Raw genomic sequence first — 116,303 nt, forward strand, 5'->3', positions numbered from 1 at the left:
CAGCCAAGCAGAAAGGAACTGAATGGAGCAGCCAATCAGGGCCCAGCAGCGTAGTATCAGATGAGCTGCAGGGCCATTATGAAATCAGTTCCTTACTAGAGTTAGAGCCGTGTGGTGGGCTGAGGGAGCTATCGGACCTCAGAGAGAGCAGTGCTGGTGGAAAGAAGGAGCTCTGGACTGGTTGCTGCTGGGGAAGGGATGGGGCTACTGGGAAGTGGCCCTGGGAATTAGAGCAGTTGTGTGGTGTAGATAAAGGGGCAGGATGGACAACTGCTGTCTGCAGGGGTAGTGAGCGGACCAGGGTCTTCCTCACCTGCCATTAGCCACTGGGGGAAGTGGCCTGGATTTTGAGATACCCCAGAGAGGAACTGAATTCTTTAGTGGCCCAGTAGGAGAGCTGGGGCATGAATTGCCCTCTGAGGACATTGCCTCCACGGGGAAGCCCTGGAGTAAGACCTGCTGTCAGAGCCGAAACCACTACTAGACTAAGGGTATATCTACGCTGAGAAATTAGGTCAATTTAATAGCAGTCAATTTTTTAGAAATCGATTTGATACAGTCGATTGTGTGTGTCCTCACTAAACGCATTAAGTCGTCGGTGTGTGTCCACAATACCGAGGCTAGCGTTGACTTTTGGAGCGTTGCACTGCGGTAGCTATCCCACAGTTCCCGCAGTCTCTGCCGCCCATTGGAATTCTGGGTTGCGCTCCTAACGCCTGATGGGGCAAAAACATTGTCACGGGTGGTTCTGGGTACATGTCATCAGGCCCCCCTCCCTCAGTAAGAGCAACAGCTGAGAATCGTTTCACGCCTTTTTTCCACGCAGACACCGTACCGCAGCAAGCATGGAGCCCGCTCAGATCGCTGCGGCAGTTATGAGCACTGTAAACACCATGCACGTTATCCTGCAGTGTATGCAGCACCCGAACCCGCAAAAGCAGCGAGGAGGCGACAGCAGCGCGGTGACGAGAGTGATGAGGACCTAAGCCCAAGCCGGGCTTTAGGGAGTGGAAGTGCAGGCACTGCACACACTCAACCAGAGGGTGCTCACGAGACATGAGTGCACCCCTCTACAGTGAGTGAAAACGTTATTGCTGGATTTGAAACCCAGGGACTATTGCTTGTTGTTGATTTGTACATACATATTGTGTGTTAAGGAACAAAGAAAACCCCAAATAAAAAGGGGGTAACATCTGTCAGGCCAGAAATCAAGGTTCGGCTCTGGGAGTGGCATAGCCTCCTCGCTCCATAACACAAGAAGGGTTCCGTGGGGTGCGGCACTCTGTCACCTCCCACCTGGTTGCTCTGCACTGGAGTATTGCATGAACAGGCAGTTAATAGTCCTTTGGCTCTGCAGCACAGGCCGGCCCGGGTGCTGGTGGCCTTGCTGAACACGGGCTCTTGCCCTGAGATAGTTGTAACTAGAGGTGATTTCCATAGGCGGGGCCTGGCTCCTGCTGGTGCCCTGCCAGGCTGGACGTTCGGGGCGGGAGGTGACAGGAGCGGGGCAGGGCCTGCGTGAGCGAAGCCAGCCCCGTGGTTAGAGGCAGGGAGCCCTTCGGCGGCATTGGTTCGTGCGGCCGCTAGGCGTCTCCGCGCTGCACAGAGCCCCGGCCGCCGGCGGGCGAGGCCCCTGGTAAACAGCCGAGGCCAGGCTGGAGCCGAGCGGGGTGGAGGGCGCGGGCTGCAGCCGGAGCTCGGTAAAGCGGGGGCGGGGCGGGTGTTTGATGTACTTGGCGCAGCAGCGGGGCCTCTGTGCGGGGTCGGGCTGAGCGCGGGACTGGCTGGGCGGCCGAGCCTCCGCGGCGCGGTGACGGGCAGAGGGGGCGGGCTGCGCAGCCCAGCGCCCCGAGCCTGCTCCAGGGCAGCTCTGGGCTCGCTGCAGCCAGCCCGGTCCGCTCCCCCGCCCCCGGGCTGGTTCAGCGTGGGGGGCGGGCAGCAGCCCTCCATCAGCCAGGCTGCTGCACGGGGGGTGCACAGCTGCAGCCCGCGGACCTGCCCCGCACCCCAGCCAGCTCCGGGACAGCTGGTATGGTGTGGGGGAGGGGGTGATCCCTGTCTGTGCAGGGCGGGGGTAGGGGGCGAGCTGTGTCTGTGCAGGGGTGTGCATGGGGGAGGGGGTTGGCTGCTCTCTGTGCAGGGCTCTGTGTGTGTGGGGGGGGTGTGACTGGTGCCTGTGCAGGGGTGTGTGTGTGTGTGTATATATATCAGTTCTGGGTTAGGGTTCTGTCTGATTCTGTTCAATATCTTCATCAACGATTTAGATGATAGCCTAGAGAAAAGTTTGTGGACGATACCAAGCTGGGAGGGGTTGCAAGTGCTTTGGAGGATAGAATTAAAATTCAAAATGATTTGGACAAACTGGAGAAATGGTCTAAAGTAAATAGGATGAAATTCAATATGGGCAAATGCAAAGTACTCCACTTAGGAAGGAACAATCAGTTGCACACATACAAACTGGGAAATGACTGCCTAGGAAGGAGTGCTGCAGAAAGGAATCTGGGGGTCATAGTGGATCACAAGCTAAATATGAGTCAACAATAGAACACTTGCAAAAAAAGCAAACATCATTCTGGGATGTATTAGCAGGAGTGTTGTAAGCAAGACTCAATAAGTAATTATTCTGCTCTACTCCATGTTGATATGCCCTCACCTGCAGTATTGTGTCCAGTTCTGAACACCACCGTTCAGGAAAGATTAGGGCGAATTGAAGAAAATCCAGAGAGGAGCAACAAAAATGATTAAAGGTCCAAAAAACATGACTTATGAGGGAAGAATGAAAAAACTGGGTTTGTTTAGTCTGGAGAAGAAAAGACTGAGTGGAGACATGCTAACAGTTTTCGAGTACATAAAAGGCTGTTACCAGGAGGAGGGAAGTAAACTGTTCTTCTTAACCTCTGAGGATAAAGAAGCAATGGGTTTAAATTGCAGCAAGGGGGGTTTAGGTTGAACATTAGGAAAAACTTCCTGTCAGGGTGGTTAAGCACTGGAATAAATTGCCTAGGGAGGCCGAATCTCCATCATTGGAGATTTTTAAGAGCCGGTTAGACAAACACCTGTCACGGATGGTGATAATGCTTAGTCCTGCCATGAGTGCAGGGGACTGGACTAGATGACCTCCCGAGGTCCCTTACAATTCTATGATTAGAGGGAATCGGGAGAGGTGCTGCTTTGCAATGGCAGCACCAGCTAGCGATTGCTCTTTGGCCAGCGGTAGCACTCAGAGCCAATTGGAGATCAGGCCTTATGGCACCAGGCCCTTCACAAGCACAGAACAAAGACACTTCTTGTGCCAAGGAGTTGGGGTGCTGTCCCAGCGGCAGGGGTCCCTGGGCGTGCTGTGGAGTGAGGGGGGTTTCCTCATTAGTGTGAGGCACTTCGTCCCCAGGTCGAGTCCAGTGGGGTGATGCTGTCAAATGTTTCCAGCAGGAGCACGCTCAGGGCTCTGTGGCTCAGAAGACTACAGAGCTGTTCCCTGTAGAGCTCTGATGGCCAGGCTGTGTGCTCTGAGGCTGGTTTGGGGCTCTTTCGGGAAGGCCGTGGTCTGTTTCCCCTGCAGGGCCTGAGTACGCTGTCTGCTCTGGAAAGTGCAGGAGTCTCTGCCAGCCCCTTGTGACTGAGGGGCTCGCTGGCTCTCTGCCCCATGCAGCGGGGTCCCCGGAGGGGCTGTTGGCTCATAGGATGTGGGCTGAGGTAACTGGTGCTTCCCAGGCTTGCTCCTTTGCACGGAGTTGGTGCTCACCATACAGGGTGGCATTAGCCAGGCCAGCTGTTTCCCACTAGTCCCGTTCAGAGGCTCAGTCCTGGCGCTGCACGGAGCCAGTTTGGTTCAAGTCTGAAGTTGGCAGGGGGTTTTTATACCCCTGTGTTAGTGAGCGGCTGCAGGGCAATGCTGGCATCATGGCTGGGGGAGCCCTTGGGGTCATCTCTCCTCCACTCTGATTGTGTCTGAATTGACCCTCCTGTGTTTCCAGGGGCATTTCCTGGCTGTCCCGTCCATGCCAGCCCAGAGTGGTAGATGAACGCCAAGCTGGGCGGGTATTTACCTGGATCCCAGCTGTTCTGTTCTCACCCAGCAGGGCCCCAATCCCAATACTGGATGGAGCGAGGGGAAGAGGTGCAAGTCCCAGATCTCAGAAAAGGTGAGGACGACGAGAGCTGGTCGGGCCCCCAAACAGGTGAGGGATAAATAAGCCCAGCTGAGGGGTGGGGGCAGCTGGGATCCTCCACAGCCACCCCTGCAAGCCCTCCTGGCCCAGCTCCTCCCAGAGGTTGTCATCACCCTCTCCCTGATCTGTGTGCACCACTGCACCCATCCCACCACCTGCACCAGGGTCCCCAGAACCATATGAGAGCAAACCATATGAAAAAGCAAATAATATTTCCAGCCCACACAGAGGCAAAGAAAGGCTTGTAAACATGAGCTGGGTGATGCGGATGCCTGCCTGAGTCTGCAGCAGCCTGAAAAGACTGCAAGAGGTGTGACCGCCTCCTTCAATCCCAGCTCGGAAACCTGCTCCAGGGAGGGGACGGGCCATGTGGGTGGTGCCTTGGGCTTTGACTGCCCTAGTTTGGGCCCTGGCCTCCTGTGGGGATGGCTCATGCCTGATTGCCCATTTGTTCCTGCAGGTGAGAGGCTGGCAAGCGTGGCTGGGGCAGTGGATGCTGCACCAGGAAGAGGCGGCACCAGCACTAATGTGGAGCTGATGGGGGCAGTGTGGCACAAAGACCCTGCTGCGGGGGCAGAGGAAGCTGTGCCAGGAGGCAGTGCCAGGGTGGAGGAGGCTGTACCGGGAGGTAGCGCTAACGCAGAGCCGGCGCCGCACAGAGACCCCACTGTCAGGTGGCCCTTTAAATGCAGTGAGTGTGGGAAGAGCTTCCGGCAGAGCGCCACGCTGACAAGGCACCAGCTCCTCCATGCGAGCGAGAGGCCCTATGTCTGCACCACGTGCAGCAAAGGCTTTTGCGACCGCACGGCGCTGGCCATGCACCAGCGGGCGCACACAGGTGAGCGCCCCTTTCCCTGCCTGGCGTGCGGCAAGGCCTTTGCTGGCAGCTCGGCGCTGCTGGTGCATCAGCGAGTGCACACCGGTGAGCGTCCCTACCGCTGTGGGGAGTGTGGGCAGAGCTTCCGGCAGAGTGCCCACCTGGCACAGCACCAGCAGGGTGCCCACATCAGCCAGCGCCCCCACGCCTGCACTCAGTGTGGCAAGAGCTTCGGGCTGCGCTCCACGCTGGCACGGCACTTGCAGACACACAGTGTCGAACGCCCCCACGCCTGCCCTGACTGCTCCCGCCGCTTCCGCCAGCGAGCCCACCTGCTCCGGCACCAGCTCGCACACACAGGTGAGCGCCCCTTCCCCTGCCCGGTCTGCGGCAAAGCCTTTGCCCTGAGTGCCACGTTGCTGCGGCACCAGCTGGTGCACACAGGCGAGCGCCCCTACCGCTGTGGAGAGTGTGGGCGCAACTATACCCAGAGCTCCTACCTGCGCCAGCACCAGCGCAGTGCCCACGCTGGCCAGCGCCCCCACACCTGCCCTGACTGCGGCCGTGACTTTGCTGACCGTGCCAACCTCCTGCGGCACCAGCGGGGCCACACAGGCACCCGACCCCACACCTGTGCTGAGTGTGGACGGTGCTTTGCCCAGCTGGCACACCTACGGGAGCACGGGCGCACACACAGCGGGGAGCAGCCATTCCGCTGCAGCCAGTGTGGCCAAGCCTTTGGGCACCGTTCAGCCTTGGCTGCGCACCAGCGCGCACACAGTGGAGAGCGCCCCTACTCCTGTACCCAGTGTGGGTGCCACTTTGCTCAGCTTGCCAGCCTAGTGGAGCACCGCCGGCGGCACACGGGTGAGAAACCTCACGAGTGCCCCCACTGCGGGTGCCGCTTCCGCCACCGCTCAGCCCTGCTTCGCCACCAGCGCTCCCATGCTGGGGAGCGCCCCTTCCGCTGTGGGCAGTGCGGTCGTGGCTACACCCGCAGCTCCAACCTCCTGCTGCACCAGCGGGTGCATGCTGCTGAGTGACATCCCAGCCTCCAGGACATCACCGGCATCTGGTGACTCCCCCACCCCTCATGCTGGGATGGTCCTGGCCTGGTCTGGCCCTGACCAGAGTCCACACTGTTGCATGGCCACTCCCTCGCCCACTGCCCAGGAATGGGGGTGGGCTGGGCCAGGCCTGCGTTATCCATCCAGGTACTGAGTGTGAGTGAAGCTGCTGCCAGCAGTCATGGTTTCTCCAGCCCCAGGTAGCAAACGTAGGGGCAGAGATTCCTGCAGGGTGGGGCCCTGCTCAGGGGTGGGGCTCAGGGAATGGGGGCTGTGCCCAGGTAGTGCCAGACCCCATTTTCTCCCCTTTTGCTGGCTGGTGCTGCCCAGGCTGCTGCTCCAACACCCTGGGCCCTGCCATGTGGCCCAACCAAGCCAAAACCTGCCCTGCAAGGAGGGGGGGGGGGGCTGCGGGTTGGGGGCGCAGCTTCTAGTGAATTTTCTAAAATGTTTTGTTACAAAGTGAAAATAAACCTGTGAAATTCCCAGGGGCTCTGTGTGGTGTCTGCAGTGGGCAGGCACTGGGCCCCATTGCCTGACTGCACCAAGTGCCTCGGAGGGGAATGCCAGCTGGGCACAGGCACCCAGTGTTGCTATGGCTTCATTTGTGCTGCGGCATCCTGGCTCCATTTTGGAGAAATGTCTCTTTGAGGGCTTTTGTTGCCACCACATTGTGTGTGAACATGGGAAGTGCTGCCTTCCTGGTCTGTGCCAGTCACTCTGAGAGGAGCCAGCTGCCTCCCTCGTCTCAGTGGGGCATGATCCTTTGCAATGTCAGTAACTGTTTCACGTCCCAGCCTCTCAACACCGCAGCTGGAGGTTTCTGTTCAGCTTGCAGTCCCAATGCGGCCCTCTCTTCCAGCCCAGCTTCTCCGGCCGCCACGTGGGACGGGGCTAGGCTGGCTCTGGTCACAGTCCTGCTGTGCTGCAAGACCAGCCTGCATGAGGACACCATCATCAGCTGCCTATGGAAATCACTAGCATGCTGTGGCCCTGAGCAGGCTCTGCATTTCCTCTGCCTGGAAGTGTCTAAAGCTGCTGCAGAACGGCCTGCAGCAGGCCTGGGTACTCAGGGCCGTGCTTATGGGCCCAGAGCTCCAGATCAGCTTTATGCCTCATCTGCCACCTGTGGGGTGGGACATGGCTGCAGCAGCATGGCCAGGCAGCCAGTGTGGAGTGGCAGATACTGCCTGGTGTCAGCAATGCGGCCGACAATGAGCAGAGGGGAGATGGCGTCAGGCCAGAGGGGTCTGTGCCCAGGTCTGGTGGAGAGGGGCAGCGACTGGGTCTTGGCTTTCCTAGGAGCCCCAGCTCCTCAGAGTTCCAGCTCCCTAGACCTGAACACTCCCTGTTAGGCAGCAGGCTGAGGGGCACCAGTTCTGCTACATGCTACTGTGGGCTTGGTCACTGGCAGCAGGCACCCTGGCCGTTAATCCCTGGAGCAGCGATTCCCGGGGATGGGGCCTGCATGCTGCATGGGTGCCTTGGCCCTGCATTTAGTGTAAGCATCATGGGTGCCCAGCTGAGGGGTGTCTCTCTGCTAGGGGGCTGGTGCCTGGGGGAGGGGCTCTTGAGGGTTGCAGTAAGCGGGGGACCCTGCAGTTTGGGTCTCTGGGCAGGCCTGAGCTTTGCTATATAGTGGAGGCTTCCTAGAGCAAAGCCAGGGGCAGGTCCTGGACTCCTGCTGGGAGCCAGACTGGGCCACATCTCCTGGGCCAGAGGGAGGCCCTTAGAGCAGGGGGGTGGTGCCGCTACTAAGGCGGGAGGGCAGGAGTGCAGTGAGCCAAGGGCAGTAACTGGGGAGCAGCTGACAGGAGAGCTAGGCCAAGCAGCAGATGGAGGTGTGGGGCCTGCTCAGCCATGGCCAACTGCCCGCCAGGGGGCTGCAATTTCTCCTTGCTGCTACTAGACCAAGGTTAATTGCAGAAGCTGGGGCCACATGGGTCCTGGTTCTTGGGTTGGGAAGTGACAGTTACCGCTTGGCCAGCAGATCTCATCGAAGAGCCTGTGCCGATGTGCACCCCCTGAGCTGCAGCCGGTCCCTGGCCAGGGCATTCTGCAGCTAAAGCTGGCCCCAGGGCCAAAGCCACCTACAGGAGCAGCCCCCAGGACTTTGCTGGGAATTCAGGCCTGGGGCTCCCCAGCTGGGAGCAGCTGCAGTGCTGGGAGGGGGGTAGATTCACCTTCCCAGCTGCTGGATGCAGGCTGCAGGGCCCATGGGAGCTGCAGCCAGGTGGGCACAGTGGAAGAGGAGGAGTCCCACACTTCATGGATCTGCTGGGGACTGATTCTGCACCACAGGGGGATGGGAGGGAGAAGGGCATAAGCATGTGCAGAGCCTGCCCTGGAGAGCACAGGAGCTAGGTCCCAGTGCAGCATGGAGGATGGAGTTGGAGCCTCCTCTGATCTCACCAGGCACCTTCCCCTGCAGTGAGTTGGGGGGGCCAGGCCCACCCCAGTTTCCTACATGCTGGATCCCACAAGGGGAAGGGAACTGTGCATGGCTCAGTGGGCACACAGCTTGGCAGGGGCTGCACCCACCACCCCAGCAGCAGTGGCTCTGCAGGCTGCCCAGTAGCTCTTGAGCACCTTGCTTTCTCCTGCAGAAGATAGTCTGGGCTGGGAGTTGGGGGTCAGCAGAGCCACAAGCCCACTCTCATTATTCCCAAACACCTCCTCAGGGGCCCCAGTGGTTGATCAGAGAGTTGGCCAAGAGTGACTGTCAGCCCCAGCCCGTGGAAGCTTTTATTCTGGCAGGATGGGCCGACCCCTGCCCCAGCCGTGCAGCCACAAGCAGGTTTCTTTTAAATAAAAAATAACAAAATCGCAGTGCCCAGGCCTCTCCGTGCCAGCCCCTGACCCCCCTGCAGCTCCCACCCGCCGCAATAACTTAACAAAAATACATAGCATCTAAGGTTATACTGCTCCCACCCTGGCTGCAGCTGGGAGGTGGGGGCTCCATGACAGTGATGGGGTGCCTGGAGGGAGGTGCAAACAGCATCCTAGCAGCTCAGCCAGGAATGGGTGTGCGCGTGTGCCCAGGGGCGGAGGGGTGGCGTTCATGCCTGCTGAGCCCAGGAAAAAGGGCTGCCCCAGGAATAGCAGCTTGACCTGGCAGAGTTACACGCAGCCAGGGAGCGAGGCTCTGGCCTAAATCACCCACCCATGAGTCCCCTGGCTTCCCCTACAGGCCAGGTAAGCTGGGGCTCTAGCAGGCCCTGCTGATCCCTGACTCTGAGTGTAGGGCCCAGCCCTGCCCCCCAGGAAGCCCAGGCCCTCTCTAGGGGTGGCAGGTGGGGCCGGGAAGAAGCAGCTGCAGGAGAGATGCTGAGGGGCATGTCCCACAGCAGCAATGCGGAGGAAGCTAAGAGGAAATGACACTGCCCCTATACACAGTGCATGTAGGGGAGGAGGGAGAGGCAGTGTTTTCACCAAAGCACTCAGCCTGGGTGGGGGGACACAGGACTCCCAGGTTCTGGGCTCAGTGCAGTGTTCAGGACCCCAGGTGGAGATCCAGGGGAAGAGAAGCTGGGGCTGGACCTAGAAGGGCTTGGAGGCATCTACCTCACCCCTCAGGCACCTCCTCTTGGGAACCCCCCTCACCTGAGTGGGTCATGCAGCAGCATGTGGCCAGGAGCTGAGCCCTGGCACCCAGCAAGGAGTGTGCAGGCACAGGGCCATGGGATGCGTGTGTGTGTGTGTGTGGTGGGGAGGGGACTGGGGTAGTCCTCCCACAGCATTCTGCCCTCATCCCCACCCCCTACCAGAGGAGGCTGTGGCACTGGGCCCTGCTGTCCCTGGAGCAATACAGGACCTTGGAGTGAGCAGCGGCCTGTAGTTGATACAGCGGGCAGCTGTGGGTGCCCCTGGACCTGCAGCAGCGCTGGCCTGGGTCAAGTACTGGCTGGTGGAGGGTGCTGGGCTCAGTGGTCGCCAGTCCACCTTGAGGTGAGCCTAGGCCAGGCTTCACTGCACACTGGGAGCTGTAGAAGGGCTGCTGACCCCAGCAGAACCCTGGCCATTAAGCGAGTGGAACCAGGCTGGCCTCAGGACTCCAGCAGCAGATGCAGGCCAGGGGATCCAGCGCAGGATGAGCTCCAGTGCCCCAGCCCCATGCAGGCTGCAGTCTCCTAGTACCAGCCCTGGGCCTGCAGGCTCCATATGTCCTAGTCCAGGAGCAGGAGCAGGCGGCTGGGCTCACTCCTGGGGCAGGGAGTTGCGGTGCCGCAGACTCTTCTCCTCATCCTGGAAGGAGAAGACACCGTGTGATGGCACAGACCCAGCCCTGGGGGAGAATGGGGCCCAGCCAGCCACCAAGGGGCAGGAGGGGGCAGTAGTGCTGCTGCCATGATGGGCCCTTGCCCTCAGGCTGAGTGAAGTCAGTGGCTGAGTGGGGAACACACACCCTGTCCCTCCATCCAGTCCAGAGCGAGACCCCCGTGCCCCAGGAGAGCTGCCCCCAGGGCAATCGCCCTGCCTCTTCCCAGCTTGGGGCAGGGACGATTCAGGCCTGTTTAGTGAGAGCTGGGTGAGGACAAGCCACGTGGCCAGGAGCCCCCCTCCTCCCAAGCACACCAGAGTCATCCAGGGCAACATCTGGGTCCACCCAGGCCCCATATTGCGGTGGGTTGGGCTGGTCCCCATACTCAAGAGGGGAAAGTCCATTTCCCACACCCTCCCACCTGACTCTTAGCTCCACCCCCAGGATCTGGGCTCCGGAGTTGGGCAATGCCAGCCTAAGCGTGAGGAGCCCAGGAGCTGGCATGGAGAGTGTGAATGGGAACCCCACCCCCAGAGGAATGGGGGAGTGTGGAGAGCACCCCATGGGGAGCCTGCAATATTTGTGCAGGGAAGGGGAGCATGGTCCCAGGGGCTGGGGAATCCAGGCCCACCCTTGCTCCCTGGAGCATGGGCAGCAGCATCTGGGACCAGCGCTCCCTACAGCTGCCAGAACAGTGGCACAGACGGAGCCCCACCTGGGCCAGCTCCCCCATTGGAGGAGGCAGGGGGCAGTGAGAGGGTCCCAGGAGAAGCAGCTGGGCACAGGACACCTCCTCCCCATGGAGCAGAGGCCAGAGCTTAGTCTCAAATACCTCAGTGTGGATCCACCCTGCCGGCGCTAACAGCTCCTCCTCTCCCCGCGCGGGGTCCAGCCCTTCCTCCTCGTACTCCGTCAGGTAGTCAGATTCCTCACCTGGGATGGGAGCACACATGGGGCTGTCAGTTGCTCCTGGCCTGGCCCCGGTGCCCCTCAATCCCGACCCACAGTCCCCCCTTCTATCCCAGTCCTAGCCCCCCTTCCCCAGCCTTGCTGGGGCCCCAGAATCCTACTGGAGCGACATGGGCAGAGAGCCCTGCGTTGCGCCCCCTGCCCCACTCACCATCAGCGTAGCCATCGGACAGGTAGCACTTGGCCGGCTCGATGCGAGACACGATCTCGGCCAGATCAGTGAACCCCGCGCTGGGGCAAGTCAGCACCTGGGGGTGAGAGCCAGGCTAGAGATGCCCCCACCAGGTAGCCTGGGGGGGCTGGGACACAGGGAGGAAGTGCTATGTGGCCTGAGCTAGAGAGCGAGTGGTTCAGGAGGGCTCCAGTGGGTGAGAACAAGGAGTGGGGGGCATTGTGGCAAAGGGCAAGTCAATTCTTGGGTCAGGCTCTCACCCCATGCAGGTAGCTCTGAGTCCAGTCCCGAGGGGATCCCCCACTTTGCCAAGGGGCTGGGGGTTCCTGCTCGGCCTAAGGACAAAAGGGACCAGAGCCACATGATGGCCCCTGCTGGAACTGGGGTCTGCACTGATGAGGGAGGGCACTTCCTTGCCAAGCCCCCCCACTCCCTTTGGAGCCCCCAGCCCTACCACTTGGGGTGCCAGGGCTGAGCTGGTTGTTTCCCCTACCCCAGGCACTGCACCTTGGGGCTGCCACAGCCAGGACGCTGTAGGAACGTCAGCTTGGCACAAAAGGGAGCTAAGTGGCTGGAGTGTGACGAAGCACACACTGTAGCTACCCATCCCCTGCAGGCCCCTGCCCCACTGCTGCCCCCTCACTCACATCCATGCGCTTGCTCTCGTAGAAGTCGGCTGAGCGCCGGTCCTTCACCATCTTCTCAATTATGTCACCGCGGCACCAGCCGCTGAACACCACCTTGCCATGCTGGTAGCCCACGTCCTGCATGAGATGGATGGGCAGGGTGAGGGGCCCACTCCTCCCAGCCAGCTGCGGGGGGGACTGGCCAGGCCAGGCTGCGCCCACTGCAGAGCAAGGCATGGATTTGCCCTGGGTGCTCCGACGCAGCTTGGGAGCTGCTCCTCATAAGGGTGGCCATCAGATTTCCAACCCAGCCCCCCTGAGCAGGGCCTCTCCCTCCCCAACCTGGGCACAGACAGTGGCCCAGATCAGGGCCTCCCACCCTCCCCACCCCAGCCAAGTGCAGACCCCAGCCTCCCAAACCCTGGTGAACACAGACCCTCCCACCCCCCAGATCAGGGCCTCTCACACTCCCCACCCCCGTGGCCCAGGCCATCTGGACTCACGTAGATCTCATCAAACTTGCCAAAGTCCATGGTTTTGAAGCGGTCGATGGGCGGGCGAATGTATTCGCAGTAGGAGCTCGACTTTACTACCTCCAGCTGGCGCACACACGACACATAGGCCAGGCGCGACTGGATCTCCGCCATGTCAGGCACCTGTATGTGTGTGGGGAAAAACAGGAGTGTCCTGCAAGCCCCACCTGGGACAGCATCCTGAAGGGGGCTGCAAGGGACAGTCTCTCCTACTTTCTGCAGGTCTCTCTCACACACACCCACCCCAAGCTGGCTCAGTCCAGCTGAGTGGCTGGAGCTGGATCCCAGCTGAGGCATGAAGAGTGACTGTGCCCAGCCAGCCTGAGGGAAGCCACCTGGCTGCCAAGGCAGGCCCACATGCTCAGGCAGGAGCAGCCCTGGGAGGCAGGGACTGTGGCGGAAGGGACCCTGCCAGAACCTAGGGCTGTCGCTGCCCTTGGGGTCGGGGACAGAGGGATGGCAGCAGCAGAGAGTATGGAAGGGGGAGAGGGATAGTGAAGAGCCCCAGCCCTGGGTGGGTGGGGCCCTCCTGCCTCCCCTCACATGCCCCCCTGGCCTGCAGCATGGGACAGGTGTGGCCCAGGTGGCCAGGATGTTGTGCCCGGAGGCAACAGGAGAGATGGGGCAGGTTCCCCTTGGAGGGGGCTCTTGGGCACGGAAGCCGGCAGGGCAGGGCAGGGCAGGGCTCACCTTAACCTTCTGGGCCCAGGGATTGAGGCGTTTCCACAGCAGCCACCAGCCTGAGAGGCTGTCGCCGTAGTTGCAGAGGTCAGTCTCATCCTGGCTTCCCACGTCGATGGCAACCACTGTCTTGGCACCCATGTTCCGGGCAATGTCCGCTAGTGGCAGAGAGAGTGCATCAGGGGTGGCGGCCCAGAAGACAGTTGCACTGCTGGCTCCCCATGCTCCTGCCTGTTGCCATTAGGGCAGCTCCCCACCCCATGCCCCAACCCTCAAACACAGCTGGGGAGCAGGGCAGAGCCCCAGCCACAAGCAGGAGATGGGGAGCAAAGCCAGGTTTGCAGCAACCACTTTTCTCCCCTCATCCCCATTTGTGTGGGAGGCGTGAGCAGCATGAGAGCAGGCAGGGTAGGTGGGGGTGGCTCCGCAGCACCAGAGAGTTCAGGGACACCTTCCCACTAGCACTGCCCAGCTGGCCAGGCAGGGAGCTTCCCAGTGCAGGGTCCAGCATGGCCAGATCTTCCCCATCCCCCCTCTAAATTTCTCTGTGTGAAGTGCAGATCCAGCTCACCCAGCCTCCCCCTTCTGGCTCTGCTTGCATCCGAAGAAGTGGGTATTCACCCACGAAAGCTCATGCTGCAAAACTTCTGTTAGTCTATAAGGTGCCACAGGATTCTTTACTGCTCCTTCTGGCTCTGTTCTGCCTGGGAGCTCCCCCTCCATGGCACATTCAGAGGGCAGTAGGAACCAGCAAGTCATCCCATGCAAGGACCTCCGGCCAGACAGGCTGCAGCAGGACTGTCCCATGCTGAACTCTGGACTCCGAACTTCGACCCATTGCAGTGCTGGGGAGGGCCCAGTGCAGCTCCAGGGGTAGAGCACAGCTGCTGGAGCAGTGTGTAAATGGCTGTCTGTCAAAGACCTGCTGAAGGCTTACCCAAATCTGTGACTGCCAATGGGTGCAGTCTCTTCTGTTAGGCTCTATGGAAGGAGCAATTAAGCCCCTTTATGAGGTAACTGTAATCAGAAGCCATTTCCCAAGGCAGTGGGTTGGTCACATGGCAAGGCCAACCATAAGCTGAACTGCATGGGCTGAAGGCTTCCCTGTAAGTTTTTGTAATATTTTTGGAAAGTGTGTGACTCAGTTTCCCTATTGTATAATGCCACCCCCTGGGTATGAAGGGGTTAATTTCTCCTCAGGGACAGGGAGATGAGAGATGAGGTGTGGGTGTTATGCAGACAGGTCTGGGGTGGTTTGAATGATCAAGAACTGTCCCCATATGGACAAAGTTGCCTTGGAGACACAATGACCAGGCAGTGACTGTTACAGACTGGAAGCTGAGGGGAGCACAGCAGGACAGCAGCTGAGACAAAGGGAGCAGGTGTATGTGTGTGGAGGGTGTTAAGATGGCTGCTGCCCAGCAGGAAGATTGAGAATGCAGGAGGTTTGGAGCAGAGGCTACTGCTAGCAAAGGCTCTGAGTTCAGACAAACCTGCGTCCTTGGTCCTGGAGGCTAATGAAGAGGGCATGGTCTGAACAGGCGGTGCGGTGTCACTGTCAATCCCTGCTGGCTGCATCGCTGCCAAAGGAGTTGAGTCTCTCACAGGGGTCTACACTCAACTGGACCCACTGGGGAGCCCCGGCGAGAAACAGGGGGGCTAGAGCCTGAAGTCTCAGAGTTGTGGGTAGGGGCGGCTCTAGGAATTGCGCCGCCCCAAGCAGGGCGGCACGCCGCGGGGGGCGCTCTGGCGGTCGCTGGTCCCGCGGCTCCGGTGGAGCATCCGCAGGCACGCCTGCGGGAGGTCCACCGGAGCCGCCTGCCGCCCTCCTGGCAGCATGCCGCCCCAAGCGCGTGCTTGGCGCGCTGGGGTCTAGAGCCGGCCCTGGTTGTGGGGCTCGCCCTTGCAAAGAGAGGAGGCCTGGGGCCTAGTACAACCATAGGGGCATCCTGAGCATGATGGGCACCTTGTGACACCAGGAAAGAGTGGGGATTGGTTGAAGCTGTGAGGACCTGAACGTGAGCAGCCGGCAGCAGCAGTAGTGGTGGGGGTGGCCATGACGGGGAGCAGAGACAGAGCTCTAGGGGTACAGGTCAGGCAGTTGGGAAATCTGGATCAAGGAATGTGCCTGCTGCTGTTTGCTCCTGCTGCACCCATGGGAAAAAGGCTGGAGGCATTCTTGGTCCACAGACAGAACCACCTGGCTGGGAGCAGCCATTTCCCTGTAGGAGGAGACCCCGGGAAGGCCTCACTTCACTGGGGCTGAAGGGGGACAGGGACATTCCAGGGCCGGACACGTTCACGCTCAGCCCAGCTCCTGCATTAGCACTAGGAACCGCCACTCGTGGAGCCCACCTGGCCCAGGTTCTTCTTGTTGCTTCTTCTGAGCATCAGCAACAAGACTGGTGCTAAGTTCCAAGCAGCCAGACTCTGCCCCTCCCTGTGGCTGCCTGGCCACGCTGGCACCATTTGGCTGCAGCATGGATCAGCAGGTGCTGATGCACGAGGCTGAGCTCAGTGCGACTCCACGCAGCTGCAAAGGGAACCTGGTTCCTTGAGACCTCGACTGTTTGCTCTGGAGCCTCAGGTACAAGCCTCCCCAGTCTCTGCTCGGGGGCTTGTGGGGCCAGGGCTGAGGGAAAAGCTCCATGGGTAAAGAGCTGGGTGCGGTTTCAGCTGGGGAGCAGCCTGGGCTTCTTCCACTGCCTTTGCTCCAGTTTAAGAAGCCCTCACCCAGGCTGGACCACAGCACTGCAGTTCCATAATGTCCAGTCCTCAGCCTGACTCCAAGGGGGAGGCAAAGCAGAGATCCCCCACCCCCATTCCCCACTTGGGATGCCAGGGACAGCAGACAGCAAGAATGCAAAGCAGTCAATGGGGAAGAACTGCTCCCCTACACACACATATAACATGAGCCTGCCCAGCTGGTCGTGGCCCAAGGTGCTGCACCAGCCTCACAGGGTGGTGGGAGGGAAGCCCCCCTCCCGGAGCAGGATCCCCACTTCGGGCGAGTTGCTGGTTTTAACAATAACATTTCTCCACGCCAACAGAAGGGCAAGAGGCCTGGGCCCCAACTCAGCTGTGAAGAGGGCTCTAGTGCTGCGGAGACACCAGCGAGGGCGGCGATGGAGATGCGTGCCAGGGCAGAGCCAGGCAACGGGGGCAGAAAACGCTGGCAGCGGCGGTGCCTCCCTCAGTGGCCTGCTTCGCAGTCTGTGAGCAGCATCTACATCGGCGGCAAATACTTGCCTGGCAGGTTGTTGATGTAGCCACCGTCCATCAGTAAGTTGCCGTCCTTGGGGTCACAGAGTGGCGGCAGGTACCCGGAAAGGGTCATGCTCGCTCGCACATACCGCCACAGTGAGCCTAACCGGCAGGAACAGACGCAGTCAGGAGACGGCCTCTTGCAGGCCCTGAGCCCCGAGGGAGGGAGGGCGCCCCTGGCACCCAGGCTGGGGAATCTGCACAGCGCGGCGACAGGCATGGCCCTGGAGCCAGCAAGAGACTAGCCAACTGCCTAGAGCTCAGCCAGGGGGCTGGGGCCCATCCTTGTCCCTTGCTCTGGAACAGGTAGTGCGGTGCCTTGGATTGACTCCCAAAGGCCTCAGAAGAGACCGAGCACCTGGCCTGGTGGCCGAGGCTCCCAGCGCCTCCTCCCGTGAGGTGCAGATTTCTCAGCTTGAGCAGCACATGTCTGGACAGGGTGCTGGGATCCAGCCTGTGCCCTCAGGCCTGTCAGAACCAGCCCTCGCCAAAGAAGGACAAGCTATGGCATGGAAGGAGGCAGTGGCTGCAGCCCAACTTGGAGCAGCCATGGCAGAGTATGGTGGGCAGGGGTTGCAACCAGTTGCCACCCCGGCCCAGCCTGGCCCTCCCTTCCAAGCCACGCTGGTCATCCTCGTGGCCCAGGGCCTGAGGAGCGCATGATGCTGACCTGGGACATTGTTAACATAGCAGCCGTCCACAAGCAGGTGGCTGTCCTTGGGGTCGCAGAGAGGAGGCAGGTAGGGGGGATAAGATGCACTGGCTCTGATGTAGCGCCACACACTGCCTGCTGGAGGGAGAGGAGACAGTCACAGGGGATGGGGACAGCACAGACGGAGAGAAGACAGGAAATGACATGACAGAAGCTTTAGAAGTCCAGATGCCCACTACAGCAGGGGTGCTAGGAGGTCTCTCCAGCCTGGCAGGGAGAGGGCACACCGGCTCAGACACGGGGTGGTCTGTGCTAGGAGTCAGGCTGGGTGTGGGAACAGGTGTCCCCTGCCACCCCCCGCCTAATACAGGGACAGGCCCTTGTGACATACCCAGAAATCCACCCCACCACCACCACCAGAGGAGGGACCAATTCCCTCCTCTGCCCACTCCATTCCCCTCAGCCCACTCCAGCTAGTGGTGGCTACACTGACAACTGGGCTGGGCTATTCTACCTACCCCAACGCCCTGCTGGCTCTCCCTGCCATGGGGCAGTGCCAGGCCCTGGCCCAACAAGACGCTGCTGTGTGCTTGCTGGCAGAAGGCTGCTCGGCAACAGGCAAACGGGCATGTTGTGACCAGCACTCAAGGGGCTGCTGGACCCCTGGGGCCAGGCCAGCTAGAGAATGAGGCTGTGCAGACTATGAATGCAGTTGGCTGTCAGGAGCTCTTTGCACGACTTTGCCTCAGCCTGCAGCCTCCACCGTAGACAGAGCTCTTCACTGCCTGTTGGGCTGACATTCCAGCAGGGCAGTAGTGCAGAGCTGAGCACAGAGGGTCATTAACTGGCCTGGGCCTTCACCCAGCCAAGACCCTGGCTCCCCGACCCCGTCCCCCAGAAACTGGTTTGCTTGGCAACACCACGAGGGAGGATTCTGGTCACTTGCAGAGGCTGACAGCAGCTTTACCAGAGGCCTCTTTTTCAACAGCTCAAGGTAAGGGAAGCTGCTGAGGGAGCCAGATTCGGAGAGGAGACCCTGCCTCCCTGGTGCCCCCAAGGACTGCCTGGGACGCGAGAGCAAGTGAGTGAACCTGTGCTCAGGAGGGTGGTGTTTTCTATAGGAGCTGTATCCTCAGGGTGTTTCTCATACTTAGGTAAAGAGCACTCATGTCACACGGCTGTGCAGAGGGCCTGTGCTCTATGCTACACCTAGCCCAGGGCCCTGGAAGAGGGGACCCAGCAGCTCACCTTTTCGGAGGGACTTGGGAGAGGGCATTTCAATTACTGGGGAATCTGAGGGGTCAGCACTGAGCTCGGGGCTATGTAGTCACAGTACGCTCAGGAGAAGGGGCTAGATAGATGGGAGCACCCCAAGAGTATGCCTAAAGGAGCCCAAGTTGAGGGCTCAGACCCTGGGCATCCAGCAGCTAGGTGCCCTTACAGCAGCCTGGTGGGGAGCTGGCAGGGTGCACCAGACCGGATCGGTGGTAGGAGTGCCCTACTGCAATGGGAGGGCCAAAGGCAGTGGGGTTGGGCCAAGCTCCCCTGGCAAAGGGCTGCCACGGCTCAGAGCTGGAAGCCCAGCAGAGTGCTCTCCTGTAACCTTGCAGTAACCCAGCCAGCATGGCCAGAACAGACAAAGGGCGAGTGGGGCAAGCCCAGGGCACACAGACGCCAGGACAGAACTATCCAGGGCAGGAGGCAGCAGCACAGGCTGGGCACTGCGGGTCCAGGAGGAGATTGAGGCACACGCTGAGATGGTGGTGCAGGGAGTCCCAATCATTGCAGGAGGCAGAGGCCCCGTTCCATGGGCTTTGGGGGAAGGGCTTTGGCTGATTGCTCTGGATGCCAGCTGAGGATCCCTGGGTAGGACAGCAGGGTCCTGGTAGGGGGGAAGTCTTCCCCTGGCATCTCCCCAGGAAGAGAGCACTCACACAGACACACAGCAGAGCCAGCCCTGCCCCTCCCTAACTCAGCTCCCTGTCCCTGTCCCCCGGGCTCAATGAGTTAGGGATGAGTGGGGGTTAGTTGGCGTTAGGACAGACAAGCAGGCAGAGTGAGAGCCAGGCAGTTACAGCTGCTGGAGCGCCCCGTGGACAGGCATGGAAGCATCAATGTCCCAGGTGAGATCAGGCGCCTGTGACAGATGAGGCATAAGATGAGGACCAAGGGCAGAGACTGAGTTTGAACCAGCAGCACCCCCGCACCTACCTCTCCTGGGATCCCCCAACCACCACCACATGAGTGCAAGGACAGAACGCTATCCCTTGTGTGCCCCAGCCCCGCCACATGCACCCCCCTCTAGCTGCCTCCCCCAAGAGCCTCCAACCACCACCACCACCACCTGAGTGCAAGGACAGAACATTGCCCCTTGTCTATCTCAGCTCGAACCTCACCACACCCCCACCCACTCACCCCCACAGCAGGCCCTCTCCTCCACCCAGAGCTCCCAACCACCACCACCCAAGTGTAAGGGCAGAATGCTGCCACAGCTCCCCCCAGTGACCTAGAGCAGCCCCTGCTGCTGCTGCTGCTAACATGCCATCCAGCTGGCCCAATGAGGGTGTCAGATGACAGGAGGGCTGCTCAGGCCAGCGGTGAGGGGCAGGGGGCAGCAAGGTTAGTGTGTCCCATAGCCCCATCTTGTGCTCTCCCCACACAGTCAGGAGTGGGGGGTGTTACCAGGGGTTAGTGAGTAGCAGAAGTGTTACAAGCAGGGAATGGGGGAGGAGCCAGACAGTGACCAAGTGGGCAGTGGGGGGTGGGTGGGAGGGACTCGTTGTGGGGCCCCAACTCTGACTGGGAGCAGCATCAGCAGCTCTTGGGCCTGGGTTCTGCTGGCTCAGGCCAGCCTTTGCTGCCCCCAGAAAGACAGGAATGGTGTCTGGCTGTTTGGAGAGTCTGGGCCCTGAAGCCAGGTGATTAAGGGGAGCCAGCAGCTCCTGCTGCCCAGTGCAGAGCCATGGGTAGGGGAAGCCCCTGGCCCTTGTGTTTGGCCCCAGTCAATTCAGGTGGAGTGCTCCCTATAGGGGGTTTCCCAGAGCCTGGCTTTGCCTCTAGCACAGCCCTGGCAGCAGAGCCCTAGCGCTCCCTGTGCCATCAACGGCAGCTTCTGCCCCGGCTCTCTCGCAGGGGTGGAGACCTTTATTTCAGCCCATCACTCCTAATTAGACCTCTGGGGCCCTGCTCTGACAGCCCCTGCCCTTCTTTCAGCCCTTTCCTCTAACACTATCATTCGCTGCAGGGCAGGATGCTGAGGGGCCCTGCTAGGTGTGGGAGCAAAGGGGGCAAGCGCAAAGACATCGAGATGGCCATGCCCAGCCCAGTCCCTCGCTGTGTTTGTGGATGGCTTGGCAGTGGGGTGACCCATGCCAGCTGATGTGGGCTAGGGGTTACAAGCACTGCTCCCTGGGGGATCGGGGGCACTCTCTACAGCAGGCGATTCCCGTCCTTAGAGACACTGGCTCAGCGCCTGAGGAGCAGCACTGCTCAGCTAGGGTTGCCAACCCTTCAGGTTTGGCCTGGAGTCTCCCGGAACCAGCATTGATCTTCTGGTGACTATTGAAAGCAATCAAGGAGATTTTAATAGGCTATTTTAAGAAAATGACATCACGTCAGGTTGGAAAAAAAAATCCCCCGAAATAGCATAGAGATGCCAGCTCTGACTGAAGCTGAGCCCAGGCCTGGCGTGGCCACGTGGACCCATCAAGCACACACACAGCGGGGCTCTTTGGAGAGAGAGCCAGCAGGGGCTGAGACAGGCTAGTGAGGCCCGTTACTCTCAGCAACCAACCAGGCTCTATCCTACATGCTTCACTACTAGCTCGGGGGCAGGAGAGGCCTCTGGCCCTGGGCCCTCACATGAGCAGGATGCTGAGGATTTGGGCCCCAACAGCCAGGGCACCATGCACCTGGTGCAGCCTGGGACACACCGTGGGTGTGAGGTGCAGGCGCTTACCGTCCTTGTGGACCCGCATGGCCGAGGCTGTGATGTCTGTCGTCACGTTGAAGTAGGGGAGCCACAGATCCTGCAGGAGCACAAAGGTCTAATCAGAGACACGTTACAGCTCAGGATGCTGCTGTGGGGGCTGCGCAAGGCACCACGCCCCTTGGACAAGGCCAGGCTTCAGGGAACACAGCTGCCAGCAGGGAGCATTGATCAGGGCTGCCCAGCAAGAGGCTACTGTGAGTGTTCTGCACCAGGACCCTGCCCAGCTTCCTGGACCCACCTACCTCAATCTGCTTGTCCTGGAAGACCTTGTTGATGCTGGTGTTGAAGGCCGAGCCGGAGAACATGGAGGTGATGGGGTAGGTGAGGTCCAGGACTGTCTCAAACACGGAGTTCATGCTCTGCAGGAGGAGGGTGAGGGGTCACTACGTGGGTGGCACAGCCCAGCACAGGCAGCGTTCCAAGTCCAGGCTCATGGGGACAAGCAGGGAGGAATGTCGAGGAGATGGCAGCAAGTGAGGGTGTGGCATGTCCTCCAGCCAAAGCACCGTATGCCAACTAGCATGACGGGTTGTTACTGGGGAGGCTGCAATTCCCACCGGAACCCCCTGCTGCCCTAGCCTGCTGCATGTGCAACAGAGGCTGTCGTGCCTAGCAGCACAATGCTGAGGCACACCATGGGGCGCTCTGCTCCAAGCCAAGCAGACATCCCATGGCCAAAGGGAGGACAAACCCCCACAGCCTGCAGGGGGTTTGGCTCTAAACCCACAGGACAGAGCTGCATAGCATGTGCAGGGGGCAGAGAGGCCTGCAGCAGAGAGAGCCTAGAGGTTCTACAGGCCCTTTCAGACAGACTGATCAGGCCCCAGTGGATGCTGGGACCTCTGTATTGCACTTGCTGGCTGTGAGGACCAGCTCCCAGTGCCTGGACCTGGCTGCCAGCGGCTGTGGGGAAGGCTGGGTTATGGGGTGGCAGCTCTGGGAGGGGCTGGTTTGGGGAGTTCTCCTGCTCCCACCCTCCCAAGTCTGGCCCTGCCCCACAGCAGGCCTTGCCTCTTACCTTGGCCCATTCACGGGCACGCTGCTTGGTGCGCACAGCACTGCGCTCTTCAGCATAGAGAGCCCCAATGAAGGAGCCAATGGATGTGCCCCCGATCAGGTCAATGGGGATCCCGGCTTCCTCCATGGCCTTGATCACCCCAATGTGCGAGCAGCCCCTGTGCCGGGGAGGGAGGGGTCAGAGCCCAATGGCAGGCAGGGACCCTGCCCCAGGGGCCATCACATGGCCCCGAACTCTGCAACATGCCACGCAGCTACCATGTCTCTAATGGGCCAGGCAGCCAGGATGTCTGTGATGGTGCTCCCAGGATGCACTGCTCTGGGCAGGGTGGTGGGCAGCAGGGTCACTGTCCCAGCCCCACTCCCATGGCCCTTATTGGGAGGCAGTGTTTGTGTACCAGTAGGGACATGGGGCTGGGAGCCAGGACTCCTGGGTTCTATCCCCGGGTTTGTCCCCCCTGCCCACTGTAAAGCTGGGGTTGTAGGTGCCTATGGCCCCCCACTGGGGGCTGGTTTGCGCCTGGGTGCAAAGGAGTGCCATGGGAATTCAGTGCCCCAGCCAGGCCCTGTCTGAGCCCCTACCTGGCCCCTCCTCCTCCCAGCACTAGGGCAATGCTGTTGCCAGTCAGGACTCGTGCCAGGCGGGAGAAGTCGCTGTGCCGGTCAGCGTCCTTCTCGAAGACCTTCGCGTACATCTCCCTCTGCAGGGCCAGGAGTGAGAGTCAGACAGGCTGCCACCCCTCAAAGCAACCCCATACAGCACGCATGCACCCCCAGAGCCCACTCCCCACCCCACATCAACTCCTTCCCACACACACAGCACCTTCTCACCCCCTTATAACAGGGAACCCCCCGGCTCTGCACCCCGCACTCCAGAGAGGTCTGATGCCATCACAGACCTATGCCAGGCTGGCATCAGGCTCTGCCCAGGTTAATGCCATGGAAGGCAGCAGAGGCACCACAAGGACCAGACTGGCCTGGGGGTCTTTTCTAAGACAGCAGCTCTGTGCCCACCCCCATGGGGTCTTATCTTCCTTAGCACAGACAGCTTCACTGTGTGGCACCATGCTGCACCAGCCCAAAGGGTCCTGGGGACGAGAGGGACAGTACCAGCTTGTTGGGGCTCCGGCGGGAGAAGACACGGCGTGGGCACTTGATGTGAAGGTGTCCTGAGCACCAACTGCGCATGTTGAGCCACTCAACGGTGCGGGAGGGGCTGGGGCCATCCTCCCGGTGCAGCAGAATCAGCTGCTTCAGGGCACGCACGGCAGTGTTCTCCAGCATCTGCTCCAGCTGCAAGGGCAGAACAGGGGCCCCTAGAATGAGCCAACTCCCTGACGGAATAATCCCTGCCCCAGCACAGCACACACAGCCCCATCCCAATGCACAGATGCCCTCCCCACCCCCCACAAGCCTCCATCCCTGCACGACATACACAGCGCCCTGCCTCTGCACAACCCCCTCAGTGGGCAAATCCCCCCCACCATGAGCCGCTGCAGCCCAGCCCAGCCCACAGTTCCCCCGTCAGGATGAGCCCCCTACCCCTGTATGGCACGCACAGCTAGGGTGACCAGATGTCCTGATTTTATAGGGACAGTCCCGATTTTGGGGGCTTTTTCTTTTATAAGCACCTATTACCCCCCATCCCCGTCCCGATTTTTTACACTTGCTATCTGGTCACCCTACGCACAGCCCTCCCCAGCAGGAGTCTGGAGGGAAGTTGCAGAAGGGACGTGGAAGCTGGTCATAGATTCCCACACCAGAAAGGACCACTGTGATCATCAAGTCTGACCTCTTGCCTGACACAGGTTAGAGACCTGTCCCCAAGGATTCCTAGAGCAGATCTTTTAGACCAGTGGCTCTCAGCCTTTCCAGACTCCTGTACCCCATTCAGGAGTCTGATTTGTCTCGCGTACCCCAGGTTTCATCTCACTTCAAATCTATTTGCTTACAAAATCAGACATAAAAATACAAAAGTGTCACAGTAGAGTATTACTGAAAAATTGCTTCTTTCCTCATTTTTACCATACAATTATAAAATCAATCAATCAATTGGAATATAAATATTGTACTTACATTTCAGTGTAGAGTATATAGCGTGGTATAAACAAGTCATTGTCTGTATGAAATTTTAGTTTGCACTGACTTCGCTAGTGCTTTTTATGCAGCCTGTTGTAAAACTAGGCAAATATCTAGATGAGTTGATGTACCCTGGGAAGACCTCTGTGTACCCCCAGGGGTACACGTGCCCCTGATTGAGAACCACTGTTTTAGACAACATCCCATCTTGAGTTTAAAATGATGAGTGATGGAGAATCCACTGCGACCATTGGTCAGTTGTTTCAGTGGTTAATCACTCTGTATATCTCCACTCTGACTTTGTCTAGCTTTACGAAGAGCCCTGCAAAGCTGCAGATATCCGCTTTATATCTGGGGATGTGGATATCCACGGACCATTTTCCGGCTTGTGGCTCGGATGCAGATACAGATGTTGTCTCCGTGCAGGGCTCTGCAGCATACTCTAACCCGAAGGGAGGAGCTGTCACCAGCCCTCAGGCGCCTGCTCAGCTCTCTCAATCATATGATGCTGAGCATTCTGGGAGTTGTAGTCCCCAGCTTGCTCAGTCAGAAGAGATAAACTACAGCTCCCAGAAGGGAGTGAGCCAAGTGCCATTTGAAAGAGATGTAGTTGTACTTTAAATTAGCGGGCAGCAACTGCGGTGCTGTGAGGAGAGCAGCCTGTCAGTCCCGGCCGCGCCTGTGTGCGCTAGACCTGCTGTGGCTGTATAGGCCTGTCCGAGCCACTGGGAGGATGGCGCTGCACACGAGGGCTCAGGATTGTAGCCTCTGTGCCCAGGGCAGGGCAGGACATAGGGTTGCCAACCCGCCAGGATTGGCCTGGCGTCTCTAGGAATTAAAGATTAATCTTTAATTAAAGATTATGTCATGATGAAATCTCCAGGAATATATCCAACCAAAATTGGCAACCCTAGGCAGGAGGGGCAGCAGGGACAGAGCCATCGGCGAGGCAGGAGGTCTCTGGGGAGAAGTGGGGGCAGTTGGGGGTCAGGGACTTGGCACAGTCCTGTGTCACTGCTGCATGGTGACCTGTGAAGCTATTAGTAGAGCCTTGGATATCTGTGGATATCCCCATTCACAGATGCAGATATCCAAGGACAATTTTTGCGGATCACGGATCGGATGCGGATATACATTTTTGTATCCGTGCAGGGCTGTAGATTTAACTATCAATCAGCCATTGGATCACATTAGACCTTCCTCAGCTAGATTGATGAGCCCAGTAGCAAATATCTGTTCCCCAAGTAGGAACGGAGATCTAGTCACCCCTTAACCCTCTCTTTGTTATGCTAGATAGAGCCCCATGAGTTTGACTCTAACGCAGGTTTCTAATCTTTTAATCTCATGGCTCTTCTCTGACCTCTCTCCAATTTATCCACATCCTTCCTGAATTGCAGGCAGCAGAGCTGGACACAGGAATCCAGCAGCAGTTGAACCAGTGCCAGATATGAGGTTAAACCTCCCACTCGAGAATCTCCTGCTTATGTATCCCAGGATCGCATTAGCCCTTCTGGCCACAGCATTGTGCTGTGGGCTTATGTTCAGCTGATTGTCCACCACGACCCCCAAGTCTTTTTCAGGAGTCCCTGCTTCCCAGGACAGGGCCCCCCACCTTGTCAGCATGGCCTACAGCAGGGGTGGGCAAACTACGGCCTGGGGGCCACATCTGGTCCTTCAGATGTTTTAATCCAGCCCTCAAACTCATGCCGGGGAGCGGGGTCCAGGGCTTGCCCCGCTCCAGCACTCTAGCCAGGAGCTTGCCTCGCTCCACGCGTCCTGTGGCTCTGCGCAGCTTCCGGAAGCAGCGGCATGTCCCCCCTCCAGCTCCTATACATAGGGTCAGCCAAAGGGTTCCGCAGCTCCCATTGGCCAGGAACCATAGCCAATGGGAGCTGCAGGACAGCGCCTGCAGATGGGGCAGCGCGCTGAGCTGTGCCTCCGTGTAGGAGCTGGAGCGGGGACATGCCGCTGCTTCCAGGAGCTGCTTGAGGTAAACACCGTCTGGAGGCTGCACCCCTGATGCCCTCCTGTGCCCCAACCCCCTACCCCTGCCCTGATCCCCCTCCTGTCTTCTGAACCCCTTGGTCCCAGCCCAGCGCAACCTCCTGCACCCCCAACCCCACCCCAGAACCTGTATCCCCAGCTGGAGCCCTCACCCCCCTCCACACTCCAACCCTCTGCCCCAGGCCAGAGACCCCTCCCGCACCCTGAACTCCTCATTTCTGGCCCCACCCCAGAGCCTGCACCCCCAGTTGGAGCCCTCAGCCCCTCTCGCACCCCAACCCCCAATTTCATGAGCATTCAGGGCCCACCATACAATTTCCATACCAGATGTGGCCTTCGGGCCAAAAAGTTTGCCCACCCCGGCCTACAGTCTTTGCTCGTAGATGTAGACATTTACACTAAACCAGATCAAAACAGATTGTTTGCTTGTGTCCAGCTCACAAAGTGACCCTAATTGCTCTGTCATCTGAGAGTGGGGACAAGGGAGCCCCGACGGTGCTTCCAGGCTGTACTCCACAGGCCGATGCAGCATCCCAGACCATGATGGCCACCACCATGGGCTCAGGATGCAGCGTTCCCCCGGGCACTGTACACAGGGCCCCAGCCTCACCTTGCCTAGGGCTGGCTCCTGGTCCCCCAGCCCAACAATGAGGATGCAGTCAGCTTGGCGGATGCAGCGCACAGTCCAGGGCGTCAGTGTGCAGTCGGTCTGGTACAGCACAATGCGGTGGATGTCCTCCTGCTGCGCCAGCCAGCCTGACAGCCGGTACTCTTGGATGCTGCCAGGGAGGGGATGTCAGCAGGCAGCCTCCAGCTCTGTCCTGCCCCACCCCATTGCTCCAACCCCTGCTTCTGGCCTTCCTCCGAGCTCCCACCATGCAGCCCCTCCTTCCCTCTGCCTAATTCCCGGATGGCAATGGGGACCCTTCCCCCAAGCTCCCAGCAAGCAGTTCTCCAGCTGCACGCTCTGACAAAGTGGAAGGTTTTTTGTAATATTTTTATGAAGCCTATGTATGCCTGAGTTTCCCCTATATGCTGCATTGTTAGCTAGTGGGGTGTGAGGAAGGTCTGTTTGCTCTCTGGCCAGGCTAAAAAACACAGGTGTGAACAGCTCCTAGCTGTCTGGGGCTTTAGCTCTTGAGAAGACAATGGCAAATCCAGTTGCCCAGTCACAGATCACTAGCAATCAACGACCCAGAGAGATGACTTCCCCTCTTGGCAGGGGGGCTGAGCCGCATCTCCCCAGTTTGGGAACAGAGAACTGGGGGAGGGGAGATGGGGGTGTTAAGTGTGGGCTGTAGGAATCAGTTGGGGGCACACCTAAACTGGGACAGAGCGATCAGAGGGACAGAGCTCTGGGCTCTGTGCTGACCAGGATGGACTCTGCTGTAACTTCCCTTTCTCTGTGCTAGCCAAGAACTTTCTTTGCTGTGTTCCAGCCAACTAATAAACACTTCTGTGTGACAGCACGGGCTGGGTGTCCCTGCAGATGCTGGTGGAGGAGGAGCATTACTCCCTGAGATTGTACAAGTCTCCCTCAGGTATCTGCCTCAGCTGGACTTGCCGAGTGGAGCTCCCGGTGTGAAGCAGGGGTGATGAAGGCCCAGAGGTCCAGCCTAAGGAGGTGGTGAAACTGTGTGGCTTTGGCCTGGAGGGAGAGTGAGACCCCTAGGGGGTCTGGCTCACTGAAGGGGTTCTCCCAGGACTGTTCCAAAGCTGGGGCCATAGCACTGATCCTGGAGACCCGTGCCACACCCCTTCCAACAGGGATCCTCTGCTACCTCCCAGCAACCAGCAGGACACCCCGCTCCAAGCTCCTAATGAGCAGCCCCCCAGCTATGTTCCCCACCACCACCACACCAGGACACCCACCACCCCCCGCCCATTGTTCCAGCCCATCTCCAATAAGGATCCCCTGCTGCACCCTCTCTTGGAGAGGGCCCTGCTATCAGCCAGCTAGACCCCACCCTCTGTGCCCCAATGGCACAAGCCCCATAGCACGGCCCTGCAGGCCCCACATGGTGGGGGGGGGCTTTTATGGAGAACAAAGAGATCAGGGACTAGGAGCCAGCCCCTTCAGTCCACCTACCGCCTGTGCCAATCCCCTACCTGTCCAGTGCTGAGGCACCAAGTCGTGCTCGGATGATGTCACTTGTCAGAAGCAGGGTGGGACCTGGAAGAGTGAACAGGACCATCACGCCGGGCCTGCACCCCAAGCATGACCAGGAGCAGAGCGAGGCTCTGGCCCTCACTCACCTATGGCGTTGAGGGCATGCTCCAGCTCCAGCGTGAAGGCTGCCATGGGCACATCGTCACACACTGGCAGCACTGCCACCGTGGACAGGTTACTAGCTGGGTTGGTTAGCTCTGAGCTGGAGGCCACACCAAGACTGGAGCCTGTGGGAAAGACAGAGTGACCAACCGTCTGAGGGGCCCAGAGGGTAAGACACCCACCAACCGAGAGTTCCCGGCCAATGGCAGCTGCGAAGTCAGTGCTTGGGGCGTGGGCAGCGTGTGGAGACCCCCTGCCCTCCCGGGGCCACAGGGATGTGCTGGCCGCTTCCGGGAGCAGTGCGAGGCCAAGGCAGGTAGGGAGCCTGATTTAGCCCAGCTGCGCTGCCAGACTTTTAGCAGCCTAAAATCTCCTGGTTTGGCTTCAGTAGCCTCTGGGAGATAGAGCCCGATTCCAGGAGACTCCTGGCAAAACCGGGAAGATTGGCAACCCTATCAACTGAACAACTGCGGGACCCGGTCTGGAGCTTTGCCCTGTGATGCCCAGCATCAGTGCTGGCCTGGACCGCAAGGAGAGGAGCCAGTTCCCACCCCAACCAGGGAGCCTGGCTCTCTGCTCCAGCCATAGCAGCTCCTGCTTCTAGCCCTGGAGCCCTGCTTTAATCCCCAGGGTGGGTCAGTCCCCAGCAGGTCTGCCAGTTGCTTCTCAGGTCTTGACTGTGGCTGGTGGAGGAGAAGCAGGGAAATGCCAGCAGCAAGCCACCTCCCCTGCATGGTGATGAAGTCACAGCCTGGAGCACCGGCTAGGGACAGAGGGCCCCGTAACTCTGACAGGCTGCGCCCCCATTAGGGCAAGTTGCAATTTAACCCTCCCCCACAAAGCCCCTACCTGTGAAGGGCCCGCACAGCTGCTGTAGGTTCCCAAGGATCTTCTGGCTCAGCAAGTGGATCAGGCGGGTCACAACCTGTCAGAAACAGCAACCAACCCAGGTCAGAGACGAGGGGATCTGGGTGTGTGTGGAGCATGTGGAGAGGGGCAGGACTCAGCCCAGCCAGCCTCACAGGAATCCCAGGGATGCTCTTGTTTGCCAGCCCATCTCTGAGGGCCCAGGTGCATGTGTGTGTGGGGAGAACAAGTGCCAGAGTGCCAGGGCACCAGGGAGCAGGGCTCAGGGTCCTGCTCGGCTTGGACATGGCATGAGGTGAAGTTTGCCCTGGACGGACAGGTGTGAAACACTTCCTGCGCCCCCTGGTGGCTGGGTCCAGAACCACATGCTACTCCTTTGCACTGTGGGACTCAGGAAGGGGATGACCCAGGGAACAGAATGCTGGCATTATCATGGCAGTGGGACATGGGCATCAGAGCTCTCCCTTAATCAGTGCAGAGGCCAGACCCAGCAGGAGGCTGGCAAACCCAGCCCGGGCTAGACCAAGATGTCCTCTGCCCCCTCATGCTTCCCAGGCATGCCTGGAGTCAAATCATCATGTAGGGGGCAGGGATGGCAGCTGAGTACATCAGGCCACAGGTTCCACAAGGGGACGATCAGAACTGGAGAACACTGTGTAATTCAGAAACTCTGACCCCTCTCCCTCATGAGGGGTGTGGGTGTTGCTCCCCCATGGCCTGGACAGAGAGAACAGCCCCATCCTGCTACAGAGATGGGCACACTCAGGTCCTCCCTGGACAGCCACCATCCCTGAGCAGCGCTTCAACGTGGCCCTGGCCTCAGCTTGCGAGGACGCTGGATGGGAAGCTCACAGACTTAGGCCTGGTCTACACTAGTTGGTTATTTAGGAATTAGCCAACTTAATTCAAAAAAAAAAAAAAAAAAAAAGAAGATTCTGTCCACACGACCTTAACCTTTTTTTCTATTTAAAGGGTTCTTTAATCCGATTTCTGTACTCCACCTCGGGAAGTGGATTCACGCTTAAATCGAGATCACAATCCCGGGTTACAGATATTGTGGACGTGATTCGATGTTATTGGCCTCCGGGAGCTATCCCAGAATGCTCCCTTGTGACCACTCTGGACAACACTGTCAACTCCGATGCACTAGCCAGGTGAGCAGGAAAAGCCCTGTGAACTTTTTAATTTCATTTCCTGTTTGGTCACCATCAGCACAAGGTGACCATCAACACAGTCCATCATCACAGGCGACCATGCAGTCCCAGATTCGCAGACAAGCTCCAGCATGATCCAAACAGGAGATACTGGATCTCATTGTATGTTGGGGAGATGAATCTGTTATGGCAGAACTACATTCCAAAAAAAACCAAAACCAAAAACAAACAAAAAAACAAAAAACGCAAATATGTATGCTAAAGTCTCCAGGATCATGATGGAAAGAGGTTACTCCAGGGACACAGAGCAGTGTCGTACAAAAATCAAGTTGCTCAGGCAAGTGTACCAAAAAGCCAGGGAGGCAAACAGTCGCTCTAGGTCACAGCCCCATCCATTCTGCTTCTACCATGAACTGCATGCAATTATGGGGGGTGACGCCACCACTACCCCACCACTGTCTGTGGACACCTGCGGGGGGGGGGGGGGGTTGCACGGAGCGAGGAGGATGAGTCATTGGAGAACGAAGAGCAGGAGGAGGAGGAGGACGAGAGTGCACAGGCGGCAAGTGGGGAATCTGTTTTGCCACCTAGCCAGGCACTATTCTTAACACTGGAGCCAATAGCCTCCCCCCACTCCCAAGGCGGGCTCCTGGACCATGACCCTAGAGAAGGTACTTCTGGTGAGTGAGAGTCTGATCAGAGCGACGTGGTAGGGGGCGAGGGGGAAACCCAGCTGTGCTGGGCTGTTTGTGTTTAGTTTAAAGGGCTCATCCCTGCCCAGAGCCTCATCAGAGCCACACAGTGGGTGCCGGGGGGTGGGAGGGTGTTGTGTTGTGTGAAGCGATCATCTCAGAGAGCCCGCAGGCCCTCCTTTTATATGGCAAACCTACCAGGCATTGCTTACTATGGGAAAGGGGCCCAGCAGTTTGAAAGCATTTAAATTAATGTGGAAGAAGCAGAACCTGGGCTGCCTGCAAGATGAATTCTGTTGCCCGTGTGTGATGGCTTACTCACACCAAAGTGGCAGGCACTTCAGTATAAGAGGCAAAATGCTAACTTGTACAGAAAGAACATGTACTGTGTACTATGAATTGCCTGTTTCACTGAGAAGAGTGTCCCCTTTGTTCTCTGAAATGTATTTTAAAATACTACCCTCCCTTTTTCTCCTCCTGCAGGTGCAAATTTTTCAACGCGGCCCCTATCTACTCTATCCCAGAGACTGGTCCAGATTAGAAGGTGGAAAAAACTATCTCGGGACGACATGTTTGCCGAGCTCATGCAGTCCTCCCGCACTGATAGGGCCCAGCTGAATGCATGGAGGCAAACAATTGCAGAGTCCTGTAAAGCATTACAGGAACATGAAGAGAGGAGGGACACGCGCGAGGAGAACAGGCAGGACACTGTGGTCAAGCTCATGGGGGAGCAAATTGACATGCTCCGCTGTATGGTGGATCTAATGCGGGAAAGGCAGCAAGACCACAGACTGCCGCTGCAGCCCCTGTATAATCGCCCTTCCTCCTCCCTAAGTTCCATAGCCTCCTCACCCAAACGCCCAAGAACATGAGGGGGGAGGGGGGCTATGGGGACCCACACACTCAACCCCAGAGGCTTGCCCAAGCAGCAGAAAGTTGGCATATGCAAACTTTTGATTTGGTTTCTGGACTTGTCCTTCCCTCCTCCTCCACCCCCGTAACCCAATACCCACCCCCTTCCTCCGGTCTACCTTCTGATTTCTCTCAATGTGTTGTGCAATAAATAATAAAGAAGGGTTTTTAAACAATTGTGACTTTATTTCCATATATATATATATAGATATATATAGATATAGATATAGATATAGGGGGTGGGTAACTTCCAGAGAAACAAACACAACCGTCACACCGTACCCCATGAAACCAGCTTTCAAAGCTTCTCTGATGTGCAGCGCACCCTGCTGCGCTCTTCTAATCACCCTGTTGTCTGGCTATGTGAAACTGGCCACCAGGCAAGTTGCCTCAACCTCCCACCCCGCCATAAATGTCTCCCCCTTACTCTCACAGATATTGTGGAGCATACAACACGCAGCAATTACAATTGGAATATTGGTTGTGCTGAGATCTAACCGAGTCAGTAAACTGCACCAGCGTGCTTTCAAATGTCCAAAAGCACACTCTACCACCATTCTTCACTTGCTCAGCCTATAGTTGAACTGCTCCTTACTACTGTCCAGGGTACCTGTGTATGGCTTCATGAGCCATGGCAGTAAGGGGTAGGCTAGGTCCCCGAGGAGAACTATAGGCATTTCAACATCCCCAACAGTAATTTTCTGGTCTGGGAAGTAAGTCCCTTCCTGCAGCTGTTCAAACAGACCAGAGTTCCTGAAGATGTGACTGTCATGCACCTTTCCCGGCCATCCTACGTTGATGTCGGTGAAACGTCCCTTCTGATCCACCAGTGCGCTTGCTGCACCATGGAAAAGTACCCCTTGTGGTTTATGTACTAGCCGCTCCGGTGTGCCGGGGCCCGGACAGATGGAACGCATATCCCTATCACCCCGCTGCAGTTAGGGAACCCCAGCACATTAAAGCCATCCACAATGGTCTGCACATTTTCCAAAGTCACTACCCTTGATAGCAGCTGGTCAATGATTGTGTTGGCTATTTGCAGCACAGCAGCCCCCACAGTAGATTTGCCCACTCCAAACTGATTTCCGACTGATCGGTAGCTGTCAGGCGTTGTAAACGTCCACAGTGCTATGGCCACTCGCTTCTCAACTGTGAGGGCTGCCCTCATTTTGGTGTCTTTGCACTGCAGGGCAGGGGACAGCAAGTCACAAAGTTCCATGAAAGTGGCCCTATGCATACGAAAGTTTCGCAGCCACTGGGAATCATCCCAGACCTGCAACACTATGCGGTCCCACCAGTCTGTGCTTTTTTCCCAGGCCCAGAATCAGCGTTTCACAGCATGAACCTGGCCCAACGCCACCATGATCTCCCAATCACCACATGCCGTGCTTCTAGGAACGTCTGTATCCATGTCCTCATCAGTATAGTAATCTTGTTGTCATCGCTTCCTCGCCCGGTTTTGCAGGTACTGCACATACTGCTGGATAACGCGCGAGGTATTTACAATGGTCAAAACTGCAGCGGAGATCTGAGAGGGCTCCATGCTTGCCGCACTATGGCACCTGAATGGGTAATCCTGGAAAAAGGGCGCGAAACATAGGAGAGCTGTTCGGTTCAAGATGGCCAATAAAAGGTGGTAAATGGTTGTCTTCTATAGCTTCCATGGGAGCCCAAGACAGACAACATGGAGAAATTAGCTAGTGATGCAAGAGCGGGAGAGCAGAGATTGCGGCGGAAGCTGTGCTGCTTAGTACACGGTGGCCAAAAAAAGGCAGGAAATGGTTAAATAAAAGAGTAGATAGAAAGACGGGAGGACATGCGAGGTGGATTCATAGTCTGCTGGCAGTATGGCGTCTGCCATAGCTTTCACGGAGGGAGGAGTGAGTGACGACACACACCCAGAAACACCTGCGAGAATGTTTTTGCCCCATCATGCACTGGGAGCTTAACCCAGAATTCCAATGGGTGGTGGGGACTGCGGGAATTGTGTGATAGCTTCCCACAGTACACCACTCCGACATTCGATGCTGGCCTCAGTACTGTGGATGCACTCTGCTGAATTCACGCGCTTTAGTGGGGACACACAACACCAAATGTATAAAATTGCTTCAGAAAATTCAAATAGAATAAGTTCAAATTAATTTCACACTGTAGACGTACCCTTAGCCTTTAAGACCAGAAGGGACCATCATGATCATCTAATCTGACCTCTTGCACATTGCAGGCCACAGAATCTCACCCACCCACTCCTGTAATAGACCCCGAACCTCTGGCTGAGTTACTGAAGTCCTCAAATCCTGATTTAAAGACTTAAAATTACAGAGAATCCACCATTTACACTAGTTTAAACCTGCAAGTGACCTGTGCCCCATGCTGCAGAGGAAGGCGAAACCCCCACAGGGTCTGTGCCAATCTGACCCAGGGGAATCTTCCTTCCCGATCCCAAATCTGGTGATCAGTTAGACCCTGCACATGTGGGCAAGACCCAGCAGCCAGAGACCTGGAAAAGAATTCTCTGTAGTAACTCAGAGCCCTCCCCATCTAGTGTCCCATCTCCAGCCATTGGGGATATTTGCTGCTAGCAGTCGCAGATCAACTACATGCCATTGTAGGCAGTCCCATCATCCCATCCCCTCCAGAAACTTCTCAAGCTTAGTCTTGAAGCCAGTTAAGTTTTTTGCCCCCACTGCTCTCCTTAGGAGGCTGCTCCAGAACTTCACTCCTCTGATGGTTAGAAACCTTCATCTAATTTCAAGCCTAAACTTACTGATGGGCAGTTTATATCCATTTATTCTTGTGTCCACATTGGCCCTTAACTTAAATAACTCCTCCTCCTCCCCAATATATATCCCTCTAATGTATTCATAGAGAGCAATCAGATCTCCCTTCAGCCTTCATGTGGTTAGGCTGAACAAGCCAAGCTCTTTGAGTCTCCTCTCAGAAGGTAGGTTTTCCATTCTTCTGATCATCCTAGTCGCCCTTCTCTGCACCTGTACCAGTTTGAAGTAATCCTTCTTAAACATGGGAGACCAGAACTGCACGCAGTATTCCAGGTGAGGTCTCACGCCTTGTATAATGGTACTAACACGTCCCTGTCGCTACTGAAATACCACATCTGATGCATCCTAGGACCGCATTCGCCTTTTTCATGGCCACATAACACTGGTGGCTCATAGTCATCTAGTGATCAACCAATACACCCAGGTCTTTCTCCTCCTCTGTCACTTCCAACTAATACGTCCCCATTTTATAGCAAAAATTCTTGTTGTTAGTCACTAAGTGAATGATCTTGCACACTGCACTATTAAATTTCATCCCACTTCTATTACTCCTGCTTTCAAGGTAATCCAGCTCTTCTTGTGTGATATTCCAGTCCTGCTTTGTATTGGCAATGTCTCCCAACTTTGCATCATCCTCAAGGTTTATTAGCGCACACTCACTTTTTGTGCCAAGGTCAGTAATAAAAATGTTAAACAAGATTGGTCCCAAGACAGATCCCTGAGGAACTCCACTATAACCTCCCTCCAGCCTGACTGTTCCCCTTTCAGTGTGATCGGTTGTAGTCTCCCCTTTAACCAGTTCCTCATCCACCTTTCAATTCTCATTTTAACAAATAATTTCCTATGCGGAACTGCATCAAATGCCTTATTGAAATGCAGGTAAATTAGATCTACTGCATTTCCTTTGTCTAAAAAAAAGCAGTTATTTCAGAGAAGGAGATCAGATTGGTCTGGCAACAGCTACCTTTTGTAAAACCATTTTCTATTTTATCCCAATTACCATTAACCTCTATGTCCTTAACTACTTTCTCTTTCAAAATTTGTTCCACGAACTTGCATACAATTGAGGTCAAGCTAACAGGCCTGCAGTTTGCTGGATCGCTTTTTTTCCTTTCTTAAAAATAGGAACCATATTAGCAATTCTCCAGTCATAGACACTATCCCAGAGCTTACAGATTCATTAAAAATCCTTGCTATTAGGCCTGCAGTTTCCATGTACCAGTTCCTTTAATATTCTTGGATGGAGATTATCTGCCTCTCCACTCCCCGCTTAAACTTTTTGAGTTTGACTTCCACCTTGGATGTGATAATTTCTACTTCCATATATTCATTCCCATTATCCACTCTGCTGCTACCTCTAAGGTCCTCATTACTCTTATTAAAACCTGAGGCAAAGTATTTATTTAGGAGTTGGGGTTGGGCCAGGGCCATGCCCAGATAATCTTTAACCTCTACCCCATCCACAGTGCTTAGCAGCTCCACTTCTTCTTTCCTTGTTTTCTTCTTATTTATATGCCTAAAGAACCTTTAACGTTGGTTTTAATTTCCTTTGCAAGGTCCAATTGTGCTTGGCTTTCTGCAGTTCTCACTTCTCCCCTACCCTTTCTGACCCCCCAGAGGTCGCTTTCCTCGCTGATCTTTCCCATTATCTATTCCTTATAGGCTTTCTGCTTTCTCTTGATCACCTGTTTGAGCTGCTTGTTCATCCAGCGTGGTCTGCAACCCTTCCTGACAAAATTGTTCTCCTTGCCTGGGATGCAGGCTTCAGAGAGCTTCTGAACTTTGACAAAGTAATTCCACGCCTCCTCCACATTCAGATCCTTGGGTTCTTCAGTCCAGCCCATGTCCCTAACTAATTCCCTTCATTATTAAAAGTTTGTCCTTTTGAAATCAAGGCTCCTTGGTGTGGATCAATTTTTGTTTATCCTTCCATGTAGTTTAAATTGAATTAGCTCATGATTACTCAAATCAAGGTTGTCTCCTGCAAACAGCTCTTCTACAAGGGCATCACTGCTCACCAATATCAAATCTAAAATGACATCGCTTCATGTAGGTTCGGTGACTGTTTGGTGAAGAAATCTGTCAGTTATCACATCCAGGAAAACCTGGGCCCTGCTGTTATTAGTAGCACTTGTTCTCCAATCTATCTCCGGGAATTTAAAGTCTCCCATAATCACACAATTCCCAGTAGTATTTATTTCATTAAAAACATTGAAGAGGTCTTTATGCAGATCGGATCCTGGGGGTCTGTAGCACATCCCAAGCACTGTCCCAGGGGAATCTCTGGTAGCTTCTTCCCCAGAATGATTTTGGCCCAAACAGTCTCTGTCTTATCCATTCCATCACTTCTAATTTCTTTACAGTCTACTTCATCATTAACAAACAATGCTACTCCTCCACTTTTGCCTTTGTTTTGGTCTTTCTTGAACAGCACGTACCCCTCAATCCTTGTACTCCAGTCATGCTGTCATAAACATACAACTAAAGGTAGCATAAAATCCCTCCTTTACCTGTAAAGGATTAAGAAGCTCAGATAACCTGGTTGGCACGTGACCAAAAGGACCAATAAAGGGAGAAGATACTTTCAAATCTGTGGGGGAAGGTTTTTGTTTTGTGTTCCTTTGTTCTCTCCAGGTCAGTGAGGAACCAGGGCAGGGAAAATACATCTCCCTAAGCCATATCTGAACGAAGCATCTAATATTACAGAAATAGTAAGTAATAGCAAGGAAATGCGTTAGATTATCTTTTGTTTTAGCTTGTGAATTTTCCCTGTGCTAAGAGGGAGGTTTATCCCTGTTTTTGTAACTTTAAAGTTTTGCCTAGAGGGGAAATCCTCTGTGTTTTGAATCTTTTTGTTACCCTGTAAAGTTATCTTCCACCCTGATTTCACAGAGGTGATTCTTTTTTTTTTTAAAAATAAGCTTCTTTTAAGAACCTGATTAGGACACTGAAAAACAAAGACGCAGGGGGTTTGATCTGTGCTCACTTTGTAACCAATTGGTTAGGATATTATTCTCAAGCCTCCCTAGGAAAGGGGGTGTAGGGGTTTGGGGGGGGAATATTTTGGGGAAGGTAGGCTCCAAGTGGCCCTCCCTGAATGTTTGTTTAAAATCACTTGGTGGTGGCAGCCCAAGGGCAAGGAAGGAATTTGTGCCTTGGGGAAGTTTTAAACCTAAACTGGTAGAAATAAGCTTAGGGTTTTTTTTCATGGGGTCTCCACATCTGTACCCCAGAGTTCAGAGTGGGGAGGGAATCCTGACACATGCCTATTCCTCCAGGTTTCTGTTATCCCTACAGTTTCTGGTTTCACTTCCTGCATCAGTAGCTCTAGTTCCTCCATTTTATTACCCAGCCTCCTTGCATTGGTGCACAGGCATCTTAATTGCTGCTGCTGCTTGGCTTCACCCTCATTCCTCACCCAGTTGGATATAGTCATTCTGCTTCCAGTATCGCCTTCCTGACTGGTATCAGCACTGTCCTTCCTCTTAATGTCCATTTGCCTACCCACTGCTGGTCCCTTCTCCATTGCTGTGTCTTCTCTTTCTTGATTTTCCTCCAGGTCAATATTAGAATCAGGCATGGAGATTACATGAGCATCTCCTAACCATCTCCTGCAAGTTCCTAGTTTAAAACTCTTTTAATCAGTTGCACCAACTCCATCCCAAAAGGCTATTTCTGTCCCTGCTCAGGTTTTGGTCCCATGAGAACAGTCCTCTGTTTGTGAATGCCTCCCAGCAGTCAAACATCCCAAAGCCCTCCTTATAGCACCACTGCCTGAGTCATCTATTGATCATCTTAATCTTGTCTTGCCTTCACTCTCCTCCTCTAGGGAAGGCAGAATCCCACTGAAGATCCCCAGAGCCTCCATTTCCTTAAGCATCTTCCCCAGCCTGGCACAGTCTCCCTTGATGGGAGAATCTAGTGTCATTTGTTCCCACATGAGGGACAATCAGTGGATTCTTTCCTGCTCCCCATTAGGATCATTTTCAACCTCAGGTCCACATCCCGAATCCTAGCTCCTGGCAGACAGGACACCCCTCTGTGCTCCAGATCAGCTCTGGTGACAGGACTGTCTGTTCTTCTTAGCAGGGGAGTCCCCAGTCATGTAGACCTGCCTCCTCCTGGTGGTGGTGTGGTTCTCAGGCCTAGCTCTTGAACAGTTTTCTCCCCAAGAGGACAGAGCTCTTGCTTCACCACAACTTGCCCCCACCCCAGCCTGCCCTTGCTTCAAGAGCATCACCCACAGCATGGCCAGCTGAGGCACTGGGACGGGCTGTTTCCTGCAGGGAGGGATGGCACCCACCCTGCCCTGGTACCTGGGGGTATCTGCGCTTAATGTTGTTCAGGGTGCCCTCGGGCAGTTTGGCCAGCTCTGTGTCTCTCACGGCATGGACGGTGGTGGCTCGGGGCTGTCGGGTCAGGGCTTCCACCTAGATAAGAGCACACAGGCCACATTAGAGACTGGGGAGGGGAGTCCTTTGCCCTCCCAGCCCAAGGCTGCCTGGCATCACAGGGAGAGGTACCTGGAGAGGTACAGAACCCAGGCGTCCTGGCTCTCTGTTCTAACCCACTAGCACAGGGGTGGCCAAACTGTGGCTCTGGAGCCACATGCGACTCTTCAGAAGTTAATATGCGGCTCCTTGTATAGGCACCAACTCTGGGGCTGGAGCTACATTCCAATGTGCCAGGGGGTGCTCACTGCTCAACCCCTGGCTCTGCCACAGGCCCTGCCCCCACTCCACCCCTTCCCACCCCCTCTCCTGAGCCTGCCATGCCCTTGCTCCTCCCTCCCCGCCCCCCTCCGAGCCTCCTGCATGCCATGAAACAGCTAATTGGGAGGTGGGGGGAGGGAGGAGAGGCACTGATGGGTGGGGCTGCTGATGGGCGGGAGGCACTGGGAGCGGGGGTGGGGGACTGATGCAGGGCTGCTGACATATTCCTGTGGCTCTTTGGCAATGCACATTGGTAAATTCTGGCTCCTTCTCAGACTCAGTTTGGCCACCCCTGCACTAGCCCTTCCCGAGCTGGGAAGAGAACTCAGGAGTCTTGATGCCCAGCCCCACCCTCCTCAGTCCAACCAGGAGACTCCTCTGCCAGTCTCCAATACTAGGCCAAGCCATGTCCCAGGAGCAGCCAGCAGTGTGAGAGCATAAGGGACAGTTGCTGGCTGGAGGTGGAGTGCCACTTACTAGCAGCAGAGGGTGATGATCTGCCCAGCACCCAAACCAGGAGGGTCTGGAAGCAGGGAATGGACACTGTACCCCCTGGCTGCACCCTTGGAGCAGCCTGGCCTGAGCACCCGCGACTTTCAGCTGCTCATCACCACAACAAGCCTAAGAGGGCCCCACCTATCGACCCCACCCTGCTAGTGGGGCCCACCTACCACCCCAGCGCTGTCTGCAGAGCTTGGCCCCATCCCCTTGGTGGGAGAGCACAGAGCAGTGATAGGGTCTGGTCAGGTAGGGACACCCCCACCCAAGCAGTGCCCTGGGAGGAAGCTCACCACTCCAATGAGGTCACCACGACCGTACTCCCCAACCAGCTCCTTCTTGCCATTGCCTTTCTGGATGACAGAGCGCAGGCGCCCATTCAGCACAATGTAGGTGCAGTCCGACTTGTCGCCCTGCCTGGAGAGCACATGCAGCGAGCGGTGAGTCAGCCAGCTAAGCCGATGTCTGCCCCAGGGAGAGCACCCCCTACCATCTGGGCTAGGAGAGTGGTGAGTCGGCCAGCTGAGCCAGTGTCTGCCCCAGGGAGAGCGCCCCCTACCATCTGGGCTAGGAGAGTGGTGAGTCGGCCAGCTGAGCCAGTGTCTGCCCCAGGGAGAGCGCCCTCTAGCACCTGGGCTGGGAGAGAACATGCAATGAGCGGCGAGTCTGACAGCCCCAGCTGGCACCTGCCCTGGGCTGGGACGCCTCCATCCCCAGAGCACCTGGGCTGCTCTCAATCCAACCAGGAAGGGGTTGAAGTCAGGTCAGTCCAGGTGAAAACCTGAGTCCCATGGAGGGGTCAGAGGCACCTGGGCAGTTCTCACCTGGCCCCTCTGGAAACAGCATGGCTGCTGACCTGGACAACACCCGCCCAGAGCTCTGGGATGCCTGAGTCATTTATGCTGCAGGAAGGGCATGGACAAGGCTGAGAGTAACAGGGGTGCCCATTACCCTGGCACGGAAGGGGTTAAACACAACAGGGAGAGTTGGTCCCAGCTGTACCCTGGGCTAGGCGGAGAAGCTGGGGTTCCCCAGCCAGGGTCTCCCAGCAGCCCCACAGCACAGGCCTCACTCACCTGTACAAGGCCCGTCCAGCCTCCACTGCCATCCAGTCGATAGCAAAGTCCATCTGGCGCACAAATGGAGACATGCGTGCGGCCACAGTATGGGCGACACTCAGCACCACACTGGGCTGTTCCCGCATGATCCTGGGGAGAGAGCAGGCAGCCGTCAGCGCCCTGTTGCTGCCAGTGTGCTGCTGACTGCAGCCGCCCCATCCCTGAGTCACCCCACCTCCTCTGGAACAGAGCCAGCCAAGAAAACATGGCACCAGGACAGATCACAGCCCAGGGCAGGAGAATTCAGGCCCATGCAACAAGTGCACGATTGGAGGACTGGGGTATGGGGCCTTTCCCCTCTAGGGAGTGGCAGCTCCCATCCAGCCCCAGGGCAGGGGATTGGAATGGGATACAGTGCCTTTCCCCCCTAGAGGGCACTGGCCCAGGGCAGGGCCACCAGTCGAGATGGAAGTGGGGTGGGAGGTGGGCAGAGCCTGCCCACAGGATAAGAGGAAGGGGGACACCAACTCGTAGAAGTCCGACTTGGAGATCTTGAGGAAGGTGCAGTCACGGTTGGCCTTGATGGTGAAGATGAGGGGCTCCCCGGTCAGCACAGCCAGCTGGCCCACCATCTCGCCGGGCTGTGTCAGGAAGAGGCACACATCCTCCGCCTTGTCGATCATGCGCTGGTAGACGTGCAGGCAGCCCCACAGCACAAAGTGAAGGCTGACGTCCTGTTGGAGGGGGAGTGGGGCAGAGGATAGAGAGGAACGTCAGCCCCAGCACCAGGGTGAGGGGCAGGCCTGCCCCCAAGATGCGCACCCACAGACAGGCTGCCAGGAGACCTGGGGGACAGCCTACAGCTCCGGCTGAACCTGAACTCTCTGGAGCACCCCACTAACCTCAGCAGAGCCACAGCCCAGCATGAATACCCCCCAGCTCCATGGCAACCAACGCCTCCCCATATTCCCTAGTCCTGACTCCCAGCACCCTGGATATGCACCTGGCTCGGTGCGGGGTGGGGGCCTGCCGTCCCACCTGCCCAACAGCCATGCAGCCCTGGGGCGGGGAGGGGCGCACACGGAAGAAGTCTCATCTGGCCCCTGGCGAGGGCGCTGCAATGGGCTAACAAGGCGCAGAGGGAAGGGGTGGGGTGCTTGGGGCAGGGCACTTGGGGGCAGCAGCCCTTGGATCTATTTGTTAGGAGCTGCGAAGAGGGCTTCAAAGCCGGCTGGAGAGAAGCGGCGCTTTGAAGGGAAAAGCCCTGCTTCTCTCCGGCCACTGGCTGCGCGGCTGCCCCTGCTCCTCCTGAGTCCTCCAGCCACACTGCACAGAGCCACCTGCACACTCCCTGCACCAAACAGGAGCTCTCTCAGGTAAGTGCTCTGCACCTCCTGCCTGCCCCAGCCCTAAGCCTCCTCCCACGCCCCCACCCCGAGCGCCTTCCCGCACCCTAACTCCCTCCCAGACCCCGCACCCCACCCCGAGCGCCCTCCCGCACCCCTAACTCCCTCCCAGACCCCGCACCCCACCCCGAGCGCCCTCCCGCACCCCTAACTCCCTCCCAGACCCCGCACCCCACCCCGAGCGCCCTCCCGCACCCCTAACTCCCTCCCAGACCCCGCACCCCACACCGAGCGCCTCCCCACCCTAACTCCCTCCCAGACCCGCACCCCACCTTGACTCCCGCACCCCAACTCCCTCCCAGACCCCGCACCCCACCATGACTCCCGCAACCCAACTACCGCCCAGACCCCGCACCCCCCCCCGAGCGCCCTCCCGTACCCCTAACTCCCTCCCCGACCCCGCACCCCACCTTGACTCCCCAACTCCCTCCCAGACCCCGCACCCCACCGACTCCCGCACCCCAACTCCCTCCCAGACCCCGCACCCCACCGACTCCCGCACCCGAGCACACCCCTAACTCCCTCCCAGACCCCACACCCCATGCCGAGCACCCGAGCACACCCCTAACTCCCTCCCAGACCCCGCACCCCCACCCCAGCGCCCTCCCGCACCCCTAACTCCCTCCCAGACCCTGCACCCCCAGCCTGAGCCCCAGGAGTAAGCCAGGGGTGCCTCCCCACCACAGTACAGTACTGTACAGTACAGTACATAAAGCCTTTTGTCTGCCCCCAAAACATTTCCTTGGAACCTAACCCCCCACATTTACATTAAATCTGATGGGAAAATTGGATTAGTTTAACACTGTTTTACTTAAAGTTGCATTTTTCAGGAACATAACTACAGTGTTAAGTGAGGAGTTACTGCACAATTGACTGGGGGTAAGTGACTAGTCTGTTGGGTCAGGGAGTAACCTGAACACTGCTGTGGTTCTTGGTGTAAGGGCCCATCTGTCACAAAGGCCGGCTTGCCTGGGTGGCAAGCTAGACCCAGGTGCCCCAGGGCACTGTCTGACTCCATGGTAAGGCTGTTACGGTGCTTTAGGAGTTCATGTGTGTTACGTGGTGAAATCTTTACAGAGCACGTCACCAGTTTGGGGTTTGTGCCCTGGTTTGTACAGTCTGCCCTGAGGTTGGCACACACCTTCGTGAGCCACTCCAGGCAGCTTGGCAGCCCCACTGCCCTGCTCCTCACGCAACCATCAGCACCGGTGCAGAGTGAGTGAGGTGCCCCCACCCCAGCAGGCAGCACGTCCTGCCCACTCCACACTGGGGCTGCCGCAGGCCAGTGGGGACCAGGCCCCAGAGAGACAGTGGCAGCACCAGCTCAGAGCACCTGCTACCAGTGTCGCCCCATGACTGCTGGGCACTGGCACCCCCCTGGCACCTACCTGGTCCCCCTGGCGGGCGATGACTGTCCCGGCCTTGGCGTGGTGCAGCAGCACCCGGTTGTTGAGAAGGGAGGGGTCCTGTGGGGAGAGCAGCAGTGAGGGACCAGGCAGAGCACCCAGCAATGGGGGCGGAGTAGCTTGCAGGCAGGGCCCTAGCAGTGCTGAGCCCTGCTGCACCAACTGGGACTGCACAGAGCTGGTCTCCATGCTGGGGCCTCCCCTCCAGCCCTTCCTGCCCCTGTGCTGGCCTGGCGGATTGGCCAGACCCTCCCAGCACAGACAGGGCAGCTCAGCCCTCCTCACCTGGGAGCCCAGTGTCCATCCCACCCTGAGCCACCCCCTCCCCCAAGGGCCGAGAATCCAGGAGCCAGACACCCCAGCCCAGCTCTTCCGCGGAGCCTGTGCACTGGAACCGCCCAGGGCCAAGCTGGGAGGCAGCGGCTGTGCAGCCCAGAGCAGGACTGGCCACAGCCTGGCTGACCTGTGGCTCTGGAGGAGGGAGAACGTACGGCATGAGGAGTCCCTCAGGCATGGCCTCCAGAGCCAGAATAACCCCAGACTCCCTAAGGGCAGCTGGAGCTCGCAGGCACAGCCCAGGGACAGACACCCCAGCCCAGCTCTTCTGCACCGGAGCTCACCCGGCCCTTCCCCCCCCATCCCCCAGGCAAAGCCCGGGGACTCACCCGACCCCTCCTACCCCCCCATCCCCCACGCACAGCCCGGGGACTCACCCGGCCCTTCCCCGCCCAACCCCCCAGGCATAGCCCGGGGAATCACCCTGCCCAGGGGAACCACCCAGCCCTGTCCCCTCATCTCCCAGGCAGACCCCAGGGAACCGCCCTGCCCTGACCACATCCTGGGAGTCCACCCTGCCCTGCCCCCCATGGCTGTGCCCCTCACTGCCCCTTCACCTCGATCTTCATGAGCTTCACCAGCTCCCGCTTGGCAGCCTCAAAGATGGCGCTGGTCTGGCGGCCCTGGTAAGGCCCAAAGGGGCAGGCGCCACCTGCCGAGTCGTCCTCGCAGTAGTTGTAGTGATAAGTACCGGGGGGCTGCTCCTCCACCATCACTGACCTGCGCTCCTTGGGCTCCTGGGAGACAGACTGCAGAGACGGGAGTGGACACTGCCACAGCCTCTGGCTCTGCCCCCGGCCACTGCCCAGACCCCAGAGGGCACCTCCCCATCCCTTGCAGTGACTCAGTTCTGCCTGGGCTTTTGCCACCTGCCAACCCTGCTTCAGCCCCCATCCCGCCCCTCCTACTCTGTGCCCAGCTGCCAAACCCCCATGCTTCTATGCGGGCACACCCAGGCTGTTTCTGGTAGCCACAGAATTGCCAACCTGCTGCCTGACGGCCAGCTCTGCGCTGTCCCGGACAAGGGAGTGTGACAGAGCACAGGCCGGCCCCACCCCCCAGCGGGCAGTGCGCCTTCACACCCCTTTCTGAGGAGCCTCTGCCCCACACTAGACCCCACTGGGCACCTTGTGCCTTGGGAGAGAGCAGCCCCAGCTCTGCAGCTGGTTGGAGGGCATCCAGCGCTGGCCCAGTCAGAGAGGTGTGGGGGGGGGACCTACCCGGGAGAAGGAGGCCATGGTGCCGGTGCTCTCCTCCTGCAGCGACACAGAGATCCTGCCACGCTCATAGGCCATGTCGAAATCTGAGCGGGGACCCTTCTGGAGGCCTGAGCAGGAGAGAAGCCGGGGGCAGCGCTCACTGCAGAGCCAGGCTGCCGCCCCCTCCCCACCGGGTGCCCAACACAGCCAGCAATGCAGAGGTCTCTGTCCAGGCCAGGCTGCTCAGCGCCTTTGTCAACAAGGGCCCAGCTTAGCCCAGCACTTCCCCCTCGACCTTTCTTCACTACCATTCCCTAGGATGCCCACGTCCTGGAGGCACGTCTCATACCCTCCGCCTGCCCCTGGTCCCTTGGCACCTGTGGCCTCTGGGCTCTCCCCAGTTGGTTCCAAACCCCGAGTGCCCCAAGCCTGCTTCCTGCAGTCTAACTCCTCCCAGCTCAATTGGGGCAGCAACCACCATCCCTATTGGCCAGGCAGCAACCCCACCCTGCAGCAGGGCAGGGCGTGCGCCAGGAGTTTCCCCACCATTGCCTGCTGCCCCAGGATCCCATGGGTCCCATCCCACACCTGGCCCCATCCTGGGGGAGTTCCACTCACCTGAGATATCAACTGGCATGGAGATGCAGCGGCTCAGCAGTGGCACTGAAGAGGGCTCCAGGGACCCCAGCTTGAGCTGATCAGCTGTGAGGGTGACACACATCCTGTTACACTGGCACAGCGAGCACAAGGAGTCCAGAGCCTCTGCTGGCCTGGGTCAGACCCTGCAGCCAGGCCCCTCCAGGGGCAGGACTGGTGCCAAGAGCCACTCCATAGCCGTAGCATATGGACGGTGTGGACCAGTTCCATGCAAGGGGAGTGCCAGGGACAGGCAGCACAGTGTGCCCCCTACCAAGCCTCCACCCCGCTCCCTGCAGCACAGCACCCCGTACTGAGCCCTTCGGCACCCATGACTTTTTCCACTCCTGTCCAGTCCATGCCCAGCTCAGTTGCTTGGAGCGGGAGCACAGCTGCTGCGTTCCCCTTCCTGAGCCAGAGCAATCCTTACCCAGGTCCTTGGCGCTGGCATCTGGCTGCCTCCCAGAGCTCTCCTTATGGTCGTCAATGGAGGAGATGCTGATGACACGCTTGCTGTGTCTGACAGGGCTGGTGCGCGAGGCATGGCTGGGCTGGGGGAAGAGCCTCAGCGGCTGCATCTCCTGCCACAGACACAGCTGGCATCAGCACCAGGCAAGGCTAGGCAGTGCCAGCCTGGGGACCAGCCACACCCACCACTCAAGACCAGTAGGGGCCATTCAGAGCATCTTGTCGGACCTCCCCCATCATGCAGGGGGCAACACCTCCCTCAGCGAGTCCTGCCCCCACCCCAGAGTAGAGCTGAGGGAGAGTGGGCAGGACAGGGATGGGGACGGGCACAGGGACGGCTTGGCTCCCCTCACTTGGCTAATGGCCCAGGAGGGAACATGCTCCATGCCAGCAGCCACATGGCTTGTGTGGGGGAGATCCGTGTCCACCGAGCCACATAATGTGGGAGGGGCCAGATGTGCCACTGTAGACAAGGAGAGCGCAGAGCCCAGGGCACTAAGTGCTGCCGCCACACAACGGCCCCGCAAAGCTGGCTCTCGGGCTGCTGACTCCCTGGCAGCTGGGGCGCAGGGGGTCACAGCGACGGCCCAGTGACCCATCTGAACGCTGGGCTGGTTCCTCTGGCATCAGAAGACGGACCCGGCTGTTCCCAGAGGCCTTGGCTCCACCCTGAGCCAGGTGCTCCACCCAGCAAGGCAGGGAACGCTGCTCCAGCAGCCAAGTCTGAGGGCAGAGCAGGGCTGTGCCGGGGGAGGGGCTGCTTGGGCGCAGGATTCTCCACCTCTCCAGAGCCACCAGGCCGGGTGTTAAGGCCTCTCGCTGTGACTTGCTGCCCGCAGGGGGCACTCTGCCAAGCCCTGCTCCATCCCTGCTGCACCGGGATCCCCCCGTTGCAGACACAGGGACTTTGCTCGGGGGGGGGGGGGGGGGGTTCTAGCTCTTTCTGTCCCCTCCCCAGCCAGGTGCCGGCCTCCAGCCCTGCTAGTGGGACAAGGGTTTGGACGCTGGCCCAAGTTTGGCCCAAACTGCCATGGGCAGGAGGAACCGGGGATGGGAAGGACGAAGGTTCTGGTGCAGGGAGTAGGACCCACCACTCCCATGGGAGGAGCTCCAGGGCCGGGCCCATCACTCACGTGGCTGAAGAGTTCATTGGTCAGCCCCAGGTAGTTGTGCAGGGCCAGGAAGGTGACCCGCTGCAGACGCACCATGATGATCTGGAAGGGAAGGGGAGAGTCTGAGCATGGGGGGCATGATGTGGGGGAGGGGAGGGCATCAGCATGTGGGACGGGGGTTGAGGCCGCACTCACCTGCACCACCCGCACCAGGCTCTCGGGGTACTTCTCAAAGACGGCAGAGAAGGCCTCGACTGGCAGCCGCAGCACTGTGGAATCCTCACCTGCCCGTGCAGACACGGTCCGGTATGGCCGCTGGTGCCCCTGTGTGAGAACCAGGTGCCCATGGATCCCTGCACCAAGGCTGGGGTGCCCCCGCCTCCTCCTTTGGGTAGAGCAGCCTACCAGTGGGGGGCACTGCCAAGGACAGCCAGGGATCTGGGGGACTACCCCACGGCTTCAGGTCAAAAGGTCCAGAGAGCAGCCTACAGCCACGTTCATCTGAGCCCAGCAGCCAGCCAAGGCCGAGACCCAGGGCCAGTGGAGGAAAGGTTAATCTCCTCTAGACTTTGTGTGGGGGAAGGTGGTAAGCACAGGGGAGGGTGATGGTGGCGTATCACCACCTGGGACCCAGGCTGCTGCCAGGGACGGGAGGTCAGGTGGGCTTAGCACACACATCCCACAGGGCCTACCCAGATTTAGCTTTTTGTTAGGGACCCAGGGTTAGGAGAGCAGGGGGTTGTGGATTGAGATTGAGGGGCATGAGCAGAACTGGGGGGAGCCCATGGCTGCCAATCACTCAATGAGCTGGACTATTCACTCCAGCACCAGAGGGGCGGGGGAGTGGGATGGGTGGGACGGGGCCAGCTGGTACCGTGGAGGGACAGGAGGTGGAGGGACAGGGCTGGTACCGTGATGACGTCAAGAATGCTGAGCAGGCTGTGCACGCTGTCCCCAGGGAACACCTCCTTCACCAGGGTCTCCTTCCCGTCCTGCAACACAGCAACACCCTCCTTAGGGGGCCCCCCCAATCACCCACCCTCGCCGTCCCTGCCACCAGAACTCGCTTGGCACCAGGCTCTGTGGAGGCCTGCTCGATGAGCCCCTCCCTGGAAGGGAGGCAGCCCCAGGGCAGGGCTGCTTGGCAGCTGGCCTCAGCCATTGTGTCCCATATGCCCCTCTGCCCCAAGGTGTCCCCAGGTGCAGGGGACCACCCAGCCAAGGGGTGCAGAACACTGGGGCCACAACCAGCCTCCCCAGGTGGCTTGGGGCAGGAGGGGTCGCTGGTGGCTGCTGGGCAGACTGGTGCCTCCAGCAGATGGACATGGCAAAGTGGGATGGGACAGGCCCCCCTCACCTGCTGGGTCAGGAAGAGCTCCAGCTTGCCATCCTGCACCACGTAGATGCTGGTGTCGGGCTGGCCAGGCCGGAAGACGTACTCGCCCTGTTGGAACTGCTGGAAGATCATGTGCTTACAGAGCTCCAGGAACAGCGGCTTCTCAAAATGGCCCAGCACCCTGCAAGGAAGGCGGGTCACAGTGAGCAGCAGGGGAGCAAAGCCTTCAGCAACTCATGGCAGGGACTTGGGGCTCGTGTCATGAGGGACCCTTGGGGCCCTGCCCAAGCATCACATGGGCCAGAGCACCTGCCCAGAGCCCAGCAGGCTAGGCGGGCTCTGTCCGTCATCCCCCCAACCCCCATCTCAATGCATGGGGGAGTGGGAGCTGCCCCAGAGGCACTACCCTGCTCCAGGATCCCAGTGCCCACAAGCTGTCACCCCTAGGAACAGAGATCTCTCCCTGACCCCAAACACAGCCACTTCTGGGGAAGAGTCTGCCTGACGCACTAGCCCCACAGCAACACTGCTGGGACTCAGCCAGGACTAACGTTGTGCTGGGTCCCAACACGAGCCCACAAGGACCAGCACCCAGCATTTGCTCTCACCAGACAGAGGCTACCTCCAGCTCCCCTGCCCTGGGGAGCACTAGCTCTGTATCAGCCAAGAGGGAAGAGTGCTCCCTACTGGAGAACCAGGGCCACCATTCCTGCTGCACCAGAGCATTCTTGGTAGCTCTCCCACCTACGGTCCGACTGGGCTGGAGCCTGCACAGCTTAGACCAGTGGTTCTCAACCTGTGGTCTGCAGACCCCTGGGGTCCGCAGACTATGCCTAAGGGGTCCACAAAGGACAGGTTAAAAACAGACTGAACAGAATTCAGCTGTATATACAGACAGATTTCCCAAGGAGTCCGCACCTCCGTTCAAAATTCCCAGAGGGATCTGCAAATGAAGAAAGGTTGAGACCCACTGGACTAGATGATCTGACAGGCTCACACTGTGTCCAGGCCACTGTTCAGGTTTCCCCAGGACCATGCTGGGAAATCAGTCGGACAGAGTGCTCCATTACACACAGCCAGCTGGCCAGGTCATGGGCTCAGGATCATCCCAGCTCTCCTGGATTTCGTACCTCAGAGGTGCCCGCCCTAGCTCAAGCTTGCTTGCAGGGAGGCCTGGGCTCTGGGCCCCGGTGCATGGGGGCACTCACCGGACGTTCTTCAGCATGTACAGCACCTCGGATGGCAAGTGGGAGTTAGCCACGTCAAACTCAGTCAGATCCGCTTCCAGCACTGAGGGCGGCGGCTCCTTCAGCTGCAGGATGGGCAGCTCCTTCTTGATGCGCAGGATCCTGGGCACAGGGACAGACAGGGGAGGGGATAGACAAGGCCAACCAGAGAGTTGCCTGCAGGGGCAGATTCCCCCCCACACACCCAGGGCAGGAAAGAATCTGCATCATGCATCAAGGAGACAAGACTTGTTCCTGAGCCATGGCCCTCACTCATGCCAGGGGCCTGAGGCCCAAGGGCCTCGCACAGGGAGCTGAGCAGCACCATGTCGCAGGCTGGTCTGGTGCCAGTCAACTGCTCTTGGGGTGGGTTCTCCAGGCTGATGTCCAGGCTGGGGTGCAGCTGCTTTGCAGAGCAAGGAGAGGTCAGTCAGTGCTAATGGCTTGGGGGGGGGGGGGAGGTGTACTACCCACTCCCACAGCAGGGCTGGGAACATGGGTGCCTCCACTACCCCTCATGGCAGGGCTGGGCCAGCCCCAGTTGTCTCACACCACGGAGGGTGAGCGAACCCACTTACTTTTTGGCAATGTTCAACATCTTGAGTTTCTTCTTCATGCGGGGCCGGGAGGTGCTGGAGATGGTTGTATCCACAAGGGAGGAGGTGGATTGGGACACCTGCAGAGACAGCCCAGGTAAGCCACCAGCCACTCCCGCAGACAGCACCCGCTGGAGCCAGCCAACTGGGTGACAAGATTTGGTGCTCAGCCAGCCATGTGCTGCCAGCGAGCCAGGCAGGAGACAAAGCAGGGAGCCCTGCCAGGACACCACGGCCCCTGGCATCATGTGCCTGGCTCTGTGCCCACAATGGGGAGTCCTCATGGAACTGGCCTTCTTCTGCAGGTCACCCCACCTCCAGGGCCAGCCCTCCCAGCTCCTGGTGCCTGGTTCCTTGCCCCCCTGAATCCTCACAGGCAGTCAGATGATAGGCCTGGGCCAGAGGCCTTTGGAAAACCCAGCTCCCTGCTGCCTTGCCCCGACCTGCTCAGCAAGCACCACAGTGGGGACCTGCTGGACAGGATTCCCAGTGCAGGTGACAGGGTCCTGCTCACATCTCTGGGATTAGTGACCCCACAGGACCCTCCCAGGCCCAGGCTCTGGCAGAGCTATCTGCTGCTGTGCCCCAGTTCCTGGCAACATGACCCAGCTGGGCTGCAGCATGTCCCCGACAAGAGCCCATCTCCTGCCACTGCTCCCAGCGGGAGTTCACTCCCCGCCCCTAGCTCTGCCCCAGCTCACCCTCACTGCTTCCTGCAGAGACAACCAGCACCAGGAGACCCACCTCTGCATCCCAAACTGACCCATGAACACCCCCCCCCCGCCTCTGGGCCAGCGCTGCCTCTCCTTTGCCCCCAGGCAGGGCCAAGTGAGTGGGGGGAGCAGGGAGAAGTGGGGCTGGCAGAGGCTGGGGATGTTAGTGCTTTAGAAACACGCTCCCCACCCTTGGAGCATGGGCCTGGATGGGTCCCTCTCACCAGCCAGACTGTCCCCTCAGGGCAGGTTCCTGGGGGCCTCGCATGCTGGGTTCCTGAGAGCCTGCCCCAGCAGGCTCCTGGCTGCCGGGGCAGACAGCCACACACCCTGCCCTATCTGCTAACCCCACTGCTGTTGTTTAGTGTGACAAAGCTCTGTAAGGTGTTTGTGAGCTGTCTGCATTATTCTGCACCTAGCACCCTGGAACAACTACCCCCAGGGGGAAAGAATTCATTCTCTCCCTAGGCCATGGGAGAGCTGGCCAGGGATCTGAGACAGAGTTGCTAGGACTTTCTGGGCTGGAATCAACATATCTGAGCAGCAGACCCTCAGTGCCCGGAGACAGACACCTGGTTCAGAGGCAGATGAGCACAGCGTGGTTGGGTCCGGAGAACAAAACCAGGTGGCTGGGGGGAGAGCCTATGTCTACACTGCAGTAAAAGACCTATGGCCCAACCCAAGCTGACCCAGGTCAGCTGACTCAAGCTGCAGGGCTAAAAATTGCAGTGCAGACGTTTCGGGCTGGAGTCTGTGCTCTGGGGCCCTCCCCTCTCGTGGGGTTTCAGAGCCCAGGCTCCAGCCTGGGCCCAAATGCCTAAACTGTGATTTTTAGCCCTGTGAGCCCAAGTCAATTGGCCCAGGCCCAGCCTCGCAGCTGTGGGTTTTTCATTGCAGTGCAGACTTGTCCCCAGAGACACAGGGCTGACCTGCGGCAGACAAAGGAACAGCTTGGCTTGAGGGAGGCCGGGCGCTGGTCAGCCTGAACCCAGTCTTCACTTTTTCTTCTCTGTGCCAAGCTAGGATCTCTCGGAGCCTGTGTGCCAGCTGAGTAATAAACTGTCCCCTTGGCTTGAACAGGCTACTTGGTGTCACTGATGCTCTTCACTGAGCATGGTGCCCCAAAGGGCACAGCACAGGCCTCCCCCAAGAGTCTGGCTCAGCCAGATTTGCTGCAGAGAGACAGGCAGGGCTTGTGCCCAAAGACCAAGTTTTGCGCCTATCCTGTGACCCTTGGGACCCATCCCACTGAAGGGGTCACTCTCCCTCCTGTAGCCAGTCCCTTGGCATAGGCCAGACTCTGTGTCTCTGTGACAGGGATGCCAGAGACCAGGCCCACCTGCAATGATTCACCTGCCAGAGCTCTTACTCCTCAGCTGCAGCGTGAGGAGAGGAGCATAGGTTGGGGGCGGTGCCATGGGAGCCACCACCCTGTCCAACACCAGTTTCTAACTGTGATATTGAACTACCCCCAGAGACGGGCCACAGCTGGCCACAGCCAGTAGCGTAGCTGGTGGGATTCAGCGGAAGCAGCTGCTTTCCCTCAGGCCGGCCGGCGCTGCCCACCACACAGCTGGAGGAGCCACGGGTTGGCAGGCCGGCGTGGAAGCCACGCCTGCCGGCCGGGAAGCTGCACCTGCCAGCCGGTGCAGGCACAGCTGAGCGCTGGGACAAGAGCTGGGGACAGGCGGCAGCGCAGGAGGGGGGCGGGGGAGGTGGTGTCTGGTCTGGGGGCGTGGCCAGAGGGGGAGCCAAGGGGGGGCACCTTTTTCTGTTTTTTGCTCCCCCTACGCTGAAAACCTGGCTACGCCACTGGCCACAGCCAGGCTTCTGGGCGGGGAGGGGACAGAGATTAGAGCACTACACTGGAGCTGGCAGAGCCATCAACAATTTCACTGCCAGCACCCACTGACTCCCCAGCCTGGGCCAGCGCATCGTGCTCTGCCCCAGCCTCGCACCTTGCGCATGATCTTGCGCCCGTAGAACAGCACTTTGTCCCGCTTGCGGAATCGATACTTGGGCGTCTCCTGAGTCTGAACCTCTGAGAGAGAGAGAGAGAGAGACATGAAAGGTTACCAGTGCAGGGAACCCGGGGCCCCACCCCAGCAAGGGTTGGAGCCTGCCCCCTTCCCCACCAGTCTGACTCCCTGCTTGCACTCCCCATTGCAACCCACCTCCCAGTCCAGGGAGTGGTGCAGAGGTCTTGAGGGTACAGATGGGTTGCCAGCCCCCTGCTCTAGCTATTATGGTCTCACTGCCTATACAGGCATGCAGACACTAAGCCCAAGATGGCCTGATGGGCAGCAGCATGCCAGAGCCATGGCTGCGAAAGGGGTCAGATTTGCTCCCTGCAGGGATGGGCACTTACGCTTGTGGCGCAGCCTGCGGACCAGCACCAGGATCAAGGTGGCGATGAGCAACATGGAAACACCAACGCCAATCATGACACCCAGCACCTATGGGAAGAGGCATGTTCCAGACCAGGCTTCCAGACAGGCTGCGGGTGGGTCCAAGGCAGCACCAGCCACGCTCCGGGGAACTGAACGGGGCAGGCGAGAGTAGCCCTCACCCTGTGGAGCACTTGTGTGGAGGTGGAAATTCAGTCAATATTTTTATGAGCTGTGTGTGCCTCAGTTTCCCTGTGGGCTTTGTCCTGCCATGCAGTGAGAGGGAAAGGGAAGGCACAAAGTGTCTGACTCAATAAGCCACCTGCCTGGAGACCAGCATCATTCACATGAACTGAACCGATCCTACTGTCAGGGAGCCACAGGATCAGTGCTAGGCCCCCAGCTTTGGACCACTCTCTTGGAGGAACCCCTTCAATGTGGAGCCCCCCAGGGGAGATTGGGGGAGGGGCATGTGCAGTCATGTGCCCCCCCATTTCTACCAGGGTTCACATCAGAACCTTTAATTTGTGCCCCGGCCCGAGCAACAGAAAGGCGTCGCCTCTGCCTGGCAGAAATCCAGGAGGGCTCAGGGCAGCGGGGATGGTCTCCGAGTCTGGCTCCCAGGGTGTGTCTCCCTCAAGCAGCTTGCCCTGCGCCAGCAGTGTAGCTCTGAGGGGCTCTAAGCGCTTCACAAGCCGCAGCACCCCGCTGGGAGTGAAGTGGGGATCCCACATCAGAGAGAGGGGGAAGCCTTGGCATTTAACCTCCTGCAGCTGTGTGGGCACATGTGTGTGCAGGGGCTGCACCTGCAGCCCTCAGACCTGGGCCTAGCTGCCTTGTCCAACCTCACAGAGTCCATCCCGGAGCCAGGAATAGAGCGTTAGGGGCTGGGATCCTGCGGCCAAAGGCCAGACAGGACTGGCCAAGGCAGGTTGGGGAGGGGCAGGCAAAGAGCTGTCTCTGAGCTGGGAAGTTAGCCTGCATTGCACTGAAGAAGGCACAGTGAGTGACTGAGGCCGTGCTGCAGCCCACAAGGCCGTATGGCACACTTCCCCGCCCACGTGTCACCTCTGCAGGCCATGTAGCCTCACCGCCTCCTGAGGCTGAACTGCTGCAGCGGCATCAGCACTCCAGCTTCACCCCGTGAGCTCTGCTCAGCTAATCCAACTGAGAGATTCCTGGTAGAGTCCACTCTGCAGGGACCAATGCGCCAGAGACACTCACACAGGTGGGTTTATTAGGCAGCTGGAACCCAGCATGGGAAGTGCTCAGGTCACCATAAGTGTTAAAGCACAGGCAGATCCCGTCAGCTCAGAGCAATGCCCTGCCAGCTGTCTCTGACTCCCTTCCTTAGGCCAAGCAGTGAGAGCTCCCGGCCTCTTCCAGAAGAGCACTCTTTTCCTCCCAGCTCCCACCACCTTTGGTCTCGAGCCAGGGACTCTACTCAGATACCTGCTGAGAGGTGGTGGGGCACTGGTTGCCGGTTGTCAATTTGCTAGTGACCAGGGTTTTCCATTGATATGGGTTGGCCTCAGCCAGTCCTTTCTAATGACCACTTCAGTCCGCTCAGACAGCGAGGACACACACACACAGCCCTCCTCCTCATGTCTCTCAGTCTGCCCTGAGAGCAAATAATCCTTTTCCCCCCCCACTGGGTAGCCATGCAAAATATAGGGGAAACTGAGGCAGGCAGGACTCAAAAATATTACAAAAAATTCCCATTTCGTCACAACTGCCCCTGTGGTGGAAGATCCCAAAGAGACAACAGAGGCCCAAGGCCTGGGCTGTTCACAGTTAAGCCGAGGCAGACTTGGGCATGGGCATGCAGCCTGGCTGGAGACCAAGGGAGGGCAAAGAAACAGATGGCTGCAGGGTGCTTCTGGGAGCAGAGACTTCGAATGGGGAGAACACGAGGATGGAGCTCGAAATCAGGATGTGGCACAGCCCTGGCTCCCACCAAGACAAACTGTCCCATGCTCACCTGTCTCATGCTAACCTAAGGGTCCCCAACACCATATTCTAGGTGATGCAGCAATACGACAGGGAAAACGTCCCCAAACACGACCTCACTGTGAGCAGCAGGGGAGGCTGGAGCCCAGAGGCCCAGACTCAGAGGTGCTGAGGCTGTGTGGCTTGCCCTGCTGAGACAATGTGACCCCTGGGATCTGATGCATTACAGGGGTCACCCCCAGAATGCTCTGCAAAGGGCGCAGCACAGCACAGACTGTGTGAATCAGTAACAGCCGGTCCCAGCATATAGTGCAGCACCACAAGCCAAGCACCTGACCTGCACAGGCTGCGACTGCATTGGCCACATCACAGGGAGGGGGCTGTACTGCAGGGTGCCAGAGCTGTACAGTAGCTGGGCTGGCTGCTCCTTCAGCAATGCTGCCCCAGGCCAGGTCTTGGGAGAGTAGGGAGAGCTCATCCCAGGGATTTCCCTACACCCCCCCGAATTTCCCCAACCCCTCCCCCCTCCAGTTTTGTGAACTAGTTACATGCAGTGTTGTGAATTTAATGATTGGAAATTTGAATTGAAATTGAAACATTAATTCAAACTTTAAAAGCATATAAAGTGTATCATAAAATGTGTATCTGAAAAAGTATAATAGATTTGAAAAGTATGAACATAGACTAGCTTCCTTATACAGCTGTTGTTTTTTATGACAATGTCAGTACATTTATTTTGGTGATGTTGGCCAACCTAATAATTTCAAATTATGATTTTGTAAGCAAAGTCTAAATGAGCTCTCCCTGACAGCTAGTGATGAGCTGTGGGGGAGAAAGGCTTCAGGACCAGATTAGGCATGAATATAAATACAATCTACCTAGGTATCCAGCAAACAGAGCTGTGTTGCCCAAGTGATAGATTTTGGCTGGAGCTGTGTTACAAATCACTTGAATGCAAGGGGGGGTGGGGGGATGAGTAAAGGGCAGTGGAACTGTACTTAGCCTGTGCTGATTGAGGGTATCAAGAGAGAGGGTGGTGACAGGTGTTTTGCTTGATGGTCTGCCTGAGTCAAAATACTATTTGACCTGCCCCCTCCACTGTTTAAAGACAGAGCTGATTAGGCTCCATAGATAGTCTTTTGTTTTGTTAAGTGACCACTACAGCTGAAGTCACTGATAATCAGGTCTATGTGCTTAGACCTGCTGTGGGACAGTGTTTCCGTGGAAGAGACAGCCCAGTCTGCACTAGCAGTGAGGTTCCCCCACTGAGAGCTCAGCTGAAATCACTGAGAGCTGGGTGAAACCTCAAGACAGGGGTGGCTCCAGGCACCAGCACACCAAGGGTGTGCCTTGGGCGGCAAGCTGCGGGGAGAGGCCTGCTGGTTGCTGTGAGACAGCATGCCTGCGAGAGGTCCTTCGGTCCCACGGCTTCGGCAGCAATTCGGCAGCGGGTACGCTGATGGTGCGGGACCGGCAGACCCCCCGCAGGCATGCCGCCAAAGGCTGCCTGACTGCCGTGCTTGGGGGCAAAAACAGAGCCGTCCCTGCCTCAAGAGACCAACTTGCAGAGGTCACAGATGATGGTGCAGGGCCACTGTCAACAGAGCAATGGAGTGAATAGTGACACAATGAACAACAGTGGCCAGAGTGAATAATGAGCAGCTGGAGGAACGAGCAAGGTGACTTCTTGCCCCCCACGTGGGAGGTGAACTCACGTGAAAGCACCTCTGAACTCTGAGTCTCCACTGACCAAGGACAACACTGGTGAGTGTTAATGAGGCTGTTCCGAATGCTGGAGACACATCATACTTTCTATTTAAGCAAGAGACACCACACACCACAAACTGGAGGCCAATGCTAAGTGCATTGTCGCTTGTTCATCCTAAAGTTGAACACTGGTTCTGAACAAGACCAGCAAATGCTCACCATCTTTCTGCAAGAAACTCAACTGACTGGCTAGAAGCATATGGTGCAACAGTGAAAGACTCAACAGTTGAAAAAGTGAAGAACTCTCTCACCACATTCAAAAATTTGCATACGTGGCTGATGAATGCACCGATGCAAATGGGCATCAAGTCATTATCGTTATCTTGATGTCAGTGGTAAGCCAGTAGATGCATTTCTAGATGTTCAAGCTATAGAAGGCACATCAGCTGCATCTGTGACAACCTACATCTTAGAAGAGTTAAATGCTTGTCAATTGGACCCCAAACAGATGGCTGCTTGTGCATTTGATGGAGCTGCAAACTTCGCTGGAAGACATGGTGGAGTACAAGCTTTGCTCAGAGAAAAGTGTAACCCTAATCTCTCCTATACGCACTGCAGAGGCCATTTACGCCAACTAGCACTAGTATGAGCTGCAGACTCTTCAAAAGACATTTAAAAAGCAATAAATTTAATGTCTTCATTATATTCTTTTTTCAGCAAGAGTCCAAAAAGACTGAATATCTTGGAAAATAGAGAAGATACACTGGGAATGAAGTTCAAATTAGTCCAACCTGGGAAAACCCTCTGGCTTTCTCATGACCGATCCTTGGCTGTTGTCTTAAAATTACTCCAGCTGTTATTACTGGCTTTGGAAAGTATCTACCAAGATGGGATGGATTTAAGTAGTGAGGCTGGTGGATTACTTTTGCTACTACATTCAGAGAAGACTATTGGCATTCTCTCTCTTGTAAGTCTACTGATGAAACCACTTGGGTCATTAAACAATGCCAGCCAGGCATCTGCTACAACAGTAGCAGATCTTTGTCCAGCAATAGAAGCTACATTTGGATCAATCTGAGAAAGTACTGGAATAAACAAAGACTTCAGTCCAGAAGTTGACTAATGAAGGCATTTATATTGAATCCTTAAGTGAAGAGGACAAGAAGTGTTTGTTAAGACAACTGAAAAAGTACACAGACTTGATTCTTAAAAATCTACAACAGTGACTTCTAGATTCTACTCAATCTCTACTTAGCTTTTACAGATCCCTGTCCTATAAAACACCAAACAGTTGAGTGGAATGAGGCACTACCAGCAAGGGGGCTGCCATGTGGTGATGGAGCAGGAAGCAGGACGGATTTGACCTGGGAATGTTGCAGTGGAGTTACATTGGGGATGGGGGACTTCCCTTGAAGGAAGCTACCTGAGCTGTAACCTGATCCAGGAGGGGAGTTGGGAGAAGTGACACCTTCTGCCTGGGAGACTGAACAAAGGCGAGGAGGAGCAGGGGGAGGGGGAAGAGAGCTGCTGGAGGAGGTTTTGGTTTCAGTGTTGGGCTTGGGGGTGCAACGCAGGGAACCCAAGCTGGGGTCTAAGCTCCCTAAATCCCCCAGAAGGACTTGATTGAGGGGTTCCGGTTGTACCTACATGCTCCGTGTTCCTGTCATCTAATAAACCTTCTGTTTTACTAGCTGACTGAGAGTCACGGTGAATCTCAGGAAGAGGGGTGCAGGGCCCTGATTTCCCCACACTCCGTGACACACGTGCTCAGGACAGAATAGAAAATTTGAACACAGAGTGGAATATCGATACGACGAATGAATGAAGATTTGACGTCAACTTTTTTTTTTTTTTTTTAAATCATCACTAGTGGCTCGACCTGATCTTTATGCTATGTTTCCTGGGAAGAGAGAAGTAGGAATTCATCTCTTGCTACTCCCAGTCACAACAGCTACAGTTGAGTGTTCTTTTTCATCATTGAATAGAATTTTGTGTTCTGAAAGAAGTCTTCTGCCTGATCATGTGAATGAACTAATGAGCATATCAATTGAAGGAATGGAACTACTGGACACATAAGAAGCACCAAAGATGAATGCATTGCATTCAAGAAGTTCATTAACAGAGTTGTGCAAAACTATATCAAGAAACCAAGAAGGATGTAGATGTCATGCTTCATAGAAGGCTTGAGCAGCCAACTTTAATTTGTGTTATTATTTTAAAACATGAGTTAAATCTAATAAAATGGTCACAAAACATTTTTCAGTTTTTACTATGGTGCCATACGGCCCACCTTCACCCTCATGGTCTCACCACTCATCGGCCCTGACCTCCCCCTCATAAAATTGAACACCCCCCCAATTTCAATTCCTGGGGAACGCACTGGCCCCTCCCAGCCTGCCCTTCAGCTAGTAACTACTCCCACCTGCCACACACCCCACCCCTACTGTCGGAGGGACCAATGGAAGTGTGGGGAGGGCAGCCACACTAGAGGAATAAGAAGCCAGCAGGCTCCCCACAGCTCAAACCAGGGGGAAATTCTTTCCCAGCCCCTCCCCCAGTCCAAGGACAATGTCTGACCCCATCATCCCCTCCACTCACCAGCCAAGACTTGTCCAGGGATGGCTGAGCCCCAAAGGTGCCAGCACATTCCTGGGCAAGTACCAGAGCCTCCCATTCCACCAGGAGCACGGATTGGGCCAGGGACCGTGGGCTATGCCAGCGGGCCAGCACTTCCACTGCCCACAGGAGAGACCACTACACTCCTCCATATCCCCCAGGAACACAATCCCTCCAGGAGGCCCCACATGACAGGTATAACCCCCCAGCAGCCCCTTCTCACCATGCTGGTCTGGAGCTGATCCTCCACAAAGAGCTTAAGGTTGGGCAGCACGGCTGTGAGCGCTGCATCCTGTGTGGAGAGAGATGCAGACAGAGCCTCAGCACCAGCAGGCAGGCTGATGCTGCCATCAAAGCCCATGGGCCCAACCCTACAGCTACGCCACCCAACATCTGGGCATAAGGGTCTGTCTATAGCACCTTCCATCCCAACATGCTTTGCTGAGTGTGCAGTGACCATGGGCCCACCACTGAAATGCAGCCACCTCTGGAGTGAGGCTGGCAGCTGTTCAAGGGGCACATAACAGTGCAGAAGTAGAAAGGACATTGAAGTGGAGGGCAAGTCTCCAGCAATCCTGGGACACCGTGTCCTGGGCAGGCCCCAGCAGGCCACACCTACCCAGACACATCCTGGAGGGCCGCTGGGCTCTGGAGAGGCGTCTGCCAAACCCAGTTTCCCAGTACCACATCTGGGAAGAAGGTTCCCATGGGAGATGGGGGATTTGTGGAGCTGGAATATGACCTGGACGCTGGATTTAACATTCCCAAGTCAGAGGGGAGGGGCACCCTGCTGGGACAAGTGGAGGTCCTGGGGAGGACTCTGACTGGGATGCCAGCCAAGGTGCCCTGCACTAGGGAAGTGTCCCCAGCCCCCAGGAAACGGTGCTGGTGGGGAGGGTCTCTTCAGGTCCTTGTCCAGTCAGTGGACAGCACCAGCAGTAGGAGCTCTCTCAACATGGGTGGCAGGGGTGGAACGATGGGTTGAGAGGCTGGGAACTCGCTCACTCCGGTGACTGCCAGGCTGCAATGGACAAATTGCCAGGGGCCCCAGCAAGGAACTAGACAGCACCTACCTCCTGCTCATTCTGAGGCTCGGACTCACTCTGCCCCATGTCTGCTGCTGGCCCTGGTCCCAGACCCGTCCCAGAAATGTGCCTGAGAACAAGCAGAGACGGTTATGCTGTGCCCTTTGGGAGAAGCCAGGGTCGACCATGCACAGCTCCCATCACCCCCCAGCACCACAGATCTCCTTACTCACCCTCCCAATAGTATCCCTCCCTCAAAGAGGGCCCCATTCCCCCCACCCCACCTCCTCAAGACAGCACCCTCTCAGACAGCCTGTTACCTCCTGCTGGTTCCTGGCTGGGAGCACAGGTCATGGGGCAACATGGGGCTGGCCCTTCCCTCCCTGATCCTCACCCTACTGTCCCTGACCTGAACTGCAGACACACCTGGGGAGCAGCTGGTCCTGTGCGGCTCCCCACCAGTGCTAGCCCCACTGCTGGGGGAAGGAGTGTTGCTGCTTGACCATCTGCCAAAGGAGAAAGGTCCCAGGCAGAGCTCAGACCCTGCTCACTCACCTCCTGAGCCAGTGGTGTCCCTGCCCCATTCCAGGGCAGATCGGCCCTCTGCACCTGCCCTCCAAGTCACCTCCTTGTCTATCACGAGACACAGGTACCATGACTCAGACCCAAAGCCCCCTGCCAGCCAGTGCAGGGTGTGGAGGAGAGAGTCCCAGTTCGCACTGTGGAAGTGGGCAATTTCCAGCTCAGGACAGGGCTGGGCGCTTGGGGTCAGGCCTGTACTGAGATGCAAGGGTTACTTCCCAGCATGGGCAGACTGGTACACATGAGTTAGCCTGCTTCCAATAGCAGCGGGGCCACGGCAGACGGTTGACTCCCACCTGAGTATGTTCCCTGAGGATGAGTGGGATTGTACTCTGGAGGCCACCTGCACACTGGGGCCACAGTTACTGTTAGAGCACTAAGTTGAGTAGAACTGTGCCTCTGTCTACCTGGATAGGGAGCAACCTCCTAGCTGCTGTGTAGATAGATGTAGGAAGGGAGAGGCCAGTTAAGGCCACCGAGGCAGTGTGTTGCCTGGGGCAGATGAGGAAGGATGTCCAAGAGGGGTGCCAGCCCCTACAGAGGTGGGGGTGACAAGAGAGACTCACTCATTCCCTCCAGCAGGGACAACCCTCTCCCCCACCCTTGTTAGTAACGTTACCCCCATGCTGTGTTGGCTTCCATCAGACTAGCAATAGCCAGTGCTGCCCCTGCAACCTCTCCTGCCAATGCTGCCCTGCCCCAGCAACCTGTGCGGGTGCAGATCCTGGGCTGAAATGGCTCCAGCAGAATGTTCTCGCTGCACACCAGGATCTCACCGGGAACATGCTTGCTGCAGCTTGGACACACAGGCAGGCCAGGCAAAGCGGCAATACACAGGGACAGCTTAACCTTAGCCAGCCAAGGCAGAGCTCTGTGGTCTCAGGGGAAGAGGATGCCAACAGAGCCCTGGCTGGCCAGAGAGCACATGGGAGAGGCTGTCGGAGGGCCAGGCCTGTACCAGTCCCCTAGTGAGGGCCGTGCACCCAGGATTAACCTGGCTCTAACGCTGGACGCGTGTGCTCAGGTGAGCTACTGTTCAGGGTGAGAAAGGAGCTTGGACTCCGGGCCCATTGGGGAAATCCATCTTAGCCCCTCCTCCGTCTCAGGGATTGACACAGCAGAGGCAAGAAAGCATTTCAGGATAGTGCCCAGCAATGTGTCTGGCAGCCAGGGCTGAGGAGCAGGGGCTGGTTGGTGTGCAAGCTGTGGGAGGAGGAGCCCAGGCGTATGTCATGTTTTGAACCTGGGTAACTAAAGCTGTGCGAACTGACTCCTGTGAACCCCTCACCCCCTTCCACTCGCAGGAGATTATGCAAGAAAGTTCAGCCCAAGGCACTTCCTCTAAGCTCTGGGCTGCACTGCAGGGGCACTGTGCAGAGTGCAGACCCCTCAACCATGGGGACAATACCTGTATCCCTGTGCCCCAGGCTGTGATGGGGTGCAATGCCAACGGCTTGGAAAGCTTCCCCTGTGAGCTGCTCCCGGGTTAGACCGGGCTGCGCCCAAACCCATGCAGCAGAGCAGTGGTGACATCACTGCGGTGTAATTCCCCGCCCCCCTGCTCCTCTCTCTGCTGTTTCCTGGAAAGTTCCTGCCAGCCACAGCATTTAACACAGAGCTGCAGGAAGAAGGCCCCATACAGTTAGCTACCAGCTGACCTCCTCCCTGCCCTGGCCTCCCGTGCTAGTGGACCCACAGAGCACAGCGGCTGTGGACCCATGCTCAGAAGGGGCCCTGGCCTGCTCCACTTGCACTGTGCCCTGAGACCCTGCTGGCTCCCCCTGCCCACCACTTGCTCCTCTTGGCCTGCCTGCTGGCCTGCCTTGGCCAGCCCACCCTTACCAGTCATGAGCTGGTAGCTCCTGCTGCAGGAATACCCTTCACCCCCCACGGCCCCAGGGTCTGACCGAGGAGTTTTGCTCCTTGGGCGGGGTCAGCTGTGGGCAAGGCAGAGAGCCGCACACTTCCAGAGCTGCAGCCATGCCAGCATCTCTGCATCCCTCTTGCCATATCAGGGCTCTCCATCCCCTGCTCCAGTTGGGCAATGCCCCTATGCTGCAGGCCCTGCTCTGGGGGTCCCATCTCAGCCTGCCATCTCTGGCAGCTCCTGGACCCTGATCTTTTGCTTCTATTACCATCCTGGCCCCATTTCTCCCTCAGGCCTCTCCCCCACTGGCCACTCACTGTCTGGTTCACCCCCACACTCATTTATGGTTTGGTCGTAACCGCGGCCCAGGAAATACCTCAATGATGGACACGCGGTGAGCTCTGAGTGTTCTATCAACCCGTCCCCGTTTCTGTGCAGCACACGGGCAGGGCTAATGCGGGGCCATCACAGGGTGGTGGTGCATGGTACCAACCACAGAGTCTGGTCAATACCCTGCCCCAGTCCTGTGGGCAAGCCCCACCCCCCCAATCTTCGCCACTAAGGTTACAGGTTTGCCTGGACTCTCAGCAGTGAATGTCAGCGTGTCAGATCTTACGGAGCGCTTGGTAATGGGAATATCTCCAGAGCACAGATACGGCAACCCGGGTGCTACATTCATTTAGCTCTGCCTGGACTTGGTTTAGGATGAGCGCTCACAGCCAGCACATCACCAGGTCCATCCGTCAAGGCCCCCCCACCATCCAACTGCAGCACAATAGTGGTGGGCTCCACCCCAGCCAGCGACAGAGCAAGCCCTTCCCACCGCACACAGAATTTGCTGCCTGCAGTTCACCACAGGGAAATCTCTGAGGAGCTGGACTTGCCAAACCCCGGAGGCTGCAGCAGTTGCTGTGCTATAATCAGCAAGGTTTCTAGCTGGCTTCCTCCAATTGGCCACATGCCTCCTGCAGGTAGGAGCAGCACTGCAAGCATGAGAAGGGGACCTGGGGCCTGCCCCTGTGCCCTTTGAATCAGTCACACAGCTCCCACTGAGCTCAGGGAGGCAGAATCAAGGCCTCGCTGAGCACAAGCAGCACCAAGGGTTCATGGAGAAGAGGCCCATCAATGGCTATTAGCCAAGACGGGCAGGGAGGCAACTCCTGGGTATCCTAAGCCTCTAACTGCCAGAAGCTGGGACTGGACGATGGGATAGATCACTCAGTAATTGCCCTGTTCTGTTCATTCCCTCTGAAGCACCTGGTACCGGCCACTGTCAGAAGGCAGGATACTGGGCTGGATGGACCATTGGGTTGACCCAGCATTTTCTTAAGATACAAAGACTGACTTTAGAGAACTGGCCTGGAGAGCAGGCCCCCACTGCCCCAGTGGCAGACCCCTTACCCCACCCCCAGAGTTTATTCTCCACATCACAGCATAGGGACCCACCTTGTGGGACTCAAATAGCTGCACCGATTTTGCTCAAACATTGAAATAAAACCACTCACCACCCTCAGGCAAACGCCAGGTGGCGAAGCTCCCGTCCCAAGGTGACAGCATGAAGCAGGGTTCAAATCAGAGTCCCAGTGTTACCATAACGCTAGCACGGCAGTCGGTGGCAGGTCGCCAAAGCTCAGGCTCCGGGCCCAACACTGCCTTCACATTCAGAGCCAGCTCCAGGTTTTCTGCTGCTCCAAGTGGCCAAAAAAAAAAAAAAAAGCCACGGCAGCGCAATTGCACCGCTCCACTCTTTGGCGGCAGTTCGGCAGCAGGTCCTTCACTCCGAGAGGGACTGAAGGACCCGCCGCTGAAGACCCAGACATGCCCGCCCCCTGGTATTGGCCGCCCCAAGCACCTGCTTCTTTAGCTGGTGCCTGGAGCCGACCCTGCTCACACTGTAGCCCCCTTATCGGCCAGGAAGAGGCTACAGATAACTAGGGTGAGGGATCAATGAACAGCAGCCACCCTCTAGCCCACATAGGCTCACACACTAGCCCGTGATGCTGTTACTAGCCACCCAAGGGACAAAGGGTGTTGGATCAATGGGATCCAGATTCCTTCCAGGGCAGCCATCTCCTCTCACCCCAAAGCTCTGGCGCAGAAGGAAAGGCTGCCTGGGAGGACCCCTTGGCAGGGAGCTTTGCTCAGGACACAAGGGTCCCTCCACTGGCTCTCATTCAGGGTGCCCACTGAGGCATGGGGAGGAAGCAGTTGGGTTAATCCAGCTGTTGATTGCCTTTGCACTGCAGCAACAGCCTCTGAAGACTGATCAGCAAGCGAGGCCATGCCCTGATAACAGGGCTGGACAGACAAATGCTGTGTATAATGGCCAAGCAAAGTGCCTGTCGCCCGTGGCCTTCCCCACCCCGCCAGCCTAGCCTTTCCTGCCCAGCATCTGCCAATCCCAGCCTAGCCTTCACCCCTCTCAGCCCACCGCCCATGACCCCCCTTCTCCAGCCCAGCACCCCAACTTTTCCCTTTGGTGAGGGTCCTAAACCCTCCCTATTTCCCACCCAGTGCCTGCCACCCCTCCTCCCCACCCAGCACCTGCTGCTGCCGCCGCCCCCACCTTCCCCACAAGCCTTCCCTGCCAGCCATCCCTAGTTTGCCACCCTCAGCCAGCCTTCCCAGTCAGCTTTCCCCACTTGCCACCTCACTCTGTCCAGCCTGCCTTGCCCCACCCAGCATCCCACCCCACCACCCACCCTTTCCCACCCAGTGGGTCAGCTAAGCCTCGCAGCTCCCCTGATTAACAGTGTCGGCCACTTCAGAAGAGGTCTCTGTGCTGGTTGTTACTAGCATGCTTTGGAGCTCATAGGCACATAGAACCCACCATCTATGCAGCATCACCAGCTTCAATGCTCAGAAGTGAGGCCCCCAAAATCATGGGATTACAAAACCCAATCAGTTTGGGTTCTTTATTCATCCCTTCATGGAGCTGCTGGACCGTGCTCCCCAGCCAAGAGTGCTAGACACTGACTTCATTGGCTAAGCAAAAGCTGCAATTGTCATAAATTAACATGACTCCAGGAGCTGGGACTTTAAGAAAGCCACCAGTTCTCCTGAGAGTCAGTGACCTTGGCTGTGCTCAGGGGAGGCTCAGCTCTGATTTCAGGTGCCCAGCTGTGCCCTGCTTGGGAGTACTCTGTCACAAGTGTGATATTGGAGAGAAAGGAGCACACAAGGGGCATGGCCCATGCCTGAGAGACAGCTGGACACATTTCCACATGCAGCATCATGTTTAAAACCAAGCAGAGCATAATAAAGTGGGAATTTTCTGTAATATTTTTAATTAATCCTATGTATGCCTCAGTTTCCCTCTGTACTTCACACTGTTACCCAATGGGTCCACAAGGGTTAAAATGCTCATGGGGCAAAGCAGGAGACATGAGATTCCTGGGCTTTCAGAAAGCCTTTACCAAAGAGCCTTTGGTGAGGGTCCTAAGCAAAGTAAGCAGTCATGGGATAAGAGGGAAAGTCCTCTCATGGGCCAGTAACTTAAAAGACAGGAAACAAAGGATAGGAATAAATGGTCAATATTCAGAATGGGGAGAGGCAAATAGTGGTGTCCCCCAGGGATCTGTACTGGGATTAGGGATGTTCAACATATTCATAAATGATCTGGAAAAGGGGGTAAATGGTGATGTGGCAACATTTTAAAATGATATAAACTTACTCAAGACAGTTAAGTCCAAAGCAAACCATGAAGAATTACAAAGGGATCTCACAAAACTGGGTGATTGGGCAACAAAATGGCAGATGAAATTCAGTGTTGATAAGTGAAAAGTAATTCACATTGGAAAACATAATCCCAACTATACATATAAAATGATGGGGTTTAAATTAGCTGTTCCCACTCAAGAAAGAGATCCTGGGGTCACTGTGGATAGTTCTCTGAAAGCATCTGCTCAATGTGCAGCAGCAGCCAAAAAAGCAAACAGAATGTTAGCAACCATCAGGAAAGGGATCGATAATGAGACAGAAGATATCATAATGTCTCTATATAAATCCATGGTACGACCACATGTTGTATACTGTATCTAAAAAAGATACATTAGAATTGGAAAGGGTCCAGAGAAGGGCAACAAAAATGATTAAGGTATAGAACAGCTTCCGTATGAGGGGAGATTTAAAAGACTGGGACCTCTCAGCTTGGAAAAATAGACAACTAAGGGAGGTCTATAAAATCATGAATGGCATGAAAAGAATGAATAAGGAAATGTTATTTCTCTCTTCACATAACAGAAGAACCAGGGGTCACACAATGAAATTAATAGGCAGCAGGTTAAAATTAACATAAGGAAGTACTTCTTCACACAATGCATAGACAACCTGTTGAACTCATTTGCAGGGGATGTTGTGAAGGCCAAAAATATAACTGGGTTAATAAAGTATTAGATAAGTTCATGGAGGACAGGTCCATCAATGACTATTAGCCAAGATGGTCAGGGATGAAACCCCATGCTCTGGGTGTCCCTAAACCACTGAATGCCAGAACCTAGGACTGGATGATGGGGATGGATCACTCGAAAGTGCCTCGTTCTGTTCATTCTCTCTGAAGCATCTGGCACCGGCCACTGTTGTAGTGGCATTGGCACAATTTTTATAGTGGAGGTGCTGAAAGCCACTGAACAAAACTAAATGCAGTATATGATGGAAACCACTCCAAGCAAGAGGGTTCTGCCACACCCCCCAGCACCCCTAGTTCCAGTACCTCTGCACTGCTGGAAGACAGGATACAGGCTGGATGGACCTTTGGTCTGACCTTGTATGGCTGTTCTTAAGAGATGTTGGGTCACACTGTCTGCAGTGGAATGAATGGGTCATTAAGGACTGGCTGAAACTGACCCATGTCAGTGGACGATCCAAAAAGACAAGGGGAGCCCAAAAGTCAGAGCAGTCACACCTAGCAACCAAGGAGGCAATTTCCCCCACCTCTCTGCGGGGAAGCAGAGCACAGGTCCCCCAGCTAGCAGTTTTATATCCCCTCAGCCCAAGTCAGCTGACCCAGGCCAGCTGTGGGTTTCACTACAGTGTAGACCGGGGTTCTCAAACTGGGGGTCAGGACCCCTCGGAGGTCACGAGGTTATTACATGGGGGGTCGCGAGCTGTCAGCCTCCACCCTAAACCCTGCTTTGCATCCAGCATTTATAATGGTGTTAAATATATTTTTAAAAGTGTTTTTAATTTATATGGCGAGGTCGCACTCAGAGGTTTGCTATGTGAAAGGGGTCACCAGTACAAAAGTTTGAGAACCACTGGTGTAGACATACCACAGACACACATCCACCCACCCACTCTCACTGCCTGCTCCCAGAGCTCAGTGCAGAGTCTGACAAGTGCAGAACACCCAGTCTCCTGAACCTGCCTCTGCTGCTGTCTAGGACCACAGGAACTGCCAGATGGGATCAAAACCAGGGTCCCTCTTGCCCAGCAGCTGGTACGAGCCCCACAGTCATAGAATCATAGAATATTAAGGTTGGAAGAGACCTCAGGAGGTCATCTAGTCCAACCCCCTGCTCAAAGCAGGACCAACACCAACTAAATCATCCCAGCCAGGGCTTTGTCAAGCCTGACCTTAAAAACCTCTAAGAATGGAGATTGCACCACCTCCCTAGGTAACCCTTTCCAGTGCTTTACCATCCTCCTACTGAAATAGTGTTTCCTAATATCCAACCTAGACCTCTCCCACTGCAACTTGAGACCATTGCTTCTTGTTCTGTCATGTGCCACCACTGAAAACAGAGAAGCTCCATCCTCTTTGGAACTCCTCTTCAGGTAGTTGAAGGCTGCTATCAAATCCCCCCTCACTCTTCTCTTCTGCAGACTAACCTCAGCCTCTCTTCATAAGTCATGTGCCCCAGCCCCCTAATCATTTTCGTTGCCCTTCGCTGGACTCTCTCCAATTTGTCCACATCCCTTCTTTAGTGGGAGGCCCAAAACTGGATGCAATACTCCAGGTGTGGTCTCACCAGTGCCGAATTCAGGGGAATAATCACTTCCCTCAATTGGCTGGCAATGCTCCTACTAATACAGCCCAATATGCCATTGGCCTTCTTGGTAACAAGGGCACACTGCTGACTCATATCCAGCTTCTCATCCACTGTAATCCCCAGGTCCTTTTCTGCAGAACTGCCACTTAGCCAGTCAGTCCCCAGCCTGTAGCGGTGCATGGGATTCTTCCTTCCTAAGTGCAGGACTCTGCACTTGTTCTTGTTGAACCTCCTCAGATTTCTTTTGGCCAAATCCTCCAATTTGTTTAGGTCACTCTGGACACTATCCCTACCCTCCAGCGTTATCTACCTTCCTCCAGCTTAGTGACATCTGTGAACTTATTGAGGGTACAATTCATCCCATCATCCATATCATTAATAAAGATGTTGAACAAAACCAGCCCCACGACTGACCCCTGGGACACTCCGCTTGATACTGGCTGCCAGCTAGACATTGAGCCATTGATCACTACCCGTTGAGCCCCACAATCTAGCCAGCTTTCTATCCACCTTATAGTCCTTTCATCCAAACCATACTTCTTTAACTTGCTGGCAAGAATACTGTGGGAGACTGTATCAAAAGCAGTGATGGCCTGGAGCTGCATGGTCCGGGTCTTTGCTCAGATTAAGGGCTGTGTCCACACACAATACATTAGCTGAGAAGGGCAGTGTGAAAAAGTGGGGAGCAGCTACTTGTGAGGAGAACTCCTCAGGGAGTGACCTCACCCCTGCACAGGATGGTGATGCCTGGTGGGAGGCAGTGAGGTGTCAACTTGCTCTTGTACACAAGGTTTGTGCCTTCAGCTGCAAGCCAGATGCAAAGGAGGATGCTCCAAAGGGCCAACAGCCTTAGTGAGAGCTGGTGCCGGGCAAAAGAGGGAACTCAACACCCCAGTGAAGCAGCCCCCACACTGGGCAGATCAGCCACAAGACAACTGTGAGACAGATGCTGACTGCACCGCCAGAGGGGCTGACAGCATGGCATGCCGCTGTTCAGACAGAAGGGGGAGTTGGCCACAGACAGGCTTCTGAAGGCATGAGATCTGCCACCCTCCTTAGCTGTAGTTGAGGGCCCAGGCTGGCATTCCCAGAAGCCTTGGTATCCAGCTTGGCATTCATTCTGTCATTTTCTCTTTTCAATTCTTTGCCAAGTATACTTTGCCCTGGTGACTGGCACCAGCAGAACAGGCACTAACAGATGATCCCCATTAGGAACCAGCATCTGACAGCAGCAGCAGGAGCAGCAAATGCAGCTGCAGCACTGTATAAAGGCAGGGTTCCTGCTGAGAAATGCCACAGGGCGTCTGGCATGGGAAGTGCCAGGCATGGCTCTCGCATAGCAAAGGAGGCAGCATGCCCACACCAGCTGTGAGCAGCAGCCCTAATACCCAGGTTATACTCTCGCCTGGCTGTCAGTACACTGCTGCACATGCACTAAGACACAGGGTGCCTGGCACAGCCAAGCTGGGCTCCTGACACACAGCCGCACCTAGGCTAGCTACATGGGCTGCACAAGTGTGTACCCATGGGAAGTGTCCATTCCCTAGCAAGTTTCCTGGCCCTTGACCCACAGCAGAGCTAGGCAGCAGCACTGTTGTGATACTGGCACTCAGGCAGCTTGCCAATATGGTGGGCATCTATTATTAATACTTGGCCTTTCATCAGAGACACCACACCCACCACAAACCAGTTACTGAACCCCAGTGCCCCTACTGGGGGGATAACTGGCCCCATGTGAAGAGAGGAGCAATTCAGTTGAGGTCACCCAGGAGTCAGCTGGTGCTGCAGAGCCTGTCTCCTGGGCATTGTCAGATTAGATGAGTGTTTTCATCACATCACACCCCCATCGCTAGCCCAGCCTTTGCAGAGTGCAGAACTGGGTGCAGCTCTGCCAGACCGGGCCCAAAGCAACACACTCAAGGTGGAGAGTTAGCAGTGGGCACAGATAAGCAGCCCCTCGACCCTCACCTCTCAGGCTCTGGCCTTCAATCCCCTTCCACTCCACCATTACTCAGGGTAACAGCAGCACCTCCTAGGCTCTGAGAATCCTGGTCTTTCACGCACACTGCCCCTACAAAGGCAGGTGAACTGCCAGGCCTTCACTGAAACCATGTAGGTCAAACCAGATAATATACTGGGGGGTTGTGGAGCAGGATCTCGGGTGGACAGGGGGCCAGGACTCCAGGTTTCCATGCTCAGTTCTGCCACCAACTCCCTCTGTGACTCTGGGAGAGTCATTTGGCCTGTTTCACAATCTACAAAACACACCTAATACAAATCCAGGGAAGTGTGCTTAAAGGGTCAGCTCCCAGGCAGGAGAGGGAAGAGCCACACTGAGAGGGCCAGGGGCTGTAGTTCTCTGTAGCAGAATCACTGGGCACAGCAGGGGCTTGGTGCTCTCCTAGGCCTGCAGGACTCAGAACGGGGGTCATGCTGGCGTGTTTGAGAGCTGACAATGATTAGGAGCCACATAACTCAGAGAAGCACAGAGATCTCATGGACCAGTTTCCAACTGGCCAGGCTGCTCCTTCACTCTCAGAGCCACTAGCCAGGCCCACTGTGCCACTAAGGGCTAGGAGGGCAGCACCAATGTCAGCTGCCTGCAAGCTCACAGAGCCAGTATCTAGCTGCAGGCCCAGGGGGCGCTTTGGAGAGTAACGGCCTCACGGATCAACGTGACTCATCCCTCCCAGGCACGGTGGGGCTGATGAGGAGTCACCCCCATGTCCACTCTAGGATAGATCCCCTCACCCCCTACACGTACCAATTGGCTCCTCCCGGCATAGGCGCCGACTCTGTGGGTGCTCTGGGGCTGGAGCACCAACAGGGATAAATTGGTGGATGCTGTGCACCCACCGGCAGCTCCCCGCCCCAACTCGCCTCTGCTCCGTCTCCTCCCCAAGCACGCTGTGTCCCCGCTTCTCCCCCTTGCTCCCAGTGCTTCCCAAGCAGTGATGAGCTGCCAAAATCTTAACAACCGGTTCCCTATAAAAAGTTCTGATTTAAGGGGAGGGAGGGGCCGGGGAGACATACTCGTGGGGCCGGGGGCCCCTGCAGGGCCTGGGGCAAATTGCCCCACTTGCCTTTCCCCTCCCTGCGGCCCCGGAGCTCGCAGCCCCCCGCCCCCTTACCTTGCCGGCAGCCCAGAACTCAGCTGAGCTGCCCAGCTGCTGGCCATGCTGCGGCTCTGCGGGGTGGGGGAAACAGGGGAGAGCCCAGGGGAGACATCCTCATGGGGCCGGGGGCCCCTGCAGGGCCTGGGCCAATTGCCCCACTTGCCCCCTCCCCTCCCCTCTGGCCAGCCCTGGAGCTTGCAGCAATCCCCTCCCACCTAGCCAGGCCACTCAAAAAGCGGCAGCAGGATGACTCCCGAGCTCAGCTGAGCTGCCCAGCTGGTGCCAGCAGCTGGCCATGCTGCAGCTGAGGGAAAGCGGGGGAGGGGTCCGGGGAGCCTCAGCCTCCCCAGCTGGGAATCCTGGGAGCAACAGGATGGTCTGGCCCGCAGACCGGAGTTCTTTGTCCACCTCCTGGCCCTTTAACAACCGGTTCTCCATGGAGATCTAATTTTAGCAACCAGTTCTTGAGAACCTGTGGGAACCGGCTCCAGCTCACCACTGTTCCCACCGCAAAACAGCAAGCGCTGGGAGGGGCGGGGGGGGAGGGGGAGGCAGCACGCTTGGGGAAGAAGCGGGGCTGGGGCAGGGATTTGGGGAAGGGGTCCAATAGGGGCAGGAAGGTGGCGGAGTTGGGGTGGGGACTTTGGGGAAGGGGTTGGAATATGGGTGGGGCCAGGGATGCAGGCGGGTGGGGTGGTGTCGAGCACCCACTGGCACCAGGAAAAGTTGGCGCCTATGCCTCCTGGGATGAGAGGAGCTGTCAATCACCCTGTGACTGAGCACTGGTGCAAGGATGAGGGAACAGAAGTGCCCACCCCTGGAAATCAACCCTCTGGCCTGTGCCCAGCTTGGCAGGGGCCTTGTCCTACTGCCAGAACCCAACAGGAGGCAGATGATGAGCTGCTCCGCCCTTGGGAATGGGTCATGGAGCCTAGGCAAGAATCCTTGCAGAAGGGGATTTATCAGTGCCCTGGAACTGTTCGACAGTCACACTGAGCTGGGCCCACAGGCCCCAAGGTGGGGCTTGGAGGGTGTTCCGCTACAGAACTAATAAGAGCAGCAGCCAAGGGAAGATGGGTCGTGAGAGGGAGAGGGAGAGAGATGGGTCTGTCCTGCATGACAGTGCATGCTCCATACATGCCATGTGCTGAGCTAATAGCATCTGGGAGCCAGTGACCTCTGGACTCCTGCTGCGGTGCCAGTGACAGGCAGGTGCTGCGCCAGCTGCACCTGCTGACCAGCTGACCAAAGTCCCACCGCTACCCAATTCCTGGGCTGCCCCACCCAGTGCCTCCCCAACCTGCCCAGTGCCACCCGCTCCCCCAGCACCTCTCTGAAGCACCTAGCACTGGCTCCCCCAGAACCAAGCAGAGCCCACCACCCCGTGTAAGTAGCCTCAGCAGCTATGCAGCACCAGTTGGCGACCTATCCCCTCCTAGACACCCCCTAGAACTGCCCCAACAAAACTATTCCTCACTACTGCCTGCTCCCAGCCAGCCACTGCCAATGTCCCAGGCCACTACTCCAACATACACTAGTTGCCAACCAATCCCACCAATCACCCAGCCTCACTGTGCCCAAACCAGCCAGTGCCATCAGGAACACAGACCAATCTCTGTGGCCACTACCACTGCCTCATTGCACAAGCAGGCACCCTGGCCTCCTGCCCAGAGACAGTGACCCAGCCCTATGGTCCCAGAGAAAACATCTGCTTATCGCCCCCCACATGCGCACACACTACTCAGCCCAATGAGCCCTCAACAAACTAGGTACCCGCACACCCTGCCAGCCACGCATTGCCTCCACTATCACTGCTAACCAGTACTACATCATCCCCACACACCCACCATTATCTGCCATAACACCCCTAGGCAACAACATATTCCCTCACACCACCCCGATACCTAGCACCACACCCCTCAAACTGCCCTTTCCCCCATGCCCACACACTCACCCTACGCACTGCCTCCACCTGCGCTGTCAGCCACATACTCAATTCACCCTGACCACACCACAGCCCCTCCCCCTGACACCCACCCTATGAACTGCCCCTGCCTGCGCTGCCAGACACATACCCCCCCCACCCTGACCCCCAGCCCCTCCCCACACCTACCCTACAAACTGCCCCTCCCTGAGCTGCCAGACACATACCCACTCTGCCCTGACCCCACCACAGCCCCCCCCCACACCCACCCTATGCCTCCGTCTGCTCTGCCAGCCCAATACCCATCCTGCCCTGACCCCACCACAGCCCCCCCCACCCTATGCACTGCCTCCATCTGCGCTGTCAGCCATACCCACCCCACCCTGACCCCACCACAGCCCTCCCCACACCCACCCTACACACTGCCCCGCCTGCGCTGCCAGCCACATACCCACCCCTCTGCCCCTCAGCACCCTAGAAGCAGCTCCCTCAGGATCGCACACTCAGTCCCCGCCCCTACCTCAGCGGCCTCGCGGCAGCCTCCTACCCGGCTCCAGTCTCCGCAGTGGTTAGGACATGGTCCCTTTAAACGCTCCCTCTTTCGCTGCCTCCCGCCCGGCACCCACGGCGCAGCCATATGTCATTGACACCGCGACAGTTATGTTGCGGCCGCCATCTTAAGAGAGTCAAAGGGTACGTCTACACTACCCGCCGATCCGGATAGGCGGGCAAGGATCGATCTATCGGGGATCGATTTATCGCGTCTAGTGTAGACACGATAAATCGATCCCCGATCGTTCTGCCTCCAGGTAGTGGACCCCGCGCCCCGAGGGCGCAAGGTAAGTCGACCTAAGCTATGTCCGCTTCAGCTACGCTATTCTCGTAGCTGAAGTTACATATCCTAGGCCGATCCCCTCTAGTGTAGCCCAGCCCAAAGGAGCAGGAGCCCAGCCCGAATGCGGCCGCCATCTTGTGAGCGCAGAGGCGTAGCTCGGTGACCTTAGGGTAACGTTACACGAAACAGCTCGGTCCCGCGTCCAGCTTGAGTGAGGCAAGGGAGGCAGTAGCCGGAAACAGGCTTCGGGGAAGCACGTAGCCGAAACCCAGACGGGGGCCTCTCTTCCCCCTCCGGAGTGGTAGACTGGGGGGAAGGGAGGGGGGGTGTCAACTTTCTAATCACAGAAAACCTAATACCCCTTCCCTGCGCCTCCTCCCTACCCCTGCTTGCTCCATCCCTCCTCCTGTCACTCACGCTTCCCCACCCTCACTCACTTTTGCTGGGATGGGACAGGCAGGTGGGCTGTGGGGGCAGGCTCTGGGGTGGGGCCAGAGATGAGTGGCTGGGGGTGCAGGAAGGGGCTCCAGGCTGGGGTGAGTGCAGGGTCCCAGTGATACATACCACAGCTCTGAGGAAGCGGCAGCCAGGTGTCCACAGCCTCTAGGCGCATGGGCGGCGAGGCAGCTTTGCATGGTGTATGCTGCCTTCGTGCTCACAGGCACTGCCCCCCACAGCTCCTAATGGTCACAGTTCCCAGCCAATGGGAACTGTGGAGCTAGTACTCAGGGCAAGGGCAGCGCACGGGAGCATCCCTGGCCACCCCAGTGCCTAGGAGCCACAGGGACCTGGCAGCCACTTCCAGGAGTCGCAGAGAGCCAGGGCAGGTAGGGAGCCTGCCTTAGCCCCAGGTCCCCACTGCACTGCCAACCAGACTTTTAACGGTTTAGTCGGTGGTCCCCACCAGAGTCCCTTTTCGACTGGGTTTTTCTGTTGAAAACTGGCCACCTGGCTCCCCGAGGGGGCAGTAGACTTAGGGGGTGGAAAACTCAAGGGGGAGAAGCAGCCCCATCTCCCCCCCCCCCACCCCACCCACACAGTGCTATGGGAAGGTAGCAGGCCCCAGATGTGGGGGGGAAATGTCTTTGCCCATCTGGCATTGCGCCAAATGCTCTATGATGTGTCACTTTGGCCTACTCACACTGGCCCAGCTCCTAGCAGCTGCACAGGGGCATTTTTCCTAAGTGGCAGAAGCAGTTACCCTAAGCACCAAGCTTCCAGGGGAAGGGCAATCAGCCTGTTGTGCATCTTGTTCTCCTGCCACCCTTGGGCTGCTCAGCAGGCGGGGGGATTGCCAAAAACCTTCCCCCCCCCCCCCTCCCGGGGCAACACAATAGCTAGGAGGGCTCCTGAGGCCCCCTGGATGGAAATGAACACCTGCTGTCCCACAGCCTTGCTGGGAGTTGCTCAGTTGGCTGGGGGGGGGGGGGGGGGTGAATGCTTTGAGAGAGGACACACTAGTGAAGGCAAACGCCTAGCTGGGATACATTGCTGGTCGTAGGCCCAGTAAATTCCTTCCACTTCTGGCCCTCCCTGGAGTCTGCAAGAGGTAGTTTGGGGAGCAGGCCAAAGGAAAAATCACACTGGGCCCAGGGCGTTCCTTTTTATATATTCCAAGGCCAAAAAGGACCCCTTTGATCATCTAGTTTGATGTCCTGTATGACACAGAGAACTTCTGCAAAAAAATTCCTACAGCAGCTCTTGAAGAAAAACATCCAATCTTGATTTAACAATTGCTCGTGATGGAGAATCCACCACAACCCTTGGTAAATTGTTTCAATGATTATTACTGTTACTGTAAAAAGATTCTTATGTGCTGCCTGAATGTGTCTAACTTCAACTTCCAGCCATTTTAGCATGGTATACCTTTGTTTGCTAGACTTAAGAGCTCCTTATTAAATAGTTGTTCCCCATGTAGGTACTTACAGACTAGAATCATATCACCTCTTATTCATCTGTTATGATAAATAGACTCAAGGAGCTTGATCAATAGCATATTCTCTAATCCTTTAATCCTTCTCATGGCTCTTCTCTTCCCTTCTCCAATTTGTCAGCATCCTTCCTAAATTGCAGACAGCAGAACCAGACACAAAATTCCAGCAGCAGTCACCCCACTGCCAAATCCAGACATAAAATATCCGGTCTACTCCTACTTAAAAGGCCCCTATTTATGCAGCTCAGGATTATATTAGCCCTTTGGAGCAGAGTAGCACACAAGGAGCGCATGTTCAGCTGATTATCCACTGACCTGCAACTCTTCTTTAGTCGCTACCCTCAGGCTGTAGCTATTACTTTGTTGCCAAGGAGGTGTCTTGCCATGGGGACAAAGCCACTCAGGACTTCCTACATAAAGGGGTCATGACCTGCCCCAGAGCCAGCAACCTCAACAAACCCCCAGGCTTCCACATGCCTCTACTGACATGCTCAGGGAGAGGGGACCTTATCAGACAAGCTTTGTATGATCCAGAAGTTAATGCTTTTAAAAGAGGCTCTTATTGTTTGAGGGACACAAACAAAAATCACCGTGGTGACAAGACTTTTTTTCATGCCTCATACATACATAGATGATCATGTACTGGGTTGCACAAGGCAGTTTAGTGTAGACAGACAGTGATGCAGGCTGGCTGTAAATATGTCCTGGACAGCAGATACCACTTTGTTACTGCCATGAGGACCGTGGGCTGTGCTGTTGGCCTCTGCACAGCGCTTCAAGGCACCACAGAACTTACCGAGCTGCACCCATGATTTTAAGTTATGTAAGGGGAGGTTAAAAAAAAGACAACTCACTTCTCCCTGAAGCCAAAGCTGGTGCAATTTGCCCTTAAGAAGCAAGGCAGCTGCACATCCCCACCAGAGAACACAGCCACTTCTCCAAGATTGCCTTTATTTATCAATTGCCAGTGACTACCCTGCTGCACTCTTTACACCAATCCCACAGCCTTAGCGTTGCCCACCGCCACAAACAGAAGTACAGGGGCTGCTTTAGCTTTCACAGCCCAATCCAAACAAACATCTTGCCAAAAGTGAGAGAGGTCCATAGGCAGGTGCATCCTTGCACACCTGAAGGCTTCAGGCACTGGGCAGTTAGTGTAGTAGTAGCAGCAGCAGCATTACAATAGCTGCCAAACAGCCGTATCTGGCTTGAGGGTGTAGTGTGGTGACAGCTCTACAGCGCCCCCAGTGTGCCTGTGCATGTCTGTGGCACAGACAGCATTCTGGTCCCACGTCACCAGGAAAGCAGGTGAAAGGTCAGGGGTAGGTGACACTCCAAGACATAGGTGCGTGATAGAGCTTCATAGAGTTTGTAGTGATGTACTAATGAAAAAGGTCCATTCCCAACCCAGTGTGGCCTCCTTCCTCACCAACACACATACACCTTCAAAAATCATCAGTCTGTCCCCCCACATCAAGAGGGTTCTGACTTAGGGTTTTTCACAAAACATGCTGGTCTCTGAGCCTTTAGGCTTTTTCTCCACAACGAGGAAGGCTAGAAACTCTTTAAAACAAAAGCTGAGATTCCCCTGACAGCACATGATGCTGTGAGTTTAAGGAAGGGGGGCGGGGGGAGGCACACCAAATATTGCAAGGCTCACATTAAAGTCACAAATTAGCAGCGCTGCCAACCCCTGGAGGAAAGGGCTGCATGAACTGACAGGCAGGCAGCAGCCAAGATCATTTTCTATAGCTGGAGCACTGAAAGATGCCTCATCATTGCACTGATGAGTTGGTACTGGGGGAAGACAAAGATGCTTGTAATAAGCTCATCACCCCAGCAGCAATGCAGATAGTGACAGCCCCTGTGCTTGGGGGGTGTAGGGGAGACACGCATGGCAAAAATTTGTCCCCAGCACAGCAGTCCTGGCTCTACAGCAGGGCTATGACAGGTGCATCCTGTACAGACAAACAGACCCAGGCTCAGCTGCTGGCACTATTAGCAGGGCCACATGCTAGCCACAGAGTGGGGTGAAGGGGTTTGACACATGAGCCCATTACACTGAGGGGGCAGACAGCCATGTGGAGCTACTGAGAGGGCTGAATGCAATGAGCTTGTTAGAAGAGACAGGGCCCCCTTCCTCCCCAACAGCAGTGGCCCATGCAGACAGCAGAGGGACAGCACAGGCTGCAGAAGGCAGGTATTCAGTGGAGCTTTCCAAGAGAGAGTAATAATGCTGAGCTGTCACGGTGCCAGCTTCCAGAGGGGAACAGTTGCTTCTGTTGTTACAAAACATGCCCTTGACCTGTCCTGTCCAACAGCCCACGAGACAACACATCCAGAGCAATATAAACAGCCCCTTCAGCCAGCTCCAGCAGCACAGGCCTCTGCCAGCCACAGAGACGACAGATTACAGGTAGCAGTGGCTAGGGCCTAGGCCAGCTGTGCACCAGGCCCTTCAGCAGGGGGGAATAGACACCCTAGTGGAAGGGCCAGTGGAGCTGTTCAAAAGTGCTCCTGTCAGTTTAACTCTGCTCCCAACAGAGCAGCAATGGTCAGCGCACACCCATGGGAAAGGAGGCCCAGCCCTGAGACCCCTCTTACCTTTTCTTCCATGCAGCCTGGGTCTAGCACCCACAGTCCAGAGTGCAGGGTTTTCACAGAGTGTGGACAGAGCCACTGCAACCCTGGGACACCAGGAGCTGAGCACAGGTGGCAATGCTCCAAGCCAAACAAAACATGTACAAGCCACTCGGCCTCCTGCCAGTCAATAGGAAGAGCGCCGCACCCTAAGCAAGTGGGGAGGGGAAGCCACTTGAGATGCTGCACAAATGGCATTGCTGGGAGAAGCCAACAGGCAGGGAGGCCTCTAAGAAACCAGCTGCCTGCTGCAGTGTGAGCTGACCAGGGTTTGGGCAACAGTCTGATTGAAGCACAATTCGTTGACAGACACAATCTGAACTACCAACACCAGGGCTGGCTCCGAGCCACACTCATCTTCATGGGGATTCATATTGGGCATTCAGCAGGTACTACTGACATCACCAGCACTAACAGCCCTGAGCAGGGAGAGGGGCTGCAGGCCAGTTCCAAAGCAGGGCTACACTGACCCCAACACCAACACCCTCCAAAGCCTGAGGTGCCAGCTTCCTAAGTGGGGGGGCTCTGCCAGAGGAAGATTTAAATACTTCTAGTGCTGCTGCCATCCCACAGCCCTGACCCTGCTGGAAACCCTTTCCTGCAGCGTTCCAGGCTGTAAGTGAATTCAGTGTGGTGGATAGGCCTGTGATTTCACTGGAGGTGGAGGCAGGATGCTGCCAAGTCTGTCCCAAGACAGCCCAGATGCTACCAATTTGTCCACCCCCCGTTTCACAGGTACTCCTGTTGGGCTCCAGCACACCCAGCCCTGGGGGCCTTCCCAGTCTGTATAGGACACAAGCTCCATTTGGTGCTGGGAGTGGAGGGCTGGCCCATAGCTCATTCTCCGCACAGCAGGCCAGTGAGTGCCCAGTGCAAAAGGCAGGTGGCAGACCTGACTTTCTGGCACCGATAACAGGCAGCCAGGGCCTGGAGCACAAGCTGAACAATGCTGCAGGGGAGATGGGGGGCACTAAGCCTAAGGAGATCTGGTCCCTGTGCCCAGCTATAGATTATGGGGGCTCTCTCTGGGTACCAGAGGCACAAACTCCCCCGACTGTGCTTTTAGCTACATGGCCTTAAAGGAACAGAGGCTGCTTAAAACCATTAAAGGTATGTCGACGTTGCCCCAATCGCTCAGCAGCGTGTAGCCCCCTTCACGTGGCTATAAACAGTGCCGACTGTGAGGCAAGGCTTAGGTGGGTAAAGACACACCTGAAGGGGGTGGATATGTACTCGGATAGACAGCCCACACAGCTCTACTCACCCAAGCTGTGCCTCTCTAGCTACATGGCTATTTTTAGCAGGGTAATGTCCTGCTGCTGTTGCCATTCCTCCACTGCAGGGAAAGTCTCCAGCTGCAGGGAAAGGCTTGGCCTCCCCCATCATAGCCTTTCACTGATGTGTAGCTACACCCAGTGTGGACACGTCCCACTTTTCACTACAGCATGTAACTATGTGTGCACTACACATCACCACCACTGCCATCTCCTTCATATTGCACCTTTCCATCTGCCTGTTTTGTACCTGCAGCTGTTAGGGGTCTTCACACCAGAGCTGGCTGCACCCCAGAGAGTGGGTGGGGAAGGGAGGTCTCCTAGTCCACTTTCCTTTGTTTGCCAGCCCTCTGGGGAGGGGCAGCTGCACTGCCTGGCCCAGGTGCTCACCAGCAACAGCACAAGCCAAACAGAGTGGAGAGGCTGTGTGCAGGGGAGGCAGGTTCTGCTGCCACTTGTGGGGATGTTAGAGACCCTGGCAATGTGAGAGGGATTTAGAACAAAGAGCAGGCCAAGACCTTGAGGATTCAGAGTTATTCCCTGGTTGTGGATGCTGGCCACACCCCTCTAAGGCCCAAGGGGAAGGATCTGACCCCACAGAGGCTTAGCCAGCAGCCATTCTCAGCACACACACTACTGCCTGGCTGCAAACAACGCACAGGAGAGGCAGTGAGTCCTAAAAAACACATGATTTAAAAAGTATTAAAACTGCAAGGTGACTAGAAAAGGGCCCTGGGGCTATGCTGCTGCTGGCACGGAAAGAACCTGTCCTTTCCCACATGCATTTCCATCAGAAACCAGGGCTCCCCTCTTCTCTGCACTGGAGGATTCTGAAGGGCTTGGGGTATAGCAGAATTGTGACATCAGAGAGCAAGAGCCACAGCCCTTGGGAAAGGAAGGGATTGGTGCAGAACCCTAGGGTACATCTACACTACCTGCCGGATCAGCGGGTAGTGATCGATCTATCGCATCTCCTCTAGACGCGATACATAGATCCCCGAATGCGCTCCCTGTCGACTCTGGAACTCCACCAAGGCGAGAGGTGGAAATGGAGTCGACGGTGGCTGTCGATCCCGCACCGCAAGGATGCGAAGTAAGTGATTCTAAGTCGATCTAAGGTACATCTACTTCAGCTACACTATTCTCATAGATGAAGTTGCATATCTTAGATAGATATTCCCCCCCCCCCCCCGCCCCCGTGTAGACCAGGCCAAGGCTTTGCCAGACATTCAAGGTGGAAGAGGTCTGTGCAAGGCCCCAGCCCAGCATGCCCTCCCTCATCAGCAGGCAGAAGCCATACCCCCCTCCCAACTCTCTGTTCCTCCAAGGAGACCTCCAGTAGGAACAGGGGAGAGCAGACTGTTTCTAAAGTTAACAAATGTAGACAAAAGATAAAGGCCCAAAAGGCTTTTTTAAACATCCTGAGGCAGCAGGAAAGGCCCAGCCCTCCCCTCCCCACCTCCCCCCCAGGCATGGCATTTGGGGGCGGGGGGGGGGGGGAGAAGAGGCAGCTTGAAAACATTTTAAAAACACCTTCAAAAACTAAACCCAGCCTATCAAGTGTCCAGGCTGCCAACAGCACCCAGCACAGTGCAACTCAGTGATGCCCTCAGTGGGGCATCTCTGCAGCAGACAGGCCAGCAGTCAGAAGAGAGCGGAGACTGGAAAAGGCAAGATGCAGAATGACAGAGTACCCAGAACACAGCCCTGGGATGGCACCAGTTCCCAACTGGGGGGGGGGGGGTCAAGAGCAGCAACAAGGTCTGGACAGCAGTATCTTTCCCGAACTCTCCTAGCCCACTGCAAAGCTGGGCTTCCCCTGCCTAAGGGAGGAAGGGCTCCATCAGGGGAACTCCTTCCGCTACATAAACTCAGCAGTCTCTGCTGGGACCCAGGCTGCAAGGGACAAGGGAGGGTTCTGCTGAGGGATGGCACTGCCATGGGACAGGAGTGCTGGCATCACTGCAGTGCTCATCTCATTCAGGTTCCATTTTTGCATGGCTCCATGTGAAGAACCACACCATTTCCCCTCCCCCCTCCAACCCAAGGCGGTGACAAAGGGGGGTCCTCAGCCCTTTTCCTCCCCCCTCCCGGATCACACAGCCTGGTAAAAGCCAGAAGGTAAATAAAAAAGGGTGCTACATAAAAGCTGTGGCCCAAGGTTCCAGCCCATGTGGCCAGCACACACTGAGCAGAGCCCAGCTAGTGCTATAGGCTAAGCGCTGACTCAGCAGATCCAGGGTTCATCTTGGTGGACAGAGCTCACCCATGTCTCTGCTTGGGGGCCACACAGCCCCACTCCTGCTACTAGTCCTTGGAGTCCAGCCAGGGAGGCAGCTGCCAGTGGATGCGGTCGCAGGGCTGGGACTGTCCCCATGACCAATCCCCTCCAGGCAGTTCCATGTACAGGCTCAGTTCCCCAGCAGTACAGCAGACAGCGCTCTCCCGCACAGGTACACAGATCAGGCTCTCCCGCAGCTGCGTTGTCAATTCACCACCAGTGTGTTGTCTTGCAGTGGAGCCCTGCAGGGTGAGCAGAGGACACTGTGTGAGCAGTACAGCCCCAGCCAGTGGCTGGCCTCTGGCACATGCACCAACGGGCATGCTGATGGCAGGGGGAATCCAACCCCAGGGCAGAGCCGGCCGTGAGGCTGCCATGCAGCACAGCGGAGCTCAGAGCTGCACGAGGACTGACCTGCACCATAAACAAACAGTTGCAACATCTGGAAGCATCATGTCCCTCCCACCAGCCTGTTGCCTGCTGCACAGCTCAAGCGGGAGCTGATCTGCACAGCATGTTGTGCTGAGGACTTCCCCATGCAGTGATGCCTGCTGCAGAGAAACAGCTGGGCCAGGAGGTTCTTCAGCAGGTTGCTAGTTACTGACCTAGCTGCTGTTTAGCCTGATGTTTGAGGAGGACCTTTTATACCCAGACAGAACAATCTGTCCAGATGTCCCTTTCCATCCCAAGTCCTAGGGAACAGCTGGGGAAGGACTCAAGAGCTGCCTCCCATCTCTAGGCTCTAAGTATGCTCCTGCCAGTAGTTTGACATGGAGCTCATGAAAGCAAAGGACTAATACATTTGTTAAGATTACAGGCTTCCTGGTCCCCCCAAGTCCTGACTTCTAGCCCCCGGCTATCCCAGCCCTGCCAGTGCCCCTCACTCCTGACCCACAGCCCCCTGCTATCCCATCTCTGCCAGTGCCCCTCAGTCCCAACCCACAGTCCCTTGCTATACTTCTCTTCACTTTTTCCACACCATTCATGGTTTTACAGATCTTTATCATATCTCCCCTTAATCATCTTTTATAAGCTGCATAGCCCTAATCTTTTTAGACTCTCCTTGCATGCAAGCCATTCCATAGTCTTTATTATCTCTGTTGCCCTTCTCTGAAGCTTTTCCAGTTCCACTATACCCTTTTTCAGATCGGGCAACCAGAACTGGACACAGAAGTCAAGGTGTGGGCACATCTTGGATTTATATAGTGGATGATGATATCTTCGGTCTTATTTTCTATTCCTTTCCTAATAATTCCTAACATTGTTAGCACTTTTGCCTACTGCTGTGCATTGAGCTGAAGTTTCTTGAGTGGTAACAACTAATTCAGAACCCATCAGTATATGGATGTAGTTGGGATTATTTTTTCCAGACTATTACTTTGGATTTATCTATCTTGAATAATGTTGTATCATCTGCAAACTTTGCCACTTCACTATTTAATGTCTTTTCCAGATCTTTAATGAATATGTTGAACACCACAGGTTCCAGTACAGATCCTTGGGGGACCCCGTTGTTTAACTCTCTCCATTTTGAAAACTGACCATTTATTCCCACACTTGGCTTCCTATCGTCTAACCAGTGACTGATCTGTGAGGTTGCCTACCAGTTATCCCATAGCAACTTAGTCCCTTAAGAGCCATTGGTAGGACCTTGGATTTTCAGAAAGACACTATCCACTGGCTTGCCCTTATTCACATGCTTGCTGACCCCTCATAGTCACGCCTCACTATTTACAAATGCCATGTTGGCTCTCTCAACACATCATGTTTCTCTGTGTGTCAGATAATTCTATTCTTTACCACGGTTTCTACCAACTTGCCCAGTGCTGAAGTTAAGCTCCAGAAGTGATCCTGGCCAGTAAACCTTTTTTTTTTTTTTTTTAGAAATCGGCGTTACATTAGCTACTTTCCAATCATCTCAAACAGAGGCTTGTTTCAGTGATAGATTATATACCACTGTTAGTAAGACTGAATTGAATTTCACATTTGAGTTCCTTCAGAACTCTTGGGAGAACACCAGCCGGTCCTGGTAACTTACTACTGCTAAATCTATAAGCGTGTTCTAAAGTCCTTTCTATTGACCAGGGTACAACGTGCAGTTCACTTATCTGCTTAGTACATGGGGACCCCCCCACACACACACACGCCCCCCCCACACCCCTCCTAACAGCCACCCGCAGCTCTGACCCTAGAGAGTTACTGGAATGGGGTTAGAGCAGAGTGGTCCAGCCCATCCTGCTGGGTCCAGCCCTAGGAGCATATTGGCTCCCGCCCTGCATACGTACCGCTCGCAGCAGCAGAAAACCGAGCAGGAGGAGCTGCTCTCACGGCGGAACTTGCCAGACCTTGGGCTGTCTTTGCATTCGGCAATATACATGTGGAGCTGTGTGATGGGCACATCTCCCTCACATTGGTGCTGCAGAAATGGACAGAGAGGAGTCAGGCTGCCTGTCCACCAAGCCTGGACTGATAACCCCCCTCCAGAAGCTCCTACTTCCTCTCAGCAGCAAGGGAGCTCTTGGGGACACTGGGAGGGGGAGCCAATCCAAGGCACTAATGGCTCTGAGGGCTGGTCAGGGCCTGTGTGAGCATGCTGGAGTCTTGACCATGGCCTAACAGAGACCTTGATGATCTTAGCAGAGGCCAAGGATCTGATGGGCCAGAAACAACCCCCTCACCTCACAGGCAGCCCTGCCATGTCCCGGTGCAGCCTAGGGAAAGCTTGCCCTATGCTGCCCACGCTGCTCATGTTCCAGGCCCAGGGCTGTCCTGTGGGGGTGCAAGGCCCAGGACAAATCAGCCCCCACCCCCGACTCCACCCCTTCCCCCAAACCCCTGCCCTGCCTCTTCCCACCCCCATTCCACCCCTTCCCTCAAACCCCCATTCCACCCTACCTCTTCCCGCCCTTCCCCCAAGTGCACCCAGTCCCCACTTCTCCCCCTCCCTCCCAGAGACGACCGGGACACAGCGAAACAGCTGTTGGAAGTGGAAGGGAGGCTCTGGGAGGGAGGGAGGGGGAGGAAAGATCAGCAGGGCCACCAGCAGGTGAGAGGCGCTGGGGAGGGGAAAGGAGAGCTTAGCTGCCAGTGGGTAATGAGCACCCCAGAGTCAGCACGTATGGAGCACAGGGGCCCCCCAAAGCATGGGGCCTGTGGCAGTCGCACCTATTTGCTGTACCCTAGGGACAGCTCTGTCCAGGCCTAGAAGGAAAAGTTCCACAGAACTGAAGATAAAGCCAACGCCTCCCCAGAGAGGACTTCCCAACTCAGTACCCATGATGGCAGGCTCCAGGGCCCTCACTCCCCTTCCCCATTGCCCTCGGAGGGCTGGCAGCAACAGGGAACTGGCAGCACTGCCACACGTGCTAGGGCCGGAGGGACCAGAGGTGGTGCCACTTCTAATTTAAATTGGTGGAGCCCATGGGTCGTACTGGGAACAGGCTGGCTCAGGCACACAAGTGTTTATGGTGTCAAGCAAAGCTGTCTCCAAACCATGTCCCCAGGCGATGACTGCCAGCTGCAGCCAGGCCAGGGGGAGGGGGTGTGTCCTACCCCACGCGCCTGTCATTGGGTAACTAAGCCCACTGTTGGCACCATTCTAAAAGGGCAGCCCATGGAGTTCACAATACTCCCTGCTGGGAGGGTGTCGCCTCCCAACATGCCGTGCTCCACCTAAAGATGGAGGTGGCTGAGGGAACCTGAGACAAGGTCCATTTCATGGAGGTTGGACATGGCTCTCGGGCTCTGACAAGCCTGCAGCCCACGGAAGGCAGCACTCCCCAGACTGACCTTGATGGTCTCATAGGAGCCGGTGATGAGTGCAATGAAGAGGCTGAGCACCATGTAGATGAAGAGACTGATGAAGGTATAGAGGTAGAGCTGGCTGAAGAGCCACACCAGGTAGCTGTTCTGTTGCATCTCAGCAAAGGTCACGAACATATCATCCCCGTTGATGAGGGAGAAGAGGCATTCGGACACCATGGAGAGGGTGCGGAACTGCACATAGGGCAGAGAGAGCCAAGCCCCTGAGTACAGGTATGGCCAGGCAAACCCTGGAGCAAAGCCACATGGGGAGCTGGAGCAGCGCTGCGTGACCATCTAGGCTCAGTGGCAGCAGAGCTACCACCAAGGCAGATCATCCCCCTTCATAGCAAAGGGCCCTAAGCTCTATCCAGCCATTAGCCCCCTTTCCCAAATGGATGCAGAGAGGGGAAGGGGCTAGCCAACATCCCCCAGCAGGGTAGCAACAGGAACAGGAGCAGGCCCCTGAGGGCTCCCATTTCCTGCTTGCCTCATGCCTCTCTCACCACCCACTGCTTGGTGCTGCCTGACCAGGAGCAGAGACTCCGGCAGAGCCAGGCCAAGCCAAGCCATGGGCCAGAGGTTCTGTTGCAGCATAGGGTCTGGAGCAGGTGAGGCTGCTACACTAAACAGTGCAATAGGACAGAGGGTGATTCCTCGCTGCTGCTACCCACGGCGCAAGGAGAGGCCGATGCCAGTTGGGTTGGGGGAAGGGCTGAGGTGTCCCCTGCATTTTGTTTCCACTGGGAGGTTCCCTTATGGATCTCCCCGCATTGAAGGGACTGGGATAGGAATCAAGACTGGCTGTGTTCTCCCCTAATGCAGGGCAGTGCTTGGAGAGTTATTGCCATTTTACAGGGCAGACCTACCACCAGCACAGCGGGGGACTCCAAGGCTCTGGGATCTCTGGCTTGGGTTGGGGACTTTGCTTGGGTGGTATTCCAAGGCATGACTCCAGTGCCCCATGCCACACAGACCTGGCCCCCCAACATGGTACAGTCCCCTCCTCAATGCTCCTAGACACACTGACCTGCCCCCTTATGCTACTAGCCACCCAGACCTGCCCCTCTCCCCCTGCCAACATGATACAGTCCCCTCCCCAATGCCCCTAGCCAGACCTAGTCCCTCCCCGGACCCCACAACATGGTACAGTCCCCCCATGCTCCTAGCTACACAGTCTGACCCCTCAGTTGGTACAGTGCCCCCAACACTCCCAGCTGCAGACCTGGTCTCCCCAACCAACTCTGACATGGCACAGTGCCCCGTGGTACCTTGACATGGTATGGGCCCAGTACGATCCACCCGCAGAAGCAGTAGCCCAGGTAAATGACAGCAACACAGCAGCAGAAGCGGATCACGTTGGGGAGGGCGACCCTCATGGTCACTATGAGAATCTGGGGGAGACAGATGCGATTGTGAAACACTAATAGTGCAGGGACTCTCCACCAGGGCACCCAGCATCAGCAGGCAATGCCAAAGGGGACACCATGATGGAACTGGTATCCCCAAGGGATGATGGGATCAGTCACCACACAGAGATCAGATGGGAGCAATAATAATTGCACAAAGGTCTGGGAAAGGAGGCAGTAGATGCAACAGAGGCCTTCAGCGTTGCATGGCAGCCAGCAAGGCCACAGCTACTCTGTGCTGAACGTGCAGTGGCATCAAGTCATGGAGCAGGGAGGCATTAAGTCTTGCCAGAAACTTTCCTGCAGAAACAGCACCTGGGACCGAGTCCTGTCCCCAGGCCAGCAGAGATCCTCCAGAGGAAAGGTTCAGGGAGCTGAGTGTGCATAGCTGGGGAGACCCCAGTGTCTACTGTGGCAGAGGCTGCTCCTAGGAGGGACATCTCAACCCAGGGGAGGAGGGGTTTTTAGGTGGCCCAGGAAGAGGAGCAAGTGCAATGGCATGATATCACAGGGCAATGGAGCGGAGTATCAGGGCTAACGATCAGGCTGCAAAATGATTCTCAGAGGGAGCATTGGAAGTCCCATCCTTTCGAAGCACTTATGTGGAGTGGACAGAGCATTAGCTAGCACAACAGGTTTCCACTGAATTGCTCCATTTTGTTTGCTGAGAGAGCAGGGCTGGAATAGCGGGGGGTTGCAAGTCAGCACTGAGGGGTACTGGCAGAGCTGAGGGAAGGGTGCACGCCATCTGGAATCATAGGGGCATGGCTGCAAGTCAGGATTGAGGGGCAACGGCAGAGCTGTGAGAGAAGAGCCAGGGTTAGGGAGATGCAGTGGCATGCTGTAGGTCAGAGTTGAGGGGGCAAAGTCTGCCCAGGCCTTCACTTCGAGCAGAATATAGCACCTCGGGCAGTGTTGCCACTCACTGGGACAGAGCTCTCTCGCTACATGCTGTGTGCATCTGCATGCAGGCATCACTCACATTGTATTTCTGGAAGAAGCTGAGGTAGCGGATGACCCCGACCCAGACCAGGAGAGTGGAGGTGCCCAGAAGGATGCTGCACACGTCATAGCTGGCAAAGTTCTGCCGACAGACACAGACACATCAGGCGGCCCTGGCCCCGCCCCTCACAGCAAATGTGCCTCCCATCATTAACATGAGCTTAGGTGCTTAGTGTCCCAGACTACCCATCACTCACCACCATTCCACCAAGGGTTGTGGCAGTTTCTCCATCACTGGCAATTTTTAATTCAAGATTGGATGTTTTTCTAAGAGCTCTGCTCTGGGGAAGTTCTCTGGCCTGTGCCAGACCACATGATCACAATGGTCCCTTCTGCCCTTGGAATCTATGAATCCATTACAGCCAGGGGAGCAGAACCCAGCTGACAGCTACCGGCAGGTGGACAGGGGAGCCCAAGGAGCAGCAATACAAGATGCTGAGGGCAGCACGCATCCCATTATGCATTTGGAACATGATGGATTGGAAAAGGGCTGCATCAGTAAAGGCCTCACAGCATCTGGAGTGGGGAGGTGACAGTTCCTCACCGGGCAGCTCCAGCACTGCCAGGCCCGACACCTTGTGCTCTCAGGAGGCAGCGAGGGGAAGGCAGGTCAGCAAAAAGCAACAGGACCAATCAGAGGGGAGAGGAGGAGACTGATGACTCCCAAGCCTGGCTCCAGGACAACAGCACAGTCTGTCAGTCCTAACCCAGGCAGGGGTCCCTTTTGGGATGGGCCAAGGGCCAGGACAGGATGGGCTCAGGATCAGGACAGGGTTGGCTAGGTACCTGACATGGTTTCCCAAGGGAAAGGAGGAAGCCACTCGGGCCCTTTTAAACTAGACAGAGACCTGGCATGAGGACCTAGTGCCTGGAGTCCCCTACGCCCGATTTTTACGGTCTGTGGCAGGGAGGGGCTGTACACTGGAGGGGGATCGTCACTCAGGGCCCAGTATGGATCTGCGCAGACCAGGACAACACTCCATTCCCCCACTACAGAGCATGGGGACAGCAGCAATCCGGCACCCATATGCAGCTATTGGGCCACCCAGTCTCAGAGTTGGTCCTTCCCTGTCCCTCTCTCCCTGCTGGGAACAGACCAGGCAAATGGTGCCTCAAGCTCTTCAGGAGGCTACAGAGCCACATGATTACTGCACTGATCTTACAAACAGCTCTGAGTTAGGAGGGAACATGACCCCAAGGCAGGTGGTTTGGCAGTGCCCACATCTGCACCTAGGCTGGGATCTCCATGCCCAGCAAGCTGCCAGCCCTACAGCCAAAGTCACCTGTCAGTGAGACTATTGGCTGCCTCTCTGTTTTATGACTCACTCCCAATGAGTGCCCTGGGGCCGCTAGGGAGCTGGTTCCTCTAGTTCCTCGGTGCAAATCCCCTCAGACTGCAGCTATTAACAGCTCTAGCAGGGGGCAAATGGTGCACTCCCAGAGGACCAGCACCTTCCTCTCCTCCTCTGGCCTGGCTGAGCAGGGTCCTTGCCCCTAATCCTATCAGGGAGGGGCAAGGAGGAATCCCAGCACCCCAGCCATAAGAGAAGAGCAGCCACTCACTGGGATCAAAGGTGTGGCCTTCCAGTGGCCCTGCACACCCTGCCAGTGTCCTTGCCCTGGCAGCATTCCCAGGGTGGAGAGGAGATATTTTGCCAGAGAGATTCTCTGGGAGGGTTCCCTGGCACAGCCCCATGGGGGAGAGGGGGAAGAGCACACACAGGAACGGATGCCTGTACATCCCCTCACCTTTGACTCAATTCCGATCTTCATGATGGTCCCGGACACTGTCAGGACATCACTCACCACCAGCAGGATATACCAGCCATTCACAAACTCCATGCGGTCTGACAGGCAGACGTCCTGGTTGTAACGTCTCTGAAAGAAATGGCCCAACTCCTGCAAGCAGAATGGAGTGCAGTGACGGACCAGCAGCAGGGACAAAGCTCCACAGGCAGGGGACTGAGGTGAACTCCCAAGAGTCCCTTGGGGATGTTTGGCTTAGAACATGGCTGCTGGGCAGAGAAGGCCCCAGTGAGAGTAGCAGGGCCCCCCCATCTCCCAGAATCCTCACCCTTGCAGAGGGAGAAATAGACAAAGCAAAACTCCCAGCTCTGCCCAGTGCTCCAGGAGAGTGAGATTTTCATCTGGCTCAAAATAAAATTCATATTTGCCCTTTTGACCAGGGCAGTTCACCATGTTTCTCTCACTTCACTGGTCTAATGCTCTGCTCACCTCCAGTGCAACTCAGCTGGGGACAGCGGGTTCCAGCCTCTGACAGCTGAGCCATTTCCTCCCCAGAGGTGCCCATGGCCCTCATCCTTATTCAGTAGTTGTGTGCCCCAAGGGATTCATAGGAGATGCCCTGGGAACCCTCCCTCCTGCCAGAGAGACCAATCCTCAAAGGGGATCGCTGCAGCAAGCACAGCCTTACACCCAAGTGGAGGCCCATTGTTCCTGAGAGGCTGCAGGAGTGCAAGGGGCTGTGCTGTCAGAGTCTGATGTTTGCGCCCAGTTGCACTCAGCCCAGCAGGCTAGGCCTGTACTCACATGCTGCAGTATCAAGCCCCGGATGATGGAGCGGGCACACAGGATGAAGGACAGCACACAAACAAGGATCACAGCCACGTCGAAGAACATGCGGAAGGTGTTGTCTCCTGGAAGAGGCAGTGGATCTCCTCAGCAAGGTAACACCAGGGCGGCCAAGCGGAGCCCAGAGTACAGTGTGGGAGAGCCCCAGTGCAGGAGAAGCAGATAAGGAGACAGGCTCCTCCACAAGAGCTGAGCGCTCAAGGGTCTGAGAATGGAGCCAGCAGTGCCCAGAGCCCACATGCCACACCAGCCTAGAACGCCCAGCAGAGAGCAGCCACCATCATCAGCCTGCTAGACAGCAGGGGTCATACCCAGTGCCCATCCTGAAGCCAGGATTTTAGTTATGTGGAAGTAAGGAGTAAGCATGTCTGCTCCGATCACAGGAGTAGTGCATGGTCTTCCATGGACACCTGCCCTGAGTCACATCACCTAGAGATCACTCCAACACTGCTGAACAGATCCCTCCACCTGCCCAAATCATCCCCCGGCAGAGATCTAGCTGAGGAAAGCACAGCCCAGAGGCGAGGTCACAGTTGCTGTGAAAGGGAATGTCTAGAATGGACAGGCCTTAATGGTTCACAGCAGCGCTAGCACAGCCACACCAATGGCCCTTCCGGTTAGCGGGGGAGGAGGGAGGAGGAAGACTGCCCCCAGTTCTGTCTGCCCTTCCCATCCCCTACCTCGGCCATAGATGCTGGGGTCCTTGCACTCTTTAATGTCAGCTTTGTTGTCCAGGCTGATCTTCACCCGGCCACTGTGAGCCTTGTTGTCAAACGTGATCTGGTGAAGGAAGAGGAAGACTGCTACTGCACAGCAAGGAGGGGATGGGATATCCAGCCAGAGAGGTTCCTGGCTAAGTCCTCACCAGCCCTGCTCCCAGTGCAGGACTCTCACTCTCCCTTATTGCAGTCCTGCTCTGCCAGCAGCACAGCTGGGTCTCACGCTGACCCTCTGATGGAGAACCTGCTCAGATAGCAGCCATGCAGAGAGGGTGCACCTGGCAGCCCCGCAGGCTCAGGGAGCCCAGTTGGGCTCCCGCTGGCTCTCTGGGAAGAGTTCTTGGCTCACAAGCCAGTTGGAATCCAGCTCCTGAGCTGGTTCTGCAGGGCTAAAAAGAATGAGCGGCAGCAGACTTTTCCATCACTTGAGTCAGCAGGTGGCACTGTGGAGCAAGGGCAATTTTCACAGTGGCTTTCCACCTGAGACCCCCGCTAGAACTGCACCACAGCCAGAAACCTTGGCCTCCTCCCTGGCTCCCTCCTCCTATGTCATGGCTGCTCACCACCCCAGGGACACAGCCCAAGGTGCTACCTGCACGTTGCTTGGAGGAATTCAGCCTGACCGCTCCCTTGCTCAAGAGCAAGCGCTCCCTGACAGCAAGAGCGACCAGGCTGTGGGGTGGTCTCCCAGGAAGAAGGTAGTGCAGGCTAACGGCTTGTCCATCTCTAACGCTCATGCTTCCCCAGGGCTGCAGCTGCCTGAGGGGAGTCCTGGCTATGTATTTCTCTGGTGCAGGCAGGCCTTCGGCAGCCCTGCCTCAGAGCTGGGCCGGGGTTACTCACAGTGATGGTGAAGGTGTAGCAGTCTGGGATCTCATTGTTAATGATCGTCTGGATGTTGATGGCCTTCAGTTTAAACTGGATGGTGACGTTAATGAGCCTGCAGGAGACAATGATCAGACTAACAGGATGGCTTCTGAGTGGTACGTTCCATTTCATTGCTTCAAAAGGGAACGGCTCTTCACAGCTAGAAACTCAGCACCATACAACCCCTTTCAGCCCAAGGTTACACAGGCCATCCTCCCATAAGAAGCAGGTGTTTGTCCATTTTACAGATGGGGAAACAGCAACTTAGCTGAAATCAAGGGAGCAGTGGCAGAGCCAGGAGCAGAACCCAGATTTCTGACTCACTGCTCCATCCCAACCACTAGATAACACAGCCTAAACAGAAACCAAGGTAATGTCTTTACACTGCAGCTGGGAGGTATAATTTCCACCTCGGTAGATGCATGTGCACTAGTTCTGCTCGAGCTAGTGCCTAAAAATGACAGCGTGGCCACCGTGGCTTAGGCTAATCATCCTAGTACAACCGCAACCAAGATCCTACGTACGGCTCAAGCAGCTAGCCTGAGCCGCCACCCAGGCCACAGTGGCCACACTGCTGTTTTTATTGTGTTAAATTGAGTAGCGCATGTGTCACACCTCCCCGCTGCAGCACAGCTGTACCTTTAAAAATAATGCCATGGACCTAACAGGTGGGCACCTTCTGAGCCGCCTCTCCCCACCAACACCACCTCCTGCTTGTTAGTGCGTGGGAAGCATTCCCCCTCGCCCCCCAACCCGTAGTTCAATTCGACAGGGAGCCATCACCTTCAGACTCGTCCTGCTAGAACTAGGACGTATGTCTTTCAGCTCAAGCTGGTGGTATCTTCCCCAACCCTGCGCTCGCTCACATTACACAATGGTCACTGCACACATCCTCAACAGCACAGAGCTCCTAGGTCCCTATCACACTGTCTTCCAGAGCTCAGCCAGATCCTGGCAGCTGTGGTCTCTCAACTGCTGAGTCCCCAGATTTAGCAGCATGCTGAGTAACCACCGGGGAAGCAGAAGTTCTTGTAGACAATGCAGCAACAATGCCACTGTGCTAGCACAGGCTGAAACAGGCCCCAGAGCCCACGCAAGGGGAAGGGGAAAGAGGGACCTAGGGCACAGGAACAATGAGAATAGCTGATTCAGCATTTCAGAGCCCAGCTGAGCACCCTCGAGTCCCTAGGAGCCACTGAACAAGATCAGAAGCTTTTTAGGATACTGAACTGTTCTGCTCAACTAAGGCTTCTGCTCTGCCAGTCAGCCTGCCCACCAGTGTCCCCCAAACTCAGCCCTGCCAGCCAGCCCCCACACCTGTCATCCCCCCGACACACACACCAACTTGGCTCTGCCAGCCTCCACACCTGTCTCCCCTCCCACCAACTTACCATCAGCCAGTGGGCCAGCACATCTGTCTCCCTATCAGCACCCAGTGCCAACAACCAGCCCACCCACATGTCTCCCCCGCTCACACCCACTTACTCACCAACTCGACCCTGCCAGCCAGCCCACCAGTGTTCCCCGCCCCGCCCACCAACTCGACCCTGCCAGCCAGCCCACCAGTGTTCCCCCCCCCGCCCACCAACTCGACCCTGCCAGCCAGCCCACCAGTGTTCCCCGCCCCGCCCACCAACTCGACCCTGCCAGCCAGCTCACCTAAGTTCTCACCCTCCAACCCATGCCTTTACCCTGCCACAGAGCCTAGCCACTTTCAGTCCCTCACTCACTCTCCATCACTCCCAGTCCCAGGTTGCCTCACTGAGAAATATGAAGGTTGTCCCTGCTGCACCCTACGGTTTCACCCCTCAGCTGCAGGGCTTCTGCCTCTTACACTCATCAGGCCTTGTCTACACTACAGGGGGGAAAATCAATACAAGTTACGCAATTTCAGCTACGTGAATAACATAGCTGAAGTCGACATACTTAGATCTACTTACCGCGGGGTCCACACTACGCTATGTCGACTGGAGACGCTCTCCCATCGACTCCCCTTGCACTTCTTGTTCAGATGGAGTACAGGAGTCCACGGGCAGTCAATTTAGTGGGTCTTCACTAGATTTGCTAAATCGACCACTGACGCATCAATCGCTGTGCATCGAACCCCCAGTTAGTGTAGACAAGCCCTTAGTAATAATTCTGCATGCAGTGTGGTCTAGCCGATAAAGCACCGGCCTGGGACTCTGCCACTGGCCTGCTTGGTGACCTTGGGAGAGTCACATCACTTCCCTCCCCATGCCTGTTCCTCTCTTATCCTGTGTTTGTCTTGTCTACTCAGATAAGGCTTTTGGGGGCGGGGGCTGTGCCTCACTAGGCATCTGCAGCACACTGCACAGTTCTGCGACAGGAACTGAGTGACGCTGTGGTGGGAGATGGTGCTGGCTTGGCAGGGCCCACAGAAGCAAGTCAGACCTGTATGTACTTGAGGAACTGAGCTCAAGCAAGTGACTCTCCCCCTCTGGCTAAGGAAGTTGATTCATCTCTGTCCAGTGACCCTTTTCATGAAGAAGGCTGTTTCTACTACAAAGGCCCTAGATTTGGAATCATCGCAGCAGGAAACTTCAAAGAGCTGAAGCCACACATGATGCTGCATGTACTGCCCCCCAGGTAATGCTGCCAGGGAACTAACAAGGTCTCCCCTCCACCAGCATCAGACCCAGCCACTGCCTCAGTTTCACTCCTTTCTGCTCCCTAATAGTTTCCCAGCAACAAGTCTAGCCCCCTTCCCGTGCTCAGCAACTTGTTTGCCCCTTTTGGTTCGGGGCAATAAACAAGGACTCCCTCCCAGCCACACCGGGAATCCCAGCCTACACCCCGTAGCAAGTGCAAGAGCCAATACTCTTCAACCCACACATTGTCCCAGCCAAACTGCTTCTAGAGACACCTCCCCCAGGTAACACTGCCAGCGACTCTAGCTTTGACTGCATCTCCTGTTTTCAGCAGTTAGCCGTGCACTGCCCTTGGTAATAGAAGAGACCCCACCTCACGCACAACATGCCTGGAGAGATAAGGCACTTACTTGTGAAACTTGAGCGTGACGTTCCGGTAGCTGGGGTGGGGCTGCAGGGGCCAGGGCATCCTCTCCATGGGGTCCACACCCAGGCAGTCTGCAGAGAAAGGGGAAGCTGTCCTCAGAGAAGCAGCCCAGCCAGCACCCAAACAGGGCCTACTGTCCCCTCCCCTACCTTCCAGCAGCAAGGAAAGCCCCCCCCCCAACACACAATGGCACCATTTGCCACATCAGGGACCAGCCCTGTCCCCAGGATGGAGCCAGAGAGGAGCAGAGAACAAGCACCTAAGCCTGCTTTTCAAACAAGAGGCAGGAGCTAGTCCAGGGGTCGACAACCTTTCAGAAGTGCTGTGCTGAGTCTTCATTTATTCACTCTAATTTAAGGTTCCGCGTGCATTTTAATGTTTTTAGAAGGTCTCTTTCTATAAGTCTATAATATATAACTAAACTATTGTTGTATGTAAAGTAAATAAGGTTTTTAAAATGTTTAAGAAGCTTTATTTAAAATTAAATTAAAATGCAGAGCCCCCGCCCCGGACTGGTGGCCAGGACTCGGGCAGTGTAAGCGCCACTGAAAATCAGCTCGCGTGCTGCCTTCGGCACGTGTGCCATAGGTTGCCTACTCCTGAGCTAGTCTAAGCCAACCCACCCCTCACATGTTTACAGATCACTTTAGCATGGCATCTGTCCCTTTACGCCATGAGCAGCCATCACAGGTTGGGTGCAACAGACAATGCCTGCCTAAGGCACTCCCAGCAAACACCCCTGCCCTCCCCCCCAGAGGCCACAGCAAGGCTCCAGGGAACTCACCTGCCAAAAGAGAGCTCACCCACCACCTTGGATTTAGCCTGAGCAAGGCCTTGGGGGCACTTCCCTTCCCAGGCACCACTGGGGCTATAAGCCACTGGCACTCACTTTTCCCCCGCACCAAGGTGTGTGAAGACCCCACGGAGAGGTGCAGGACAAAAGCCTAGGTAGAGACAGGGGCACAGACAGCAAGCCCACACTTCGCAGGGCACTGCCACCTTACCCAACTAAACCCTCAACTCTGCCAGCCAGTCAATGCCTGTTGCCACCTCTTCAGCTGCCATGCAGCTTGGGCACCACCTGATACTCACAAGGCCAGGGTGAGCACACAGCTGAGTGGGCAGTAGTAAGCACCAGCCCATGGGGCCCAGCAGAGAGATCCATCAGGGAGCCTGACGGCACTCCAGGGACCCAGAAGTACCGTGCAGCCTGGGGCTACTTACCTGTGATGATCTTGGGGTCGATGTTGAAAGTGTCATTGGCAGGGTCGATCTGCCCTTTGCGATAGTACTGCTGGCACAGCATGAGGGCCGACTGGTTCCCGCTGCACTCCCCATGCACGTAGGCGTAGCGCCCGATTGTCTCGTTAGGAATGGCCAGGTACTGGGGAAGGAGGAGACTTTACCACCCTGCCCCAAAGCCCCCACGTCGGCAATGCTCTGCTATGGGCCATGGAGAGTCCTCTGTCCGAGCCCCACACCACTCCTCCCTCACTCTGCTCAACCCAAAGGCTAATGCCCTGAAAAATCTGCAGATAGCCACTTTGTATCCACAGATATCCGCATACCATGTTTGCGGATCAGACGTGGATACAAATCTTGTGGATTTGTATGTGGATCAAATGTGGATACACCCACACAGGGGTCTACCAATGGCTTCCTGGCCCAGCCCACCTAGGTCTCCTAGGACCCCAGTGCGCTCCTCCTCTCACCTTCTCCACGGCGTAGAACATGTGATCGTAGAGGTCCCTCTGCGTATAGACAGCGTATGTGTCCTCCGACCCATCCACATAGTCCTTCAGAAACAGATGTTTGAAAGCAATGGTGTTCTCCTCCTTGAACGTCACCACCATCTGATTGCTGAGCCCAAAGAGGATGAGCTGCAAAAGAGGAGAAGAGGATGAAACCAGCTGAGAACGCTGCCCCTAGCAACAGCTTACCATTGGAATGTGTCATTATACAGAACCACAAGCTTCACTCACTCACACAGCCTCTGTTACACAGCTGCATCAGCCTTTTGAGTGTTACAAGCTCATCTCAGTCAACCCGACCCAGAAGCTGGTTTCTAGAATCACTATAACTACCTCTTTGGCTAGAACATTAAGAGCTGGAGGAGAGAAGCAATGACTGACAATCATATCTGGCAACAGCAGAGCACTCTACGAGCTTTCACTGAACAATACAATTCCACAGAGGACATATGGTTTGCGACAGCAGTCGTAAGTGATGTTATATTAGGCTATTGGGGTCTCTGAGCATGGTGATGGCCCCAATCTCTGCAATAAAACTATCAATGACAAGGAAGCTTAAGAACTAAGTTGGAGTCATCTTTGAGGAGAAAGCCATACTCCCCTCCACACTATGCCTTCCGCTTCAACATAGCTACCTTCCATCAATTACTGGAAAAGTGGGAATAAGGAGAAATAAGAACATATATCATTATTAAATGTCAAAGATGTCACATTTCCCCTTGTCTAACTAGAGCTACTCCGACTGAAACACAGGACGGACAGACTGGATCAGAACCAAGATGCATCTTGACAAGCACCAGATGCTGCAGAGGAGTGGATGAGAATCCCGCAGTAGCAGATGAGGGATATCGGTCCCCACCTAGGGCTCACACGTGTCACTGGTAGCTACAGATTGTCTAAAGACCTGAAGCAGGGGGTTCAATATCCCCTTCCACAACACTTGTTATCAATTACAACTCTGGATATTATTGTTAGCTGTATAAGTGTCCAATCCCTTTTCAAATCTTGCTGAGTTCTTGGCTTCAACAACTCAAGGCAGAACTGTGGCACAGAGCTCCACAGTCTGATCACAAATTGACAGGTGGGAAATTCAAAGCTGAAAAGAGGATCTATCTTTTCACTCAGTCATTACTTTAGGCAACAAGCCCAGTCTTTTCAGTCTCTCTTCATAGGAGAACTTTCCAGGCCATCAATCATTCTCAATACTCTTCTCTGAACCCCCTCTAGTTCTTCAGTATCCTATCTGTTATGAGGTTCTCAGCACCGCACAGCGTCCAGATGAGGCTGCACCACCTACTAGATAAAGGCATTAGAATATTCTCTGACTACTCACTATCCTACTCTTTATGCATTATTTGCTTTTCTGACTGCAGCTGCACATTGAGCAGAACTACACTGTCTACAATGACATTCAAGTCCCTTTCCTGGGGGCAGCTCATTTACACCCACCAGGTGAAGGAGTTCAGATTTTTCCTTCAACATGTTTTGCATTTATCAACAAGAAATGTTACGCCACCATGCTGCCTATTCATCCAGTCTGGGAAGGTAATACTTTGGATCTTAGATTAGAATGAGATTAGGCTTGGCAACATGTTTGACCACAGTCAAATACTGTCAAATATTCCAGCAAGAACAGTTGGCAGCCTACCCTACCCTTCTGATTGCACCATGGTGCCATACTTTCGTGTTTTAAAACTTCATCATAATTTGCATTTTTCTGAGTTAAAATAGCTAAAGTAACTTTTTTTTGTAATTATGCATAAGTATTGAAGGCTGAGCCTACTGGAGACCATAAAGTCTTACTAACCAAAAAAGAGTACTACAATAAGTTAGAGTTTTAGAATATTTGACCAGTGCCTGACAGGTCAACTGACCAATTACTTTTTGATGGGTCAAATTCCCTACCCTAAATCAGGCAGCTACTCAGTGAGGTAAGGCCTTCCTCTTGACAGGGATTTTACTCCAGCTATTGCTTCCTTTTAAGTGTGTCTTTACGAACTGTCTTTATTCATTACCGCTATCGATGAAATCTTACCGGCTAGTGATATTTTTAAAGTGCAGTTTTGCCCAAGTGACAAATGGGTTTCCTGTACTCAGCAGATGTGGGGGAGGAAGTCAGCCAGATCTGATGGCTTCAGAGAACACAAAGTTTGCTTTTTACAGAATGCCAGAGTGAGAAACTAGTGCAGTGTGTACACTACAGAGCCCATGCTGTCATAGCTATGCCAGCATAGCCCCTTAGCATAAACACAGTGTACATCCACAGGAGTCTTTCTATTGGTACAGGAACGCCAACTCTCCGAATATTAGCTATGCAAGAGAAGCCTTCTTCTGTAAGCATTGCTACGTCTACACTGAGGGGTTTGTGAGCACTGGTCTGTGGCTGGGGGAGGTGGTTTTTCCACACACCTGACTGAGGTAGCTATGCTGGTACAAGTTTTAAGTCCAGACCAAGCCTAGAACAGTTCATGCTCCCTCTTGCACCTCCAAGAACAGTCACTCCCACCCACACAGGGAGTTAAAGGGGAGCTGCATCCCTTATCCAAATCTGGAGTCCCAACCCTCCTCTCACACCAGGGAGGAGTATAAAAGTATTGCTCAGGCATGCAGGTGTGAAATTAGGAAGGCCAAATCACACTTGGAGTTGCAGCTAGCCGGAGATGTTAGGAGTAACAAGAAGGGTTTATTTAGGTATGTTAGCAACAGGAAGAAAGTCAAGGAAAGTGTGGGCCCCTTGCTGAATGAGGGAGGGAACCTAGTGACGGAGGATGTGGAGAAAGCTAGTGTACTCAATGCTTTTTTTGCCTCTGTCTTCACAGACAAGGTCAGCTCCCAGACAGCTGCACTCTGCAGCACGGTATGGGGAGGAGGTGACCAGCTCTCTGTGGAGAAAGTAGTAGTTCGGGACTATTCAGGAAAGCTGGACGAGCACAAGTCCATGGGGCCGGATTCGCTGCATCCGAGGGTGCTAAAGGAGTTGGCCAATGAGATTGCAGAGCCATTGGCCATTATCTTTGAAAAATCATGGCGATCGGGGGAGGTCCCGGACGACTGGAAAAAAGCTAATGTAGTGCCCATCTTTAAAAAAGGGAAGAAGGAAGATCCAGGGAACTACAGGCCAGTCAGTCTCACCTCAGTCCCTGGAAAAATCATGGAACAGGTCCTCAAGGAATCAATCCTGAACCACTTAAAGGAGTGGAAAGTGATCAGGAACAGTCAGCATGGATTCACCAAGGGCAAGTCATGCCTGACTAACCTAATTGCCTTCTATGATGAGATAACCGGCTTCGTGGATGAGGGGAAAGCAGTGGATGTGCTATTTCTGGACTTTAGCAAAGCTTTTGATACAGTCTCCCACAGTATTCTTGCCAGCAAGTTAAAGACGTATGGGCTGGATGAATGGACGGTAAGGTGGATAGAAAACTGGCTAAATGGTCGGGCTCAACGGGTAGTGATCAATGGTTCCATGTCTAGTTGGCAGCCGGTATCAAGTGGAGTGCCCCAAGGGTCGGTGCTGGGGCCGGTTTTATTCAATATCTTCATTAACGATCTGGAGGATGGTGTGGACTGCACCCTTAGCAAGTTTGCAGATGACACTAAACTGGGAGGAGTGGTTGATACGCTGGAGGGTAGGGATAGGATACAGAGGGACCTAGACAAATTAGAGGATTGGGCCAAAAGAAATATGATGAGGTTCAACAAGGACAAGTGCAGAGTCCTGCACTTAGGACGGAAGAATCCCATGCACTGCTACAGACTAGGGACCGAATGGCTGGGCAGCAGTTCTGCAGAAAAGGACCTAGGGGTTACGGTGGACGAAAAGCTGAATATGAGTCAACAGTGTGCCCTTGTTGCCAAGAAGGCTAATGGCATTTTGGGTTGTATAAGTAGGGGCATTTCCAGCAGATCGAGGGATGTGATCATTCCCCTCTACTCAGCACTGGTGAGGCCTCATTTGGAGTACTGTGTCCAGTTTTGGGCCCCACACTACAAGGATGTGGATAAATTGGAGAGAGTCCAGCGGAGGGCAACAAAAATGATTAGGGGGCTGGAGCACATGACTTATGAGGAAAGGCTGAGGGAACTGGGATTGTTTAGTCTGCAGAAGAGAAGAATGAGGGAGGATTTGATAGCTGCTTTCAACTACCTGAAAGAGGGTTCCAAAGAGGATGGATCTAGACTGTTCTCAGTGGTAGAAGATGACAGATCAAGGAGTAATGGTCTCAAGTTGCAGAGAGGGAGGTTTAGGTTGGACATTAGGAAAAACTTTTTCACTAGTAGGGTGGTGAAGAACTGGAAGGGGTTACCTAAGGAGGTAGTGGAATCTCCTTCCTTAGAGGTTTTTAAGGTCAGGCTTGACAAAGCCCTGGCTGGGATGATTTAGTTGGGTTTGGTCCTGCTTTGAGCAGGGGGTTGGACTAGATGACCTCCTGAGGTCCCTTCCAACCCTGAGATTCTATGATTCTACCCTCCCTGGTGCCACTGTCCAAGGAAAGCTTCCCACTCAAAGTTTATTCAAACTGCCTGTTAGCTGCTGAAGGAGGAGAGATGACAAAGAGAGATGGTAGTGGGAGCCTAGGTGGGAAACAGATGCAAGGAGACACCCAGGCAGAATGGGAGTAAACAACCTTGAACCAAACAAGACCAGTGAGGGGCCTGGAAACAAGAGGAGACAGGAGAGGAAGATGACTTTTGCCACTGCATTTGGATACGCTGGAGGGAAGGGGGAAGATGAGATCCTGGGAGGTCCCAGAAGAAGATATTGTAGCAGCAGAGGTGATGCCAGAATTGTGGTATTTAAAGCTCCCTCTGTCAGTGGATTTGAGGAGGGAAGTTTTAGTCACAGCTCAGATCTAGACTCCAGCATTTCACATCAGTAGATGAGCTGCTTGCAGAAGGCCTTCCCAGACATGAGGGTTTTTCACATAGCTGTTGGCCAAGCAACTTGTGATGTTATTCGCCTTCCACCAACTGTTCTTCTCCCTGCTCTTAAGTGCTTTGGATTTTCCCCTTGATGTTCACACATTAATACAGACATATGCTCCCACTGAACAAGCTAGATGCACAACTCACTGGGTGAAGATTCTCTGGCCTAGGTGTCAGATGAGATCATCATAATGAATAATTCACATAGCTCACCCTCAGCGAGAGCTACTGATGGGCAAGCTTGGGAAGGGATTTGAACAGCAGCTTTAGAAGCAATTCCAACATTTAGATGAGTGCAGAATAGAACAGTTGAGGGAGGTTTTTAATCACATCATCCCTGCATCCAGAGGAGTTACCCAGGGGGCAGCCAAGTCCCTGTGTTTATCAAGAGCCTGGTGTAGTTTCAAGCCTATTGAATTGCACAACTATATTGTGCAATTCAAATACAAGGCAGGAAATGCACACGCAGAGGTTCCAATAGCAGCATTAATCATGTCAAACTGCACATATGTCCCAATCTTACATAAGAACAGCCATACTGGGTCAGACCAAAGGTCCCTCTAGCCCAGTATCTTGTCTTCCAACAGTGGCCAGTGCCAGGTGCTTCAGAGGGAATGAGCAGAACAGGTAATCATCAAGTGATCCATCCCCTGTCACCCATTCCCAGCTTCTGGCAAAGAACTAGGGACACCGTCCCTGCTCATCCTGGCTAATAGCCATTGATGGACCTTTCTTTTTTGAACCCTGTTATAGTCTTGGCCGTCACAAGATCTTCTGGCAAAGAACTGTACAGGGCAACTGTATGTTGTGTGAAGAAATACTTCCTTTTTTGGTTATAAACCTGCTGCCTATTAATTTCATTTGGTGACCCCTAGTTCTTGCGTTATGAGAAGGAGTAAATAACACTTCCTTATTTACTTTCTCCACACCAGTCATGATTTTATAGACATTTACCATATTCCCCCCTTCATCATCTCTTTTCCAAGCTGAAAAGTCCCAGGCTTTTTAATCTTTCCTCATATGGAAGCTGTTCCATACCCCTAATCATTTTTGTTGCCCTTTTTGTTACATATTTAGAGCACCCAGAACTCAAAGTCAAGCCCATCTCATTTGCAAATGCTGGTCAGAGCATTAGATGTGCAGTGTCCACATTAACCTCACTGACAATTTTAAAGCAGGAGGTCCCAAACTGTGGTATGCGTACCCTTGGGGGTACATGAGACATCTCAGGGGGAACACAGGAGAAAGTGTGTAACAATGGATTTCATTTATTGCATTTTCATAATAGGTTACTCAGACAAAGCTTTAAAACTGTGGGAAATTGTGAAGTAAATTAACTATTGTATTTTATATAACAATGCTCCAATGAGAACACAGAGACGCTGACATACAGAGCCCTCACTTCCAATCACTGTACAGCGTAGATTTAGTTGCCCAGCAACTCTCCAGTCTAACTGAGCTCAGAACTTAGTCAGGGTTATTTTGTTGGTTGTACACATCACACTAAGTGAAATATGGACAGGTGGCTAAAGACAGGTAGTGTTAAGAAGAATTATCAATGATGAGAAGGGCGGCTGCCAGATCTGGAAGGGGGCATGCAATAACAAAAGTTTGGGAATTCCTTTTTAGGGGAAACTCGGGTTTAAAATAATTACAGAAGTTACCTTCCCCATATTATTACCACCATCTTTGCTTAATTATTCAAATTTACTAAATCTAATTTACTTTTCAGCAGAAGCGTGATAGTTCTCCCTTTTGCATTGTTCTCCACTTGCAAAATGAAGAGACCAGCTCATCAGTTTATCAAAAACATTTTGCAGAAGAGCAAGACTTCCTCTGACAGGGCTCATTTTAATTTACGTTTCCAGCCTCTCATGTACTAGCACAGGGCTGCAATGGTATGGCTAAGTTGCAAGCGCCACTGGAGGACGACAGTTTTAGGAGGAGATATTTCTACTGATTTTGTGTTTTTACAAAACCTGAACTGAGCCAGTTGGGCCCCTTCCATTTTTGCAAGACTGAGCACAAGCCTAAAGAGGCAGCCTTCATGCTGCACTGATGGAGCTCTGTGCATTCAATGCACTAACCGAGGGGTTGTGCGGAGCACACACTTACACAGTAGATCCCGCTCTGCTGAACATGCTGCCCATTGGCTAGTGTTCCAAGCTTGTTTTCAGTCAGATAGCCAGGCCATTTCCTCATGTTCCCATCATGTGCCTGACTACAGACCACGTGGTTTCAAAGTACTGATTTTCCTTTCAGCAGGCTCAGCCTGCATACAGAGCCTGCCTGAGTGCCCAGCCTAGCATTACTACCCAAGAGCAAGCAGTCCCCCAGGCTGCCGGATATATCACAGGAGACTAGAGTTACCCTGAACAATGGAACCAGAATGACATGGGCTGCAGGTTGCCATAGCCCAGAGTACAGTGCTTTTCATCTCCATGCCCCCCCAGCCAGCCCCCACACACCTGGATGGTGACAATGATGATCTTGATGATCTGCAGCACCAACTTGAAGGGTTTGCGGCCTTTGGCGCGGAACTTGTCACATGGACTCATGAAGAAGTACTTGAGGCGCCTGCGCAAGTCTTCCTCCTCAGGCAGGAGGGAAGTGGAGCCCACGCCCGGCCTGGCCCCCCCGTCTTGAGACCCATAGCTATTCACAGGGGTCAGCAGCCTCTGTGTCTCTGGGAGGGGGAGAGTGGAAGGAGGTGGAAGAGACAGGAATATAAATGTAAGTCACCATGGTCCTCACCTCACTGATATAAGAGATGCTCCAGAGCCACTCACCTGCCCCAAACCCTAGGAGGGATTTCAGATCATGGCCAGGTTTAGCCAGCTTGCTCTCTTCACCAGCCTCCCTCCCCACTCTCAGGCTCCAGCAAAGTGGTTTGTCACCTCAGCCTAACTTAACTGCACTAAATAAAGATCTGAATAGTGGGTGGTTGGAGGGGGAGGGCAAGACACCCACCCTTCCATGGCCTTAGAGGTGGGGGTCCAGGTGTTTCTCAAGCAGCCTAAACCCCCAGGCTCAATAACCCTTATGACTGAACCCTTCACCATCTGTGCATCCAACAAAAATCACTTCTTTCCCCTTGATCTATCTGGTGTGCCCTCTGACAGGAGCCTCATGGATCCAGCCACTTTGGCTCCTCAGATGAGTCAGACAAGACGATCAACAGGCCATATGGATTTCTCATCAGAAAGGTGGTTTATTTACTACCTGGCACTGGCCTCAGCAATGACCTAGATACCAGCTGCCTAGGGTTTGGCCAGATGATTTCATGTCTTCATAGGACACTGAAGAACGCCACCTAGACAGTTGTTAGGTGCTCTACAGAGCTACAAACAACACAGGGCCCTGCCCTGAGGAGCCTATAGCCTAGATTTAGACAGGAACATAAACAAGGATGGGAGGGATTAGGATTATAGCAGGAAGATCTCATGGTTAAGCGAGGTAACATCTTCATTACAGTTTGACCAGGCCACACAGCATTTCATGAGACACCAGTTCATTGCAGCTCTAGAACCAAGGAGTAAGAGACCCTGTAGGATCAGGCCATTGTTACCCCCAAAGGTCCAAGTGCATGTGTGTTTTGTTCTGTGATGTGGTCCCTTGTCAGAGGAACTTTCTGTATCAGTCCTGGCACGGGAAACGGGTATAACTGCAGTGTCACCTTAGCATGTGCACTAGGAGGGGGAGAAGAGCTCAATGGCCTGATCCTACTTAGGTTTGTGAATAAAGTCTTCCAGACTGAAGCCATGTTGGAAGGCAGCTCCAGCACCACCACAGCTCAGAGTTTCCCTAGCAATCACAACAAGAGTAACAAGATGTTGAAGAGGGCCAGTTTTACTATTCAGAACCCTCGGGCTGCCGAGGAAGTTATGAGAATGATGTTATTGCTTAGCTGCTGCTTGAGAAAAAGTTCTGTCACCACAAGCACTGGAGCAAGTGCAATCCAAAGGGTCCTCCTCCTCCACCAGAGAAAAAAAAATAGAACACAAGAGCCTTGAGGTTGGGGAAGGGGTAGAGTAGTTGAAGCCCCCAGCCCTTCTCCACAACAATCAGGAGGAGACACACACCCTGGCCACCAGGAGTCTGAGTGCTAAAAGTCACGGGACCAAAACATAAAACACCCAGGCTTCTGGGAAGGTTAAGGAGAACTATTACAGATCCCTTGGTAAAACAACCACACCTGCAGATACTTCACAGCAGTGGAACATGGAGAGCTAAGGCAAACGCCTACCAGGTACTCAATCATTGACAATAAACCTGACATGGAAACTGGGAGACAGAGGACATTGCAAACCAAGAGAAGGGCAACCCTGCAGCACGGCAGAGGAGCAGTGGGGACAAGTTCTCTACTCCAATGTAGAAACTATGATGGAAGACGAGAAATTCTCCCAACTTTGAGAATGGACCCAAGTCATTCCAACTGTGCCTGGCCCTGCGAGAAACGACACACGCACTGAGCCAGCCCCTGCTGGGGACCGAGGGAGGGATGAGCCCCCAGCGCACTGGGAGCCCAGCCCGGGCAGTACCGGTGCATTCTCTCCCTAGCAGCCCCGCAAAAGGAGGGGGACTAGAAAGTGCCTCGTCCCCCGCAGCGGCCAGAAGGAGCTCCGAGCAGGGTGAGAAGCCCAGCACCTTTCCCCGCAGGGAGCTCCCGGGCCGCCGCCCGAGCTAGGAGGCGCCCGCTCACTCAAGCCCAGCTCCTGCCGCCCGGGGAGGACGCAGCAAAGCCGGGCTGCGGCCAACCTCTCCCGTCCCTTCGGGGCCGCACGGGACTCCCGCCGCGGGCGCCAGTCCGAGCCGTGCCAAGCCCGGCCCGCTGAGCCGAGGGACGGGACGGGGCGGGCCGGGCGCTGCAGCCGCTGGCTCTCGCTCGCCGGGGAGCGAAGCAGATCGGCCAAGAGCGGCAACCGCCGGCAGCGAGCGGGAGACTCGAACCCGGGCGGCCTCACCTGCGGGCGGGCTGTGCAGGCGGCAGGGAGCGGACATGGCGCGGCCAGCGCCAGCCCGGAGCCTCTCAGCTGTCCGACCGGAAGAGACAGCGCGCAGCCCGCCCCCATCACGTGCAGCGCCCCGCACCGCCCCTCCCTCCCTGCCTCACGTGATCCTTCTAGCCCCACGTGCTCCGACAGTGCCCCGCGCGCCTGGGCGGCTGTTCAGACAGCCTTGGCCGCGCCCTGCCCTGCTCGGGCCCATCCACCCATCGCCCCGAAACACAGGGACTGGGTCCGCCCCCGCTGCTTCCACACGCAGGGTCTGGCCTGTGACGCCCAGGGCCATGACCCCTGACTGTGGATGTGTGTGCCCCTATGACCCCTGACCCACAGAGCCACGGACTCTGTGCCCCACCCTGCTCCTGCAGGTGCGATGGGCCTCTTGTGACACTCTGCTCCCACAGGCAGTAGACCCCAGCCCTTAGTACAATGTGGTCCTTCCTGCTCCATTGGCAATGGGCTCTCTCCTCCCATGATCCTAAAGGTCTCCGTGACCTCCTGACCACATAGGGTACCTGGATCTCTTGTAAACATCTTTCCTGATATTTGTAACTCTGTTGGCACATCGTTGGGTTGGAGTGTGTGAAAATCAGCTGTTGGGTGGGAAGTGTCGAAGAAAAACTCAGTTCTCACTTTTATGTTTAGGTGCAGCAGAAACAAATACTTATTATATTAATACTAGTACACACACAGAGGAGAGAGTGTCAGGAACTAGGTTTGCCCCCTGAACTGCGGATCTCTCTCAATTAAAACAATCACAATCTTTTAATTTTACCTTTCTAGCAGACCATAGTATACTTACTTGCAGAGTAAAAGTAAAAACATGCATTTGTTTTTATACATAAGCCTACGTTTATCTTATTTGTCTGCAATACTAAAACAAAAAACAAAACTGCAAATCACAAAACAAGGTCTTTTTTTCATTCACATTCACACAGATACATACAGGGGGTGAAGCCAAGCTTCAAACTTAACTGTGGAGATTGACACATCTATTCATAATTTACTGTCCTCTAGCTCTTTTTCAGCACCACTGCTGTCCAAGTGTCTTTCCAGTCATTACTGAAGTTGCTGAATAAGACTATAGGTAACTTAGCTTATTGTGGCACCCCACTGAACATCTCCCCTGGTGAGATACGTCCCCATTTATTATTCAGTTGTTGTCCATTAGCCAGTTTTCAATTCAAGGGCCAGTGCTTATACCAAAAACTCAAATTGGAGCATAAACAGTGTTTTGTTCATAACATGCACACATAGGGTTGCCAATGTTCTAATCACACAAAACCAAACACCTCCTGCCCTGCCCGTGCCCTGCCCTTCTCCGAAGCCACCCCCCCACTCACTCCATCCCCCACCCACTCTCCCCCACCCTCACTCGCTCATTTTCACCGGGCTGGGGTAGGGGCTTGGGGTGCGAGAGGGGGTGAGGGCTCTGGCTAGGGGGGTGGGCACTCGGGTGGGGCCAGATGTGATGCTGTATGGAATCTGGGGAACACTTTAGGATATTATGAATATCAATATTGTAAAATTACAATGAGTTATGCCAGATATGCCATGTAAGATATCTGCCAAAATGTTATAATTTGCCAAATATGATAATCTCATTTATGTGTTTGTATCACCTTTGTATTTTGGGTTATAGATATTATGTATGTCTGTATTACAAAACTTGTGCTATGCTTCCGGGTGTCACCCCCAGATAGTTTGGCATCAGCACTGCCTAGACAGCTTGATGGCCCATTAAGGACCATCAGCTATACAACTGCCCCATTGAGAGAAGGCAGATACACCTTATGACTCAGCAAGGCATGCAGGGGCCTGCCTATGGACAGAACTCTAAGGCCATGTCTACACTACCCGCTGGATTTGATCCCCGAATCAACGCCTGTACTCCACCTCGGCAGGAGGAGTAAGCGGAGTCGACGGGGGAGCCGTGGCGGTCGATTTGCCACCGTGAGGACAGCCAGGTAAGTCAAACTAAGATACTTTGACTTCAGCTACGTGAATAGTGTAACTGAAGTTGCGTATCTTAGATCGATCCCCCCCACCACCCAGTGTAGACCAGCCCTAAGACTTCCAAGCCATGTGCTGGGCAGCTTGAGTTTGGGACAAAGGAAGTACAAGCCGCATGGCAAAAGAGTATAAAAGGTAGTTGCATCTTCTCCCTTTTGTGTTCAGTTCTGCTTCTTCCCTCTTAGGGTGACCAGATGTCCTGTTTTTATAGGGACAGTCCCGTTTTTTGGGACTTTTTCTTATATAGGCACCTATTACCCCCCACCCCCATCCCATTTTTTCACAGTTGCTATCTGGTCACCCTATGGCCAACCTCTGGAACACTTTGCCTGAGGAGGTTGTGAAGGCTAGGACTATAACAGGGTTTAGAAGAGAACTAGATAAATTCATGGAGGTTAAGTCCATTAATGGCTATTAGCCAGGATGGGTAAGGAATGGTGTCCCTAGCCTCTGTTTGTCAGAGGTGGAGATGGTTGGCAGGAGAGAGATTACTTGATCGTTGCCTGTTAGAGTCATTCCCTCGGGGGCACCTGGCATTGGTCACTATCGGTAGACAGGATGCTGAGCTGGATGGACCCTTGGTCTGACCCAGTATGGCCATTCTTATGTTCTTATGTTCTATTCCCTCTGGACTTAACCTTTCTACAAACGAAGCTCCGAACAAAGGACTGAATGAGCCATCCAAGCTGTGGATGTGTTCCAGAGGGACTTTCAAGCCAGCAAACTCACCAATACTGCTAGGAACCTGAAATATGGACTTTGAAATCTTTGTATGTATGTGACTGCTTTAACACCTCTCTTCTTGTTCTTTCTTTTTTCTTTATAATAAACTTTTAGTTTTAGACACTAAAGGATTGGCTGGCAGCATGGTATTTTGGGTAAGATCCAAACCTGGTAACATGGCTGACCCTTTGGGGTCAGAAGAACATTTTGTATATGTGAGCAGAGCTATTTAAATAACTTCTCAGTGTACTGGACCTAGGTGCTGATTGGGAGCCAGAGACTGGAATGCAATGAAGGGGGGCTGTGTGATTTCTTTTTTTGCTTATTGATAGCCAGTGTGGGGGATTAGAAGCACAGTTTATGACTGGTTGGGGAGTTTAAACTTCAGTGTTACCCATCAGTTTTGGGAAGATCTGCTCTTCCTTTTGCAGCCTGCCCTGACCTCGGCATTTCCAGTGATGGCTGACCTAGGCCTACCGGGTCACACCAGGGATGCGGGATTTGGAGTGCAGGAGAGGACTCCAAGCTGGGGGTGTCAAGGTGTTCGGAGTGTGGGAGGGGGCTCCAGGCTGAGGCAGGGGGTTGTGATGTCCTTAATTAGCAGAAACATGGCTCCCTCCGTTTTGTTTGGCTCATGTGAAAGGTGCTGACTTGTGTCATCATCTTCTTCACCCCCTGTGGAGGCCCGTCTTCCCAGGCCTGGCATCAGAGCCTTCCCAAAAATGAGGGGCCAGGGGCCAGGTGACCCTGCTGTGACACTACACCCCATATTCTTCATAGAGATATTATTATGATATGAATATGGCATAACTAAGATATGTTTTATGCAAGATGGGTCATGTTAGATATCATTGGAAAGGTTATGATTTACTGCATGTGATTAGCCTGTTTGTATGCAGTATAGTAGAAAAAAAGAGCCTGGAGCATGGGTCTGGTGCAAGGCCTGAGGCCTGAACCAAAGTCAGCAAAAGTTATGCTATGAGCAACAATCAGGCCCTGTCAAAAGCAGACGCGTGCCTGCAAGCTAGTGTCTGGTACACAAACTCAGCGCCAGTATTGCTAGCATTGCTAAAACATACTGAATACGTAAACACATTCCAGCAGGCATTCCAAGAACACCCCAACCTAGCACATGATAAAATGGTTTGACAAAAGTGATGAATAGTGATATTTTGTCTGAAACATCAGGAATGAAAGTACAAAGACAGGGGGTGAATAGGAATGTTTTGTCTGAAACATCAGGAGGAAAGTACAAGGGGAGGTAACAAACGTGTCATGAAATGCTTAAGGTGATTTGTAAGCTGTTTATCCCAGATTGTTTGTCTCAGTCTATAAATGTTGGAATAACTCACCTTAACACTTTATCCAGCCTAGGGGGCAGTGGAAAGTTCCGCCACTGACTGAGCTGCGTCCATTGTCACAGGCATATATGTGCTAGTGTAACTGTAGATATTGTTCCGGAGAGCTAGGACCGTGCTTCGTCAGCAATAAACCTAGCCGGGCGCCTTTGCAACTAAACCAAGTCTTGTGGTCATTGCGAGGTCAATCAGAGCTGCTGTACAGGCTATCTGGCCAGAGCCAGTGCAGCATGCAGAAAGAACACACACAAGCAGCTGAACATCTGACGACATTGATTCCATTCCAAGTTTCTTCCCCACTATATTTTTTAAATTCATATGGACCTCCTTTGCTGGCAACCCAGCATGTCCATACCTTATCAAACTCTGTGGGGATTTTCAGGGAGGGATTAAGGGGGGTCCCTAGCACATAGTTTTCTGCCATGTTAGATCACAATTCCTACAGAGGGCAGCTTGTTTACTTACTAGATCAACGGTTGGGGTCACCAATGTCATCAGATATTCAGCTGCGTGTGTGTGTTCTTTCTGCATGTTGCACTGACTCTGGCCAGATAGCCCGTAGAGCAGGCTCCGATTGAACTGTTAAAAACACCTAAGACTGAACCGGGGAAGAACTGGACCCAGTGTCTGGCCTGTGAAAGGAATATCTGGAATTCTAAGCTGCAAGCAAAAGAAGTTTGTCTTCAAGAATCTCTGCAACCTGCTTAAAACAACATTTAGGGTGAGAAATTACTACTTGTGGCCAGTTTCTTTAGTGTATTAAGCTTAATTTGCGTTTGCTTTATTTGCTCAGTAATCTACTTTGATCTGTTTGCTATCCCTTATAATCACTTAAAATCTGTCCTTTGTTGTTAATAAACTTATTTTGTTTTCTAAAACCCAGTTTGTGCAATTTATAGGGATCTGGGGGTCATAGTGGATCACAAGCTAAATATAAGTCAACAGTGTAACACTGTTGCAAAAAAAGCAAACATAATTCTGGGCAGTATTAGCAGGAGTGTTGTAAGCAAGACATGAGAAATAATTCTTCCGCTCTACTCCGCACTGATTAGGCTTCAGCTGAAGTATTGTGTCCAGCTCTGGGCGCTACATTTCAGGAAAGATGTGGACAAATTGGGGAAATTCCAGAGAAGAGCAGCAAAAATGATTAAAGGTCTAGAAAACATGACTTATGAGGGAACATTGAAAAAATTGGGTTTGTTTAGTCTGAAGAAGAGAAGACTGAGAGGGGACATGATCACAGTTTTCAAGTACATAAAAGGTTGTTACAAGGAGGAGGGAGAAAAATTGTTCTTAACCGCTGAGGATAGGACAAGAAGCAATGGGCTTAAATTGCAGCAGGGGTAGTTTAGGTTGGACATTAGGAAAAACTTCCTAACTGTCAGAGTGGTTAAGCACTGGAATAAATTGCCTAGGGAGGTTGTGGAATCTCCATCATTGGGGATTTTTAAGAGCAGTTTAGACAAACACCTGTTAGGGATGGTCTAGGTAATACTTAGTCCTGCCTTGAGTGCAGGGGACTAGACTAGATGACTTCATAGAATCATAGAATAATAGAATATTAGGGTTGGAAGAGATCTCAGGAGGTCATCTAGTCCAACCCCTGCTCAAAGCAGGACCAACACCAACTAAATCATCCCAGCCAGGGCTTTGTCAAGCCAGGCCTTAAAAACCTCTAAGGATGGAGATTCCACCACCTCACTAGGTAACCCATTCCAGTGCTTCAACACCCTCCTAGTGAAATAGTGTTTCCTAATATCCAGCCTAAACCTCCCCCACTGCAACTTGAGACCATTGCTTCTTGTTCTGTCATGTGCCACCACTGAGAACAGCCAAGCTCCATCCTCTTTGGAACCCCCCTTCAGGTAGTTGAAGTCTGTTATCAAATACCCCCTCATTCTACTCTTCAGCAGACTAAATAACCCGTTCCCTCAGCCTGTCCTCATAAGTCATGTGCCCCATCCCCCTGATCATTTTCATTGCCCTCCGCTGTACTTTCTCCAATTTGTCCACATACCTTCTGTAGTGGGGGGCCCAAAACTGGACACAATACTCCAGATGTGGCCTAACCAGTGCCAAATAGAGGGGAATAATTACTTCCCTCAATCTGCTGGCAGTGCTCCAGCCCAATATGCCATTAGCCTTCTTGGCAACAGGGGCATACTGCTGACTCATATCCAGCTTCTCATCCACTGTAATCCCCAGATCCTTTTCTGCAGAACTGCTGTTTAGCCAGTCAGTCCCCAGCCTGTAGCGATGCATGGGATTCTTTCCTAAGTGCAGGACTCTGCATGTGTCCTAGTTGAACCTCATTAGATTTCTTTTGGCCCAATCCTCCAATTTCCGTAGGTCACTCTGGACCCTATCCCTACCCTCCAGCGTATCTACCTCTTCCCCCAGCTTAGTGTCATTTGCAAACTTGCTGAGGGTGCAATCCATCCCATCATATAGATCATTAATAAAGATGTTGAACAAAACTGGTCCCAGGACTGACCCCTAGCCAGTTTTCTATCCACCTTATAGTCCATTCATCCAATCCATACTTTTTTAACTTGCTGGCAAGAATACTGTGGGAGACCGTATCAAAAGCTTTGCTAAAGTCCAGATATATCACATCCACCGCTTTCCTCATATCCACAGAGCCAGTTATCTCATCATAGAAGGCAATCAGGTCGGTCAGGCGTGACTTGCCCTTGGTGAATCCATGTTGACTGTTCCTGATCACCTTCCTCTCCTCCAAGTGCTTTCAAAATGGTTTCCTTGAGGACCTGCTCCATGATTTTTCCAGGGACTGAGGTGAGGCTGACTGGTCTGTGGTTCCCTGAGTTCTCCTTCTTCCCTTTTTTAAAAATGGGCACTATATTTGTCTTTTTCCAATCATCCAGGACATCATAGAGAGGGAGTTAATAATTGCACATATAACATTAATGCAGACATTGTACAAAGATATTAATAACCAACATGTTATTAGCTTTCATACAATACGGCACAAGGCATATTGTGTACAAATATTATTGAAATGGTATGTCAGGTGTGAATACCAGGGTGCCTGGAGTCACAGCAGTAATACTGCTGAAAAGGATCTGGGGGTGTAGGACTTGCTGGAGCCTGAAGCATAAGTAACAGTATGAACTAAGGGCTGTGAACCAGGGAAGGCCTGGCTTTGGCAAAATAGCAACATGCCAGGTGTCAGGTAACCAAGTAAGCACATTCCTGACTGGAGAGGAAGGTACAAAACCAACCCCAGGACCGACTTCTTGAGGTCCCTTCCAGTTCTATCATTCTATGATAA

At 55.1% G+C, this 116,303-nt stretch overlaps 3 protein-coding genes across 20 annotated transcripts; 1 reads left to right on the forward strand and 2 right to left on the reverse strand.

Moving 5' to 3' along the window:
- The first annotated feature begins 702 nt into the window (after positions 1 to 702).
- Positions 703 to 6,434, forward strand: LOC120390909 (zinc finger protein 501-like). 4 transcript variants are annotated; one of them, XM_039513936.1, is made up of 3 exons: positions 703 to 1,075; positions 4,077 to 4,142; positions 4,630 to 6,434. In XM_039513936.1, the coding sequence occupies exons 1-3, from the start codon at positions 1,057 to 1,059 to the stop codon at positions 6,027 to 6,029; spliced, it is 1,485 nt and encodes a 494-aa protein (XP_039369870.1). In that variant the 5' UTR covers positions 703 to 1,056; the 3' UTR covers positions 6,030 to 6,434. The 4 variants fall into 4 exon arrangements, with proteins under 4 accessions (XP_039369870.1, XP_039369869.1, XP_039369867.1 ...); XM_039513935.1 differs by lacking the exon at positions 703 to 1,075 and adding an exon at positions 1,619 to 1,700 and having other exon boundaries at positions 3,975 to 4,142; XM_039513933.1 differs by lacking the exon at positions 703 to 1,075 and adding an exon at positions 1,759 to 2,029 and having other exon boundaries at positions 3,975 to 4,142.
- Positions 6,435 to 8,769: 2,335 nt separating this feature from the next.
- On the reverse strand, positions 8,770 to 76,330 carry PNPLA6 (patatin like phospholipase domain containing 6). Of its 13 annotated transcripts, none has more exons than XM_039513922.1 (37): positions 76,245 to 76,330; positions 61,415 to 61,496; positions 60,565 to 60,633; positions 54,050 to 54,137; positions 53,640 to 53,722; positions 50,951 to 51,048; positions 50,355 to 50,495; positions 49,168 to 49,327; positions 48,722 to 48,802; positions 48,006 to 48,134; positions 47,832 to 47,912; positions 46,661 to 46,811; positions 46,213 to 46,296; positions 45,616 to 45,722; positions 44,953 to 45,144; positions 44,042 to 44,119; positions 41,776 to 41,981; positions 41,266 to 41,397; positions 40,483 to 40,606; positions 39,296 to 39,409; positions 29,424 to 29,499; positions 28,559 to 28,699; positions 28,412 to 28,475; positions 26,913 to 27,081; positions 23,330 to 23,512; positions 22,802 to 22,920; positions 22,221 to 22,377; positions 21,445 to 21,561; positions 21,170 to 21,239; positions 17,230 to 17,346; positions 16,545 to 16,661; positions 13,305 to 13,453; positions 12,585 to 12,737; positions 12,103 to 12,219; positions 11,435 to 11,531; positions 11,147 to 11,247; positions 8,770 to 10,298 (listed from the first exon to the last, which is right to left on the reverse strand). In XM_039513922.1, exons 1-37 carry the CDS (start codon positions 76,313 to 76,315, stop codon positions 10,251 to 10,253), a joined length of 4,266 nt encoding a protein of 1,421 aa, XP_039369856.1. In that variant the 5' UTR covers positions 76,316 to 76,330; the 3' UTR covers positions 8,770 to 10,250. The 13 variants fall into 13 exon arrangements, 12 of the variants coding, with proteins under 12 accessions (XP_039369856.1, XP_039369855.1, XP_039369858.1 ...); XM_039513921.1 differs by having other exon boundaries at positions 17,230 to 17,349; XM_039513924.1 differs by lacking the exon at positions 76,245 to 76,330 and adding an exon at positions 75,393 to 75,550 and having other exon boundaries at positions 17,230 to 17,349.
- Positions 76,331 to 78,547: 2,217 nt separating this feature from the next.
- Positions 78,548 to 108,998, reverse strand: MCOLN1 (mucolipin TRP cation channel 1). Of its 3 annotated transcripts, XM_039514182.1 has the most exons (14): positions 108,876 to 108,976; positions 106,380 to 106,597; positions 98,947 to 99,114; positions 98,459 to 98,618; positions 97,218 to 97,305; positions 94,175 to 94,271; positions 93,293 to 93,392; positions 92,571 to 92,677; positions 91,770 to 91,919; positions 90,001 to 90,102; positions 88,881 to 89,003; positions 87,598 to 87,804; positions 86,094 to 86,224; positions 78,548 to 84,050 (listed from the first exon to the last, which is right to left on the reverse strand). In XM_039514182.1, exons 1-14 carry the CDS (start codon positions 108,910 to 108,912, stop codon positions 84,014 to 84,016), a joined length of 1,725 nt encoding a protein of 574 aa, XP_039370116.1. In that variant the 5' UTR covers positions 108,913 to 108,976; the 3' UTR covers positions 78,548 to 84,013. The 3 variants fall into 3 exon arrangements, with proteins under 3 accessions (XP_039370116.1, XP_039370117.1, XP_039370118.1); XM_039514183.1 differs by lacking the exon at positions 106,380 to 106,597 and having other exon boundaries at positions 108,876 to 108,998; XM_039514184.1 differs by lacking the exon at positions 87,598 to 87,804.
- Positions 108,999 to 116,303: the final 7,305 nt, after the last annotated feature.

Source organism: Mauremys reevesii, linkage group 25 (assembly GCF_016161935.1).
Source record: "Mauremys reevesii isolate NIE-2019 linkage group 25, ASM1616193v1, whole genome shotgun sequence".
NCBI lineage: Eukaryota > Metazoa > Chordata > Testudines > Geoemydidae > Mauremys > Mauremys reevesii.

What these genes read in the sequence shown, in the direction of transcription:
- PNPLA6 (XM_039513921.1), bottom strand. Translation starts at nt 76,315, where the DNA reads ATGCAAAGCTGCCTCGCCGCCCATGCGCCTAGAGGCTGTGGACACCTG. An exon ending in AGCCTCAGAATGAGCAGGAG is followed by an intron (nt 60,634 to 61,414) that starts GTAGGTGCTGTC and finishes CTCTCCACACAG; the next exon opens with GATGCAGCGCTCACAGCCGT. An exon ending in CTGGGAGGAGGAGGGGCCAG is followed by an intron (nt 22,378 to 22,801) that starts GTAGGGGCTCAG and finishes TCCCCGGCACAG; the next exon opens with GGGCTGCTCGCACATTGGGG.
- MCOLN1 (XM_039514182.1), bottom strand. Translation starts at nt 108,912, where the DNA reads ATGTCCGCTCCCTGCCGCCTGCACAGCCCGCCCGCAG. An exon ending in GTCACGCTCAAGTTTCACAA is followed by an intron (nt 94,272 to 97,217) that starts GTAAGTGCCTTA and finishes TGTCTCCTGCAG; the next exon opens with GCTCATTAACGTCACCATCC. An exon ending in GCTTCTTCCAGAAATACAAT is followed by an intron (nt 89,004 to 90,000) that starts GTGAGTGATGCC and finishes TGTCTCCCCCAG; the next exon opens with ATTCTCATAGTGACCATGAG.
- LOC120390909 (XM_039513935.1), top strand. Translation starts at nt 4,019, where the DNA reads ATGAACGCCAAGCTGGGCGGGTATTTACCTGGATCCCAGCTGTTCTGT. An exon ending in AGTCCCAGATCTCAGAAAAG is followed by an intron (nt 4,143 to 4,629) that starts GTGAGGACGACG and finishes TTGTTCCTGCAG; the next exon opens with GTGAGAGGCTGGCAAGCGTG.